General features: G+C 44.2%; 1 protein-coding gene across 3 annotated transcripts; it reads right to left on the bottom strand.

The window, feature by feature from the left end:
• Nucleotides 1–24,532: 24,532 nt before the first annotated feature.
• Nucleotides 24,533–81,339, bottom strand: PELI1 (pellino E3 ubiquitin protein ligase 1). 3 transcript variants are annotated; one of them, XM_075596130.1, is made up of 8 exons: nucleotides 80,983–81,339; nucleotides 79,899–80,050; nucleotides 38,110–38,253; nucleotides 32,052–32,181; nucleotides 30,278–30,379; nucleotides 28,834–29,031; nucleotides 28,557–28,745; nucleotides 24,533–26,750 (listed from the first exon to the last, which is right to left on the bottom strand). In XM_075596130.1, exons 2-8 carry the CDS (start codon nucleotides 79,922–79,924, stop codon nucleotides 26,184–26,186), a joined length of 1,356 nt encoding a protein of 451 aa, XP_075452245.1. In that variant the 5' UTR covers nucleotides 79,925–80,050; nucleotides 80,983–81,339; the 3' UTR covers nucleotides 24,533–26,183. The 3 variants fall into 3 exon arrangements, with proteins under 3 accessions (XP_075452245.1, XP_075452246.1, XP_075452247.1); XM_075596131.1 differs by lacking the exon at nucleotides 79,899–80,050 and having other exon boundaries at nucleotides 80,983–81,338; XM_075596132.1 differs by lacking the exons at nucleotides 79,899–80,050; nucleotides 80,983–81,339 and adding an exon at nucleotides 49,548–49,693.
• Nucleotides 81,340–142,240: the final 60,901 nt, after the last annotated feature.

Here is a 142,240-nt window from a genome sequence, read left to right as displayed (position 1 = left end):
TATGTAAAAAAAAAAAATGTCCCGGTTTTTCATTTTCAAAATCTGGTCACCCTATGTATATACGTCTAAATTGTACACATATCTGTGAGCACCTGGCAGGGAGCAGTGCCCCAAGATGGTGTCAGGACAACCTCTTTGAGAATCACAACATAACAGTATAACATTTAATAAACAATTTGAATTACTGCATTCAAAATATGGCAAACAATGATTGGCTCTTCATTAAAAAATTAGGAAACGCTTTGTTAGTTGAGTGAGGTAACATCCCATAGAGCTCCAGTTGAAATCCCCCCTGTGTTAAGTGGAATATTCTGGAATATGGCGACCCCTGCTGGACTAACAGCGAATCTTAATTTGCTAAACCAGGTTTGTGTACCTGTGGAAAATCTGCATACACATTGGGATCTTTAGCTCATATTTACGAAGCAGTCAAGTCAATAGACTGTAAAGTGTCTTCTAGAGCCAGAAGGTGTCATATGGCAGAGCACTACTTAGTAAATATGTATCTTTATTGTTGCTCTAAAGGAAAAATACATTCAGTAATAAATTCAGCACAAATTACAAAAACGAAAAATAAAAAAATTATATATATATATTTTTTAAAATCATATAAAGGAATACCGTTTCACCACTCGTAGTATACGGTACATTTGCTGACTGTAATATATTGCTTATGAGCATGCATTTGATTTGTATGTGAGTGTTCTTTAATTTGGGATTTGCAAGAGAGTAAGATGCAAGAGAGTAAGAAATACGTTATTTTCTTTACATTTTTATTTGTAAAATGTTTTTCACCGGAAGTAATGCATTGAGAGTTACCTCTTGTTTTCGTTCAAGTTATGATGACAAATACATGGTTACATTAAAAGAACAGAGGTTATACATTCAATTTAAAGACATTTCATGAGCAGTTAGAGATAATAAGATTATGGGCGTATGTAACAGTTACAGACAAGATTAAAATGTGAGATAGTTGAAGTCTTGAAATTGCTTAAACTGGAGGTGGTTTTAAGAGTCTCCGGTAGGTTGTTCCAGTTTTGGGGTGCCCGGTAAGAGAAGGAGGAACGTCCGGTTTCCTTGTTGAATCTTGGAACCGTGAATAGTCTTTTGGAGTCAGATCTCAGATGATAAGTGCTGCATGTGGTAGGGGTGAGGAGCTTGTTAAGATAGACAGGTAGCTTGCCCAGAAAGTATTTGTAGGCAAGACAGGAAAAATGTACTTTGCGTCTGGACTCAAGGGATAGCCAATCCAGTTCTTGTAGCATTTCGAAGTGATGTGTGTTGTAATTACATTGTAGTACAAACGGGCATATTGAGTTGTAGAGGGTGTCTAGTTTGCTAAGGTGAATTATCAGTGGATGTGAATAATGGTACACAAATATAGTGTATGTGCTGTCAACTAAAATACAATGCATTTTTTGCACGACCGTGAACATCACCAGATTTCCTTTTAAATAATTTTGACTCACATAAAGATACAGATCAAAGACCCCTTTGTCACTGGAGACCAGGACTTAATACTTTTATACCGGGATCATTCACTAGGCAAAACATAGTAGTGGAGTAAAATTAGGTTTATTCGGGTAAATCCTTGTACACACAGTGAAATACAAAGATACAGGTCAAGCACACACTTACTGGTGCGCAGGAGGTGAAATCTGGGCTAAAATAGGTACAGGGCGCCTGCTTCGGAAGGCTTATCCTGACCGGGATATCCACCAGGGCTTCCTGGTCCTCTTTCCGGCTTAAAATCTTAGCCACGACCGCTACATTCTAAAACGAGAACTTGGACCTCGCATTTGATTTTTCTTAGCTCCAAAAATGAAGCCGGTTGCTCTGCTATTCGTAACAGAGCAACTTTGAATAGCCCGCCTTTGCATCACTGGCCCAAGTCACAGGATCGTCTGGTTCTCTGACTGTGGCTTCTCCTTACATGCCTCCCGCTGCTCTATGTTCAGCATGGAAGTAGGAGGAGCGACCAGAGAGTGGGAATTCCTCCCCACCAGCCAATAGGAATAGGAGCTCGTCCTTTGGCGGACGTCAGAGGAGGGGGCGTGCCAAGCCGGCTCGGGATGCCCTGTGGCCGGGACATACGATTGACCAATGGAAAACGTGCCGACATTCTGCGCTTCCCGCAATCAACCCATTGCCACCTACTGAACAGGCTCCACTGAGTCTGGAAAACCAGAGTGTCCTCCCCACAGGGGGTCTCTGTTCTCCGTACCAAGTACTCTGCCCTGGCCCGGCCACTTAGCACCCCGACACCTCTCAACATCCTGTCTCCTCTTTGAAATACGATGTATATCGAGACTTCCCGGCACCTATATGGATGCCTGGGCTGACTGAATAGACATTTATAGTAAAAGCACAAAACATTATAAAACATATTTTAATAAAGTATGGACCTTGGGGAACTTTATACTTGTAGCCGGGATCCCCATTCCACCAGTTGTTGTTGTTGTTGTTGTGGGGTGGGAAGGGCCGCAGTACAGGGAACGCTCCGATATCGGAGGTACTGCGCAGAGAGAGCCGCCATGTTGAAGGTTGGCGCAGGCGCAGGGCCGGCCCGGCAGGAGGTTGTGCATGCGCGGGCATATTTGCCAAAGCCCGCGAAGGAGGAGAGCTCTGATAGGAAGGGAGCGGGTCCCAGCAGCCCCGCGAGACCCCGTGACGCGCGAGGACCAACCCGGTGAAGGAGGGAACTGGACACGGGGTGGGATCACCCGGTGAAGGAGGGAAGTGAGCGTCCTGTGAGACGCAAGTGTATAGTGTCCCCTCTAGGGAGGGACACCTGTTGGAGAGAGAGAGAGGCTTCGCAATTTCCATTCATGCTAGTAAAGTTATTGGTTGGTTATATTGCTGTGTGTGTGTGTTAATGTACATAGTGTCCTGCGAAGAACCACTTCCCCTCTGGCGGAAGCTGTCGCAGGTGGAGACGCTGCACCAAGTAACAAGTATTGCGCGTGCCCCAGGCTCTTTGTGGCAGAGGCTTAGGCCCTGTGAGCCTACAGGTTATACAGCATACGGTAGCGGCCTGTGTTCACTAGGAAACATTTGGAGGCGCTGCTGAGAGCTTAGACCTGGGATGCCCCTCGAGCAAACAAATACCGCCACCATGGCCCTTCTCTCGCGTCAGAGAGTCCACGACTGGGCACGGCAAATGCAAACGCCCGCCCGCCGCGTAGTGGCTGTGACCCAAGTACCCATGGCCCGACCATTAGAGACATTGCAAACGGCCCTACGACAACTACCGGGTTTTGCCAAAGCCCGCCTGGTAGATGTTCTCATAGACCAAGACGCTAAGTGGAACACCTTGCTAGTAGATTGCAGGCGAGACCTAGTAGTCCTCGAACCTGTAGTTCCTCAATATCTGCAGCTTCCCAACTCCCCGCCTGGCGGAAGCCCCTTTGTCTACCCACTCCGAGACCCCCCTGTGGAGACACTGGGTGGCGACGGCTCTCCTATCACCTCGGCTCACTACCCAGCTAGCGAAGCGGGCAGCTGTCAGTCAGGATTTAGCTATCCAGGGTCTAGCGTATCCGAAGAAGCGGGGTTGCGTAATGACATGCTGCAGAAACTAAATGATAAGATGGACCAGTTAACCACCTCACCCAGTTTACCGCCGTTGGTAGAAGCGCTCACCCTGGCCACGCATTCCCAGAACTACAGGAAATTGAAGGCTTTCTCTGGGACTCTGCCTGTACCCACGGGGGAAGATGGCATAGACCCCTGGAAGGAGCACACTCAGGAGGTAATGGAAGAATGGTCATGTACGGACGTCGTGAAACGTCAACGTCTCATGGAGTGCTTGAGACCCCCGTTGTCCACACTGATCAGCATTCACCGAGAACAGTATCCCGACCTGACCTTTCGGATGATGATCGAGTTCCTCGTCGAGGCCTACAGCGCGACCGAGGATGATGGGGCCTTGTGGGCCAAATACTATGCCATCAACCAAAAAGATGGAGAAGACTTATCTGCCTACATCCACCGCGTGCAAATTTCATTAGGTCCCCTGCTACACCATAAGTACGTGACCACCTCACAGATGGATGAATACCTCCGCAAACAATACCTACGGGGATCCAGTCCTAGCCATCCTATCGCGAACATGATCCGTGAAACCTCACTCGAGGGCCTCCCCCCTCGTTTATCAAACTATTACAGCAAGTCAAAGAGCACGAAACATATCTCATGCTTCACTCCCCACAGAAGGCTAAAGCAGCCAGCTGCCCCAAACCCAAAGGGGGTACTGAGAAGGAAGATCCCCCAGACAAACCCGGCCCTGAACGGCCGAAGTACGCCGGACGAACCTCGCCCCCGTATGATCGCCGCCACCCAGGGATATGTCCTGTTACAAGTGCAGAAAGAAGGGGCATATCTCCTATGATTGCCGGATGGGGGAGTCCCGCCACCGGAACCCATCTCCCAAGAAGTTCACGCCAAATGCCGTGATATGCAGTGTTTACGCAGCCAGCAGAGAAAACCCTGTCTCCAATCAAAGTGGCGAAGGGCCCGATGACGAGAGTAACCGCGTTGGACCGGTGGCGTTGATATGGGTGCTAGTAGACGGTATCTATTCCTCCGCTCTACTGGACACGGGATCTCAAGTGACCATCATATATCGAGGATTTTATGATCGACACCTCCAGAAGCGGCCTCTGAAGTCGGCAGGGCATATCAAAGTAAGAGGGCTGAGCAATGAAGACTACCCAATCGACGGTATCGTGACCGTGGGCCTGGAAATACAACAGCTCAATACTGGAAAGTCTCACCCCATGAATGTGGACGCCCTGGTGTGCCCAGAACCCAAAGACCCACCTAAGTATCCGATCATCCTAGGCACAAATGCGGACATTGTACAAGCCGTCATCCGGGCCTATCTACAAGAAACTAATGAGTTGCCCATGTCCAGCCTACAACTGCAGCTTGTCCAGGTGAATCCGGAGTCCCCTCCAACACCCTCGGAGGACTATGGACTGTAGTTCTGCGGCCGAGCGGGGTTGACCAGACTTTTACCAGGAGAAACACAGAGGATGCCTGCCTGGTGCGCCTACGCTGAACGAGTAGACGAGGAGCAGCTCTTTTCTCTAGAAAGCACGCCAGAAGAAGACGTCCGCCGAGGATACCGGCTGGTACCTGAATTCCGGGACTGGCCGACCGCCATTCCCCATCGGATTTATGTGATGGTCCAGAATCTTTCGCCATTTCCCATGGCCATCGACGCGGGACAGAGAATAGGGAGAATTTATCTAGTTAGCTCGGTAGATGAGGCAGTGCAAGTAAACGCTACACGCGTGGAACGTCCCGGCTTGAACATAGACTTCGACTTCAGCTCATCCGGATTGTCAGACGCATGGAAGGAGAGGCTGCGGGTTCAGCTGGAAGAGAGACGAGCAGTATTCTCTACCGGAGAGATGGATGTGGGGTGCAGCCGCAGTGCCCAACACACTATTCGGATGAGTGATACAAAGCCATTCAGGGAACGTTCCCGCCGGCTCGCTCCTAGAGATGTAGATGTACGGACCGTCATTCAAGAGATGGAAGAAGCTGGAATTGCCACGGAGTCCCGAAGCCCTTACGCTTCACCAATAGTAGTAGTGAGAAAGAAGAATGGGACCGTGAGGTTATGTGTGGATTACCGGACACTGAAGAATCGGACGGTACCGGACCAGTATAATCTTCCTCGCATAGAGGAACTCCTGAACGCCCTACATGGAAGCAAATGGTTCAGTGTACTGGACCTCAGGTCTGGCTACTACCAGGTACCCATGAGTCCCGAGGACCAAGAGAAAACGGCATTCATCTGTCCACTGGGGTTCTACCAATTCACCCGTGTGCCCCAAGGTATATGTGGTGCCCCCACCACCTTCCAGAGGCTAATGGAGAAGACTTTATGTGACCTGAATCCCCGAGAATGCCTAGTGTATTTGGACGACATCATAGTTTTCGGGAAAACATTGGAGGAACACGAGGCCCGGCTTCTGAAGGTGCTGGACCGATTAGCCCAAGAAGGACTCAAGCTCTCCCTGGACAAATGCCATTTCTGTAGGACATCGGTGACTTACGTGGGGCACATAGTGTCCGCGGAGAGGATCGCCACTGATCCCGCCAAAATAGAAGCCGTCGTAAATTGGCCCCGTCCTGACAATGTGGTAGAGTTGCGGTCATTCCTGGGATTCTGTGGGTACTACCGCCGGTTTGTGGACGGATATTCCCGACGGGCCAAAGCCCTTAACTGTCTTCTCAAAATATACCCGGATGATACCGGCCGGAAGGCCACACCTGCCCGACAGCCCTTCGGGGACAAGTGGACGACAGAGTGCGAGCAAGCCTTTGCGGACCTGAAACAGAGTTTGACCGTGGCCCCCGTGTTGGCCTATGCAGACCCCGAACAACCGTATATACTATATGTGGATTCTAGCTTAGGCGGATTACGGGCGGTGTTACATCAAAAGTATCCAGAAGGGCTGCGACCCGTAGCCTATATCAGCCGCAGCCTTACCGTCAGTGAACAGAACTACCCAGTGCACAAGCTCGAGTTCTTGGCCCTCAAGTGGGCCATTGTAGACAAACTTCATGATTACCTGTATGGCGTGGCGTTCAAGGTGCATACTGACAACAATCCGCTCACCTATATCATGACCTCAGCCAAACTCGATGCGGCCGGACACCGCTGGCTGGCCGCTCTCTTCAATTACAATTTCACCCTGAAATATAAACCAGGCCCCTTGAACATTGGGGCTGACGCGCTGTCTAGACGACCGGGGCTGGTCGCAACCCCCGATGATGACCAATGGGAAGAAATTCCGGGGCCTGGAATGAGGGCCCTGTGTTGTACCGCTGCCATAGTCGATGATCAAGTGGCGTTCTCTGAGTTAAGGGTGGCAGACTCTAGGATGCGCCTCCAACGCTATCCCGGAAGCCTATCGGGATCCAAGTGGGATGCGCGTTACTCCTGACAAGATCATAGGCTGGAAAGATATGGTGCGCTACCAAGAACGAGATCCGGTAGCGGGAGCCATTCGCTATGCTATCCGGCAAAACCGCCCTGCCCTCCTCAGACATGCTCCTGGTGACGTGGGAGGTATACTGATGCGAGAAGCCGATAAATTCGAGATACGGGACAATTTGCTATACCAAGTTGTAGAGTACCATAACCACCCGAATAGGAGACAACTAGTACTACCTAAAAGATTACAGTACTTGGTACTGAGGGCCCTAAATGATGAACATGGTCATCTGGGGGTCGACAAGACCTTTGGATTGGTGAGAGATCGTTTTTTCTGGCCGAAGATGAGAGAGACAGCATCACTGTCGACGGTGTGTGCGGTGCATCCAGCAGAAGACATTGCCCACCAGGGCCGCCCCAATGGGCCACTTAAAAAGCACCGGGCCCATGGACTTAGTATGCATGGACTTCCTATGTATTGAACCAGATAGCCGAGACATCAGCAACGTGCTGGTCATCACTGATCACTACACTAGATACGCCCAGGCATTCCCGACGAAAGACCAAAAGGCCATTACGGTTGCCAAGGTGCTCTGGGAAAAGTACTTCATGCATTACGGACTTCCCCAACGACTACATTCCGATCAAGGTCGAAATTTTGAAAGCAAGTTGATAAGAGAACTACTAAAAATCTTACACATCACTAAATCCCGAACTACCCCATATCACCCAGAAGGGGATGCACTGCCCGAACGATTCAACCGCACGTTACTGAACATGCTGGGCACGTTAACGGGAGTAGAAACAACTGAATGGAGTCGCTATGTGGAAACCTTAGTGCACGCTTACAATTGCACTCGACACGATTCCACTGGGTTCTCTCCGTACTTTCTAATGTTCGGCCGAGAAGCACGACTGCCTGTGGACATACGTTTGAGAGTCTCCACTGATGGGGTGCATAATACTACTCATTTCCGATATGTACAGAGACTACAAGAGAATCTGCAACGGGCCTACCTGCAGGCCGAGAAATCTACCGAAAAGCTGAACGCCGGAAACAAACGGCGTTATCATCACAAAGTCAAACACAGAGACATTAAACCAGGAGACGCCGTGCTTCTCCGTAATCTGGGAGTACCTGGGAAACATAAATTGGCTGACCGATGGAGGGAGGGAGTGTACGAGGTAGTCTCACAGATGCCTGGTCTTCCGGTTTATCGTATTAAGGACTCGGAGGGTCGGGTGAAGACATGGCACCGAAATCATTTGCTCCCTATTCCCCGAGTTGAGGAGGGGGATTTGGAGTGGCCTGCATCCTCATTGGATGGTGAGATGACACTGGGGGGGGGGGGGGGCGAGCTGGGGACCGGTAGCCCAGTCCTTCAGGAAGATCCACAAGAGGGAACCTCTCAAAGGGGCCCTCAACAGAGAGCACCTCCTGGCGGAGCTACGGGTAAAGGGCACGGGGAGCACATGCACATGGGGTGGCTCTGGAAAATTCATCATTGGACCCGCTGAGTCCATGCTTTGTACCGAGTAATGATAATATAGAGACTGTGACCCCCGCAAGGGAAGAACTTGAGCCTCAAGACCAAGATAGTCATTCTCCCGAGGGAGTGACCGAGCAACAGTTAAGGCGAAGCCAAAGGAACAGGCAACCTCCCATGAGGATGACATATGATCAGTTTGGGGCACCCCACTATGAGGCTCAGCAGTGGGCTTGAAATCGAGTAAAATCGGTGATTGTGATGTTCAGCGAAATGTATAACCTTATTTAAAATGAGAGAATGTCGTAGGTTATGCATTTTTCATTATATAAATGTTGTACCAGTTTAAAGGTATCGTCCAAGCGGGGACGTTGGTATCCACAAGGGGGAGGATATAGCCGGGATCCCCATACCACCAGTTGTTGTTGTTGTGGGGTGGGAAGGGCCGCAGTACAGGGAACGCTCCGATATCGGAGGTTCCGCTCAGAGAGAGCCGCCATGTTGAAGGTTGGCGCAGGAGCAGGGCCGGCCCGGCAGGAGGTTGCGCATGCGCAGGCATATTTGCCAAAGCCCGCGAAGGAGGAGAGCTCTGATAGGAAGGGAGCGGGTCCCAGCAGCCCCATGAGACCCCGTGACACGTGAGGACCAATCAGGCGTTAGGGAGGGAGGAAAAGGGGTCGAAGGGCGCGCACGTTGAGCAGAGCTAGCGGGAGGAGGAAGGAGAAGGAGCTCCGGTGTAGGGAGGCATCCAGCCCCTACCTAGGCCTTATACCCCAGGCCCAGATAGGCCCTGAGCCCCAGTAGTGTGAAGCTGAGATAGGGACTGGCCCTAGATAGGTTCTGGTTCCCTTACTGTGTACGTATCGCTAACAGAGACATTACCTATTCCGCGGAAGGCCTGGGCTCAGACTCCGCTGCTGTGCTGCTGCGCGTCTGGGTGGGATCGTCCCGGACGCCTATGGCCGATGGCACCTCGGCTCCTCACCGATCCTTTGTGAAGACTGTTGCAGGACCGGAGTGCCCGGCAGGTAAACTACAAGTGCACCAACTGTATCACCATTTATTCAGGACACAGTGGCTGCGCAGTCACACACACAGGTTCACTGTCTCACTTGAGGGTGGTGGGGATATTGCACGAGGGAACTGGACACGGGGTGGGCTCACCCGATGAAGGAGGGAACTGGACACGGGGTGGGATCACCCGGTGAAGGAGGGAAGTGAGGGTCCTGCGAGACGCAAGTGTATAGTGTCCCCTCTAGGGAGGGACACCTGTTCGAGAGAGAGAGAAGCTACGCAATTTCCATTCATGCTAGTAAAGTTATTGGTTGGTTATATTGCTGTGTGTGTGTTGATGTACATAGTGTCCTGCGAAGAACCACTTCCCCTCTGGCGGAAGCTGTCGCAGGTGGAGGCGCTGCACCAAGTAACAAGTATTGCGCGTGCCCCAGGCTCTCCATGGCAGAGGCTTAGGCCCTGTGAGCCTACAGGTTATACAGCATACAGTAGCGGCCTGTGTTCACTAGGAAACAGGGTTACATACTTATAAGGGAAACAGATCTGGGATACTTGGGCTCGAAAACCAGGAGTCTGGGGGACCCTGGGCAGCCCCGGTGTAATTCTACCTGTGTACCGGCAAAGGGCGCTTGCACGCCGGGGAGAATTAGGGGACTACCGGTAATTTTGGCCCTGAACTCCTGCAAACAAAATAATTGCATTTCGACCCAAATATTCCACATTAAACTTACACACAATAAGTTTCACGGTTCTAGGGCAAATGGAACATGTAAACAGGAAAAGCAGGGGTCGCTTTATTTGAACATGTATAATCCCTGGCTTATGGTGCTAGGTAGCTGCCAGGGTTCCCACGGTCTCAGGGGTAACCATATGGACTTAACCTTTATTGTATAGCCTGGTTACCCCCTCCGATCACACCCTTAGGCTGAGTCCATGGTCCGCGCTTATCCGCTGACCCGTGCTGAGGCGCGCTGACGCTTGTCAGTGAGCCCCTGCAGCCGCAATGAGAGCGGCTTTTGCAGGGGCTGGCGCACGCTTCCTCAGGCGTGTGGAGGCGTAGCTCTTAAAGTTTTTTTAGTTTCAGCGCTCACGGGAGCGCAGAGCCGGTCACGTGAGTGGTTCGCCCAATGAGGGCGTGATGTCACTGGCCCGCCCCCCCGACACGCCCCCGGACGGGCCTCCGCACAGCTGGAGTCACCATGGTCTCAGCCTTACTTAGCAACTTATCTTTACGCCGACTGACAAAGAGGACTAACCTCGGTGCCAATATGCTACCTTCTCAAAAAAACAAAACAAGTATTGCGTTAGAAAGTAATTTAATTATAAATAAAGAAAATCTACACACCACTATGTTCACAACTAAGCAATTCCAATCGTTTGACTATGCATACAGGTCCCGTACCCTTCAAAGTACTCCTCATGCACTAAACCTCCGTCATTGTTCTTTTTATTTCTTCTAGTTCGTGGTCTCACAAGCAGTTTTCTCCCATAGATCACTAATACCACATAGGCAATTATAAGATTGTCCTTCCTCTTGTGTCTGCCCAAATGTAATCAATATCTGACACTAGATGCATAGGCAGTCAAGGTTAATACCAACTCAGACTCAGTTGTTTAAGTGGTGTTAAAAAAAGAGAACATTTCTGCAAATGTAGGAAGTAATTGATGCATACCATTATTGTTAGTCAATTATCTTTTACCGACTTAACATATCCTATTACCCCATACTGACACTTCCCGTACCACTGATGATAATTGTGGTGTCAATTGATGTGATGATAATTGATGATAATTGATGTAAAGCATCTTGACTATCAGGATGCATAAGCATTTCAAGAAAAAAAAGAAGAAAGGTTTGAATGTTTTTTCATGTCACCCACTTATGCCCAGATCCACAGAGATCTGTTAACTCAGTGCTAATAATGGGCTGGTATAAACATCATTAACAGTCGTTATTCCCCCCAGTGGTTAACACATGTCCACAAAGCTGTATACATATTGAAAAATAATGGCCATGGTATATCTCATTAGCATAGGTTGAATGCCATGTTTAGTGAGCTCTGCCTTATGCTCTCAAACAACCCATGTTTCAGGGTCTAGATGGGAGTAACGCCACCACCTTTAGGTATGACCCAACGGACATCAGGTTTAAGCCATGTATTTACCGAATGGGACCTCCTGAGTATAGGCGTTGTTCAGGAGAACACCTCTTTTGCATATCATTGGCCCTAGCTAACGCAATGCCCTTTTTGTCCAAAAATATCATTTAACTTGACGTTTATGAGCTTGGAAGATACATGTTAATGCTTAACGAGGTGTTAACTTAGGTCAGTGCCTCGTTAAGTTACTTCCAGACCTTTATGGATCTGGGCCCTAGACTGTAGCTTGTGAATTTATATTTGCTCTCGTTTCCTCATGTGGCTTTCTGATATTCTTGTGGGCATGATAATTAGTGATTTAATTGTTAGATTTTATATGCCAATAATCACACATGCAGCATTCAATATAGGAATTAGCACACAAAGTGCGTTCGGAATGTCCGGCCTCAGCAGCCAGGATAGGCGGGCTTGTTGTTGAAAGGGCGGTGTTGTCATTCATTTCTCTATGATACTGAAATGCATCCTTGACAAAGGGCTTTCAATCAGGCAGGGAGACAAGGAATGTGATGAACACTGATGGGGAGGGTGTTTCCAATATACAGATCACGACTTGAACTGGCTTCCAGTCTCACAAAGGTGCCATGATGTCACTGCTTATATGAATATGTACATAATGGTTTATGCCAATGATGTAAATCTAAATCCTAGCCTTAAAATGTTGTTTCTTTGAAAATGTATTCTCTCTTTTAAAGCAACAGTAAAAGCTGTCGTTTTATTTCTTTATTTCTCCCTTTGATATGTGCATCAATACAATCCACACAATAATAAGTAATTAGCCGAGTTGCCAATCGATCTGTTCTCTTGTGATCGATCGGCGAAGATTCATCTCAGGGGTTCACTAAATGGTTGTCAATGCAGCAGAAGGGGACCAAAGATGCAAAGTTCTGTGGGGAAGATCATGTCTGCAGCTTTAACTGTAACCCCCTTGTAAGTGCTTGCAGCAGACACACATATTCTGCCCCATGGCTGCAATAAGACAACTACAACTCCCAGGATCCATGTGCTGTATCAGACAGTCACTTCTTGGGCAGGAGGATGTGACCCATGGTAGACAGAGAAGCAGCCAATAAGAAAGGCATTGGAAGATGGGAGAAATCTTTAAGAGGGGCTGCAACAGCATGTGGATGCAGTCCTCCTGGGAGCCCGAGTGATCTCAGGACAGACTGGCTGAGACTCCGGGTCAGTCCTTCCTACACAGAGGCCCAGCATAACGTGCAGAAGCAGAGAGATGCATGGAGACGCGAGCAGTCACAGAGAGAGAGAGAGCTGCAACGGTCTGCTGGAGGTTGGGATGATCAAGAACCCAGCGGGTTACCGGTGTCGTGAGTAATGAACGAGGGGATCCTCAATCCCAGGCAAGGGTACTGAAGGCTTTGCGCAGAACAGGCCTGGCACGTGTTACAGCTACAGTTACTAAGAGCTCCACCATTGTGACTGCACTAACACATGGGTCCCTCATAACCCGGGATCGTGGGGACTTGGGAAAGACATTGGGACACGACTGCGCAGCGTTTTATAAATACCATAATATTGTATATCTGATCCTCCAATTGAGGTTCACTGTTATGTCTGTATATCTGTGGCAATAAGAGAATCTATAAATTCATTTTGTTATTCAAGTCCTGTACTTGTCTGACCTATTAGGCACGTGCCCAGCATGGGGGGATATCACTGTTATATTGGGGAGCAGAACTGTGGGCCTCCACCTTAACGAATAGGAGTCAGTCTAAGGAGATGGAAGAGGGGATACATAGCAAAAGCAGATTGTGACATCATTAATGCTCCTGCAGTCCTGCCCATACAATGCCCCAGCAGCTGTCACTGAATGTTCAATGAACCTGCTTTCTAAAATAGGAATAATTGAGACTCATTCTACATTTTACAAAAAAAACAACAACATTAAGATCCGTTGCATGCATTTAGCAAATGCTTAAAAACCCATTAAAGTCAAATAGGGGAATGCCTTTAGAAACAGCGAGAAGCTGGATAATAGCTGTGAATAAACCATTAATTAATTATGAGACATCTGGAATCAATGCGTAAAATTTCCCTCCCTGACCTCAATAGGGCTGCTTGTAAAAAAACATTTATTTTACATATGTCAAGCCGCCCAGGAAATATTCTTAATATTTGCTGAGGTACACACTGTATGTGATCATACACGGAAAAGGCGAATTCTGTAAAGGCAAATGTAAGCATGCAATTATGTTGAAATATCCTTATTCATTTAACTAAACATTTTGCATACAAAAGACATTATTCAATTAGTTTTCCAAACAAAGGGAAGAGAGTATTGTATTTTAATGTAACTGTAAATACTGTACATATAATAGGTTCACATACTTTTTATAAGTGCAGGCTATCTGGTCAGAGGGGCATCTCTGGAACCGGGCAGTCCAGCAGGGGTTGTTGGAAGGCAATCACTACTTGTCTAACTGGACCAGGGATTGACTATGATGATGTTAAGAGCAGATATGGATGCTGTCCGCCAGGCTACTGAGTTGTTAGGTCGGATTAGATGAAAGAGCGACAGTAGTCTCAAGAAATAACAAAATGTCACCCAGCAGGATGGTTCCTGGGCTCCCACTTGGAGGGCGTACTAGCGTGAAGATTTAGGGGGCTACCCACTGAGCTTGGACTTGAGTAGTGTTGCCTAACTGGTCTAGACTGCCTCTCTGCATCCTGTCATAGAAGCCCTGATAGACCTGCAGGCCATGACCGGTTAATCCTGGGACTTTGACCCCCTCAGACTGCTGGATAGGAGAGGTAGTGCCATAGTGGCTGGGTGTAGCGAATCGTAGTACTGACACTATGCCCTCCCTTCCTTGGTGTCAGGGAGGAGTGCCAAAGTTAGTAGTCAGTTCTAGTCTGGAGGTTGGAGAGACTGGAAGGGCTGTGAGTCTCTCCCATCCAGGATGAGCATGCCCCCAGCCCCTTAGGGGGCTGAAAGACCATCTAAATTCAACAAAGGACTCTCCAGAGTCTGGGGACCTTTCTATTCATCTGCACCGCTGTATTTATACCATCACAAGTGGTTTTTGACCTTTTTGAACTGTTGCGGCCACCATAGGGAGCAGGACACGGGAAGTGCAGAGCTCCATCCGGACGCGGCGAGAGTTTTTACTGCAGCCCCGCGAGTCCTGCTAAACATCCCCCACAGACTGGCCTTCTTAACTCAATTATACACCGCAGCTCACTGGTTGAGCGAGCGGTGAGCTTGTTGTTTTATTCTTGTTACTAATAAAGAGTTTAGCCTACACACTCTGGGCTGACAGATTCCTTCATTGCCTTTGGGAGAGAACCATCACCATCAGAGGCTGGCACAGCCCCTACCCAGGGACTCCAGACGGACTATACAAGATACCATTCCAAGTGGGTACTCACACTTGGCCGTGTGAGTAAATATTTATATTTATATCTACACCTTGTTTTATTTGCCAGAGTCACAGCAGGCACTTTGGTACAGTGGGATCCGCTTGGAGGGCAAGATACCTTCCCCCAAGTGTGCACTCACACATGCCCGTGTGAGTGTTTTTATATTTTATTCATCTATGTGCCACCCCCTTGTTGCACCATTGTGGTTTTACATCTATTACTGTTGATACCCCTATGTATTTCTTCTGAGGGTGATACAACACGCAAGAAAAAGGTGAGGTACAAAGAAGACAAGGGACATCAGATCGAGAGAAAAAGGGCCCTGACGAGAAGCGGAGACTGAATCCACAAAGAACCAAGGACGCAAAAGATACCTTGATGCGCAAACATTCGCACAAGGCCGTGTGAGTGTTAAAATTATTTTAGTTTCACACCATCCACTTTTCAGTGTCCTACACACCTGAACCAGATTTCACTCTACTTTATTATTCCACCAGTGCTCCCCCTTCCCCTTCTTTCTTTTTAATACCATCACAAGTGACTGCTCAAACAAAGCATCCATTTTATATACCCCTGCTTGTGTATCAGTCATTATGGCAGAGAGTATGGATGAATTATGTTCCAGTGGGGACTGTCTCCAAGAAATCCTGGAGCTACTGGAACTGGAGGCTCAGAGACCTTGAAGAACTACCAATAGCCTGTTATGGTCTCCTCAACATCGCAGACCAACTCAGCTCTCCTGACCCTCACAGGTATGTCAGCATCACAATACCTTGTAGCAGACATAACGTCTCCCAGAGAGGGGGAAAATAGTGCTACACTAGTATTACCCTTTTTTTTAGGTTGAGATGAGACCTATATCCCTTAGAACCCTCAGTTACTCACTGGTCCCATGGTATGTCTTCTGGCCAGTTTACCCTTGACTACTTTACTTGGGTACAGCTTTGGATGCTGTTGTCCCTGGTTTGCCTCCCCAGATCTTACACACTGCTAGAAAAGGAAACTCAATAAGGGACTTGACAAGTATATATCATGGGACATAAACCACCACCTCTCCTTTTTGTGGGTCACAAGTTGGAGAGCACTGGCTCACACCATTTTATCCATCGCCCAAAATCCAAAGTGTCATCTTTGACCATTCATACTCCTTTATCCAAGATAGGCCTAGAGTTATTGAACCATACTAAGCCTCGTCATCTTTAGGGTCAATTAAGGTACATTTTGCTTCTTCATTCTCAAAACTGAAGAAATATGTTCATTTCTTCACCACAGAAACTAAAGTTCTACTCAGATTTTGACTGTAGATCTGCCCCATAGCTGACTTAACTCTCTCTAGTCTGTTCCCATAGTACATTCACAATGCAAGTGTCAGGAAATTTTCCCCCTTAGCCACGGGTCTTTTTTTCCCCTGCCAGCTCTGTACAGGATCAAACGCCCTACTGAAGTGTGAAGTCCCCTCTTTCACAGCCTCCTCCATTCTTTACACGCCACATTTACCCCCCTTCTCAGACTTCATACCATTTTCCTTAACACACTTCACATTCAACCCGCGCCCCCCTTTGCACATAGCACACTCATCCCCTTTCTCTATCACACACTCCCCATTCACCCTACTTCTCACATACTACATACACTCACACCACACTCACCTTCCCTCTCACCCCACAGATAGACCACTCACATCCACCCCCCCTAGCCCGCACACACACCACACTTAAAGGAGTTGCCGCAATCCACGTTTCCTCTCCTCTGCTGAGCAGCTGACCATGTTACATCCCCCCCCCCCCCCAATGGGTCGCGGCACACTAGGGCACCACAGCACCCTGGTTAAATATCACTACCGTAAGGACTTTGCAAATGTACCGGGATCAACATTTTCATCCTTACAATTATACAGTGTTTTCTACTCATTGTTCAAATTCCTGAGATACACCTGTATCAAGCAGCTCCATATGTGCAGATTGACTTTGGCATCTCTACCACGAGAATGCATCCCAGCAGTAAAAAATGAAGGAGGGGGAGCCTAAATCCTATGAGCTGCACAAATACAATGTTGGCCTTCTATAGGTCTACAGTAGTTCTTTGGCTAACTAAGTCTAGGTTATCGGAACAGGTAATTTTAGACACGTTTTTATGGTTCTGTTTTGTTAATTGAACAAACGTGCCAAAACTCTTAGAATTCTTTGAGAAAGAAGTAAATAAAGCAGGACCAACATGGGCCCATCTGGCAAATCCATCCACTGACGTCAAACATCGCTACTTCAATGGCAAGGCCCCATGTAGAAAGAAATAATGACATGACAAATTGTAATAACTTAGTGAACACAAAACCTCTCAAACTATTTGTAATGGTTATTTTAAGATGAGTGTATTTAGATTTGCAAATTTTAGCTTGAAAGTCCATTTCAAAAAGCGCTATAACAAATATCACAAAGTATATAGTTCATGTTGCTTTTGAGAAGCACCTATTTAGGAACACATTGCCTTTCAGAAGAAAATACGCAGACAAATATCCAGAGCTGTAATTATCAGGGCTGAGTTGTAAAGCAATTCTCAAAAATAGAGATGGGCATCTTTGACGAACCACAGGGGAAATGATGCCTTGTAACCGGCCCAGATTTCCTCTGTATCATGTTATTAATGAAAAATAAATGAACTTGCCTAAAATCTGTAACGTACACATTAATGTTATCATATGAAATATTATCACATATACAGACATGGCTTAATTTGGGAGCATCAATCCTTTTACCACCGTTGCTCTAAACATGGTAGAATTCTGAGAATTCTGGTTGGTAAAATCTTGAAACAGCCACGGCTAAATCCTTTTTTTTACTCAAATGCTTTGTAACTTTAAAATACCTTTAAGTAGCATTGTATTATAATACAATTCTTCATCTCTTAAGACTATACACTCCCCTACCCCTCTTTAGACTACTACTACGTTTAAGTATGAAGTGCTTATTCATATTATATCACGTCTATGTAACCCCCCTTCCTAAAGCATTACTAGAAGGTTGGAGTGTATCGGGCTACACCCTGGGTTCCATGGGATCATGACATCACAGAGAGTATATTAAAGAAGTGGAAGGTTCGATAAAGTCAGGTTCCTGGAGGCCAAGAGGAGAGGAATCTCAGGGAGACTAGATAAGTAATGTGTATAAAAGTAATGGCACATGACCGGGCCCGTCATGTTTATTATGTTGTAGATAGGGAGTTAGGCTAAGGCCCCGCTCCCTCAGTCAGCGCGCCCGCACTGCAGACAGGCGGGGCGCTGACAGACACAGACCGCGATATGCGGTCTGTAGGGAGCCGGTGCTGGAGAGGGGCGGGAGTGGGAGGGGGGCAGGATCTGATCGTGGTGCCGTCCACCCCCCCACACACATACATACACACACACACACACACACACACACACACACACACTTTAACCTGCAGCTCCTTCCCTGCTCCCCGCCCAAGGCGCCTCCCATCTAGCTCCTTCCCTCCCCTGCTCCCCGTTGGCTGACTCACGTACCATGTGACGTGTCGCCGCACGGGAACACAATTCTCTGGTATCCCCTGCTGGCTGACGCGTCACAGTACGTAGTCAGTTGGCAGTGAGGAGGGACTGGGACCGGATCGTGAGGCTACAAGGCAATGGCGAGTAGCGCTCACGCGGCCGCCCGCGCTACCGGGCGCAGTGGGTCCCAGCCCATAGGGTCCCCAAAAGAAGGAATGGAAGAAAATCTGGCTAAACAGCAGGGACTAGAAGGTGCATATCGAAGCGTGTTAGGTTTCCTGTAGTTTGCTGCCATGCACACCTTGTCAGTGTAATAAACCTATTTTTAACCAAGCAGTGCTTTTTAGCCCTTACTTTTTAATCCCAGAGTTCTGCACCTTCTTGTCCCTGCTGTTTAGATGGATTTTCCTGTACTCCATTGTGGGAAGCACACCCACGGAGTTCGGATGTGATGATGGGTCCCGTGAGTAAAAACCAGTCCCCTTACATTACTAGGAATATTGGATTATGCTATTTATCTCTTTATATCAAGGACATTGCTGTCTCTTGTTCATATCAATGCTACAAAGAAAAGGAACAAGACAGAAATTAAGCAGATCTTCTGTACCAGGATGTTCAAAATCTGACAGTTATTTTGTGAAAAAGGACTCTGAGGAAGAAATCCAAGTTATTACAGCTGAAGTGACCATGGCTTTTCATCCTATCACACATAATAACTCCTTCAGTTCTACTGATTGTGTAAGTAAACTGTGCCGTCTTTTCTGATTCTAAGATCACTAGCAAGTTTTCTTGTGCTAGAACCAAGTCAACAGTTCTCATTAAAAATGTGTTAGCCCCACACACTGTTAAGCAAGTTGTCAGACATAATTGACTCATAATACTATGGAATAATTGATTGACGCACGTAACCATAACGCTGAAAACATTCCCATCAACATTGGCTCAGTATCTTACCAGTGAGAAGGGAATATGTATGCGTATATGTTGGTTGCCTAATGAAAAAAATCAGAAACTGTTGAGGCATTTTGCACATAAAAAAAAAATGTGTTGCTTATTGTGGTGATAACGCGAGTACCAATTTTAGTGGACATGTTCGACACAGAACGAACTGTGTGTTTACAAGACTTCAAGCTACTATGAACAAATGCATGGTGCGAATTGGGTGTCCAGCGCCCATTCTGCACAACATAATGTGTCGCACATACTCTCAACTGCTGTTGAGGTAATTGTTGAGCATCTACACTGTACAAACTGAGCGTTTGAGTGCGAATGGATTGTTTGATACTGTATGCTGACAAACTGGCAAAAATCCTTCAAAGACAAGACGGCTTTCTTTAGCAAAAACAGTGGAAAGGATTATTTAATCTCCTTGAAACACTAAAATCATATATTTTTGGGGGGAATATAAAGCTCCAAAAATTCTAGATTACTTTTTCTGGATCTATTGAATGAAGCTTACCAGCCTCTGGTCCATAGCCTGCTGAGTGTCTTCAACAAGAACATCCTTCAAATTGAAGGAGAGGCAAGTGTAAACAAAGTGTTGTGTGTTTTAAAAGGAGACTACTGAATGTGCCAAAGATTACTAACTTTAAGTGTTAAAGCCATTTTAAACAGGTATGTTTTTGGAGTCTATAGAAAATAAGTTGCAGTCCAAAGCAAAAAACTTTTATCAGACTGGCTATAATTATCTAATGAATTGGATAACACCTCTGGAACACTTGGACACATTTTCATGGATATTGTCACAGTTCTTGGGAACAACTTGAGGCAACCTGTATCCACCCGAAGGAGAAAGGGCTAGAAGTGAATGACAATGACTTGTTCAGTCAATAAAATATTCAGAAGAAAAAAACCAAAGGGTAATGCGAAAAATTGGTAAAAGAAACATGACAAATATGCAAGGCATTCTTCAGCTAATTGAATTCAAGGAACAATTTTGTGCATTACTAATCTGCCAATTTATATTCAGTATATCTGCGTATAATGCGCACAGTGCATTTTTGCCTTAATGACTGCTTAATGGAGTAAAGAAAGAAATTGACTGGACATATCTACAGTAGAATCCATTCTGCAGTGTTTAGTGAATATGAACACACAGGGCAACACGTTTTATCAGCATGTACCACAAAACAAACAGTTGCAGAGCGATGCTAAGTTATCAAGCAAATAGAACAGAAATGGTTTTCATATTGTTATATGCAAGTTATTTGTTTATGAATGTGCAATAAGTTCATTAAAAAAAAAATGTAGAATATTGTGTACATCATTTTTTAAGGTGAGCCATTAACTCAATGTCACATTTTCATAATTGATTTTCGGCATCCCCTATTCTAAAAACGTAATGTGGCGACACTAATCATGGGGAATGGCAGGTTTGCAGACCTGAGACATGTGAATGTGCTCACAAGTGAGATTTTTATTTACTGTTCACTGTACGGTGGAGGGTTTTTGTCACTTTTAAACTCAACATAACTTATTTTAAGTATTAAGAAACAATGAGGAAAGAGAGCAATAGTATGTAAAGAAGTTATCTCATGGGAGAAAAGATACTTCACATATGCACCCCAGAAGGAAAAAAAAAAAAAGTTTTCCCCCTAGGTGGGAACAGGGGGTCTCCGGAGCTGAACAGCGTTCATTTCAGCTCTGGGGATCCCCTGGTTTCCAAGATACAGACCTCCGTATGGGGTGCCGGGAGCAGCTCCGCAGGTTTAAATGTCCCTATTATGCAGGTCAATAGGAAGTCACAGCTTCCTATTGGCCCACATGATGAGTCATTTAAGCCGCCATTTTGATAGCTCAGCCCGAGCTGCTACCGGCACCCCCTAGAGAGGGAAGTATCTCAGGAAGCAGGGGATCCCCAGAGCCGAAATTAGGACGGTTCATCTCTGAAAATTCCCTGCTTCAATACTAGCGCTTTAAAAAAAAAAAAAAAAAAAAGTAAATTAGGATTGCTGCTTTAACTAGATATACTAAAGGGTATAAAGCAGCGCACGCACACACACTTTGATGAGCAAATACACTCCTGCATTTCCTTTATAAACAAAAAAGGCTAAGGGGTAGCCTGTTTTAGAAATGCCTTGCTGAAACTATGGCTTTGTTGTTCACTTACAGAAATGCCTAAGACGGTTTTGTGAGTGAAGCACTTTTAGCACAGAAATGTCAAAGATAAACATCCTTGTGTGCCTGATAGCTCCTGTTTGCACAGGGTTATAAGAAAGAACAAATTGGTCTGGAAGGACAATAGACAACATAAAACACTTGTTATAGTCACTAAATGGACACAATTAGCAGAGATGAGATGTATATGCAGTAGCAGATACAGCTCTTATTTACAAAATATAGCTGGCTCATTTAAATCTGTCTGAAAAAAAAGGGGCAGAGACCTGTACTATTTATACATGTATTGCTATCCAGCTGTAATATGTAACCACAGTAGGGTTTTCAGGAGAGTTTTGAGTTTTTCTTAGGGATATTTCTCACTAAAAACAGTAATTGGTTCAAGGGGGCATAAACTTGCCAGTTTAGATCTTACCACAAGTGTGAGGTAATAGTAGTGTGGCCAAGAAATTCTTACAATAACATTTGTACAACATTTACACAATAAATATCGTTTAGTTTAAAAAGTGAATGTATTATTCCTATTGATGCTTAAAAAATAAAATAAATATTTAGCCGACATTTAGCTTTCACATTACAAGTTAAGGCATCTTTAAATAAATTGCTCAGTTTCAACCCGTTATCTAGTTTTTGCGATACCTGCCAATTGCTTACATCAGACTCTGCCCCTGGCGAGGCGCTATTTTGTGGCTATGTGTAGCCATGTCAGCTCTTCGCGAAGTCGGATGCTTCTTGCGATTTATGCTGTTTAGCCTTCAGAGGCATTTCCATAAGTGGCTATTGTGTTTGGATGAATGGGGCTTCTATACAGAGCGTTCAGTGTCCTCAGTAGGCCAAATAGTAGCTTTTATTCCCAGATGTCAGCAGAGCTAATGCAATAGCCAGCCATTTCCTGTGCCACGCATGAGCCCCATAGTTTTTTTTTTTAATATTACGATTGTACTAATCATATTGATAGTTACTAGTTGTAGGCAATAGTAGTGAGGCTACTGCTGTTTATACAAGCAGCTTTTTCTTCCCCTCATAACTTACAATACAAGCCACGGCAGAAGCCATATTGAAGTTCATAAGTAACAATGTTGGCCTCATTTTGCTTTCTCAAGTTGTTTAATTTGGTAAGAAGCACCACTAAATCCGTGGAAGGATTGCCATCTATTATACCAATATGTAATGATCCTCTTCATCAAGAATGACTATAGTGTACCGGACGGACGGGCGGGTGCGCACAGACACACGCTTACAGAAACATGGTAATCTATACCACAACAATGTGTGTGGTTAGTGATATCTAATCAGTGCATAACACTTTTTTGACACATCACTTGTCAATTAAAATTATTTACTAATTTTACAAGGTCATTTTACAAACATCAAATGGTGAAGTCGCCAGTATCATCAAAATTATCCAACGGGAGTTCTGTTTAATGGGTTGGAAATATTTGCAAACATTATAAACTGAACAAGACTTGATCTGGCTCAGCTTTTGGTTCTTTGTAAGGAACGAGGTACACATTTTGATTACGTTATGAAGATGAAAGCCGAGAGACACAAGAACATCTGTCAGTCCCTCCTCCTGCCCCCCTGTAAATCAATCTCTAAAAAAAATGTATTTCAAACACTTGTCTTGCATCCTTTGGTAGCTCAATATAATGGGTCTGGTTCTGGGTAATGTAGTCATGGTTTGATTAATCAAGGAACGGTGCCTCTAATTTAGCTGTATTTGTATACATGGAGCAATTGAAGGAGTTATTTGTGGAGATATCTGTGTGTATGCACAAAGTTTCTGTGAATCTTATTTTTTTACTTTAATGTTACGTCTCCCTCACCGCTAAAAAAAACAAAAAAAAAAAAAAAAAACATGATTTCAGCTGGTATAAACATTTCCTAAGAAACTTCAATTACACTAGAAAAAAAAAGTTTTCAATTATTTTTTTTAACTAATGAATCTTTTGGACGAGTCATGAACCATGCAAAATTGGCTTTTTTTTTGTTGGTCGCCAAGCATTGATTACATTTAATAATGATAGTTTGCAGAATTCTTTAAAATGGTTAGATACATTAAATGGCGACACTGCAAACATGGTGTTTTAGCACGCACGTCGTGTTTTGCTCACTGATTGGCGTGATTTTGCGGACAGCTTAATAAATTTGGTGACACTATCAGCCCTTGGAGGCCTGGCAAAACTGAGCAGGGAATCACATTTCAGGGAGAAAAATGCAGTTCAAATTTAGCAAATGCACTTTGGACAGTTTAGCACAGCTCTATTTTTAAAATTTCAGGCATACGCTAATTGATATTTAATTTGGATCATTGTGGTAACAGGCTATGCTTGAAAAACAGGTCTTCAAGATGTGACAGCATAATTGCTGTTCCTGCCAAAAATAAAATGGTCGACTTGTGTTCCGTACTTCATTGCTATTGAACCCATTACTTGCATACACAGAGCTAAAAGTTTAATAAAAGTGGACGTTTATTGGAAACGGCAAGTTTAACATAGTTCAGGGGTGAGCAACTCCAGTCCCCAAGGGCCACCAACAGGTGAGCTTTTAAAGGATATCCCTGCTTCAGCACAGGTGGCTCAATCAGGAGTTGTCGACTCTTGACTTCATTTAATTTTCTCAGTAACAGAGCGAGATATATATATTTATATATTTTAGATGGAGGATCCCACATACAGTATGTCTGCCTGCACCAAGGGCACAATTTATGGCTCGGCTCGAAGCAGAGTTCTTGCAGAAGGAATGTTCCACCCATTACAGAAGATATTCCTGATATCTTTTGAAACGTGGATACACATTCACCAGGCTGTAGGTGGAAGCCAGAAACACAGGCATAATGATGCTGAACAGAAGTTGCATAATTGAAAGACGCATATCCAAAGAATTCGCCACAGAAAGAGGAAAAAAAAAAAAAAAAAAGAATTCATTGACAACTACAATCACAATCTTTTATGCAGTAAGTAAATGCATAGTTGACAATTTTGCCCTCCAACTTTTTGTCTGTTCTTTTAAACAGGCTTTTTAAAATCATTGAGTTTTTCAACCCTGGCCCCAAATACATAAAATATGAAGAGCAGTTCTTCCACTGCTAGTATTTTCAGAAATATAACTCCAAGCTAGGACGCTTCTTGAGGTGTTTGAATAAATTATGTTGTAAATCAAATAAACTACATTATACAGTCTGGACTCTTAAAAAAAAAAAAAAAACAATAATAATAATTGTGGGTTATTTACACATTTCAGCACGGAGCAGCTCTTGGGTGTAAAGAAAGTGCTTGCAAATGCTTTGAGTAAGCACATTTCTGACTACTAGCAGTTTCGCACAAATATCTGGGCATAATTACAAATGTTGCTTGATGCAAAACCTAAAAACAAAAAGAATTCTAACGGCTACCTAAATAGCATAAACAGATTTTACCTAAACATGTAGATTTCCTGAGTGTGCATCAAAGGAAAAGAAAATAATGCTGGTAAAAACAATATTTAAAAAGACCACAAAAACACTCACCCAGAAAAAGGCATTTTATCTGTCGAAGATGGACAGACGTGTGTTAAAGCTAATGCTATGCTAACAAGTATAGAAACATGCTAAAAAGTAAAGAAACTTACTCATGGAATTGAATATTAAAATGTCTATCGCAATGGACATCAATTCTAACGCTACTAAAAAAAATGTTTAATGCCTCCCAGGAAGGTCGCACTATACAAAGCAGTTTTAAATCTTGCCTGCTAAATTTGTTATATGCATTAATTAAACAAAAAACTGCTCAACAGAATATTCTCCAGGATAAATATACAATGTAACAAGTCATTTTTCTGACACAATAAAAAAATTAAATGAAAAGTCGAGATAAATAAAACCCTGAAATGTTGCAAAATGGCCAAAACGTTGCTTTGATATCAGTGACGGATTAAACACAGCATGTACATGAACTTGCATATTTAACATTCGGAGTAGCTTTTGAATAACTTTTTTTGTTGACCGAACTAACCTTCAAAATCCTTCACATGCTTCCATACAGTAAAATATGCCAGTTTCATTATTGTGCATTGAAATAAAAAAAACAATGCAATTTTCTTCTGCCTTGGTGTTTTGTTAATGTGTCTCTGGGCTACCTTAAGCATCCAAAGCACACACAATTACTATGTACTAATATTCTATTAAGTCATTGGGCATTTTCCATAGTAAAGTTAAATATAAAACTGTAATATATATGCTATACTTTACAATGTGCATTGAACTGTAAACTAATGTAGTTTGATCTGACAGTATTCTACCCAGTGTCACAAAATAGTTTAACACAGAGGTGCATCATTCAGAAATATTATGAAGGCAACAAAATCAAGTCTGATTAATCCCATCTTAAATGTCTGCTTGCAAAAAGAAAATTAAAAACAAACGCTTTCCCTAAATGTATCTGCTTTGCTTTCATCAACCTTTACATTTAAAGGGTGTTATGTGCTAAAACACTGCAGTAGTTTCTCCTCTTCAATGCAAACTGTCATGGTCCAGGCGACTTGGAAAATCAAAAACACCTTGCTTAGCTTTTCCGCTTAGTATAGTTCCTAAAGAGTCACTAATCTAGAGGTCCTTGGAAAATGAGTCTGATGTAACCTTGCTCTCCTGCAAGTTGGTGTGCACAGAATGGGCAGGCTGCATGGAAGGTGTGAGTACCATGAGGAAGAGGAATCTGGGACCAATAAGAAGTTGTCTTTTCTGAGCACACATGTCCACAAGGGCTAAAGGCATGAGTTGGAGGGCCTGCGTCAACATAAAATCCAGCTTCACATCCAAGCCACAGTGGGACATAAGGCCCTACAGAACGGCACATTGGACACTCTCGATCCTTCCCATCCCTCTCCTCTTTGTTTCCCCAGTTGTGGTAGCCGTGAACATGGCCGCAGGTCAGATAAACCCATGGTTGTTTCTCATCAACAACATCCTTTCTTTTCATGCTAGGAAATGCCAATGTGTTGAAGCCGACAGGACACTGGGGCCTTGCTGCATTGATTTCTTGTCTCAGTGCTTCCAAATGTTTCACAGTCGGAGTGCGGGACAGCCCCTCAGCGGTGCGCCACAGCAAAGTTGCGCCACATAAATCTATGAGGGAACCATCTTGAAGCTCATTGCTTTCATTTTCCACCTACAAATAAAGGAATAATACAAAGCTGGTCAATAAATAGATGTATGTAAAGTAATAGGGATGTACTGGCAGCTATGTACTGCAGACTTCATATATAATGTATGGTTCTAAGGTCCAAGGTAGAGGACACTATTTGTGTGTGTGACAAAACAGTTTTAAAGCAGCAATTCTCCATAAGTAACCACACCTTTTTTTTTTTTTTTTTTTGCAGGGGGGGGGGGGGGGGGAGGAATTTAAACAGGATTGGAACCAGGGTGTCCTCCACGGAAATCCCTGGTTTAAAGGGGATTTAAATGACCATCAATAGAAAGCTGCAACCAATGATGTTGCAGCTTCCTATTGGCCAAAGATTTGGTAGAAATATTGTTTCCTCTGGCGAGAAATTTAAACCCAGTAACTTTACCAACCAGTATCTTGGGAACCAGGGGTCCCCGGAACTGCAAACCATATGATTCAGCTCCAAGTAACTCCTACAATTCTCCACCCCCCCCCTTTATTTCTGCTAAAATATCTATACTTTGTCTAATAACATATGCAAAACTATAAGACTACATTTTGCACCCTGCGAGAAGCTTAGTAGCTCCTTTTCTTAGTTTGTAATTAGATTATTGAACATGTAGATGCTTTTTAGGTATAATATATACATACAAGTTAAGCAACCACGGTCTGGATTACCATTAAATAAGATTTATAAGGGGAGAGACGTTATGGATGAATTAGCGGATTGTAACTAAATAGGAATTGCAAGGGGAGAAAGTGTCACTACAATCTACTGAAAATAAGTAAATCATTCAGTTCAGAACATTTGGGTACTGTACATTTGTTGTAGGGTGTGATACATTTTATACTATAATTTAATCTATGAAGATGGGTCCCCCAATACCTGTAGGTATCACAATCTACAAACAATCTATGTTTCTCCTGGAGCAATATTGCTACTAAATACACTTTTAGAGAATTAAAGTATATTCGTTCTTTAGATTGAATTTTAAAATCAGAAAAATATTTTAACGTCAGGCGATTTCCTTCACCCATCAACCTTTTATATGAAGTGTACAATTTGCATAGTACTCATTTCTATACCATCAGCCTATTAGACATCCCCAAGTTCCAAATGTCAGACACCATGGAATTCTTCTGAAGGTGCTTGGGGGTCAGTTACAATTTGCAAAGTGCGTGGGCGCACTGGAGGAATCGCATACAATTTTCAGGATACTTTAACTAGTAATTGATGACAGCCGGAATTTTCTTTGCTCTGCATTCATTCAATTGAAAAACAAAAATCTAAAATTCTCACTCAAGTCCTATTTTCCTGTTCTCATTAGAGTTAAAACACATACAACAGTATACAACAGTATACAGCAGTACTTGTGGTTTCGTCTGAAATCTACGTTTTTCAGTGGGGACCCTGAAAAGTAAAATGCCGGCAAAACGGGTTAAAATGCACTGTGATTAAAGGCGATGCCTTCACATGCCAGGCTTTTGCTACTGAATCATAAAAAAAAAAAAAGTTCAGTGATGGAAAGGAAAACATGTTGAGATTAATCATCAAGCTTTTACATTTTTCATACTGGAACAGTACGTTCTGAACAAAGCATGGGAAAATAGATTCCAAATTAAAGAATTTATGCTAACCAAATAAACATCTTATACAGAAGCTCACCCTTCTAAACTAATGTTACATTCATTTCTCCAAAGAAAGGATGGAAAAATCTTCTGAATGTAGAACATCATTTTATGCATACTGTATTTGGCAGTCGGAACTATATTAAAGTGCTAGCTGAGATACAAAAACTCTACACATACCATTTTTCCTCTCTGTTGAGCTGACCGTGTTTCTCGCAAGCTAAACACATTCCCACACACAGATATCTCTCTCCACACCCCTGGCTTGGAGTCTTCAGTGAATCCGTTGCGTGGATGCATAACAAGAACTCCATTTGTTGTTAACCCATCCATCTGCCCATCTACTGTCTTCCATTTGGCAGCTTTCTCCTGTTAGGGAAAAACAGCAAATGATCAAACCTCTATTTTACAGATTTTTCCCAATAACGGCAAAACTAGGAACCAAAACAGCATTTACCCCAAGAAATATATTTTTGGAAGAGTCAAATCCTGCGGCGTATATCTTTGCAGTAAATGGCGGGTTTCTTTCACATATGATTCTGCATGCAAACCTCGAGATGGTACTTTGAACAGATTGTGTATCAGAGTTGCTCTGGCTTCCTGGGACTGTGTCAGTAACCACAAAATCAATAGGACTTTCTGTTGACCGACCAATCTAGAAAAGCATTAGAAGAACACAGAAAAATCATCTTTCACAGAAGCATACAAGGTACATAAAAGACTGCTTTTCAAGGTCAAATTGTTTAAGAACAAGGCTACAAATTAGCAAGATATGTATACAACATGGGGGGGGGGGGGGAGGTTAGGGTGTGGCGAAAAATGACAGTACAATAATTGAATACATCTACAGTATGCAAATCAACATTCGGTTAAGGCATTTGGGGGATTTACACCATTTTTATGTTGTGGGACTTGTTATTATGAGGACTTAATCCAGGGATCCCAAATCTGGTGACATTTTGGGATGGCTTGGTTGAGAATGGCGGTTAGTTTTTCCATTAGCATTACTTTGTTAATTTTGTTAGCAAGATGGGTCATTGAGGGCGGTCTAATCTTCCTCCAACGGGCCGCTGTGAGGATGTGTGAAAGGAGGGATTGACTATGGGGATGTAAGTTTAATTGGTTTTGCGATTACCAACACCATTGGATCCTTTGGGATCCTGATTTCTAAAATTGATTCTATGAGATCAGTAACCCGAAATCAAAATGTTTGGATCATCAGGCATGGAAAGAGCTTCTTAATGCCGGCACACTGAGTACTGTCCCGTCCTCTCCTTACACTGGGAACTAGTAATTTGCATGGTCATTATTCAGCTGAGGGAGTAGGAAGAAGCTACAATCCACACCAGCAACATCTCCACTCCCTCTGCACTGGGGAGAAGAGGCTGCTGGGGTGGCCCGCGGTTGAGGGCTGTAGGTGAAGCCCCAGAGGGCCTGTTGCCCACCAATGGTCCAGCGCAAGAAATTATAGGATGTTGGAATTGATGCCACTCCATTGAACAAATACCCTTACGGTGCCCCATAATCTTTACTGATACTAATTTCCTTACTAAAGTTTTAAAGTATTTTAATGGTTTCTCCTCTGGTTTTGAAGTGCGCAAGTGAAGAAATATGCAGATCTAATTAATGAAAAGATTCAGCGGCTGAAAGATTACTCATATTTGTTAATCCTTCACACAGTAGCGGCCAACTCCAGTCCTCAAGGGCCACCAACAACTCAGGTTTTAAGGATATTCCTGCTTCAGCACAGGTGTCTCAGTCGTTGATGGCTTGCTGTAGCATAATTTGTATTTAGGAAGCTCCCAAGTTAGTCACCATTTAGAATCACACTATTGAGGTACCTTTCGTTCTACAATATAATATAATGTAACCAGGAGAAGGAAAAAAAAAAAAAATCTTACCTGAAACATATCTGTGTTGCTGTCATGCATATATTCTACCACCACTGTTTGCGCCCGTGACAAAGTATAGGATATGCTGTGCTGGTCCTTGTTACTTATTGCCTATAACAAAATAAGAACAATATATTCTCTTGACATGGTGTCTGGCATTGCACAGGTGCCAAATAGGATTGACAAGAGTAGCAAAACAAGGCACTGCTGGTTCATCCAGCACTGAAAGGATTAAATGTGGATAACTGTGGCCTACTTGAAGCTTATAGATAGACGGGGAAAAACAATCTGTGAGGCGTAATTTCCCTCAACTCCCTAGCAATCTTGATCTCTTGAGCCAAAGCAAAGCTGCTCTAAAATGTGAGATTTAAAAGAAATCGCCTGTTCTGCTCCTCAATAAAAAAGCAAGAGGGTCTGTTACTGGAGGAAACTCCTTGGACTGCTCCCCTCTATTCAGACGTGAGAACATTTTGTGAATATTGTCACAATATATATGTCAGCATCCATGTGGAAAGATGCAAAGAAAATGGTTTGAGCAATGCACGTATACAAACTAGGCTGGAAGCAGGTACAAAATACATTTTTTATTTAAACATGATAGCCAAAATCTAAAAAAAGCAGAAGAATCCTCTGACGCGTTTCCCGCCTCTACGGCGCTTTATCAAGGACTCGTTGATAAAGCGCCGTAGAGGCGGGAAACGCGTCAGAGGATTCGTCTGCTTTTTTTTAGATTTTGGCTATCATGCTTAAACAATATATTTTGTATCTGCTTCCAGCCTAGTTTGTATATGTGAATGGCTCAAACCATTTTCTTTGCATCTTTCCACATGGGTGCTGACATATATATTGTGACAATGTTGTGGGCACGCCCCCCCTGCATGCCGCCCCCCCTGCATGCCACCCCCCCCCCCCACAACCCTGCAGGCCAGGAATCGCCCCCACTCCTTCTCGACCTCGCTAGTAGGCAGGCAGCATGGACACGGCCAAAAAGACGAAAGCTGCTCTTATGTTGAGTTGCTGGCACTTAATGTAAGCTGAAATGTTTGAGGCCTTTTTATATTAAGTATTTAACTTCTCAAAAAGATACCAGATAGATTACATAATATATATCCACAATATTCCAATAGATGTTGGAGGGGATGTGGTGAAGTTGGTACAATAGCTCATATCTGGTGGTCTTGTCCAACAATTTCTCAAACCTGGTCCCAGATCTTTGATTTGGTCGAAAAACTAACCAAAAAAAAAACACTATTTCAAGAGATTCCTTTCTAGCATTATTTTCTAAAACAAAAAAACCAAGACGTTTTGAAATAGTGACTTAACACATTATCGGCCACCAGATGCACTATAGCTAACTTCTGGAAAAAGGAAGAGTCCCCATCAATGGCTAGGACTTTATAAAAATTAAAAAGTTAATCTTATGGAACATCAAGTGTTAAATGGATCTTTTGAATCTTCACAATATATTAGAATATAAATATGTAAATGTATTTGATCTGAATTGTAGATGTCTGACCCCCTTATCCTCGCTTTCCTCATCCCCATTATTTTGTTGTATTCTTCCCCATTCACCTTTATAATTTATGAAAACGTTCTAAATAAACGGTAACAATAAACTAAATACATTTAAGCAAACACCCTACAAACACTAAATAATTTACATATTCAATGCTTGCTATATACTATGAAGCTGAACAAAAGATATTTTGGCATCTATAGAAAAGGATCTCTTTAATTACAAAATCAGACACATGGATTTACAAGAGACAACATGCATACGTACCTTTGCTGCCTGGGGGGTACAGGCAATATGAACAGTACTTGGCTTCACCCCATTTGCTTTAAGTCTCTTCAATAAAGCAAACCTGCTTTTTCTTCTTCCTCTGTCTCCATTTGGCAGACAGCCATTGTATCTAGAGAACATTTTAAAAAGGAGAATTATGAGAAACTATTTACTTTCCGGAATGTCCAGCTTCTTTTAGTTTTAAAAAGTCACAATAGCATTTAATATTGTTCAATGCAGAACAATTACAAATTCAGACAACAAAAATTGGATCTGGTACCTGAGGTTGGATCACAAAATTATACTAATTGTTTGCACTGTCCTGAACAAAAAGTCACATTTTAATAACAATACATGCATATGTACAGTGAAAAAAAAAATGTACTAGATAAAGAGAAAGCAAAAAAAGAAACCATTTTCCACAATATCAAAATTCATTCACATAAACCATATACAGTATTAACATGCTGCCCTTAACCTTATTTTATACATACAGCAAGAATAAAAGCTATAGAATCCCTAGTTCAACAATATATAATAAGCCATCACAATCGCTAGTGGCTGTGCACACTGTTAAATTATTGAAGAACTCCTCTGATATCCCCAGCTTTCGATAAACTTGTGTCGTCTTTGCTTCACTAAATCTAAAATGACCCATGATCAGAGGGAAGTGTTTATATGGTACTAAGGCTGCGCTTATAGTGTCGGCGATGGCGCGTCAAAACAAATGCATTGCCGCCGTCGCGTGCGCTCATAGTAAGCGTGAGGCGACGGAGCGACTGCTTAGTGGCGATTGCTGGAAGTCATCTCAATTTGATTTTTCCAGCGACCATAGCCTGACGTCGCCGTCACTATAAGCGTAGCCTAAAGCAGCAATACTACATTTCCCCCCTTTTTTATTTTTAATACGTAAAGCTGGGAATCGTTTGGTGCTCCCCTTATAAACCTGTAAAAATCCTCATCGTGTGCCTTACGTATTGGCCGCTATCATGATAATATGATATATTAAGTATTTTAATCAATCTTTTGCTTCTGGGGTTAATATTGGTTACAAATAGTGTTAAAAATAAAAGAATTGTTTTAATGGCAGGTCAAGGCCCTTCCTTTGTTGATATTGAAAGGGAACAGAAAAATTGAAGCGCAAAATAAAACCAATAATGTGTTGACTCTCCTCAGTGCTACTATTGAATAACGGTCTCTAGAACCGTGTGATAACCATGGAACAGTGAACAAAGCGCAAAAAGGTGAATCATAAATAAATGTGCTCGAAAACAATAATAGTGTATTGCTGTACTCCACAAGGGATATCAATTATTTAAGCACTCACTCATGGGTGTCCAATAGTCGATAAGCTGTTTGACCATTGAAAATCCTCACAATAAAAGGAAAATAGAAAAACATAGCATAATGTTTTAATAGGTTTTTTGATCTTTCATGGACACCATAGAAGCCTCTCTGACTCCAGCAGGACACCGTAGATGAGCGAGCGCACATGTGGAAGTCCCCAGCGCCGACATCTGCGGCTGACGGAGGTCTTGCAGCACAGCAAGGAGAGGCTATCGGGCACCCTCAGATCAGGGTGTTTCCTGTTCAGTGAAGTCTTAGTGTGCCCAAATACACTTCCTGCTAGTCAAGACAGGGAACTTGCGAGTTGGATACTTCTTATTCTCCCAGATCTTACAAATTAAAACATTATGCAATGTTTTTCTATTTTCCTTTATTTTGAGGATTTTCAATGGTCAAACAGCTTATCAACTATTGGACACCCATGAGTGAGTGCTTAACAAATTGACAACACTTGTTGAGTACAGCAATACACTATTATTGTTTTGAGCACATTTATTTATGTTTCACCTTTTTGTGCTGTGTTCACTGTTCTACTGATACAGAAAGGGGACTTGGCTTGGGGGCTATCACTGATTGCCCACTAAAATTGAAATATGTAAAGTTTAGAACAGGGGCGCACAAAGTTTTTTTGTTGTGGCCCCCGTGTGCCGGCTCCAGAGCTCGCGCCCCCCCTCACCAGTTACCTGGCGTCAAATGACTTGCCGTCACCCCACAGCGTCATTTGCCGCGTGTTTCCATGACGGCGCGGCATCATTTGACACCGCATTGTCATGGCGACGTGACCAGAAGCCAGCTGAACCCTGGTAATTTGAGGTTGCAGAGACCTCGCACGGTCCACCTGCATTTAATTTAAATGCCTCGGGGAAGAGCACGGGACCTCTGCAACCGCCAGCGCCCCCCAGAAAAGCACCCCAGTTTGCGCACCGCTGGTTTAGAAGGCTGTGGACGATAGCCAGATCATGCTTAAAAACATTCTTGAAATATCCCCTATGCATCACATACAGAGGAAACAAACAGGTCACCACTTATTCTGAAGTCTTTATTAAAAATGATATCATGGAATTGCAACCGTTGAAAAGAGACAAATCAAATTATACAAAGACATTTCCTGATTAAGGAGGTGCAAGAGACATATCTGTTTCTCCTGCGAAAATAGACGTTAGGCTGTCAAATTTTAGATGCAGGCGTGTATGTTAAGTACACAGACGCAACAGTGATGATGGCATCTAAGTATTAGAGAAATTAAGATACGAGGTCTTTAGAGTCAAACTTTTAAAATCCAAGAAAGGAGTTTTTTTCATAAGTGACAGGGGTGGGCTTATGTTATTTCAATGGGGAAAAGATAGCACATAAATCTCACCAAGGAAATATGAAAATCAGAATTCACAGGTGTGTTTTGGGATCAGACACGTGAATTCTCATTTTTAATACACCAGTGACCTCTCTGGGAAAAATTTATGATGTGGTAAAGTATAGGAATTTCTACCTATGTTTATTCTTTTATTTTAAGAAACTTGCCTGCATTTTTGTATATTATTGTTCCATGCTTTGAAGAGTAACGTACATTTTAAGACTTTAAAAAAAATAAAAATAAACAGGGACCCTTTTTGTATATTGGATTGCGTCATTCGACTTGCCAGGAAACAGACATCCCCCACACACACATACCATGTTTTATTTTTTCTGTTTGACATAAAAGGCACCTACAGTAATGTTGCTTTGTATTATACAAGTACTGAACTCCCCAACCATATTTTTGTTGACCACTTGTGGCTCTGCTTATAGCAAACTGGGGCACATTTTTCAGTTTATGTGAATTGGCTCTATAGGAATGTGTCCAGGTGTTTTTGATGTCGAGCGTGAATCTGAATTGCACCTAGCATTTATTTTAGTGGGTTAATAGATTTGCTGTAGGTAATGCCTTTTAATGGAACAATATGTGACTCACAAATATATAGTACACAGAGCCTTGAATAAAAGACTTGTGAAGTGCAACTACTACAATTTTGAACTACATTCATGTGGACTCAGTTTTATGTAGTTTATAAAAAGTTTCAAACTTCACATTACCAAAAATACTGGTTAAAAGAAACATTTTACTGTATAATTTAAGATGAAGTAGGGCTGGATACATTAAAAGTCAAATGCAGTTGGAAGATATAGTCCTGTTTGTAGCCTTTTGAATTACTCTTAACCTCCCAGAATTAATGTCCCTATTACAAAACCTATAAGGGAAAAGAAGAAGACAACTGCAGATTGTCAGCAGGAGAAAACTACAAAGGAAGGTAAATCAATATATATGTCTATATCCACACACACACACACACACACACACACACACACACACACACACACACACACACACACACACACACACACACACACACACACACACACACACACACACACACACACACACACACACACACACACACACACACACACACACACACACACACACACACACACACACACACACACACACACAATACTTCTGGGCACAGCTAAAAAATCCCCTTGTCTGGAATGAGAGCAAATTAGATGAACGAGCAGAGAGAAATGTTGTCAGACTTTAATATTTTTAGCACCTGGGTGGTAAAGAACAATGCATTAAGACAGGGCATATAGAAAGACTGCATTAATAGTGCAGCGGTCAATCAGCACATGTTGCTTCCCATAGTCACACTCCACAATGCCTTGCACAGCACTATGCTGGGCGCAACCTTTAGTAGCTTTGTGTTAATTGACCAAAGTGGTTCTTTTGCACCACGTTCTTTCAGGCTCTGCGATGCAGGATCCTCGGGAGAAAGAGTTAAATAACAACAGAATGTTCATGCTGCTTCTATTGTGATTTAAGAATGTAAAAGCAATCCATGTGTTTTTATTTTTATTTTTTTTAAATCAGTTCTGTAGTATTGGATACTTTAAAAAAAAAAAAAAAAAAAAGTAATTCAACTCAATGCTATTTTTAATGAGTTTTAATATGCTGAGCATCCTTTCATTTCTATAGCAGGTTTAGCACTTCCCCAGCAGTGCATGATCTTTGTAACACTTTCCTGTGTATGAAATTTATTGCCAATATTCCCAGCAGTTTGAGCTGCAAACTGTATTAATAGATAATGTTACCTTAGTAATATAAGAATAAATTGAAGCTGCTGAGTTACACCGACTGAAGAATTGATTGAAAAGAAAGGCCACCATTAAGTGAACCCCGAGAAGCAGGATCTTTGTCAAACGATCATGGCAGAACAAATCGATTTTTTTTTTTAAAGTGCCGCTTGGTTAGCCTCTTTAAATAAAAAGTATTCAATTGAGTATTAATTTAAATATAAATAGGCATCAGAACAGTAGGCTGCTGGCTTGACGAAGGCGAGATCTGATTTTATCATCATTTTAAATATTAGTGTTTGGCCATTTTTCTGGAAGAATTTTATTGAAGTTTAATGTACAAGTCTTTTTTGCGTTATAGCTGAAATACAATACTGTGCTTAGATTCATTAAATCTAAATACAAGGCAGTACGGGCGGTAGGTACCTTTACTGGAAGGTATCCAGGAAACCAAGAGGTTCATGGTGCTTAAAACAAACGTGGTTCATAGGCCCCCCAGGGCTTCAGATAAAGATATAAAGTGCAAACCCTATTGAAGGGAATAACCCAGATTCCAAAGGTGGGAGACGTACACTGGCGACACACTTTATTCGAGCTCGGCTAGTCCCACGAATTCGGGTATACCCGGGTGTATTGAGGTTTGTGACTGTTTTCTGCCCGAGTGCATTGCGTTATTTTCCAGGCAGGGATTGAAGCATTTTATTCCCGCTGGCTGCAATACTGCACAGTATATATATATATTCTGCATTAAAATTCATGAATTTATGCCATCTGGTAGACACGCGAAGCATTGCAGCCTATTAAATCCTAATCATTATCATTTAACAGATCAGCCGCCCGTCAGCCAGGCATGAACCCAGGCTGGGAAGGCAAACGCAACGGGGCTTGTCAGAGGTGAGGAGCGGCGCATTCCAGGTATCTGCCAGGTACATACTGGGTATTTGCTCGAATAAAGTGTGTCGGTGCAGTAGACGAGCCAAGGGGGACATTCCCCCCCCCGCCTCCCTCCAACCCTCCCTCCTCGCCTCCCCCCTCTGTCTGTCTACCCCCCCTCCACTCCCAGCCCCCCCCTCACCCCTCCCCCTCCTCCACTCCCTTAACCCAAACTATTAAAAAACATGTTGGCTAGCATGCACTCAATACAGTCGAATTTAAACAGTTTTATGTTATTGAAAAGTATGTACTCATTCCTGTAAATGTCAATGCCAATAAAAAAGATTGATACAAAAAAAACAAACGTGGTTCAGCTTGGAATGAAAACTACCTGCGCGCACAAAATGTACCCGAGTAAGCAGTATGAAATCTAGCGGGCACACAAGACACTCTTAATAATACTCAGATTAATGAGATTGAGACATTAATTTGTTGCAGACCATATTATTTTCTATATAGGAACAAGCAAGCACCCATTGTGGAATACTTGTATTTAAGCTGTATTAAGGCTAATATTTACGCTTGGGAACTTGAATCAGAAAATATATGCACACCTTTATTGCTTTAAGGGACATGCAAAGGATACTCCAGGAAGATCTATTAAGTGCTGAAAATCTACATTCTTAATCTTTAAATTAAGGATGTTATTTCACAGAATCGATGTACTTACCCCAATACAATGAGTTCCCCATATTTCACAGGTGCTTTAGCCGGGTGGTTCTCTTGATCAGGAGAAAACATGAGCTTGGATGTTACTTTTACCCCAAATCGGTGTGTTATCAAGAATCTTGGTGCACTTTTTTCATTATTTTGTCTGGTGGGAGAAAATAAAAGATGATCAGAATCCTCAAATAAACAAAATAAACAGATTCAGTCCCTTTCACCATCACAAGCAATCCATTTTTTTAAATGATTTCTTTATTTCAATTTAGTATGCTTAACGAACATTTCATACAGGCTTAGAGTCCCATTCTTTTTATTACATACCTGTTTACTGATGCAATAAAAACTATGTACATAGGACTGTAATGATTTATCTATTGTCTCAGAAGTGGCAAACTTCCTGAGCTGTGCCCCCCTGCCTGGCAGCTGCAGCGTTCGCACCCCCCCTCTCCAAGGAGCCAGCGTCATTTGACGCACGTTGCCATGGTGCCGCGTCGCTGAAGAGCTGGCAGAGAGCAGGTAAGGGAGTTACAGAGGCCTCACGCCTCCCCCGGCATTTAATTGAAGTGTCTTGGGGAAGGGCGCGGGGCCTCTGTAACCGCCGCGCCCCCCATAGAAATTCTCACGCCCCCCATTATTATCTGATGTTCAGACAAAGGAGGACTTCAAATAATGCTGAACTTTAACGTGCACTTACAACCATGCCCCCAATGTCCCTCTTTGAGCCACTAAACGCAAAAATCTGGTCAGTGCAGCAGGGCTCACTGCTTGAACTATGGGTAAATAATGTGTAATTTAAGGTTAAACAAACGCTATATAAATTACATTTGTGTGATGCTCTAATTTGGGGAGTCTGAGTCAGATACGTGCCTATGCACCTGCCTCAGCACTGGTTACAGAAGAGCTCACATTATATAGAATGTGTGGTGCACTTATGGCACAGCTGTCAAACATGAAGCCCAAAAGGTGTCACCATGCAGCCCGCGCCAGCTCAGCAGACAGACCATGTTAGGCAGGCAGACGCTGCGCTGGTACCCAGAGTGAGAGCAGGCGAGTCTCTCTTCCCACCTGATCCCTCCAATCGCCTCCCCAGAGCGGGACAAAGCAGGGAGAGGGCTCGTGCTGGGGAGAGGGACAGAGGGACGCACTGGGGAGAGAGAATGGTTATAGTGACTTCTTTTTTCCGCCCCCTCTCTATTGCTGCGGCCCGAGACTTTCAGTCAGATGTAAGAATTGTCCCCCACGCTATTGAGTTTGATGGGCCTGTATTACGGCGACTGTACATGTATTTGGATAGTTTCAGAAAAGTAGTTATGAAGGCATCACCAAGTAATTCAAACCCATATTTAAGAAGAGGCAAATATAAAGCCAGTCATTTAATCATCACCTTTCAGCCAACCCGAATATTGGCTAAAGGCAAACAGCATTTACAGACCATCAACTTGGGGCCAGTTGCTTGCTGAGGCAGTTTCTCAAGTTTGGGAAACGTGTGCAAGGCATGTAGATACAATTCAGTGCATTTGTCTTTAGCAGACCACCAACACACGTCCGACTGTCACAATTCTGATGGTCTTCAATAGTGCCACCTGTTCAGCTCCTTATAAAGTATGCTCGCTGCTGCTTTAAGGGAAGGTGCAGGTTTGTGTGGTGGGGGTGTCAGTTTCGTTACATGGTGTGTGGATGCAAGACTGAAACTGGGAGGGATGATGTCAACGTCATCTTAACAAAACCTCAAGCTTATCAACACACGGCACAGTGTCTGTATTTAACCAGGACAGACTTATTTATAATGACAAAGACTTTCGGCAATGTTTACTTCCATGGCCCCTTCAATTTGCAGTTAGAGGGTTTATACCTCATCTTTGTAAGATTTCACTCACTGGAACTGCAACGAAGAAAAACTACCAGTTAATTGCCGTTGCAGACGAAGAAAAAAGTATTTACAAAATACCATATTTATTTACTGGAAAAAAAACCCAAAAAAACCACCCGCTACATTTTGATTTACATTCTTTGCACCAAGATATTCCTTAATTGTCACAGAAATATTTCCCTCCATTCCTGATCTTCACGCAGAGAGGCCTGCAATGCAGATCTCCATGTCACAGGCCTCTCTTCTAGCAAACGGGTAAATTAGAAAGGGAAGGCACCAGCAACTGAACCTGCAAGCAGACGTTGGGCTCATATTTCCTTAGTGCTGTGTTGAACCAGCGTGCTGAACATAGCAACAGTAACTATGGCCAGAAGGTCTTGGGATTTGTAAACTTAGTTGGTTGCAATGGAATTAAAGAGATGTAAGAGAGTGATACAGTCACTGCATGATCATTAAATGTGCCCGTGAACTGACTCTGACCTGACTTGTCACTCTGCTGCTTCATTACAAATAACAGGCCTCAATGTTCAAAGAAATGAACGGAGGATGTGGTCTTCTGTGGTGCAGTTAGATACCTGCAATGTTAATTTAGCAAAGGAACAAAATAAAGATGCTAAACGTAAATTAGTCTGGACAATATGATAGAATTCTATATTTCACAACAATAACGGCACAGACATAGTAGCTATAAGCATTAGGACTGACTGTCATATAGTAATGCACTATACAGTGCATCTGCTACTGCAGAAGACCACACTATAGCCATTACTAAGATTCAATCCACAAATACATATGGTAATCATAGGCCACTTTGGTAGAATAATGCATTATGGGTCATTAGTATTAGGGATTTTAAGTTCTGATTTTTTAGATTTGTGATTTCAATCATGTGAAATGAAGGTCATTTTATTTTCAGAGGCAGACAAGTTAAATAGTTACCGTTGAGCGTTCTTGACTAGTACAGACAAATCAAGTACTAACCAGGAAAAGATCGCTACATAGAGCCACTCACTTGGTAAACGTTTCTGCTGTACACCTACAGGCTAGGTTCCCAGGCTCCCTCCAAGCCAAACGTATATATCAAAGTTAGTCTAGGTGTGGTAGAAGCGAGAGCACCTTGCATAGACATTCATTTTTTGGAAAGCTGGCCCTGTGGCTTTTTAGGCAAGGCCATCACATGAATTGTAATTTAGACTTTATATTTACTGCTTGTGCGCCTCACATACGGTACAGCAAAACCGAGTACTACAAATGAAAACGATGAACAAAACAAAGGACTTCAATATTAAACCCTTCGTGTAATAAAGATCATCCAGCGTACAGCTAATCATTCGTGCCTGAAAACCTTGTGCTTCCCAAACAGCGCACTTGTGAAAATGAATCGCCACCAGGTTTAACCTTGACAAGGTTCTAATTATGAATGTCATTTCACTGTAACAAAAACCACAGTATCAAAAACCATTACTGTAGCAACTATAGCAAATGTTGCTATAGCAAGCATTTCTCTCTCTCTTTTTTTTTACACTGCCAGTCAGTTGGGTTTGGAAAAGTTATTCCACCGTTTATATTTTTTTGCCAACGGCCAACAATCAGTTGTGTATCACCCCAAAGAGGCATGCACTATATTTCTGGGAATGTCACCGCGCACACTGGCATAGAACATGGTAACTCGCGTATCTATTAAGTTTTTTGAAAAGTGCAGAGTACAGAAAACATTTTAATGATTAACAATATCCAGGCATAAATGGATTTATACAATTTTTCAGACAATTAAATACATACATAATTAAATCCAGCTTCCAGGTGTGCTGGATTCTGTACTGCCCCTGGTTTCAAACAATGCCCTGGTTTTGTTTGTCTAACCCACAATGCACAGTCAAGTCTCTATGTTACAATCATGTACTAGGCCAATAACTGGCACACATAATGCAGCATTTGTTATGTTTCTGGAATACAGCTGTCACATTTAATTACGACCGTGAAGACCAATTTAGGGCAAAGTAACTACACCAACTCCTAAAAGGTAAATTATTTTGTTAGAGACAGCCTTTCACTTGGTTTTATACAAGTGGTCAATATAACATTGCATAACTAAATGGCAGGCTACATTTATCATTTATAAAATGTTTTACCCGGAAATTAAAACGAGATGTAACAATGTATTTCCTGGGCACAGTTATGTTGCGAATGCAAGGGTACGTTATATCAGGGGTACACAAAACTCCCCCCCCCTCCGCCTGCACTCCACGTGTCGCACCCCCCTTACCTCTAATGCAGCATCAAATTATGTCACATGACCCTGCGGCATCAAATTATGTCACATGACCCTGCGGCGTCATTTGATGCCGCGTTGCCATGGTGACGCATGGACAGATGCCGGGTGCGTGAGCCTCGCCCACCAGTTTGCGCCCTCCTGCGTTATATGAACAGAGGATTCCATCTTACATCTTCAAGCACAGGGGTGCACAAACTTTCCTGTTTGGCGCCCCCCACCCTATCAGCTCTCCCCCCCCCTCCCTTCCCAGCTCTGAGCTTCGGCGGCATCATGACGCTCGTTGTCATGGCAACACATCGCCGAAGAGGCAGCTGAGACCAGGTAAGAACGACTTACAGAGGCCAGGCGTCTCCTCCAGCATTTCATTTAAATGCTTCAGGGAAGAGCGCGGGGCTTCAGGGAAGAGCGCGGGGCTTCAGGGAAGAGCGCGGGGCTTCAGGGAAGAGCGCGGGGCTTCAGGGAAGAGCGCGGGGCTTCAGGGAAGAGCGCGGGGCTTCAGGGAAGAGCGCGGGGCTTCAGGGAAGAGCGCGGGGCCTCCCCCTTCAAATCTCATACCCCGCAGTTTGTGCACCCCTGTTCTAGCACACTAAACTGGCGCAACACATTTGTGGCTCAAAACCCCATTATGTGTCAGTATTGATCCAAACCAAAGATTTAAAATTCTTGGTGCCACAAGCAAAAGTGAATAAATGTAGTCATGCAATCTGTTCCTGTAACATGCAGCTTCAAATCAGCATAAACCAGCAATCTAGGTTTAACATTCATTTGCATTCTAATCTAACAACTATGGAGTATGCTTTTTAGTTAGACTCCAAATCTAGCCAGTGACCCAAATAGCAACTCCATGTTAACAGCAGGAAGCAGAAAAAAGGGAAAAGGCGGAGGAGGCACACCCCGATATTAGTCCTCACTTGCAACATTAGCTCCTGAACTAGCTCTGCAACTCTCCACATATTAAAAATAAATAAAATAAAAAAAACGTGTGGTAAGCTTCAATACGACTTGTTCTAAATTGGATGTCGCAGCCTGAAGTGTTTGGTAGCGTTTGCTTGACAGTATTTCTCCTACTTACTCCAGAAGGACCTCCGGTCAAGATTGCTTTCGGCAAAGCTGTCAACTACAACACCACTTCAGTGACATATGTTACACCTGCATATTAAAAATATATTCTGTGGTCATAATTAATACTTTCATTTATTTATTATTATTTTAACGATTCGGAAGTCAGAAAGAATAGACCTATGTTTTAATGGATGATCGATGGGTATGCATTTTTTTCCCAATGCAACACATTGCAGAAAGAGAAATTAGTTCTTTCAAAATTAAAAATGTTGTGTTTCCAGGAATTTTAAGCTACTTGCTCATTTAACAAAATGCATTACTTCTCTGTGACACCTGGCTTGAAACTTGACATTACATTCCCTTAGTTTCAAAACTCAATTCACTAGACAAACCATATAAAGCATTCCAACATTAACATTTTCTGTCATGGATGTTAGAAAAGTCAATGCATACTTTTTACAGTTAAAGTCCTCAGTATAAGCTAGTGAGGGATCAATTGTTAGAAGAAAAAGCAGCTGATAGCAAAGTATATTGGCACAAAATGGAGAAGTTATATTTATTTTGCCAAGTATTATTAGTTCACATCTTGCAATATCTACAAGAAAATGTTTCATCCGTCCAACACTAGTAGCCTTGTTCTCTCGATATTAGTTCATAGTAACACCCCCACATAAAGACTCCTCTTCTACATGTGTTACTAAAGAACACTGCACTTAAAGTTCGAGCTTCTCTATAGCAAGTTATGCTAAATGTAACAAGATAATGCATGACAAAGTTGTGAATACAAATGTAGACACTATATAGAACCATTTATTTTTTGCCATTATTGCATTGAACAGATAAGGGACATTTGGCACCGTGATAACAAACCTGTAGCTCGAATGACAGGAGGCAAAAACCACACACACACACACACACACACACACACACACACTTGGACTTTTTGTGCAAGTATTTGTGTACTTTAATACATTTTTTCATTACTGAACTGCTGAGTGCTTTTGTCTCTTTACCTTTCAGGTATTGTATGAGATAGATAGATAGGAGATAGATATGCAATTATACTATACATTCTTGTGATGCACCAATGTGTCCCTACGGTAGTTTAGAACCACTGTGCTATACTTTAGCCACGCTATTATTGGCTGAGAAAAGCTGGATTACGTATAAATACATTTCACACCTCTTCTGCTTACATTTCTTTTTCATGCTCCGTGTATAATCCAATTTAACATGGAATTTTATAAAATGTACATTTTTTTATGATCTTGAAAATTATTACCTATGCAACATAAGGAATAAATACTCAGAGAAAAACGGATTGTTAAAGAAGGACATTATTATGGTATATATTCTACCCTGGTGATTATACCACTGTGGGATCAGCACATTTGTGCTTATTTTGCACACAGGATGTCATTCTTTGTAATACTGCTAAATACAATGTTTCCACATTAGATAACTGGAGTGCTGCAATATCTTTTCTAAACCAACATATATGCTCCCATTATGAAGCTAAACATGTTGCATTATGGAGTGCTATTACAGACTTGGCTACCTAAAACTGTGTAATGTTAAAGTTGTTGCATTTTGTCATTGATCCAATTCCCCCTAAACCGAGAGTCCACCGTTGAAGTAATGGTTTCACTTAATGAGCGTAGAGGGCAGTAAAATGTCAGTTGATTGGTCCGTAACTAGCGAAGTTCATCTAAAATAGATCCGTTTTGGCAGCTGGTAAGTGTATTGTTTTTTTACTGCAGCCTGTTCTTTTCAGTAGCATCAAACATTACTTGCTGCTTCGGCTTAAGTAAAAAAATAATACACCATATTTGAAAGATTGAGACAACAGCTGATCCTCCCCTCACTAAACCACGCTGTCTTCCTCCAGATAACATAGCTGTGTGTGGGCAGCCTGGAACATTTAACATGTTAATAAGATGGATATTTAAAGCAGCTGGCAAACATTTGCTCAAACCAAGAAAGATAAGACTACACGTAACATGTAAAGAATTTTAATATGTATCTACATTGTTTATCTGTTCTCAAACAAAGCAAGTGTCAAATGGGGACATTACACAAACACACAAATTGAACCTGCTTTCCAACCAGATAAACCATTCTGATTTGATTACAGCCAAATAAATATTGCCTGTGGTTGAAGAGTAATGGTCAGACTTATATGTATAGTGTATATGCAGAGTGTATTGCATGGGCACTTATAGGGAGTCACAAAGCAACTCATACACCTTAACAGAAAATATATGAATAGGACCATAACACTCCTTTCCTCAAAGCCACAAACACCAAAGCAACTCCATTAGTTGGCAACCTCCTCCACCCACAAGCACAACTGTGGCTACAATCTCTTTGCAATCAAAATGGTATTCTGTAACCTCCTTGTGCACTGCACTGGCAGGAACATAAAGAGGCACAGCAGAGCAGTGATTAGGGTGCACCACTTAAAGAGAATGTGGTTTGGGGAGAACTCATGATCTTGGAATCCTTTTTACCAGCTAATTTTTCTCATTGGTTTGTGGGACTAAAAACTTCAAACACCGTAATGCTATCTTCCCCCACTGAATCATTACGAGGAATATTTTAAAACATTCATGTTAACCCTTGCGAAACATCAGAAATTTGTTAAAATTTACTTTAAAGCAGCAATCCTGCATTTTTGTCTTCGTTCAGTTCAGCTATAGGGACCCTCTGCCCCTCGAGGTACTAAGGGTAGCAGCTCCGGCTGAGCTGTGTGTGGAGGACATCATGGCAACTTAAATGTCCTGCGGGCCAATAGGAAGCTGTGATGTCAGCCCTTGTTTGTAGCTTCCTATTGGCCCGTGTGACCAGGACCTTTAAACCTCCAAACCGGCTACATGCACCTACTACCGAGGTAAGTATCTCGTTAAGCAGGGGGGGCCTAGAAATCCACTCTGTTCTGCTCCGGAGACCCCCTGCTTCAAACCAAGAAGAAAAAAAGAAAAAAAGCATTCTGCTCCTTTAAACTTTGCCCAGCCCCGATGAAAGACCATTTCTTCACATAATTTAAAACCGACAAACTAGCCAAACCTTCAAATTATTGACATTCACCATACACATAGGGAACGTCTAATCTATGAAACGGTCCACAAATCAGCCACGTGATAATTGTACAATGTTTTAATCACTCTTAAAAAAATAAAAAGGAGGGGGGGGGGGGGAAGAGAAATCTCCCACTGGAAAAGAAATATGGTATATAGCTGAAGTCCACTGTTTGGCTGAAACTTTTATATGTCACCTGGTGCCTAATATAGGTCTTTTTTTGTGCCCCGAACAAAAAAAATTCCCCACAAATATGGCTTCTTGGTTAGGAATAGAAAGCAGATTACGTTGGGGCTTTCTATAGGCTGCCTGAGTGAGGCTAACCAAAAGCTTGGGAACTTGGCTGTTCTGGAGGTCACGCAATTGCCTCCTCTGGACCCCCAAGTAAAAGAAGAAGAAAAGCACGGACTGAATGAATTCTGCTTATACTCGCCCCAAGTCAATTCGCTCGAATATCATTTATCCTATCGTGCGCAGTAACAGAACTATTTTGCTGATTGAGAGTAATATCTTCCGGCTAAGAAAGCTGACAATTACAAAAGTGTAGGATGGTGAAAATAGGTAGAATTGAAGAAAAGTAGCTATAGTGAAACCCGGAAAGCGTGATCCATTTGTAGCAGGGGTGGGCAACTCCCATCCTCAGGGGCCACCACCAACAGGTCAGGTTTTAATGATCTCTGATCCAGCACAGGTGGCTATATCAGTGGCTCAGTCAAAGACTGTCAGTCTTTGACTGAGCCACCTATGCTGAAGCAGGGATATCATGAAAACCTGAGCTGTTGTTGGCCTTTGATTACTGGAGTTGCCCACCCCTGATTTACAGCAAAAAAACATTTGAAAAAGAAATACAGCAACATAACATATATGCAGAAACAGAGTACGGATTTCCCTAGTACAGCGACTACACCATCTCATTATGGACCCGCTACCATACCTGGATTTAGGGATAACCAATGCACTTGTGCATAAGCATATGAATAGGACATTGGGTGGTTGTCTCGGAAGCCAGGTCTGGCTCCAGGCCCGGAAAAGAGGTTTGAGAGTCGCTTATCTAGTACAATTGGCTTAATATGACTCGAGATATAATTGCTATATGAAAACGTTCCCGTCCATGTATTTTACTGTTGGACTGTCATAGTAATCAATCTTTTACAAAATGAAAGACTCGTGTACAAATCTTGCTGAGTTAAAAAGGAAATTCTCAAGTATATATGTACTTATAAATGAATTCTCACTAATTTCCGAACACAAACATTTTTACAGTTCAGAGAAAGCTACAGCTGAAGTTACTGTAAAGCACCACGGCATGTTTATTCTACAAACGAGAGTAGTACCACAATTAAAAGTTATCTGGGTCTGCTGCTGACAGACAGGGGGGCATGTACAATCGGACACCTTTTCTCCCCGCACAGCTGCTAACACAGCACTTTGTTTTCATGCCAAACAGCTTCCTTGCTAAGGTTTCACAGCTGAAGGCTAAAAAAAAATAATTTTGTTTCAATATATGCAGCCTTTGATTACCTTTATTGAAAACCAATTACCTAGGCTGCCGATCAATTCACTCTCCCATGATCGATCAACAAAAGGTCTGGGTTTACGTAATGGGCACCTTTCAATCAATCCTTCAGTCAGTGTAACAGTGCAGCTACAATGTATCCTGATAGCAGTTTAGGACATTTGGTCTCGACCAATTGACCACCAGTGTTTAGCCACCACTCAGCTCACCGCTGGCCTCTGCGCCGCCAAGATAAGCGCCTAACCTTTCAAAGCACCTAATGTTAACGCCTCCATGCCACCAGGCGCGCGTGCAGTAGGGAGGACTGGGGCCGTAGCCTGAAAGCTGCTGGGGATTTGAGTTAAACCTGCTATAGAAATCAAAGGACGCCCAGTATATTAAAACTCATTAAAAATGGCATTAAGAGTTGAATATTTTTTTTCTTTTTAAATGCAGTATTATCTAGTACAGCGGTGCGCAAACTGGGGGGGGCACGAGACTGACTGCAGGGCGCGGAGTTTACAGAGGCCCCGCGTGCTTCCCGAAGGCACTTAAATTAAAGTGCCGGGGAAGCGGCGAAGGCCTCTGTAAACCTTACTTACCTTGGCTCCGGCGGCTTCCTAGATGCGTCGCCATGGCAACGTGGTGGCAAATGACGTCATGTGACCTCACATTGCCCTGGCAACGTGACATGAAACCTACTCCGAGGTAACAGAGAGGGGGGGGGGGGGGCGTGCGGAGAGAGGAGAACTGCTGGCAGGGGGCGCAGGGGAAAAAAAGGTTTGCGCTCCCCTGATCTAGTACTACAGAACGGATTTATTTAAAAAACACATGTACATATGGCTTACTCCTTTAAACCACAAACTCACTTGACACACATTAGGGTGCAGTAACGAGAAAACACAACCATGTAAGCAACACATTTCCTGCCGTTTTCAATGGTAGATTCAGAATGTAAAATGTGTATCAAAGCTATGGGCCTGAAGAATAACTGGAAAAATAAACAAATAAGCCCAGTTGCATCACAACTTCAATGCTGATTACACTCGTGCTGTACTTAGAACAGACCACAGCAGCAGTTTCAATATTTCAGCGAGACGACTACGAATCTCTAAAAACGGAAAACTACTGGGTAATGTGACCAAGAAGAAAAAGGCAAAATGAAGGTAAATCGTATAAGAAAACCATTCAGTGAAGCGTTTGTATGTAGGAACACTTTTGGTGAAAGAACAGGTTGCTGCCACATTGTTTTATTATTTGTTTTTGTTACCTCAGCACCATTCCCTTAACTTAACCCCTTGAACATCAGAGACATGTGCGAGCATTAACGTTTAAGTGGTTATGGCCAACATGTCGCTTTGATTTAGTCCAGGGGTGGCCCACTTCAGTCTTCAAGGGCCACCAACAAGCCATGTTTTAAGGATCTTCTGCTTCAGCACAGGTGGCTCAACCAGTGGTTCCTAACAGCCACCTGTGCTGAAGCAGATATCCTTAAAACATGGCCTGTTGGTGGGACTTGAGGACTAGACTTGGCCACCCCTGATTTAGTCAATTAACACTACCTACAAGCTTAGTCTTGAGCGTTAACTTGAAGCAATCTAAAATCAGTGCTTTGGGGAAAACTCATTTAAATATCACTAAACCTTCAATTTATTCACCTACCTCTATTCCCAAGAGAAATAAAATCAGCCTTTTTCATCACAGAAACCAAATCCAGAGTGAATGTGGCAATATCCTTTGCAACCCTGCTGGCTCGCCCAATATCCCGATTGCCTGCTCTCGCTTACTTTTATTATGTGCTTCGTGCAGCATGCTGACTCAGACGGGTGGGACGGTGCTATGCAAAACAGGTAAACACCATCCTGCACCAATAGGACTCGCTGAGCTCTGAGTCATAGCTCACCAACTTCCACATTCATCTGTGGCTTGAAAAGGAAGGAGGAGGAAGTGAATGCATGCACGACTTCGCAAACAGCTTCTAACACACACCTCCTACATGGCACAAGCAGATATCACAGCAGGGTCATGGACAATATACTCCTTGGAGTATAAGTCTTGCTGTACTTTTCAAGGAGATGTCCCACATGGAGCAAACTGAACTCATGGCAGCCACATTTAATAGGGTCAAACTAGATCTGGGGTTTCTAAGCTTGTGGTACAACAAACATCTGAATACAAAACCATACCCAGTGGTACCGCACAATGGCTTCTACGCTCCATATTGCTGCGGCAAGGAGAAAAGGCAGGTGCATAGAGAAAACATGCAAAGTATTATTGCAATTTAGATAGTCATCGTTGAAACCAAAAACGAGAGAAAAAGCAGATAAATATATCATGTAATAGTCGGTACAGATTACGCTGTTAGTGCAGCAGAAAGCCTGTTCGTTACGGTTGCACAAAACATAATTGTTAACAATCCGTGAATTAGAAGATTGTTTTGCCCCACTGGTGTCAATTTGTATTTACATTATTTTGTAACCCTTATGTTTTCAGAGAGTAGTGTATTCCCTGCAAGACTGATATCACCTCCCTTTTTACAGTCCCCTTTGTAAGTGAAATTTGGGAAGTTGAGCCTTCAAAACAATATTTAGAAATACCTTTGGCGAGTAATAACGTAAGAAGCGTATCACGGTCATACATTCAATTTCGTCCCATGTAGGATTCCACCTTTAAAGCAATACTGTCACTTAATTTTATAGTGACTTTAGAAGTGGAGTAGATCGGATGTCAAAAGAGCCGTGATAAATTCCTCCATTTGTGCAGCACCCTATATATTGTACAGGGGATGTGCTGCCCCCCACTGCAGTGACAGGGTTAACTGAAAAGAGCAGTCTATCATGGCAACAGTCTTTATTACAAAACCTTTTATTTTAGTGAAAGGGGAGTTATTTATTAAACAGAGTGTCTGGATTGGCACCATCAGAGTTTAATGAAGAAACCCCTACCCATTTTTATATTTAAATAACAAAAAGCAATATGTTTTTCAGATTCCTCCACCAATTACACCTTTACATTTCTAATATTTCTAATATTTCAACGACCCCACCACCTACTTTGCATTCTTCAAACCTATACAGAAGTCACTTCAATGATCAGATCTAATGCAAAACCAAATGAGTGGAGAAGCAATTGTGAGGAAAATAGCCAAACTCCATCAGGATAAGAATAAAGGAAATATGTTGATTTAGACCAGAGGTGCGCAAAGTTTTTAACTTGCCCCCCCGGCTCCAGCGTCAAATGACGTCACGGGGTCACGTAACCATGGCAACGTGACATGACATCACGTGGCCCCGGCTACCATGGCGACGCCAAAGATCAGGTAAGAAGCGGCAGAGGCCTCACGTGGTCCCCCCCCCACACCCTCACCCCATGGCTCTTAATTTAAGCGCGGGACCTCTAGCCACCGTGCCCCCCCCTGGAAATTCTCCAGCCCCCCACTTTGCGCACCGCTGATTTAGACAACAAAGTCTGGTTTAAATGTAGAACTAGACCCAAGTGAATCTATATATTCAGCGCAATTGGGATACATATGGGATATTTGTTGGCTGTGGCCAAGCAAGGATAAGAATATGTCACTTAAATATCAAATTACACTTTACAGAACAAGATCAACAGGATTTCTTCATAGAGATTATGAACAGGAGACATTGTTATAGCTGTAATCACATACATATGCAGCTGACATAATACACACGTTTCAATAACTGTAAGGTGTTAAAACTCTTCATTGGTAAATATGAGAGGCATTTTCTAAAACGTAGTAAGTTTTTCAATCTAAAAAAGATTGAAAACATTTCTAAGAGTGCATGGATTTCTCTAATGTCTATCAGAGAATACCTTTAAAAATGTATTACTAGCGACATCCAATGATGCAAACGCATAAATAAAAGGTTCTCAAAAACTAGCACCACCCGATCTATCCACAAGGATAAATCTGCCAAACATGTGCCAAGTGTGGTGGCATAGACAAAATACAAGTTCAAAACATTTTAACCTCTATCAGCCAAAGGGTTAATCCACACAAAAATAGACAATAGTAATTCATATTTAATGTATATCTCCCTACGTTTTATGATTAAAAGAAAATTAAACAAATCAACAAACTTGTCAGTTCAGCAGACATGAACCTCTAATTGTCTTTGTATGAAAACATATACTCACTCAGAGCAACATTTCTCTTATTCATTAGTCCAAACAAATGACATTGTATTCCCCAAAATTGCCAGATCAATGTCTGCTAAACAGTGCCCAGTGGCAACACTGAGCTGGTCTGATTTTTATAGCACCTTTGCAAAAATAAATAAATGGTTTCCTCTTTCTCTCCCCCCCCTCCCCAGAGGCAGGAAGCAGGGGTCTCAGAAGCTGAACCGCATTAATCTCAGCTCCAGGGACCCCCTTGCTCCCCAAGAAACTTGCATGGAAAGGGGCTGCCGGTATCTCTCTGTCGTTTAAAAGGGTCGAGCATCAATAGGAGGCAAAGGGATGATATCGCAGCTTCCTATTGGGCCACGGGATGCAGGATCTTAAAACCACTATATTGTGCTCCAAGTCAGGGCTGCAACCGACAACCCCTACTGAGATACAGGGGGACTCTGGAGATTAAAATCAACATGGTTCAGCGCCGGAGACCGCCTACTTCAAACCTAGTTGGAAAAACAAGAGGCAACGGTTCTTTAAGAAGCCCTACTCAGATAATTAAAAATGGGGGGGGGGGGGGTGTGAAGTGAAATTTAGCAAGGGTGGGGAAGTTCATTTACCTTAAAGATTCATGACCTATCGAGAACAGTGTTTGGATTTACTGATTTACTGATCCACCCTTTCTAGTGAATGGAGGTGAATTGCCATCATGTTAAATCGCCTCCCACCAAATTTAACAGGGATCTATGTTGGTAAACAAAACCCTACATGAGTCAATTAATACAGCGCTTAATTGATCTTTCTAATCCTGAAATATGAACAATAGTGGCTCAAATGAGACTATTAAGGATTCTTTGACCTAGTTATAGAGAATCAAAATCAGACATTAAACTGAAGGTGAAATCAAGTGGATATACAGTATTTATTGTGCAAAATGTCTATTACTGTTTCAAAGGAGGTCAATCATTTATATTGAACATGGGAAAATTAAGGACATGCAATCAAATATATAGGCTACAGAGGAAATATGAATCGAAGAGCAAATCTTGGGGCACAAACACTCCAAGCTGAACGTGCGTTTTACAAATACATAGCTATGACTGAGTTTATAGATTGTTCTGGATATCCTGTATTGTCATTTATGTCAGCACCATGGAGTTCATTACGTGCTCAGAAGAGAAGTACCAGTCCATCCCTTACAAGCTTGAGTGATACCCAGGAGTCAGAGTAAAGGAATATTCACACAAATACAGGTTAGTTCGGAAATTCCTCAGAAATACAATAATTCAGTGATTTTTTGTTTCACATAATAGCTTCCCAAAGGTAGAAAATAGCAGGGTGGCATGGTATAACTTATTTTTTGAACCGTAAGTATTCCAAAGTGTTTTATATATGGCAAAGTACATGTAAAGGCTTCAAATCAAAGTATTCCTCTAGGCCTAAAATACTGGCAACGCAGGCCAGTGGTAACAAGAAGGCATTTTAATATGAAAAATCAATGGTGAGGATTAACCAAGTTTCAATACTGGGCATAACATTGTGAACCCGGGGCTAACTGACAATGACTTACATGGCAGTTAATGCAGGGCTGCTTGGCAATACCCAGTACTGGAACATGGTGAATCTATTATAGTAGGTTCTCTCAATTGAAAGACTGAGCAACAGCACTTATCCTCTCTAAATATCCCACTTAAGCATGTTAACATTTTGCTTTTGAAGAAAGGGAGCCAGCATAAAATACTTCACATATGTACGGATAAATATATATCTATATATAATCAGGGCTCGACAAATCCACTCATCCACAGCGAACGAATTTCAGCAGCTGGCGAGACGGCGGGCAGCGGCAGAAGTGGAGGACTGAAGAGTGGAGCGGCACCGGAGGAAGACAGTTGGCTGTAGGAGAAGAGGACCACCATGTCAGCGGAGCAAGCAGCAGAGGCTTTACAAGGCAGGCGGAGGAAGCAGCAGCAGAACAGCATTGACACCATGTGAGAGACAGGAGAACAGCCGGGTAAGAGCTGTGCTGCAGCAGCAGCGGACACTGGAAGTCAGTCAAGACATCCGTGTCAGACCGCTGGGGCGCACTCCACCCGGCTGTTGTCTCGTCTCTTGCATGGTGTCAATGCTGTTCTCCTCTTGCTGCTGTTGCCGCCCCCACTGCACCCGCTCTTCAGTCCTCTTCTGCCGTCGGCCGCCATCTTCCTCCTCTGCTGCCTGCCGAGTGAGAGCAGGAGGGGGGGGGGGTGAGAGCCCCCTTTTTGTCTGTCGAGTAGCATTTTTTATAATTTGTTGAGCCCTGTATATAATACAGGCATACCCCGCATTAACGTACACAAAGGGACCGGAGCATGTATGTAAAGTGAAAATGTACTTAAAGTGAAGCACTATCTTTTCTCCACTTATCGATGCATGTACTGTACTGCAATCGTCATATACGTGCATAACTGATGTAAATAACGCATGTGTAACAGGCTCTATAGCCTCCCCGCTTGTGCACAGCTTCGGTACAGGTAGGGAGCCGGTATTGCTGTTCAGGACGTGCTGACGGGCGCATGCGCGAGCTGCCGTTTGCCTATTGGGCGATATGTCCTTACTCGCGAGTGTTCTTAAAGTGAGTGTCCTTAAACCGGGGTATGCCTGTATATAAATATATTATAAATATATACGGTATATCCAACAATGTACATATGCTTTACAACCCTCCCACCCCCCAAAAATAAAATACAATGAGGGCAACAAACATAGGCGCATGATAGGAAAGGGAAGGCCCATCACAGGGAGCTTACAATGTAAATGTCTTACTGGGAGACACAGTACGGGAAGGCATAAGTGAACAAGCACTTTCACCCTCTGCACTATGGTTGGCATGTGGCCCTGTAGCAAGTTTTGTCTCTTTACTTTTTTTATCTTCATCTTTTTATAACTTGTACTTTGACATTTGTGATTTATAAAAATGTAAGGCCAATAGTTTTACCAGCTGCATACTTCACAAAGGGATGGGCACAGGTAATATGTACAATATTTGTTTTCCATAAATGTTAGGCCAATTATTTTCCATGCTGCATACTCCATAAGGCCATTTTATTGTAGTGTTACAGTGTTACTGATCCGCCATAGCGCCAGGTTTAAGCTCACCTGGTTTCTGTTTTACTAAACAGTTCCTTTGAGTTATATGGCTCGTCTCTTCAGGATAGAGTTCCTTACCAACTCTCCAATTAGCATAAAGGAAATTTTACATCTCATTCTCCGTCTACACGTCAGCCTCAACTGAAGAGCAGGTGAGTGTTTATGGCTGACAGGAAGGAGATGTGTGCAAGTATTAATATTTCACACTAAGGTAATTGTTTCACCCACAGTTCACCTTTATAACGAGGGAACTTTTTTCGTGGCTTTGGCCAGCATTTAACTGACCTAAATCATAAATAAGTGTATGCTTCGCCTTATTTAACCCCTTCAGGGCACTTTCAAACTTCGCAAAGTTTAGTCCATAGGACAATACGAAATGACATATTCACTGTTGGTACCTGCTAAACAGAGTTTAACTTGACGAGGTTGGCAGGCTTGAATCATGTTTTGATCAAAAGATGCAACCAAAATGACTCCTTTGTTACACAGATTTGGGTTCTAAATGTAAAAATGTAACTAGTATATTTTAGCTCAATTGGTAGGAGTGCAGCAGTTCTTTGTTTTCCATATTTGTGATGTATGACTTATTTCCCCCCATAATTTGTACATTTGAGACGGGAGATATTTAAAGGGATCCGGGTATGATTACCACTTAACCCAAGAAGTAGTCAATATGCACAAAACATGCAGAGTCTTGTGGTTAAGGTGAGTGGTCTTCTCCGAAAGTAAGACTGTTACGCTTATACAATGGCCTAAGGAAGAAGAGCGGTGAACTTTGGTGTTTCGGTAGTCGGCTCCTGACTTGCCACCTTGCGCGTATCCCCCTTTGATGACTGGATTGTCATTACTATTGTCCATTTATGTATATTTAATATTGTGTCAATTGAGCAAAGAATGGACATGTGATGGGAAGAGACATTTTGGGGTGTAAAGATTGATATCTATACCTTTTTGCATCAGCACTAGCTTTCACTAAACACCAGTTTTGTTATTCTGCTGGTATAGTAAGTGAGCTATATGAACTCCTGCTATAACATGTGCGGGCTGGCTATCTGCAAGGTTACTGCTTTTTGTTTACTATCCGTTATTGCAGAAGATTTGGGTTTTTCCAGATAATCATTCTCTGACCCATAACAAACGTGCCTATTTGCCGTGTTTAATTGCTTTGACATTAGTCACTAGACGTCACGCCTTGGCTGGCATGCCCTGGGTATGCTGAATGCTTAACTTGTGATCATGAAGGAGTAAGTGGTTAAAAAAAAAAAGGAAAGAAACACTACCAGTCAACCAGTCCTTCCATCCCATAGAAGCAGTACAAAAAAAACCCCCTGAAACTTACAGACCTCCCTCTAATTTACTGCCCCCATCAAGGAGAACTGGTTTGTGTCCCTGGAGCAGACTTCTCCACTGGGCCCATCTACCAGGAGTCCTTTGCCTCTGACACCCTGTTTGCAAAAGCGGGGTAAAAAACACACTGATCAGTGTTGCCGCTGCACAGAAACATAACTAAAATATAGTATAGGCATACCCCGGTTTAAGGACACTCACTTTAAGTACACTCGCGAGTAGGGACACATCGCCCAATAAACAAACGCCAGCTCACGCATGCGTCTGTCAGCACGTCCTGAACAGCAATACTGGCTCCCTACCTGTACCAAAGCTGTGCGCAAGCGGGGAGACTATAGAGCCTGTTACACATGCGTTATTTACATCAGTTATGCACGTATATGACAATTGCAGTAAGGTACATGCATCGATAAGTGGGGGAAAAAGGTAGTGCTTCACTTTAAGTACATTTTCATGTTACATACATGCTCTGGTCCCATTGCACAAGTACGTTAATTCGGGGTATGTATGCATGTATGTCTTTATTTATATAGTGCCCTTAATGTACATAGCGCTTCACAGAAGTAATACACGTGATAATCATATAAATAACAAATACAAGTAACACATAATGGGACGAAGTGCTTCAAACATAAAAGTAACATTAGGAAAAGGAGTCCCTGCCCCGAAGAGCTTACAATCCAACTGTTAAGTAGGAAGAACGTACAGAGACAGTAGGAAGGTGTTCTGGTAAGTGCGTCTGCAAGGAGCCACGGTCGATGTACGAGGAGTAAAGTATCAGCCACAGAGCTACTTATATGCTTCGATAAGTAGGTGTGTTTTAAGATGGGTCTTAAAGGTGGATAGAAAGGTGCTAGTTGGATATTGAGGGGGAAGGGCAATCCAGAGGTGTGGGGCGACTACTTAGCGTGTGCATTCCAAAAATAAGCAGTTCCTCAGGAGTAAAAGGATTCAGAATAGACATACAGAACTGATTAATCTTTGTTGTTCACAGGTCCCCAACAAGTCCCAAACACTGGCCTTACCCCCTATGGTGCTTCAACCACAGCCAGGGATTTTCTATAAAATGACACGCAAATGAGCACTCTTAGTAAATCACGGTTTGCTTCTTATCCTCTTTAATGTGGAACGCTTAAAAATTAAGCATGGAACAAAGAAGTGAATGGCCAACAATCCTACCCAGACAGCCAATTAAACATTTGGGTCTCAGTGTGAGGCTGGTTCTGGCCTTGCATTGTGAAGCCGATTGTGGCTGCAAACAAAGTACACACAGATTACAGGGAGTTTAAAAAATAAGAACCCCACAGGTTTTTCTTTTTCACTTTGCATGCTTGTCACTCCCATAATGGTACTTTAACTCATTCTTACAATCAATGTCCTCGATTCAAGAAATCAAGAAGCCTACAGTTACACCTTGCCCTTCCCACACGTGTCCCATTACAATGTACAGTACCTGTGATGTTTTTATACACCAGCATGGATTTAAAGTCACTACATATGTTGAGCAGCTATCAGGTCAGTAATATTGTCCAATTGTGCTTAAAAGTTTCAGAAATCTGAGACTTGTGATTGTAACAAAACGCTAGATGAGATCGCGAGCATCTGTAATGTGAAAGATTAAGGATTATGTAGGATGTATATTCACAAAGAGGATATAGCAGAACTGTGCAAAATATTGGGGACTATTTATCAGTGTCACAGCTGCAAAACTTGGCTAAAAGAATTGCGCCAGATTTAAATCAAAGGCGAACATCCTGTTACTTTCGTCAGGATTTCTATTTAATATATTGCATTTTTTTTGTGCCATATTTGTAGACAGGAGACCGACAAATTTACCATACTTGCTGCAAAACATTTCACGATTAAGAAAAGTGCTGTATACAAAATGTAGCTCCATGTTTTCTCTTGCATGTTAAAGTTAACACAATGCACATGACAGAGACAGCTTAGGGCTGTTATATACAGCATGCGGCCGCGCGTTCCTATGCGAACGTGCGTGCCGCATGCTTTTCCGGTCTATAGAGCCGGGAGCTGCAGGTAATATATATGTATGTATGTGTGAGTACATGGGTTGTGTGGGTGAAAGGAATTCACACACACACATGATTTTCCTCATCTTCGCCGCTGTTTGTCGGCTCCCCTCTCCCTGCCGTGCGCGGCCCTTGTATAGAAAGGCCGACTGACGTCAGCCAACTAAAATTTCACACGCGCGCAGGGCGCAGCACGCGCCCGGCACTATAGAACGTGCCTTACTTGTAATGGCTCAACAGGACTCCTGTGCTGAGCAATGAAATGAGGGAAGACTACCGCTGTTGTAACAAGACGTTACTTTATTTTTAGGAATAGCAAAAGGATGAAAAATAAATGAAGATACATTAACAAAAACGACATTTGATTTTCCTGGTAACTTGATTTCACTGGCTGACCAGAACCCAGAAAATATCCCTCGGGACACTACAGCTTCATAGTCACACGTCTCAGGCTGCAGTCAAACTAGTTACAAGCCCAAAGGGAAGATGGAGCGTAACTGGACTAATCTGTGCAGTACTGGATAGTTCAGCTATGCATCTCCACAACATCCAGTTATAAACACTGGTCCGCGCTATCACTTTGCAGATCACTGTCTCTTAACTGTGTCCTCAGGAAGCATTTTGATTAATTCCTCTATTAACTATTTGCTGTCAGAAAGGTCTCTCCAATGCATTGCTTTGCAAAGGCAGTACAGGGGCTAAGGGGGAAAAAAGTCTTATCAGAACGTAAAATAAATAAATAACCTGTCTATTTAATTGGGAACTTCTTGTGCCTTTTTAACTGCAGTGTTTCGGTCTAGTTAGATGTGCTTGTCAACCAGGGTGCCAGGGCACCTGTGTGCCGCAACCCTCTGCAAAGGGGTAAAAAGCTTAGGTGGCTGCTCAGCGGACACATCCAGCACTGTATGGAGACAAAGGCTGCAAGCCGCCTCTCTCCGCAAGGAACAGAAGAGAGAGATGCCTTTCATCTAAAAGACAGTGCAACGTGTGCCCGCAGAGCAGCTGACATGTTTGAGGTGTGTGGGAAGGTGGGAAGGAGAGAAGGCTTGGTGCACGAGGGGTGGGGGGAGGGGAAGATTGTGATGACAGATGTGTGGGATGGCTTGTGTGGGGAGAGTGAGGGAGGCTAGTGCTTTTTGTGGGGTGAGAGAAGGTATGTGGTGTAAGAGAAGAGGGGGGTAAATGTGGTGTTTCTGATTAAGAGGGGGAGTATGATGTGAGGGTGAATGTTGAGTGTGGCTGACTGTTGGCTGTGTGCTTGTGAAAAGGAGGGGGAGTGTTTTGCATGTAAGTGAGATGTGGGGGGGGGGGAAGAGTGAGGTCTGAAGAGCTGGGGTGGCTCAAGATTTAAAAAATACTTCAGGGATACCACCGCTTCTTAAAAAAAAAAAAAGACGATTGAGAATCACTCAGTTAGATTCACGCTTTGTACATGGTGTAATCCAAGTACGCTTTTGCTTTGATCGTTTAATATTTTCTTTAACATGCAGTAATACACCACAGGAACAAAAGGTGATTTCCAAGTTAAATGCACACTATTCTATTTTTTACATATATTGGAAGCAAGGGGTCTCCATAGCTGAACTACATAACATTTCAGTTCCAGGGACTTCCTGGGTCCCGAGATACTTACGGGGGCAGGTGGCGCTGGTTGGTTAAAATCGCTCGCGCCTCCCATGCCAAAACAGCCGCCATGGATAACGTCACAGCTTCCTATTGACCCGCGCCACAGAAGATTTAAACTTCCATTCAAACTCCACTGAAGGAGAGGAATTGGCGGTCCCTTCCCTGGTAACTCTTGGGATCCCCCCCCAACATCGTATCTGCCGACTTCACAGTGATCCTGTTGATTTACCGGCTTTCATTTAGTTTATTTTCTCTTTAAAATAATTGTAGCGCTTACCTTCGGTCATCTACGATACTGCCCTCTGTTCTGCTTCCTTCTCACGCATTCTAGCTCTCATCTGAGAAACCCAAATGTTTGCTTTCTTTATAAGCATTCTTGTTTTCCATCATGTCAAATTACCATTTTTTTTGCTTCTGATTTCTTTTGAAGCCTTTTAGCCGTTGCTTCCTCTGACTTCACTTTGTTTTTTTTATTGCACCCTCTGATTCTGATTTTCACAGAAGGTAATATCATAGCGTCCAGCATTTGTAGGTCCACTGAACAATAAATGTTTCATGTGCTCAGTTTCCAGAGCCTACTGCAATTGGAACTTAACGCATTGTATCATTTTGGCGATAAACACATCTGCATATTATATATATTCCCAATGCGACCCTTTCTGTGTACCCACCATAACAGCCCATGTAATTAGCATATTGATCACTTGTATCACCACCTATATAATCCCAAAAACAATTCGCAGTTGCTTATAGTTTCAACTCAGAGTTTGGTAAAACGCGTTTCCCTTTTAAAAAGAACGCCACAGAATTGAAAACACAATTACCCAATTCCGGTTGAGAAATTGTTGTCACACCGAAATTTGAACATTCTTTGTTACACGTCGGGGGTGTCCATTTATACAGCTCATGTACACAAAATTTGAATCAGCGAATACTTCACACTAATGTTTTTATGTTTAGCTCATTGCCATGTCAACTACAACCGGTCAACTTTCTGTACTCTATTTTTAAAAAAAAATTCAACTCTGCCCCTTGTTAGAATAAGCTACACTCACATCTCTCTACCTCCATAGGTCTTCAGGATGTTATTGAGATAACCAAGCGCACGCTGGCACAACATCCTCTGCTCCATGCTACGCAATGATTGATGCTTCCTCCTGGCAGGCTCCAGAATTTATAGTCAACACACTGCATTATGATGCCACCAATTACCTCACAATACTGTGATCAGCTTCCTATATAGTCGAAGGCAGAAAGTATTTTGTGAAGGCTCCCAGCCAGGAAACTGGAGGCACAGATTGGTAATAGTAGTATAATGCTTAGGTTTCCTCTGCTCAAGGAGTGATTCCACCTTTGACACACAATCAACTTCCATTGTGGTCATAAGCTGCTGATCAGCTGTGAAAGTCACATTTCAAGAAAAATAAGGCCTAAAGTAAAATCAAATGTTTGCTGTAACACAGGAGCGAAAAATAACATCTGATTTTGTGTGCTTTCAGAATAGGTAATATATTCAATCTGGATAAGTACATCATTAGGTACCACTGCCAAGAGCCAAAAAAATGTATGCTTATGATTTTTAAAAATCACCCATGAATAACAAATGTGCCTGGTAAAAGATTAGACAAAGACGATTTGGGGAAAGCACCATGCATACTGGAGTTTTGTTTTCATACAATAAGGTTTTGCCACGCCAATGTTTTTAATATACCAATGCTTTCCTCAACAAGGGAAAGTACCAGGATGAGAGAGCAGAACCGGAAGGATATTTTCTCTAAGGCCGCGCTTATAGTGCCGGCGACATCGCCCGAAAATAAATGCATTGCCGCAGCATGCGCTTATTTTAAGCGCGACGGTGACAATGCGACGTCGCAAAAAACTGGTAGCCGGCAATATTTGATTTTTCAAGGGCTGTCGCCTCATGTGACAGCCCCAGAACCAATCAAATGCCCGGAAACCCGCGCCACCGCGCGAAATATACCTTTCGCCTTTGGCGACGGGTAACGTCACCCGTCGTGTCGCCATTGACGGCACTATACGCGTGGCTCAAGAAAACATGGAATCAACTACAGGCATACCTCGGTTTAAGGATACTCACTTTAAGTACACTCGTGTGGACATATTTTCAATAGCACCATACCCCTGTGTCCATACGCTTACTTCGCGAGTACGGACACTTATTCTGCCCTACAGACCGCAGTAGTAGTGACGCGCTGATACCCCTCACCCAATAGGCAAACGGCAGCTCGAGCATGCGCCTGTCAGCATGTCCTGAACAGCAATACCGGCTCCCTACCTGTACCGAAGCATCGATAAGTGGGGAAAAGGTAGTGCTTCACTCTAAGTGCGTTTTCTCTTTACATACATGCTCTGGACCCATTGCGTACGTTAATGCGGGGTATGCCTGCATTAGGTTGAAAGAAAAGGGCAGAAAGGGAGCAATACAAAAAAAAAAAAAAAAAAGTCACCGGGTTAGATAAATAAGACCATTTAAAAACAAAATACATGACTTGTCACATTTTAAAGAAGCGGTCCAACATAGGACGAAAGTGACCCAAGGACAGGGGCAAGTTGAATAGCTTAAAATCAGGGGTTGTCAACTCCAATCCTCAAGTCCCCGCAACAGGTCAGGTTTTCAGGATATACCCGCTTCAGCACAGGTGACTGGCTGTATGACAGCCTTTGACTGATCCACATGAAGCAAGGATACCTTGAAAACCTGACCTCTTGTGGGGCCTTGGGGACTGGAGTTGACAACCCCTGGCTTAAGATGGAGCCGATTGACACCTCATCCAATGAAAAAGTAGAAGTGTTTTCAATGAATAATTAACTTATTTCTATTGTAAATAAAATGATTTCCCGATGTTTGGCAAGAAATCGCAACACTAAACGACATTGTATATTCATGAACATTGCCGCCTTCGTAAAAATGGTGACATGGATCAAAACAGATGGTTTGATTGGTTTCAATGTTCCCAATAAGCACTTATTCAAAATCATTTTTCACAAGATAGTTATGGATGGATTTTCTCTTTATAAAAGGAAGCTATTTCATGGTCTTGCTTACTTCTCAAGTGTAAAACTAGATATTTTGAGCCACTAGGCTGAACTGCCCCTTTAAACCTTTGGGTGCCCCATAATGTACCCTCAAGGTCATGACTGCCAGCACGCTGGGGGCCCCATAACATACATGGCTTGTCAAATGCTCATTTTCTAGGGGAACATTAAGTTTAATAGCCCCTCCACTTCTGCTCATGTCCCTGAAGGCCGGTTGCAACAAAAATGATTGCTACCCCGAGCAATCACGTGGTCGTGATGCGGTGCCCAAGGGCCCCACAAGTCCTTTCATGCTATTTGTTATTACACCTAATTTTTTATACTGTCAGAATTTGTATTGTGCCTTGAATGATACTTGTAAAGATATATTGTTGATTTTTTATTTGTGGAATTATGCCTTTACGGAGGGAAACCGAAGTAGTCCTTAAATGGACCCCGAGTGGACGGGATTTACGGTCGTTCGCTCTGATAAAATGTTTTCTTATTGCAGTGAAACTAGGATCAAACCTAGAAACTGAACCCGCTGGTTTGGTAGTAAGCAGCTCCTTTGAAGATGTCTGATCCATCCATGCTGTTTTAATACATAAATTACTCTCTGGGTTGCTTGCCAAGTTGATCGAAGAAGAGGCTTTCACTCCACCAATCTCCTAGGTTTAGTATGACAGGAATTCCTTCCTGTCTTGAGGCAGCTACAACCACCATAATAATATTCTGGGAGCAGACACTGATAGCGAAGGGGGTAACACACAATCTGAGGAACTTTTGATGCAGATGTGCGTCCTTTAAATCTAGACATGGAATGAAATCTCCTGCTTGTAAAACATTGATTGCCGATTTTATTGTCACCATTAAAAAAAAAAAATTATTAGTTACAAACGGATTTAACCACTTGGCATTCCAAAATGGGTCAGAATGTGCCTGTTTCAGCACTATAAACATTTGGGAATAAATGTTTCTTGGCGGAGCCCGGTGCCTACAGGATGGAGGGGACAGACGGGAGTTGCTGTCTCAGGGTAGTCTATCTGCGCTTGGCCTTTTGGCTTATTGGGAGTGCAATTTTAAATCTCTTGCTTTTTAATACAAACAGTATCACACTATTCCTCTTTTTGTATTTTCTTTTTATATGACACTACTATGATGTACTGCCATCATCCAAGATTGTAATCCTGAATCAAGATATTTTGGTCCTAGGAGCTACACATATTGCCTGAACTCTACTTACATCATGCGACTAGGTTATCTTATTTTGTTAGTGTATTGCTTTTCACTTTACTGTGCTGCACTATATATATATTTTTTTTTTCTCATTTTAGGAGCTGCATCTGGCCCCATGGGAATGTATTAGCCTTTTTCTTTAAGAACAGCTTTGCTTAAATCACTTTTATATTGCACAAGCACTGTGTTTGTGTACACCTATTTGGGAATGATAACAGTGCGTTTTTGCACTCATTTTTCACTTTTCAATAATCCCTTTGACAGCTTCATGAACGGAAAATAATCTTGATTTATTGTGTGTCTAGCAAATAACATGGAAATAGAAAATGTTTTAAAGAAACGGAATCATAACACCTCATAGCTTTAATAGGCTCATGAATATCAGATGGTGAAAAAAGCATTTGGCTCCGCTTTTAATTCACCTTCTGGTGGTGATTCTACATTACGTTCCAAAAAATTCAGAATCTTCTGAAGATACTATTTCAACATATTCATATAGCAAAGAGGGTTCAGGAACCTTCTGCTCAAGAGGTACACTTATCCTCCTTTACAGATTTATACCATTCATATATTTCCTTAAAGTTCATAGAAGATTTTGCTTCCAAAATCTTTTTTGGACAACTCAACTAATATTTATCTGTCTATGGTTGTTCACAGAGCACATATTAAATGCTTTGTTTTGGCGGAATCTCCTAAGCTTAGAAACAGCACATCCATCTCTCCCTCTTGCTTCGAATCCTGGGAGCAGTCTGGCACTGAAGCCATTACTACAAGAATAATGCAAACAACAAATGATTCTGCAATACTTACCAATAACCTCCATAGAAACAGACACAGCAGGGACTGACCTCCTTGGGTCTGATCAGGGCCTAGGCAGCAGAAACCTTTTTACCAGCCTTTAGCTCCGTGGAAGGCAGAGAGAGAGCGAGGAAATTCAAAGTCCTGACGTCTGACGCACCTCCGGTCCTTACTTCCACCCCAAAGACTTGTTTTTGGCACCAATTAAGAAAAATTCCTAAAGTGGCACTCCTCTTTCCAGTGAGAACCAACCTAGTGGGTCAGCAGCGCCCCGGCACCTGATGATATGGGGCACTACGCCCATCTTCCTTCTTAGCCCAAAAGCTTATATAAAATGATCAGCTTCCCCATCTGGAGCTAGAGAAAAAAAAAGAGAAAAACAAACCCCTACACTTTCCAGCCCTTGAGCGGACAGGAAACTCTGGCAAGGTCCTATTATACCTACCAGTTAAACTTTGCTTCCTATCAAGCCCAGTGAGGAGGAGCCAAACCCCACAGGTAGTGTGCACTGCAGCGAGAACGCAGAAGGAAGGTGAAGCATACATAAAGCAGATACACAGAGCAAAGCGCAGACCAGAAAGTCTAATCAACACAAGTAAAATAAAACAATTTAAAGACATTCGGCAACAATCAACTATTTTGAATATTTTTGCTTTTAATCAACCCGATTATTATTTTTTTGCTAAATAGTGAACAACAAATACTTAAGCAGGAAGCAATTATTAGGATGGTGACTGCGACCTGTATTAGTCGAGTTAATGAATAGGGGAAAAGGGCTATAGGGCTGCAATAGGGGAAGGGACTGTGTCTTTTTTTCCCCTTTCGAATATGAGGAAAATGTATATTAAACTACATTGTGCAACACACACACACACACACACACACACACACACACACACACACACACACACACACACACACACACACACACACACACACACACACACACACACACACACACACACACACACTTTCCCTTATATTAAACTTGTTTTCGGTTTACAATACTATTTCCAATATCATTTACCCTTATCCAATATCCTTATCCGCCAAGTACTATTTAAAGGGACAGTGCAAACGGGGTGTTTATATGCCTGGCCGCTTTAACATAATTGGGAATCGAAAGGGAAATGTTGATAAGTAGGCCTCTGTTTCTGAAGCCGATGAAAGTATTTTTCAGTTACAACAAATCACTCTTCTAGTGCTGCTGCTGCGCGTTGCTAGCCCATCTGGCAGCATACCAGTTAAAGCCATTTTAAATAACCTTTACATCTAGCTTGCTGCAAAAATATCCGACAGCCTCATTTCTTAAAGGTGAAATACCATGCAGTCGGCCAGTTGAATTTCTTAGGGGCCTCTGAATGGTAAGTGTTTGTCAATCAAGTGTTTTATTATTTCAAATCTCACCCTGTCCTTATTAGAGAACCAATCACAGTACGGGGGGGCGGGGGGGAGAAGAGACACTACAAGCACTTACTGATCTGAAAGTGATATCACACAAGGGAGCAGCCACAGGAAAGCAAACTCCCAAGGTGCCAGAATTGGGTAATTAATACCTTTTTTTTTACCCATGAGGCCCCATAGCCCTCTGGAAGAAGCTTCTACGTCATGGGGTTCAGCACTCCAGTTCCCATGATGTAGTAGCTACGTCCTAAAGACCCTATTAGTTTTTTCCAGGGGAGATTGGGAGTGCCGGAGGGACCACAGCACTCAGTATTAAACATGACACTGCAACAATATAGGTTGAACTTGATGGACCTACGTCTTTTTTCAACCTCATCTACTATGTAACAAAATCACTTTCGTCATTTAAAGCTGCAGTTCAGTCAATATCCTGCATGTGTGGTTTTTTTAATAAATCAGTTCTGTAGTAAGAAAAAATACTTTTAGCATTTTCTGTTTTTAAAAAAACAACTTTGAAAGACCAATTTTCTTGTATTCTATTTTAACAGCCATTTGCTAAGGCACTGCCCCTTCATGGCCTGTCACAAGCCCTGGCACACCCCTTTGTCAGCCCTGCCCTCCCTCTAGCACATGTCAGTGCAGGAGTGCTCATGAATATTCATGAGCTTCCACTGAGAGACAGAAGCAGAAGAAAAACAGATCCCTTCACTAATTATGTCACCAAATTTCGCCGATCAATACATGGAGAACGAATTGACCTGCAGCTATGCAGTTCTTTAGGTAATTAGAGATTGCCCACATGAAACTAAGTAAAAAAAAAAAAAAAAAAAGACTGAACTGCAGCTTTAAGAGGCAGCTTGTTCTGGGGAAGGGAGTGTTCGTAATAGCAGGCATAGGAATTTACAGCATTGCTTTACCTTGTGATTCATCTCCCAAAACAAGGGAAAGCAAAATAAAACAAAAAGACCCTTAGGTGCTACATTTTGTAACTAAGTTGCCGTGTTGAAGACATGGCCTAAGAACATGGGGAGTCTGTTTCACGGACATCTGCATTTGATCTTATGAGATGTTGCTAGTCCCACAGATAATTCTCCCCCCCCACCTTAATTTTCCAACAATGTTATTTGTTTTCAAACAGGGACTGAAAAAAAGGCAAAAACAAAATCCAAAAAGGCCTATTGCCTGGAAATAGCTAGTTTTTTTTCCCTCATAGGAGGCTGCAATCAAGCAGCCAACTTAGAAATAAGTTATTTTGTGGAAATTGCCACTTGCACATAGGAAAAGAATGTTTTCTGTTAGAGCTGTTCACCCACCCGCCTATTCCCTTATGTTTGCCTCGAGGTTTTTCCAGTTTTTCATGGAATTTTTTTTTAAGAGGATTAGTTTTCCTTGAAGTCTGTTGGTTATTGTTACAAGCTAGAGTTGCACTGCACAGGTCTCACCCAAGTGTGCTCACAAGATCTCGTTGCAACCGCAGGATAACCCCACCACAATGGTGCATGTTCCAGGTGCATAGCGCGTGCGCTCTTTGCAAAAGTTGATGAGAACTTAGCTGCAGCGAAACAAGGGACAACAGAAACACTGTCTACTGGAGAACAGCTTATCTAGATTTTAAAAGCTGCAAAACCTACCCAAAAAATAAAACTATCAGCACATTATAGTCTATTGGTAGTATAATCAATTTGCCCTATACCAACAGATCCCAAGCTGAAACACCAATGCAATAGCAGGAATGGCCCAGTATTGTGTTAACAGATCTATGATGTTCCAGGAAGAGGCAAAATGTTAGTTATAGATTCCAGAGCATTTTGGCCACACTGATAATTACATCACATGCCAAAGATGGCTGTCTCCTGACTGAAGGGAGAAGTCTGCCTTTCTTAAAATGTAAAGTACCATGATACAAGATTACCATGATCCTATTATGTTTATTAATCATCAACATGCAATGACAGTCTTGTGGTTGGTGTCTATTATGTTGATTGGATAAGCCCAGTTTCCATTAATTACATTTCATTAGTGTGATCTGTACTAATTGGCTCCCAAGTTGACCACCCTGTTAGGCATGTTAATGTTTTGCAGGTTTAGTTTAATTTGTCAGTGTAGCCGAGCAAAGATTTACATACACAGAAACATAAAGGTCTAAGCAAATCTGTAGCATAATGTACCCTAAACGTGATTAGATCTGTCTGCCCGTGGAAACATATACCCAAAGAAGGCCACTGCTGTGATGTGTTCGGTGCTTGTGATTATATCAAATGAGCAACTAGCAATGCATCATTTCCTGCCTCAGGCAGAACCTTGATAAAACAAGCATATGCTAAATATACCATGGTATTTGCGGCAATGTTACTAGACGTTAGGCTTTTAACCTTTGTTCATAAAAAGCTATAAACTCACAGAATGAATTATGGTAAACATTCAAATGCTGGAAGATTTTGTACAGTTATTCCCCAGCCTTATTCAAGTTGTATATAGGATGGGAACAGTGCTTTAAAGCAGCCGTTAAGTGGCATTTGATTGTGTCCTAACATTTACAATAGTAAGCAGTCCAAATAATGAGCAATAAGTCCAAATATCGTTCTTTGACAAATTTACCTCCAAAATAAAATGTATTTTGTGCAGCGCCGGATCTTGGGCACTCCCTATGCGCATTTATTCTTTGTTATAAAATATTTTAATAGGGGGGAAAATTCAGGCCTACCTTCCGTTTTCAAGTATGTCATGGACACAAAGTATAAAGTTGACAACATTACAATACACAGTTAAACATTCTTTTTAAATGGGAAACAGCTGAAGCAGATTTAAGGGACTGGTGTACTTTGTTCCAGCAGTGAGGTGTTGATACGAGAAGGAACCTATTATTGAACCTTGGCACTAGAAGCAGGTTTCTGGAGGCGGATCTAAGGGGATAAGTACTGGGGTACAGTTGGTGGCAAGACTGCTCAGATAAGTAGGTAACTCGTCCAGAAAGTTTTTAAAGGCGAGACAGGAAAGACTTACATTGCACCAAGACTCAAGGGATAGCCAACCTAGTTCAGTAAAAAAAAAAACATATCACAATAGTGGGTGCTAAAGTGACATAGTAGGATGAAACAGCATATTGAGTTGTAGAGAATGTCACGTTTGCTCCGGTAAATTTGGAGTACAGTACCATACACAATATCCATAGTCAATCATTCGCATTAGCATCTGCTGTGCAATGCACTTTCTGACCAAAGGGCTTAGGCATGATTTATTTCTATAAAATTACACACCGTTTGAAATAGATTTTGGATGCCAGTTTATCAATAAGCAAGCCAAATGTTAAAATTGAAGACAAGCCACATACCCAAATATTTAAAGCTAGTAACTGAGGCAAGATTAGTGTTAGAAATGGTTCTACTGAGTAGCTGTGTCATGGGAAGCTTACAAACATTAGCCTTAGTCCCAAACACCATAGTTACTTTTTTTTGTCAGTGTTTAAAAACAGTATGTTTGGCGTGTTCCAGTTTTCAGCCTTTGATAAATCAGATTGCAGTAAATTACGGGCAGAGGCACTGGAGCTGTATCAATATAGGATAGTATCATTAGCATACATATGCAGAGAAGTGGTCTTACAAACTGTGGGCAGAAAAAAGGAAGGGTCCCAGAACAGAGTATTAGAGGACCACACAGGTCTTTTCCAAATGGTTAGAGTTGGAGCCGGAGACCAACATGTTGGTATCTTCCTGATAAATAAATACAAATTAAACCTGTTTAGGGCATATGGTCCAATAACAGAGTACTGGAGCTTATTTAACGTAATAGCGTGGTCAACAGTGTCAAAAGCCTTTGCAAAATCTAGACATATTGCACCAGTCAGCTGTCCATGTTCCATATAATATTGGCTCTTACAGAAAAGATTTTAAGACTGCCGTTACTATGGAGGGATTTGGTCGGAAGACAGGATTGGAATGGACTAAGAAATGTTGACTTCTAAAAGTTCCTTAGTTGGGAATGAACACATTTTCCCATGACTTTGGATGATAGAGGTAGAATAGAGATATTATTCTGTAGTTGAGACAAATGTCTTTGACACCACTTTTGAAGACAGGGATCACTAGTGGTTTTTCAGGCCTTGGGGATTTGGCAGGAAAATAGTGGATTATGGAGACAATTGGTTTAGCAAAGACGGGGGCACCAAGACGTAGGAATTTAGATTGCAATTGGTCAGGCTCACAATTATTTAGATTTAGGCCCCGTTGCACGCGTCCGCACGGCTGTCTTGCTTGCTGGCGGCGCATGCAACTCACTGCACCGCGATTTGCAGGAAACTTTTTCCGGCGCAGGGGGGGAGGCGTGGCCAAAACAGGTGGGGGGCGCGGCCATGACGTGAGGGGGCGGGACCGCCCCTCAGCCCCTCAACTCCTCAGCCGCTCACACAGACAGACACACACACACACACACACACACACAGGCACTCACAAATACACACGTGGGGGGGGGGAGGGGGTGAATCGGAGCCCGGGGGATCGGAGCAGGGGGGGAATAGGAAGGGGGAATCGCTGACACAGCTCTGCAGGCGAATTAACCCCGTCACTGCTAGGGGGGCCTTCAACCCAATACTGACATTGTCCCGCAGTACATGAGCAGCACGTACAACGGCACACACACACACCACCACCACCACCCGCGAAGAGGAGAGTCTGTGGGAGGGAGCAGGGGGGGACTTCCTTGGTGCTGCAGAGTTTATTTAAAATCGCTGCTTTCCCCCCACACTCTCTTCCCCGCTCCCCGAAGCCTCCCCTCCTCATTGGCTCACAGCCACACCAAGTGACGCGTCGCCGCTTGGGATTACAATTCTCTTGAATCCCCTGGCGGCTGACGTGTCACAGCGTGTAGTGAGCTGTGCAGCGAGGGGGGACTGGGACCTGCTCGGGAGAATGACATCAGATTGTGCGTAGCGCGCGCGTGGCTGCACGGGCCGTCGGAAGCAGCGGGACCCAGGCCTTAAGGCCAAGGCCCCGCTCCCTCAGTCAGCGCGCCCGCACTGCAGACAGGTGGCGTGCTGACAGGCACAGATCGCGATATGCGGTCTGTAGGGAGCCGGGGGCGGGGCGGGAGTGGGAGGGCGTGGTAAAACTTTGCCAGATCGTAGTGCCGTCCACCCCCCCACCACACACCACAACACATACATATACACTCACACATTTTTCCCCGCAGCTTCTTCCCTGCTCCCCTCCCAAGCCGCCTCCCATCCGTAGCTACTTCCCTCCCCTCCTCCCCATTGGCTGACTGGCGTACCACGTGACGCGTCAGCGCTGAAAAGCACAAGGAGGTTGTAGCTCAGCAGGCTGACGCATCACAATACGTAGTCTGCCCTGCCGGAAGGAGGCAGCGGGGGGAGGACCATTCGGGTAAGGGTCTGGTGCGCCGCCGGCCACAGCAGGTTCGCAGCCTTAGTTTGAGGAGCTCCTGTAGTCTACTCTTAAGGCACTGGGCTAAATTGGAATTCATGAGCCCAGCGAGGACGGGGCACCAACACAAGTGTGCTCAGTCTGGGCTTCCAGAAAAAACGTCACATTTGTTGTGCTCAAAAACTAAGGTCACGATTATAGTGGCAGCGACGGCGCGCGTTGCCCGAACAACAGACCTTTTGTCGCACGCGCGGCCACTATAATCGCGGCCTAAGAGTCCAGCATAGGACTGGGCCAGGGAACATGGTGTTTTGAGTGGGTGAAGTTACTTGAAGCAGGCAGGTCAGCATCAATATGTATTGAGGCTTCACTCTTTATTGGATGGCACGGTTTAGTTACAGCTACGCAGCATCGTGTGCACCTGCTAATGTCCAATTTCTAAAATGTCAGGACATACAAAAAAAAAAGCAGCTATAAACTTGTTCACTTCCATTTCATAGAGAGAAGGCCGGCATAAACTATTTTTTTGTAAAGAGTTAGATCATTGCAAGCCAAAGCATACACATCAAGCAAGACCAACTGTTCACAGGGTTTACTTTAGACACAAAGGTCTATCTTCAATATGCTTCAAAGCTCCTGTGCTGGAGATTAGTGAATGGAGCGGTTCTGTTCCACAGCAAAGGGAAGTGGTTACACAGCATATTGAATAAAACAGCAAATATCCCTTAGCTGTTTTCAATTAGAGGTCGTAGAAGAATCCATTGAAGTGAAAAAAGCAGTGCACTGCAAGAGCGGGCCAAGCACAAGTTATAATAAAAAGAAGAAAATGTATTTCACTCGTGGCATATGGAATACGATATGTGGCAGGTAAACGCTGACGCGTTTTGGGCTACACAGCACTTTGTCAAAGAGTAGATATCCTTGGCGTCTCACCCTCTTAAGTAGAGATCAGTACAGGAAGCAGCACGGCACGCATGACGAAACATCAGCGGCAAATACCAAGAAATCAGTTTACCTGCCCCATATGCCACGAGTAAAATACATTTTCTTATTTTTATTATAAAATTGTGCTTAGCCCGTTCTTGCAGTGCACTGCTTTTTTCACGTTGGTGGATTCTATGACTATAAACAGCAGGAAGCAAGCTCTTGGAGTTCATCACCACCTAAACCGTGAGTACGCACCGCAGTGTCTTTATGCCTATCACTGGAATGTTCAGGACTGAGTATTAAGTGGTTGCATACACTAATCATTTGCTCCAGGGTCTGTGGTTCATCTGGAGGCGAGGGGTTCCGTTCCACCTCACACTGACCAGCCGGGTTGGATGCCGGTTCTCCACACACCCCCCTTGGAACCCCATACCCCCACATTGCAGCTACGTATTGGTCTACTATAGTGCCTCTGGTTACCTGTGGTGATCATATTATCCATAAAATTTTCTATTCCATATCTAACTTATATTTACCCATGGTGGATTTCTTTACCACCCAGGCCCTGTAGCACTGATTTTGGACTTTGTTGGTCTATCCGTTTGCTGTCCATTAGAGGAATGCTCGCATGTGCCTTCATATAAAAATCTATAAAATGCATCAGTGCAACATACAGGAACGCTACTTCAGGCAACGATGTGTTCAGGAGTTCTTATCGGGGTTATTTGTGTGGGGAAATGGGGCCCGGGGTTCAGACACTTTTTGGCATTGCGGCATTTTTTGGTTTGTAATGGGATAAACAAGAAACTCTGTAGTGATTATGAAATGATTAGGAATGGAGCTGAAATGGCAATCTATTTATAGTACTTTAAGCAGAAAGTATTGTTCTGTGCTTAGGGTTCTTTACAAAAACACCATTGGTATTTCTCATCTCTGAGAAAGGGATTTTTTACTGACGGTCTTTACACAAAAAGTGGGATATGTCTACAGAACCCAGACAATATAGCACGGCCCCTCTAACCAGCAATTTGTATTTGCACCTACACTAAATGTTGAATACTTAATAACTGACTTTGCTATTTCTGAAAGCATCTTTTTTAAAGAGATAGCCACAGCATCAGGGTTTCGTACTATCCACAGAGAAAAAGTATTATGAATTGTTTCATATTTTGGAAGCTTAAATTGTGACTTCTTAGTTCAGTGGTGGTCTAATATAACATCCTCAGGAGAAATACTTAATTTAAATGCTATACTGCACCTGAAATAAAACATGTATAGGTCTCTAACACCTGGTTTAATGGCTCTCACAAAGGGGACCTGTCAAAATACTGTATAATGACCATCGCACCAAGTCTTACTGCTATATTATTTATCTTATACAGAGAACGGGCTGAATTAACTGTATACACGAGAATCACCATCAATACCTATGTCAAGTCAGGATATTTCAATGCACAAATCAGAAAGGTTTTATTGTTTATTTTGCCTCCAAAAAAAAAAAAAACCAACATAAGGATATTGCTTCAGTCAATTCTCTTTACCAATTATTATAATATTGCAGAAAATACATCCCAAGTATTCCCCACCTGTCACATGCAGAATGAAAAACGAGCCAAACACCAAACAATTAAACGTGACACCCCCCTGGGCAATTTGTTACACCACACATTTCTGCTTTTGCTATGTCAACATAAAAAAAAAGTACTCACAGGAGGGACACCGTTCAACCGCACCCACAACACCAAACGTGCATCTATAAAGAATTTTAATGAAATGGATGACAGAGTCGTGACTTCCAGATATGAAGCAATGCACCGCTGGCCTCTTTGGCAGCAAAGGGATTAAAACAGCATGTGCATTGTCGGACGTTAATTACTTTTGCATGGCTATTCCTTTCTCATCCTGAAATCATAGAAATTGTAGTGACAACTGCGCTCCAGTGCTAGATCATAATGAAAAAATTGGCAAAATGGAATATGGCCGGTGAGAAATAATCGTCTCTGTGGGGCCAAATAATCCCTGAAGTTGGGGTAAATGATGAAGCCCATGTGACTCCTCAAAGGGATGGTCCCCCTCCAAACAGAATAAAAAATACTCACATACCGCCTTGTTCCAAAGTCCTGTAGCATGTGCAGCCAAGTGATGGCAGTCAACTGTAGAAGAGAGAACTGGCGCACAACCCAATGAAGTGGGTCCCAGGGTGAAGGAAAATACTTTATTGATAAAATTCCATATAACAAACGGAGGAGAGCACCCTCCTACGCGTTTCGTGTACGGCAGTACACTTTATCAGGGAGTACTCCTTGATAAAGTGTACTGCCGTACACGAAACGCGTAGGAGGGTGCTCTCCTCCGTTTGTTATATGGAGTTTTATTAATAAAGTATTTTCCTTCACCCTGGGACCCACTTCATTGGATTGTGCGCCAGTTCTCTCTTCTACAGTCATCCTGAAATCATCCAGTAATTTTCTATTTCTGAGCATTATTCACACTTGTAAAAGGTACATTAGGAGAAGGTGAAATTGTACAGGGTGTTTTCACTTTAAGGCTACGCGATGGTCGCTGGAAAATCAAATAGAGATGACTTCCAGCGATCACGACCAATCCGTCGCGCCACGATTACTATAAGCGCATGTGACGGCGACAATGCATTTTTTTGCCGCGACGTCGCTTCGCTGTCGCCGGCACTATAAGCGCAGCCTAATACAGCTCCAACGCATGGAGGCGGAGCATAGCATCTATGGTTTTGCTCTTTGCAACACAAGCTTGTGTGTTCAGAGGCATAGCACTTCACATCTCAGTCAGTCACGGTCAGATCTACTTCAAAATTAGGTGTACAGTCAGGGTTTTTTTTCCTGGCAAAACATTTACGCAACAAAACACTTTTTATATTATGTGGAAGTGCAAGCTTGACAGGATCGTACACATCCACAAGGAGCAAATAAAGAACAGGTGTGATATGGAAGTGTACGAGTAGCACTATCTAGCTATAACGCTCATGTGGTTTCCGAAAAACTTACAGAAAACTGGATTCTTTCATAACAACGTAAGAGCAACACAACTACTTGAATTAAGTAGTCAAACATAATTAGTTAGGTTTGTTTTTTTTTTTTTCAATCAAACTATAGCCAAGTAAATTTAAAACCATATAGCTGTATCAAATGCAGACAATAAAATGAGGCCAAGATACCATGCACCTATGTTTACAAAACATATAACATGTGTGATAACCAAAGAGAAAATTAAAAAGCTCAATGAAAACATTAAAACGTTTGCTGCTTGAAGAGCGCGCAAAGCTAATAGATCAACACCACAATCAAGAAATGTCACACAATATGCTTTCTTCCTGCCCAATTAGTGCGGAAATGGAATGATCAGTGATTTATTCAACGGGTTAAATCTTGAAGAAGAAAAATTTCTCTAATGTTTTAAACCAATGTTTGAAACGTAGTGGAAATATTTATAGACAATTAAAAGGAGACCGCTTGGGAATGTCTTATTTTCTTCATTTGGTCTCATTTACTACCCTCCTGTTTCATTCCCACTTTCCTAGCGGACTCTCGAAAAGACAGCTGAATACAAATCTAATTGTTCTCATTAGGATGGAGAAAACACAATAAACAATAAGACCACCACCATCTTCAGTACCTGAAAACTTCAAATAGGATTTCACATTTACAGCGGTCTGACTCTCCCACAAACATTCATCTGTCATTGCCATGTACTGACTTTAGTCCTAAATGGGACTGGACCGTTTATTCCCCCCCTGCGCCACTAGAACAGATAGCAGAAAGTCAGTCAATTGCTGTAATATCATAACCTAGTAACAGCAAATTGGTGTAGAACTGCCCCAGGGAGTATGTATGATATGTCGCCCTGCTTTTAGAAAGTGGTTGCGTAAAACAAGTAGTTGCTCTCACTGACTTTAGGAGTGTGTCATTCAAAAATAATACACAAATAAATGCAAGTCTTTTTATTATCCATGCATCCTAAGGTCACACCTAACCTTAAAAAAAAAAAAAAAAAACATAATAATATATACACACAGGAAGGTCCCACGGCAGTCCTAAACATTGGATATTTCAATACACTTTTTTTGATCATCATTATTGCAGGGCAGAGTTTTTTTTAGGTTAGGATTGGGACATTTTTCACCCAAACCAAAATGGAAGAACGAAAAAAAATAAAGAAGGAGGACTCAGCACTATAATAATGATTATCAAAAAGAGAGTGTGTTTGAAACATCCAATGTTTCAGTCTGCTGTGGGATCTTCCTCGGGTTGGTGTGAGATAGAAGACACACACACCCACACATTTTTTTTTTTAACTAAACAAAAACACTAAAAGAAAAGCCTCAGTAGAGGCAGGTGTGGTGCACGGTAAAGGGTAAATACTGGCAGTCTGTAAGGATCCCTAGAGATCCAATATACCAGCACAAGAGATAATCACAAAAAATGGTTTATTGGTCCAAAATGCATAGATATGCCAGACGTGTCGGTCCCCAGGGGGACCTTCTCCAGGACCCTTGGGTCCTTGGAAACGTTAGGCATATGTATGCATTTTGGACCCAATAACCCATTTTTTTGTGATTATCTCTTGTGACGGTATATTGGATCCCTAGGGATCCTTACAGATATAGATAGATGACAGACAGACAGGACATATACAGGGCTCGACAAATTGTAACAAAATGCCGCCCCCCTCCCACTCTCACTCCGCTGTCGAGTGCTTAACAGTGGTGGTGGCGGGCGTCTGCCGGCATTCTCCTGCAAATCCCATGAAAATGGCTGCGTGGCGTCATTTGATGACGCGTTATGACAACGGAACGCTACGTGACACAGCGTCGTCATTTGACGTTGGGCAGGCATTGTCATGGGATTTGCAGAGGGAGATACGGCCAGTAAGCTCTCGACAGCGGCCAAAATGCACTTGCCCCAGGCATTTGGGGGTTGTGTGAGAGATATTTATTTATTTATTTTTAACATTGAAAAATTAAAAAACACTGGGCGAGACCAATTAAGGCAGGCTTGGTTGAAAAGTCGTGAGGACTGTGACATCAGCACCAATACCTCCAGAGACCAGACAGAGAATCGCCTAGGACGTCAGGCAGGATGCCCCATGGTACGAGGAAGCCACCTCCTCGACCAAGACAACGACTCTAGGTTCAAGGACCTTTACTCCTTGCATGCAATTTTAATTCAATGAAATTGTAAGTGTGCCATTTTTTATTTACCTTGTATTGAGCGATTACATTTTATTACGCTATTGGAAGCGTTTTTTGCGCTCATCTTTAACAGATGGATATATAGATACACAATTTGTCCAGCGCACTCAAAATTATATGATAGATTATTCACTTAGCATATATTTGGGCGCAGATAGATCCATAAGTAACCACCACACAAATACCTATTTTGAGCATAAATAACAGTGAAACTTCTCTTCAAATACAAGGTACTGCAGGGGTTTTGAAGATGGGGTAGGGATTACTGTTTATTGTTTTCTCCATCCTAAGGCTAACAATTAGATATTTTTTCAGCCCTCTTTATAGTCAGTTAGGAAAGAGGAAAAATAACAGGAGGGTAGTAAAGGACACAAACAAATGAAAGGCAGAAGTTGAGACATTCAAGCCTCAAATTTTTTTTCTTCAAGATATAATCAGTCAAATAAATCACTGCATCATTCCATTTCTGTCCTAATTAGACAGCATACCGGGTCCCGCTCTCTCCTTTTAACAACCAACACTAGACCCTGGCATGTTAAAAACAGGTACTTATGGAATATTGTGGATACGTATACATACACCACCTTTTCTATCAGAGGGGCCTGAAACACACTATGAAGCATCTGTCACTGGAGAGATTAATATAGCTTTGCTATTGGAAATAGATAGAAAAAAAGTGTACCAAATCTGCAAATATCACTCCTCATGGGCAACTGAGGGCATGAAGAGCTATCGCCAGTTTCCTTGCGATTATCTCTTGGTAACATTAAGCTCTTTCAAACAAGGATCTTCGCTGTTTTTATGTACCATCTTATCTCCATATTTTGTTCTTTTTACCTTTTCTAGCCTACTGTGTTACAGTATATGCAGTGACTTTCTAAATACTAGTGAAATATAACAGAAACCTCTCTCTGGGGAATAATTGAAGGTTAATGTGGAGACGTGAACTGACAAAAAGGAGTCAAGACCCCTTTCCAGTCTTGCTCTGAATCTAGGGAAGAGGAGCCTTCAACAACAGAGAGGAAGACCCGGTCTTATTGTGGGGGCGGGGAAGAAATAAAACAACATTATGGGGATGATGGGGGGGCCAGGAAGGAGCTTAATGCTGAATCCCAAGGCAGTCATCTCCATGACAAAGACTTGTAGTCATGCCAAGGAAGACAGATGCGAGCCTCTCCTAAGGGGTGAGAGGGGGGACATTTAATTCGGACTGATAAAGCCATGTTTAACCGCTTCATGGTTAGAAACGCCAGCAATATAATGCTTTGCAATGGATTAGTCTGCCGTCCAGCCCAGAAGACCCATCTGTAGACCACTGGGCTAAGTGTAGGGGATATAGTATATCAAATCAGTGATGATTGCAATGTGCTGCAGGTCTCTCAGACAGTTAGTGGGTTTTGCTGTCTCAATCACAACACTAGGCTTAACACGGTAGACAAATGCAACATGAGAGGTGATCCCTATGCGTGGTAAGCCCCACAACCACCATGGCTGTTAAAACACAGCTATGGCCTAATTCAGAGGAAGATGGGCTAAGTTTAGTGGGGTCTGATAACCGACATCAATGTTGCTTTCTGCAGCACTAAGGGGCATAAACCCCCTAAGCAACCTCATCTGATATAAAAACATACAATCAGACATGATGGCACCAAGCAGCAGAGGATAAAAATGAATGTGGCATGGTCAGAGGGTTGCAATGTCCAGCTTCAGACTCATCCAACATTAGACTAATTAAATACACCTTGTCTGCGGGACACTGGGGTTCATAAACAAGCTGGGCCAAGTGGCTCTTATCTGCCGTCAATGTCTTTATTTCTATGTAATGGCAACACCAGCTGTTCTGATCACCCAGATCACGTCCATTCAGTGAAGGGATTCAAATTCGTGTGGTTGCTGTGAAAAAAGCAGACTGTCTCAGCCATGTCTGTACAATATAGGAGAGGGGTGGCACACTCAGCCATGTCTGTACAATATAGGAGAGGGGTGGCACACTCAGCCATGTCTGTAGAATATAGGATAGGGGTGGCACACTCAGCCATGTCTGTACAATACAGGAGAGGGGTGGCACACTCAGCCATGTCTGTACAATATAGGAGAGGGGTGGCACACTCAGCCATGTCTGTAGAATATAGGATAGGGGTGGCACACTCAGCCATGTCTGTACAATACAGGAGAGGGGTGGCACACTCAGCCATGTCTGTACAATACAGGAGAGGGGTGGCACACTCAGCCATGTCTTTACAATATAGGAGAGGGGTGGCACACTCAGCCATGTCTGTACAATATAGGAGAGGGGTGGCACACTCAGCCATGTCTGTACAATATAGGAGAGGGGTGGCACACTCAGCCATGTCTGTACAATATAGGAGAGGGGTGGCACACTCAGCCATGTCTGTACAATATAGGAGAGGGGTGGCACACTCAGCCATGTCTGTACAATATAGGAGAGGGGTGGCACACAGTCTACTCTGACATAAAACATCACAATGTCAAAATCCGATCTTAAGGCGGCTGCCCCAACCACATAGGTAATGAAATAAGGGCCCTGTGCACGGGGCTGGGACTAGGGGTGAGCTGCAGGGTTTATACACTTTTACACCATAGTAATGTATGCCACTGATTTGATGTGTACAGCACCCCCACCCAAACAGGAGTTCCAGGCTGCTGTATATGATAGTGCCCTGCAGCTCCGGACCAGCACCAGAGGTTACATGTGTCCCGCTGTCAAGGGTGTCAGGGCCCCCGTGGTATACTGTATATACAATGTAAGACACCGTGTGATCTCCCAGGTTACAAACCCATCAGCGGTTGAGCCCACGACTTACAGCGCGATAGTGCTGTCGCGACCGGTCCCTTTCCTTGATCGATCTAGGATCCTGGATCTTCCCTCGCAGACCCGGCTCTGGGACAGCGGCACCTCGTCTTCCTCCCCGAAGCGTAATAATATTAACGACTAAGTCACCGGGGCGGCCCCCACCTTCCCACAGGGGGGAGGCTGCTTCGGGTTAACCCGGTGCGTCCCGTGCAGACCGAGCCACCTCTTCCTCCTCCACACGGCAGCGCGAGACCGCGGCGGTTACACCTCGAACACCAACGGCCGACACGAAGAAGCAGCAAAATCAGCGGCAGCAGCGACAACGGCGGCGGAATCTCTGGCCGGTGACGCAACCACGCACGGCCATAAACAGAGGGAGAAGAACTGCGTCTGACGTCACGGCGCATATCCAGCGCCTCCCGGAGCAGGGCATCATGGGAAATGTAGTCTGGGCAAAATATCCATCTGCATTTAGGTGGCTGTAGTAGTGGGAAAGGGATTGTGAGGCCCAAGCTGTGGCCCTTGCACTTTGAATATTCTCTGCTGTTTTAATTTTTTTAAACAATGTTTATTTTCCTCAGAGCTGACGTAGTTACTGTTAATCGTCCCTGAAGGGGTTTGAAACACGTTGAAAAATAAATATATTGGGGTCACCTCCAGCAGCAATGAGGTTTCTACAGAAAAGGGACATATTGGCACATGTTGCTGTTTTCTAATTAGTTAAGGTGCAAATGTGTCAAACTCAAGGGGCCAATAATATTGAGATTTGGATTTTCTGGACTGAAAGAAAAAGTACTAATTTCAACCAGTAAAACCCCTTTATTTAATATAATGACAGGTAAGGAAAAACACTTATTGATGTAGTAACGTCAGCTCATTTAAAAGGAAGTTACTGATGTCAGCTGCGTTGCGAATAGATGCTAAATGTCAGTGAGACTGGCACCAATATAAGTGAAACTGAAAATCAGTGAGACTTGATTTAGATACCACAGTTATGACACATATTATGTTTATGGGCAGCACGTAGCTGGTCTGTATAATACATGTGGGAAGCACACATCTGGTCTGTATGATGTATGTGGGCTGCACACAGCTGGTTTGTATGATGCGTGTGGGTAGTACACGGCTGGTCTGTATGATGTATGTGGGTAGCACACGGCTGGTCTGTATGATGTATGTGGGTAGCACGCTTTCCATGCTGTTTCATACCTTAGAGCAATGATTCCCAACCTTTTTTGTTTGGAGGAACCCTTGAAGTGTTTTGAAAAATCTCGGGGAACCCCTACATATTAGGTTCATTTCACACCTCATGAGCCCCCTCTATTTCCCACCCTCTTCCTATGTATTTCTCTCCCCTCCATCTCACCCACTCTCCCCCCTCACATGTATTTCTCCCCTGCGTCTCACTCTTACTCCCTCTTTTTCTTACTCACACCTTCCCCCCCTCTCTCCTCTCACTCGCCCCTGCCTTCCGTCAATTACCCTCTCACTCAATCCCCTCCACAAAATGCATACCAAAATAAACCTCCCCCCTAAATACACATAACCCCACCCTGCAATCTTAATATATAAATTTGAAATTTGTATGGTTGTTGTTAGATGTGGTGAATCTGATTGGTCCTCAGCCTCTGGCCAATCAGATTGGTGGCTCTATGACGTCACCCAACTGCCACTCTCTTCTTCTCACTCAACTGACACACACACACACACCTCACCGCCGGCTCCCCCCCCCCCATCACCTCCCCCCAGGCTCACCCGAGCCCCGGCCAGCAGCAGCATGCGGGTAGTGTCGCCGCCGACACAGCTCCGCGCGGGGGGACAGGCAGCCTCCGGAAGGACCCCCTTCCTCCTGCAGCTGCCTCTTGTAAGATGGTGGCGCCGAGTGGACAGGCAGTGGGCAGGCAGCCTCCGGAAGGACCCCCTTACTCCTGCAGCTGCCTCCGGTAAGATGGCGGCGCCGAGTGGGCGGGCAGCCTCCGGAAGGACCCCCTTCCTCCTGCAGCTGCCCCCGGTAAGATGGTGGCGCACAGCGGACAGGCACTGGCGCAGGGGGGGAGGAGAGAGACGGGGGGGAGGGAGTCAGGAGAGAGGCGGGGGGGAGGGAGTCAGGAGAGAGGGGGGAGGGAGTCAGGAGAGGGGGCGGAGTCAGGAGAGGGGAGGGGGGGGAGGGAGTCAGGGGAGAGGGAGTCAGGAGAGAGGGGGGAGAGGGAGTCAGGAGAGAGGGGGTGGAGTCAGGAGAGGGGGGGAGAGGGAGTCAGGAGAGGGGGGGGGAGAGGGAGTCAGGAGACGGGGGGGAGAGGAAGTCAGGAGAGGGGGGGAGAGGGAGTCAGGAGAGGGGGGGAGAGAGGGAGTCAGGAGAGGGGGGGAGAGGGAGTCAGGAGAGAGGGGGGAGGGAGTCAGGAGAGAGGGGGAAGCCTGAACAGCTGTGAAGAGGGGGGGAAGGGAGTTGAGAGGGAGGATGGGGGAGCCAGAACATTACATCACGGGCAACGCCGGGTATATCAGCTAGTACATAATAAAAATACCCCGCCCCTGCCAATACATATTAAAAATCGGTCCCCACAGGTAAAACCATCATCCTCATCTCCCCCAGCACCCCTCATCATCCTCATATCTCCCCCAGTAACCGTCATCATCATTATCATCCTCATATCTCCCCCAGCACCCCTCATCATCCTCATCTCCCCCAGCACCCGTCATCATCATTATCATCCTCATATCTCCCCCAGCACCCCTCATCATCATCCTCATACACCCACCCCCTGCATCTCACATCATCACCCCTGTGCATCTCACATCAATCCCCCCTGCATCTCACATCATTCCCCCCTCCCACCCCTCTTTCCCAGAGCACACAAGCAGCAGCAGCCACCACGGAAAGCCAAGATCTCCCTCTCCCATATGCCTACCTCAGGCAGCAGCAGCGGACAGGAGGCTTGAGGTGGCGAGGACTGCACAAGCTCTATAGCAGCAGGTACCGGAAGTGCCGGACTGCTAGAGCGTGCTTCTATTGAGGAGGGGGGAAGGAGCAGGAGGGAGATCCAGAAAAGCCGTCCGCAGTGAGTGCGGGCAGCTCGGCGGAACCCCTGGGACTGCTCCACGGAACCCCAGGGTTCCGCGGAACTCTGGTTGAGAATCACTGCCTTAGAAAGTATCTGACTTTCTGTTCAATGGAAGACTATTTGGACACATATAATTCGTAATTTCTATGAACTCTGTGAGCAAGATACCATTTTAAAATGTTTATTATTTTCCTTTTATGAATCTTTATGATTATCCAATTTACGAACATCACGTACAATATGCTTCACACCATCTACTACGTGTCTGCATTCGCTTGATGCAGTCAGTTCCTGCTGACTATTTTGATGCGAGCCTGAGGCAGCATATCTACAGTACGTAGCATACTTTGTATATCCCCAGCACTACCAAAAGTGTTCTCCCATTAATTATGCTTCAATAACCTTAATGCTCCCGTCTCTCTGACACCTTTCTTTTTATAATGTGTCAACATCACACATACTTAGATCATGGACTTTATGATTCCTACAGGTCAGTGGACGGTTAGAGCCCCACAAATTGATGTAAACTGATAAATACTGACATTCAGAGATAGTCATTGTTACAGTCTCCTCACTGTGGCAGTCAGTACTGTAGTAGGTGGGGACGTATAGAATGCTTGCTAATTTTGAACCCTTATTTATTTATAAAATGTTTTACCAGGAAGTAATACATTGAGAGTTACCTCTCGTTTTCAAGTATGTCCTTGTTATAGTAGGTCCAATTCCTGCCTGAGTCCAGATTTTAGAGAACACAATGATACTTTAAAGCTGCAGTTCAAGCTGTCGGTTATATATATTTTTTAAAAATCTATTCAATATGTGCAGCAATACAATCTACACACTGACAAGTGTTTAGCTAAGTTGCTGGTCGATCCGTTCTCCTGTAATTGATCGCTGAAGATTCGGCTCAGGGTTCAATAAAAGCATCTTGGGTCCTCTTCTGCTGCACTGACAGCCAGAGTTCTGTGAGGAAGATCATGTGACCAGGTAGGCACTAGGATCAATTGGTTCACTGCTAGAGAGGGCAGGGCTCAAAAAGGTGATGCCGTTTCAGAAGTGGAAGGGGATGTGTACATGGTTGCTGTAGGAACAAAAATGCCTGTTGCATTAGAATACATTAAAAATGTCTTTAAAATGGTTTATTTTTTATTTTTTTAAATGCTGCAAGTATTTTCTCATAACACAGAACTGATTTATTTAATTTAAAAAAAACACATGTAGGACATTGCTTGAACTGCAGCTTTAAGTCAGCCCGTAGAGTGGCCCTTAGTTTGTCTGCTCCTGCTAATTTAATCGCAGTTGCTCAGATAGCAAAGTGCAATTTGTCACAGTCAGACACATTTTTATGCTAAGGTAATGTACATATATGTGGTGCAGATGTTACAAAACACTTACATAATGTAAGTATCGTTTTTTAAATCTTTTTAAGCGTATCCTTAATAACATTACAATACTCTTGTGACTGCTGTATTTACACACTACGCATGTCGATCTTTGGAAAACTAGTTGCAGGGTGCTACTTTGTTGATCTTTAGTGTTTGAGATGCTGAACCCTTGTTGATTTATGTATGTACGTACGTATGTCTTTATATAGCGCTATTAATGTACATAGCGCTTCACAGTAGTAATAATACACGTGACAATCATATCAATAACAAATAATACAAATATTATTGTATTTTATATTATTATATATTTTTTATTATTATATAATATATAACAGATCATGGGAATAAGTGCTTCAGACTTAAAAATTAACATTTAGGAAGAGGAGTCCCTGCTCCAAAGAGCTTACAATCTAATTGGTAGGTAGGAGGGACGTACAGAGACAGTAGGAGAGCTCCAACAATCTTTATCCATTTTTACCGACCTTTCCTCGAGCTGCATCTTGAACCGACACTTCTGACTGACCTTGTTCAGACGTAACATACTGTGGGTTTTTCTGCGGAGTTGGAAGTAAGAGCTAACACTTACGCATGGATTATTGTGAAATCAGTCATACATACCAAGAACCGGAAAAAAATGTATTTGTGTCAGTTTGCACCCGTGGCAAATGTCTGACACTTATTAACCCTGTTACTTACATTACAAGAAGAATATCTAAGTCTCATCCGCCCAATAAAGCCGACATTAGTACCCGCGTGTAGAATTTATCAAAGGAGAAAACGAACTAATGGTCCAATTATATTTAATACGTTCAATGTACTGGGGAAAAGAGTCTTCTAATGCTGCACTATGCAAAGCAGGTGTCATCACAAGACATCATGCTAATTAGTAATTACTTTATTAGCAGGAAGTTAAAATGCATTATACACTGTGCATTCTAACTTTCTGCTAATAAAGCAATTATTAATTAGCATGATGTCTTGTGATGAGTGAAATACCTATATATCTCTTGAAAAAGGGTCATTTAGTTAACCCTTTGGCCAAAGTGTATATGCCTGCGAGCCACTTCAAGGCATGACCAATTTGCAGGTCCTAACAATACCTGATTAAAATTCTAATATACCTCCACTGACACTAAAATACACCCATGCAGCATTTATGTGCAGTGTTATGTTGATGTGCTCTTGTATGACTGGGGTGATCAGTTAGTATTATGACCTGCGAATTGGTCATGGCTTGAAGAGGCTCGCAGGCTTATACGCTTTTGCCAAAGGGTTAACTAAATTAACCTTTTTCAAGAGATACAAGGTATTTCACTGTGTATTTTTGTCACATTGGATGTTGCTCTGGACTTCTTTGTTTCTTGTTGTATACATTTAGCCACGCCCAGTGGCACTCCTTTTGACACTTATACATATATATATATATATATATATATATATATATATATATATATATATATATATATATATATATATTGTTTGGTAATTTTGGGGGGTTTCTGAGAGCTTGCTGGGGATCTGTGTGTTTGTCTTGTGATGAGTCTTTTCCCCAGTACTACCGATTTATGGCAGCAGTGGGATCCTAACCATTATTCAAAGCCAGCACATCAATATACAACTATACAATCATCCGAAAAGAAAAAGGAGTGCAGGAAGATCAACATTTACTAATACATTCGATGTAGGCGAATGGCACCTTTTTAAAAACATTTGTATGATATTTGTTTATTTTTGGCATGATTTCACCTAATCTCTTTGTGATAGGACTTTGTGTAACCCTATATCTACAAGGAAACCGTTAATTCACACGTCTTTGCTTTGCTTGTAAAGTCATTCTGAACACATTAGCTGAAAATAATAGGTATCAGATGCAAATACATTTCACATGGTAAAAATAACAAATCATTCCCTGTTTAACAGGACACAAATAAGTAAAATGTTACACTTTAGTGGTGTTTTTGGCGCTACTGAATGCCCTTTTAATAGGGGAAGAGAGAATTAGAAGGGATTTTTCTGAGGTGAAAGGTTATATTATTTCTTTTACTTTATGCATCATATACTGTACCCTAAAACAAAAGGTTTAGTGCATCCATTATTACTGGTTGTAAGCCCTAAAGGCACAGTTTTGATCCCCGCTGCAATATTATTATTTTAGACATTTTGTATGTGCTTGTAGCATATGGCACACCTGTGAGCACGTGACCAGGCTACGGAACAAAGGTGAATACACAGCTCGCAAGCTGGCCCACTTTTCACCTTTGCAAATATCCCTCAAATGAACAATATCTCTCCTCAATCCGCCCCCCATGTACCATCTGTCATGAACAGCACAGGTTAATACACGTGGCTACTCTAGCCAACTCACCTTTCTCCTACACGAGGTATCTTCAATGAGTTAATATTAACCCCTTACTCTATACGCTTCCACCACCCGAGAAGTTATGTAAATTAATATAATCTGCCAGGGTCTCAGGTCCCTGTTTATTTTAGAAAAATCTATGCACTTAACAGGCATAAATCTGTTGCAGCAAAATTTGTCCAAACATGTAAATACTCTCTCCAGAGCGTGCAACAGTTCAGTCAGAGCTCCAAAGCATTGCTTATTAAATAATTGTTTAATATATATATAAAAAATACAGTACAGTACTTAGATGACAGAAAAATTATTATAATAACATACAGGTACAATAAATGCAGAACAGTTTCTTAAAATAACAGGATAAAACAGAAATCCCTATACAGTACGTTACCATACAGTATGTCAAAGGTTTTCCTCCAGAGAGGTAACTGGCATAGAAAGATGAAAATTCATGTGTTTGATCCAAAACACACTTCTGTTCAATTGTGATTTTCATAATACCTTGCTAAGACATATTTACTATTTTTTCCCCATTGAAACAACATAAGCCCACCCCTGTCGTAAGTCAGCTGCTAGGTTGACGGTTTTACGACAGAAAAAAACCTGCTCTGAAAAAGACGTTTAAATGGTGCTTAGATATATAAACGCACTCATAACTTCCTTTCTCTAAAACTTAGATACACGTGAGTCATATCAATAGATTCAGTGTATTATATGACGGACGTAACAAGACTAATTATGACCGATTTGCTCCTAAATTTGAGTGACAAATGGATATCTATCCTTGGCACCTCTTACCCATGTAGTGTGTGGTACGGTTTGATTTGTCTTTTTGCCACAATGCCGAATATATACCTTTTAGTATGTACAGTAGATGAAGTCACAGGATATTCTCTTTTTTAATAAAGTCCTCCAACTAAGTGGTGACCTGTGTGTCACCCCTCTCTGTGATGCACAATGGATGTCTCAGGAATGTAAGTTTTCTTTGACAGCCCAGGGTTCTGGCAATCATTTATTGCCTTCTAAACAGCATATGTCACATTTAGTGATCACCCCCCTCCCTCCTCCAATTAAGTCCTCTTTGTAGGTCTGCACAGACCCAGGAAGAGCCTTGATCTATCATAAACCCAATATATTGTATTTTTTAAATCAAACTGTAGCTACATTAACCCCTGAAGCAACAGATTGGTTAAAATACATACTATTTAATGATATTATCACGACAATGCTCCACATTGAACTTTTGACTAATTCTACAATTGAAGTTATCAGGGTCCTGGCCATCAAGGTTCTGCAACATCAGCGGTCATGTGTGGGATGCTGCGTTAATTTCAGGGGCTTTTATTACTGTGAACAGAGACATCCATGACATCTTTTCCTGTGCCATTTCCAGTGGTGGCATGTGGGAATTCTCAGCTGAATCGTGTGTTTCCACGTTTCTTTGTTACCGTAGGTCAGATCTGTCTCTTCTATCCCTTTTAATGCTGGAAAGTCTTGTAACACATTCCATCACAATGCCTTGCAGGTGCCTACAGAATTTACTAGTCACTAATGTTTTTTTTTATTCTCGAAGCCACCCTATCCTATTGATGCAGTTTTGTCAAATCAATTTAATTCAGAATGGGATTCCCTAACTCTTACTTTTTTCCTGCCAACTTTGGGACTTTGGAGGCACAGTTAGAATCTGTCAGTGATATTTATTTATCCTAACAGATTATACTACACAAAGGTCAGCTGTTCATACTGTTTTACTTGGGTTTAAAGAAAAGTGTCTGAACTCTAACCGACATTTGAGGTCAAAATCATGTTTTCTAATAAAACCCCTTCCATGCTGTCCATTTAAAATAAACTGATTTGTATGTAAAATTTAGGCAGGATATAAAAGCATAACTTCCCCATTGATTCACACGACAGGGTGCACACACAGGTAGCTCTAACAGATCATGCTGTGTCTGGCTACTTCACTTCCAAGAAGAAAGGAACAACACGTTTTACCAAGAGTGTAACCCAGGGTAGGTTTCTTTGTCTCTGCTATGGGAGACTTCGATAAAGAGACCCCAATATATCCAAGAATCTGACTCCAAGAATTGCATTCCACTCAGAGACATGTGACAGGAAGGGGGGGAGGGGCAATAATATACAGAATGTCATGTAATGGGCGTAAATTGCAATGTTATGTAACATGTCATATTATGTCAGGTAAATGGCAAAGTTATCATACCCTCCAACTGTACCGATTTAGCAGGTACTCTATGTGTTTTTGCGTCCTGTAAGACCAGCTGTACCTATTAAACACATGTTTTGCGTGTGTGCTGCATAAGTGTTACGCCGGTGCTGCCCGCAGACCAGACCCGTCCCCTGAGCTGAAGGGGGAAGTAGTAATATACGCACCCGCAGCAAAGGGAGCGTGTCCGGAGTGTGGTATAAAGTGTTGCCAGGCCAGGTGTAGTAAGGTTGACAATACTTGCCGGTACCGGTTGTAGAGATAGAGGGAAGAATGCCTTGCCGAGGTCAGGGAGTGGAGAGCGGAGATAGGTCATAGTCCAAGTCGTGTTCAAGGGGTTACCAGAGTGAGCGTTGTCCAAGGAGTGCCGAGATCGAGAGCCAGAGGGGGTAGTCGTAAAATCCGCGTTAGAACCTGTGAAAACACTAAGAGAATCCGGAAGTACTTCCATACAGAGACTATGTCGAGCAAAGACTGAGAGCAGAGAGGAGCCAGATAAAGCAGGAAGGTCCAATTAGGAACGGAGGCGGGACAGGAAGAGCTACAGGGAGACACTGCAGATTGGTGCAGGCATAACAGGCCAGGTGAGTCTTGTTGGTAACCTGAGTATGCCTGTGTGGTGTGCGGGGGCGGAGCCTGAGGTCCGGGGGACGGGAAGAAGAGTGTGCAGAATGAGCGCGCTCCGTAACGTGTGTATGCGCGTGGACCGAGCCAGTGGATGGTGCAGGCGTGCGCGCGGGAGGGCGTGGGCGCGACCGGCGCTGAGCAGAGGAATCGCCGAGGGGAGTGATCCCGCGACGGCGGCAGGGGCGGGGAGCCGCGGAGGTCGGTGTCCAGGGACTCCGTGAGGGGAGAGAGTGCTCTGTGTGGGGAGCGTCCGCGGAGAAAGACGATTCCTGACAATAAGGGACTTCCATTGGGATTGCTTAGAAGGGCCTCAATCCAGCACGAGTAGAGTGACTACAGTGGTACCTATGTTTATGTACAAAATGTTGATGGGTCTGTATTATTAAATCTCTCCCTTTTCCATCCTTCTTGAGTAATCTCTCCTGTTTTCCATTTGTTCCTAGTACAATTGAATCCTCCACTTCTTTATCATACAATGTTCTCTCAGATTTCCTTCTACTTCTTCCTTGTTCCTAACTTCATTTGGTTTCAGGGGGACCGGATGAAACCTTTTCGCAATCCACGCCTGGCCCATGACCACCAGCCCGGTCAACCATGATATAGTATTCAGACTGCAGAGATTCCGTTGCTGACCATGAACATTCAGCATAGAAAATGAAGTGTCTGACTTGTGAGATTTTACCCACTGTTAAACACCAACTCAAATCGTTTAGCCTTCAGTACTGAACAGCTTGTACAGCTAAAAGTGAGCTAAGGACGTAGATTACAATCTTCTATCTAGACTGGAAACTCTATGTAGCACAACCCTCTTTAGGCTACGGCCCCAGTGCCTGCGCTGCACGCGAGCCTGCGAGGCTTGCGGCGCGTGCAGCCGAGTTCCCCGGTCTGCAGAGAGCTGCATGGGGAAAGACAGGGGGGTGGGGGTGTGTGACAGGGGCGCAGCCATGACACCTGGCAGGTTTGCCCGCATAGGCTGAACCGCCGGGGGCGTGACCTAGCGCTCCATCGCTAGGTCTAATCACAATTTTAATGTGAGTCTGAAAAACGCACCGCACGGCGCGGCTGCGCCCCCCCCCCCCCTTGCAGCGGGCCCGGCCCCATTGAGGGGCGGCTCTTGTCCTCACAGGGCACCACCATAGCAAGCGCTGCAGTAGCCAGTGGGGACCAAGCCTTACTCACTGTGCCAATCCATGTTAATGCTACAATTATATAGTTATTGTCTTCACAATCCTGTTGTATATTGCTGCACACAATATTGTAAGGTTATGTAGTCATGTATAAAAATGGTATTCAGTTCTTTCTCATGCTGGCAGTAAATCTGGTAAGTATGCAGGATTGCCAGCATCAATCATGGAGGTTTGCCCTCACACCCTGGTGAGGTGTCATATGTACACACAGGGAGTGGTAACATGCTCTGTGTCCACTGTTAGAGTTCAAGTGGTTGTTGGAGAGATGGTTAATCAGTGGTTCTACAGAGTGCAAGGCTAATGAGTGTCTGCAGCAGATAGGCTGTCAGACTCAATTAATAGCATACCCTACACTGTGTTCAGGGATCTGACACAGATGGTGATCTCCCTGGGGGGAGAGGTGACCCAACTCTTTTGGAGAGGCAAGGAACTTCTGAAAGGGATGCACTACATGGAAATGAGCGGCTAGACTGACCGCTGTGAGGGGCAATCTGCTTGAAGATGTTAATAAAGATGCCCAGTTTCACAAGACCCTTGCTGTGTATGTGTGGAGTCATTACACAGAAGGAGGCACCACAGAGGAGGTCCTCATCAGACACCCCCCCCTGCCCCGCAGAGATCCTGATGAGGTGGAGGCGCTGCATCGGATGTGAGTAAGACTCTGATCACACTACCTCAGATGCCTGTCGTGCTGATATCCCCATACCAACCAAGCGGGAGACTCAGGAGTCCTGTAAGCCAGCAGGTGCACCACACGACATACATACATGTAATGGGGCCAGTAGACCACTGGGGCCAATGTGAGATTGGGTGGGGGCCCGTAAAACCGTTACAGTTATAAATAATAATAACAAATTACAAAGCCAGGAAGCTATTCATATCTGTGTTAGGCATGTCTGCTTAACTTACTTCACACTGACATCAGTCCATTCCATTGCTTTTCTTCTGTTGACGAAGTTGCTTCTGTCGAGGAATAAGAAGGCACATACTCCTCAGGAGCACTCTGGAAATGCTGCACTTTCTTTCTATTTTTATTTCTTTACAGGTTTTTTTCTAGGTTCCTTTTTCCTTAGCAAAATAAAAAAGAGACCGGTACTTGCTCGACCTGTTTATAATAACATTTAGCCGTCGGCTAAAACATGTTAATGATTCATACCGGGCAAGTTATGGCTTATTGTTCATGCAAATGAGTTGACATTCTGTTTTGTACGAGAAAAAGAAAGAAAGAAAAGGCTTTTCTGCCAATTCTATCGTTTAAACAGTGATGTTTCTAAGAATAGTTCTGTACATTCCAGTCACTCACTCAGAACACTTTCCTGCCCTTGTTTTTGATGGTCGGGAAGCGGTGGAAAATTGCCGTACACTTTCTGCATTCTCTTGGAGTCCAGATCTTCGCGCGCATTCTAAACATAGTTTGACACATTCCACAATTACAATAGATTCGTGTTACTTGGCAGCGTTCCGTTTTTGCCACAGATTATTTGGCGCCTCTCGCTATTTGATTCACCACATTTTCTGAAACCATATCTTAAGCACCATGAATAATGTCACGATGACAATATGGGCAGTCACACAGCTATTATTCACGCGAGAACATCCTGAATAGCAGGGGTTAAAGAGAGATCTTGGAATAGAAGAGCTGTGTAAACCTCCCAAAAGGCACATTTAACATGGCAAAAATTTAATAAGTAAGTGATTTTAAGCAATACAAATCATATATTAGCCTTGTATTTGATTCGCCTATGTGGGCTTACCTCACCGCTATTACCATTTAACAAATCAGCTTCAACATCAATACGGTGATTAGACCACTGGGGAAGTTTTAATAAGAAAAAACAGAGAAAGACAGAAACAAATTGGTCTTCCAATTAAATCGACATAGCACTTATCACAGTGGCTAATATCAATTTAAAAGTTAGACAGATCACAGCAGGAGGGCACTGCTACTGATATCAATTTGGTTTCAAAATTAGCAATGTCACTGTATTTTTCCCCAGTTGTGTCAGTGACATGAAAAACTTAAACACATTTATCTTAATATATAAAATCAAAAGGTTAGTGCTATCTGCAGTGAATCTGATTGGTCCTCAGCCTCTGGCCAATCAGATTGGTGGGTCTGACATCACCCAACTGCCACTGTCTTCCCCCTCGACAACACACACACACACATACACACACACACACACACATACTGTCCTCTCCCCCCCCCATCACACTCACCTCCCTCCCCGGCGCTCACTCACCTCCCTTCCCGGTGCTCACTCATCTCCCTCCCCAGCACTCACTCACCTCCCTCCCTCACTCACCTCCCTCTTTGGCGCTCCACTCACCTCCCTCCCCGGTGCTCCACTCACCTCCCTCCCCGGCGACTCCACTCAACCCCCCTCCCTGGTGCTCCACTCACCTCCCTCCCCGGTGCTCCACTCACCTCCCTCCCCGGCGCTCCACTCACCTCCCTCCCCGACGCTTCACTCACCTCCCTCCTCGGCGGGGGAACAGGCAGTGGCCAGGCAGGCTGCAGCTGCCTCTCAAGATGGAGGTGCCCGGAAGGACCCCCATCCTCCCTCGCGGCGCCGAGTGCCTAAGATGGCGGCGCCCGGAAGTAGAGATGAGTGTGTGTGTGTGTCTCGCTCTCCCACTTCCCCACCCCCAGATCACGCTATGGCTCAACATCCCCGAGCAGCAGGAGGAGGATAGCGGCAGGGAGTTGCGGCCGCGCAATACCTCCTTTGTGCCACCGGGAGTTGGCAGAGGCCACGAGGGGGGAGAGAACCAGTGGCAGCCCGACGAGCACAGCATGCTGCCAGGTGAGGAAATGCAGGGGGAGGAAACCATGCCTTTGACGCCCCCCTGCCTTTGACGCCCCCCCCCTGCCTTTGACGCCCCCCCCTGCCTTTGATGCCCCCCCTGCCTTTGACGCCCCCCCTGCCTTTGATGCCCCCCCCTGCTTTTGACGCCCCCCCCGGAATTTGATGCCCCCCCCTGCCTTTGACAACCCCCCTGCCTTTGACGCCCCCCTCTGCCCCTGACGCCCCCCCCGCCTTTGACACCCCCCCTGCCTTTGACCCCCCCCTGCCTTTGACGCCCCCCCTGCCTTTAACGCCCCCCTTGCCTTTGACGCCCCCCCTGCCTTTGACGCCCCCCTGCCTTTGACGCCACCCCCCTGCCTTTGACGCCCCCCCCTGCCTTTGACGCCCCCCCCCCTGCCTTTGACGCCCCCCCTGCCTTTGACGCCCCCCCTGCCTTTGACGCCCCCCCTGCCTTTGACGCCCCCCCCTGCCTTTGATGCCCACCCCCCTGCCTTTGACGCCCACCCCCCTGCCTTTGACGCCCACCCCCCTGCCTTTGACGCTACACCCCCCTGCCTTTGACGCCCCACCCCCCTGCCTTTGACGCCCACCCCCCTGCCTTTGACGCCCACCCCCCTGCCTTTGACGCCCCACCCCCTGCCTTTGATGCCCACCCCCCTGCCTTTGACGCCCCACCCCCCTGCCTTTGACGCCCACCCCCCTGCCTTTGACGCCCCACTCCCCCCCTGCCTTTGACGCCCCACCCCCCTGCCTTTGATGCCCACCCCCCCTGCCTTTGACGCCCACATCCCCTGCCTTTGACGCCCCACTCCCCCCCTGCCTTTGACGCCCACCCCCCCTGCCTTTGACGCCCCCCCTGCCTTTGATGCCCACCCCCCCTGCCTTTGACGCCCACCCCCCCGCCTTTCACGCCCCCCTGCCTTTCACGCCCCCCCCGCCTTTCACACCCCCCCCTGCCTTTCACGCCCCGCCCCCCCTGCCTTTCACGCCCCGCCCCCCCTGCCTTTCACGCCCCACCCCCTGCCTTTCATGCCCCACCCCCCCTGCCTTTCACGCCCCACCCCCCGCCTTTCACGCCCCTTCCTGCCTTTCACGCCCCCCCCTGCCTTTCACGCCCCACCCCTGCCTTTCACCCCCCCTGCCTTTCACACCCCACCCCCTGCCTTTCATGCCCCCCCCTGCCTTGCATGCCCCCCCTGCCTTTCACACCCTCCCTGCCTTTCACGTCCCCCCCTGCCTTTCACGCCCCCCCCCCCTGCCTTTCACGCCCCCCCCTGCCTTTCACGCCCCCCCCTGCCTTTCACGCCCCCCGTCCCCTCACTGCCTCCGGGCAACGCCGGGTATATCAGCTAGTAGACTATAAAAAGACTCTAAAAGAAAACCTCCCTCTCAAAGTAATGAATGTATCAATAAAGAACATCAAGAGCTAGTCACGTGTATATGAAATAATTCTGGTTTTGGAAAAGTTGGCTGTAGGGAGGAGAATGGTGATAAAGTATAGCTAATTTACTTTGTTTTAAACATAAACTCTATATACATTATGATAAGACTGGGTACAGGCAAAAATCCTGATAATACCTTCCTCAGCACACATATTGATTGAGTACACACATACACAGGGGCCTATGCTATAAGCAGCGATAAGGCATTTATCACCACCTTATCGCCAAAAAAGGCTACTGCTATTCAGTAAGCCCCGATAAGTTGGCGATAAGAGAGCTTTTCAGCAACATTTTTTGCAAAAAAAAAATAGCCAAACGTGCGGCGATAAGTCACTTATTGCCAGCTTTTCAAACTTGTGCTATTCTAGTTGCCCCAATTAGCTTATCAAGGCTAATCGCGGCTCTAGAATTGCGATTTCCTCTCCAATTCGTCCCACCAGGAAAAGTTGGCAAGACGGTGGTGAGAACCTGCCGATAAGCGGCGGGACGGGACTTAGAAAAATAAATGCATTTTTCCTGCATCGGATTCATGCCAGGAGACTCTGGAGCTGATATCCATTAATATCAGCACTGGAGACCCCCCCGGCATCAATCCCATGCAATAAAAATGCATTTAAAGTCAACTTCATTACCTTAGCGGCTAACCGCTAAAGCAATGAAGGTGTTAAGGGACAACAGCAACTTTATTGGGGGCAGAGGGGGTGAGTGAAGGGGTACTTGGCCTTTCACTCACCCCCTCTGCCCCCAATAAACATTACAATATGTAATAAGCACCAATATAACCCACCCCCGGTAGCCCCACATAAAACAATTTTTATTTTTTTTAACACAGGATTGATAACATAGGCTGGCGGGTGTCCTTGGGTAGTCCCCACGGGTGTCCGGGGGTCCTCAGGTGGTCCCCGTGGGTGTCTTTGGGCCCTTGGGTGATCCCCTTTGGGGTCTGGGGGTCCTCAGGTGGTCCCCGCGGGTGTCTATAGGCCCTCATTTGGTCCCCGCAAGTGTCCGTGGGCCTCCAGGTGTCCGGGGGCCCCACAAGGGATCCCTTGGTCATCCCCTCTGGTGTCTGGGGGCCCTTAGATGGTTCCCATGGGTGTCCGGGGGGCCCATAGGGGTCCATAAGTGTCCCCGTGGGTGTCTGGGGGTCCTCAGGTGGTTCCCGTGGGCATCTGGGGGTATTCTTGCTGGCATCAAAAAACATGACCCTGCAGTATGCTGACGAGGACGCCCTTCATGATGGCAGGGGTAAGTAGCACGGTTTTTATTTACTTTATTTATGTTGCCTAGCTAATGTTTGATTTAATAATTGGAAAATTAGCTATTATCCATATCTGGATAATAGTTATTTTGCCCATTACTGTACTGTATGTCTTTGGAGGAGGGGGGCGAGAGGGGGAGGTGTATTTATTGAAATGTAGGCCATATTTATTTTACAACAGGGTTGGTACTGAAGGCCAGCAGGGACTCGCGAGGACCCCCAGACGCCTGCGGGGACCGCCCGAGGACCCCCAGATGCCCACGGGAACCACCTGAGGACCCTCGAACACCCATGGGAACCACCCGAGGGCTCCCAGACACCTGTGGTGATGACCCGGGGACCCCCAGACACCCACAGGGACCACCCAGGGAACCCTTGTGGGGCCACCGGACACCAGTGCGGACCACATGGAAGCCCACAGACACTCACGGGGACCACCTGCCCACAGACACCCACGGGGACCACCCAGGGACACCCGCCAGCCTCTGTTATCAATCCTGTGTTAAAATAAATAAATAATGGTTTTAGGTGGGGGCACAGGGGGTGGGTTGTGTATTGTATAAATTGTAATACTATTGTAGATGAGCAGGGGGTCTCCGGAGCAGAACCTTGTTGATTTGAGGTCCGGAGACACCCTGCATCATGAGATACAGGCCCCGTTATGAGGTGCCGGTATCTCCTATGCATGTAAAAGTCCCACATCACGACAGTGGAATTAAAATGCATAAGAGATACCTGTATCTCAGGAAGTAGGGGGTCCCTGAACCTCAAATCAACACGGTTCTGCTCCAGAGACCCCCTGCTCATCTACATTATTTATCGGACTTTAGTGCATAGGCTCCACAAGAGTGTGACTAGCAAATATATTTGTATCCTACTGTCTCACTATTTTTATAACATTCTAGTTATATCACAACCGCAATTCCATGCTGCTAAGTGGCTTCTTGTAAAAATTCTTTCAGGGACGAGAATAATCCAAGAACCATTGCTGGGCTAGGGATATGGTAGCACAGTGATAAAGGTAATAGCTGGAATTTTTATAACCGTACAGTACAGTACTTAGAAACTATTTCCCCTCATAGAAAATAGATCGGGAACTAGCCAGAATATAGAAACCCTTGCAATGTCTGACATATAAAATGTTCGTAAGGTCATCCAACAAGAGAATCGTTACAGGGAAAGGCCCTACTTTAAGTCAAGCAAAGGGTGGAAGTGCTTCAGGTGAGACAGTGGGGCTTGGAATCTGTAGTTTCTTCAAGGTAGCAGTAATGTTTTCCAGTCTCAGTTCACCACACAGAAGGACCATGTAACATTGGAAATGTGTCGTGATAACGGATATAGCATAGCTTTTCATCACCTTGCTTTTGATGGCAAGGAATTCTCGTATGAAAATACTAAAGCTTAAGCTGCTTTGAGTTGCACGTGTTGCAGCAGAAGAACAGGATGTGGTTGTAAGCCATAAATTATAAATGCTACTTATCAGAGGCAATAAAAAGATGAAAATGTTTGGTGGTAGCAGGAATCAGATTGGAACAGAACACTGCAGTGTTCGAAAAACTCAAAACAACAGGTTTTATAGTGTGAACGGGGGAGGAAGAAACGTATTAACAAAGAGGAAAGTAGAGAGCAATCAGAAGAAGGAGCGTATGGAAAATTGTATTTATTTATGTTTTACGGGGAAGTAATACATTGAGAGTTACCTCTCCTTTTCATTTATGTCCTGGGCACAGAGTTATAAAAAATACATGGTTACATTAAAAGAACAGGGTTATACAGTCTATTCACAGACATTTCATGGACAGATAGAGTTGGAAAATTGGGTACAGGGGATAAAGGGCTTGTGAGTTTCAGATTGAAATAGAGCAGTTTTAACATCATCAAACATCAGCAAATGGCAGCAAACGATTCACACCCTTTAGCTGCCCTTCAGCTGCGCCAAAGGCTGTCCTCCTTTTGGGCAACGCAGATGTACACTGGGGTGGTTGAGATTCAATGCAGCTGCGAACAAACAGTTCTATGTGTCCTCTTGGCTCATTAACATTCCAGAGGGTGGGGTTGACGTTCCACAAAGTACAAGCAAATGTTAACCCTTAGCATGCTGATCTTGTGCAGAGGGGCTCATGGGGAGCCCCATCAGGCTGTCCGCGTTTGAGGCAACGCAGATGTACACTGGGGTGGTTGAAATTCAATGCAGCTCAAATAGTAGTTACATAGTTACATAGTAGATGAGGTTCAAAAAAAGACATGTGTCCATCAAGTTCAACCTATGTTAAATTTAGACGACAAATACTTTATTCTATATTTGTACTTACAGTATATTGATCCAGAGAAAGGCAAAAAAAAAAAACCCCAGTGAAATATCATCCAATGATATCTCATAAAGGGGAAAAATAAATTCCTTTCTCCAATAATTGGCAGTCAGATTACTCCCTGGATCAACATCCTTCCCATGTTTACTTATTTGGTATATCCCTGTATACCTTTTTGTTTCTAAAAGATGTCCAACCTTTTTTTGAACAAATCTATTGTATCTGCCATCACAGTCTCCATGGTTAATGAATGTCACATTTTAACTGCCCTTACTGTAAAGAACCCTTTCCTTTTGTTGCCGGTGAAATCTCCTTTCCTCCAACCTTAAGAGATGACCCTGTGTCCTTTGTACTGCCCTTGGGATGAATAGTTCTTTTGAAAACTCCTTTTACTGTCCCCGAATATATTTGTATATAGTTATCATATCCCCTCTTAGACGCCTATTTTGTAATGTAAATAAATCTAATTTAGCTAGTGTCTCTCCTCATAAGACAGATCTTCCATCCCCTTTATTAATTTGGTGGCTCTTCTCTGCACTCTCTCTAGTTCCATAATGTCTTTTCTAAGGAGTGGTGCCCAAAATTGTACTCCATATTCAAGGTGTGATCTTACTAAAGGGCATAATTATGTTTAATTCCCTTCCATACATTGCCCGTTTGATGTAAGATAAGATCTTGTTTGCCTTGCAGCTACTGCATGACTTTGGGCACTATTGCTAAGCCTGCTGTTTACCAGCACTCCTAAATCCTTCTCCATCAAGGATTCCCCTCATTTATCCCCATTTAATTTGCAAGTCACCTGTTTATTTTTGCTTCCCAAATGCATAACCTTACATTTATCTATATTAAATCTCATCTGCCATTTACCTGCAGTAATAACAGTCAGGAGTACGTTTTAGGTCTCTACGTATAAAAGCACAAATATAAGCTCAAAGTCTTTATTTAAACATAAATCGTGCTGGAAAAAAAATACATGAGCCAGGTGGCGTCTATGTAGTAATCTTAGTTGTGCCATATTTGGGTATGTCTGTGCCTGCCTGCAATGAGATGAAGGATTTATGGAGCAAGTGAGAGGAGTTAGGCTAAGGCCCCGCTCCCTCAGTCAGCGCGCCCGCACTGCAGACAGGCGGGGCGCTGACAGACACAGACCGCGATATGCGGTCTGTAGGGAGCCGGGAGCTGGAGCGGGAGTGGGAGGGAGGGGGCCGGGAGAGGGAGGGGGGCGGGAGAGGGAGGGGGGCGGGAGAGGTAGGGAGGGGGGCGGGAGTGGGAGGGAGGGGAGCGGGAGTGGGAGGGAGGGGGGCGGGCTCTGATCGTGGTGCTGTCCACCCCCCCACACACATACATATACACACACACACACACACACATACACACATACATACACACTCACACACTTTAATAACCCGCAGCTCCTTCCCTGCTCCCCGCCCAAGGTGCCTCCCATCTAGCTCCATCCCTCCCCTCCACCCCATTGACTGACTCGCGTACCACGTGACGCGTCAACGCTGAAAATCACTATGATCTTGCAGCATCGGCCGGCTGACGCGTCACAGTACGTAGTCAGCCCTGCCGGAAGGAGGCAGCGGGGGCAGGGACCTTTCGGGCATGGATCTGGTGGTTCGCGGCCGCGCGTCCCGCCGGCTGCAGCGGGTTCGCAGCCTTAGGGTGGCGTTTCACCTGCACATACCGAGGTGCTGGTATCTCTGCCACTTGAGTCACTTCCTACGCTGTCCTGCATTGTGTGCTGCAGCTGCCACAAAAGATCATCTTTAGAACCATCCATACATTGGAAATACAATATTTCTTAAGCCGTGAAAAAAACTCTGGGTGAAATTCAGATCCCAAGCATGAAGCACCAAATTACACAGCTGGCTGACCAATGGTTTTCTTATCTTATCTGTGGGAGTAAGAGCCAAAAGCAACGCAGATCAAAGCCAATCTGAGTACTTTCTGCTAATTGTCTTTGAATGGTTTATTAACAATCACATCAAGAACTTGTAATTGGGAGGTCAAAGCAATTGGGATGATAACCAAATCTGTGTGCATTTTACCAAGTTATTTTTTGACACCTGGGGTTAGGTGTCCCCAAAATGCATCCAGTACTAGTGTTGATCTTTTTCTGAGCAACATTCCTGGTCTTCTTCCCCAAACAACTTTAAACCAGTCCAAAACCAGTCTTTCCTCCATCCACCCCTTTTCTTGCATTCAAACTATCACTCCAGAGGGTAACTTTTCTTAAGGTATACTTTCTCTTCAAAATGAGGTACAGTATGGTGGAAATTTTGTGCCATGTACTACAACTGCTAGCATAACTGTTACTCTACATTTCTTGTTTCAAGTAGATTTTATTATTACTGATTTTTCTCCTGTATTGTGAACAGTAACATTCATAGGTGTAACCCCTCCTTGCCTGGCTCTAAAGGAGTGTCACATCAAATTGTCTGATTTATGTACAGGTGTTCAATGTCTTTGTTTACCTTTCCCAGGGTGCTGGCATCCAGGCCGGCTGGTATAATGAGCTGTAATGGTAATGAAGGGTGCCAGGAACTATTCTCTCACAAACAGCATTTCTTTATTTACATTGGATATCAGTGATACATTTCTTCTCTGGGTGCCATTACAGCATCCCAAAGAGTCACATTTGCATCATGGATATCGGCAATCTCTTGCATAGCAGATGGGGCTTTCCTACATGCCCCCGGGACCCGCTTACAGGGGTGCACTCTTACTCGAGGATCATATCCTGTCACCCTGTGCCGAGCCCTCCTGGTCCCTACCTATTAGGTGTAGGTGTGCTTGTGAACCTGATGTTTGAGCAGCTCCAGTACCACTGAGTACCATGTACATCCCCTATATTGTGTAGGACATGTCTTAAATGACATAATTATCAATAAGGGACACAGTCCCTAACTGTAAAATAACAAAAGGTGACCATACATCCCCACACACACAGTTTTCCATCTAATAAACTGGACTGGCTCTATATACAATGAGATTCCACATCTGTCTCCTCCTGGGAACCTGAACTTGGAAGCTTCTATAGCTCTATATATATATCCACTAGTGACATCACAGGTCACCATGCCTACAGTGGGAGTGGCTAGAATATTACCCAGTCATCCTGTGCCAGGTGACAGGCTAGACACCTTCTAGAAAATGGGCGTGGCTAAGGTTTCTGCCTAGTAACCCCGTACCATGTGATTGGAGTGGAGCATTATATTCTTTAAGCACATAATGTTATCCCCTCTAAGGTATTTAACCTCTTAAAGTAATATAGAAATCCTAGAGAGGGGGTTACATAGGCATATAAAAAAACACTGATGTTTGATTTGATTACTCAGGAAACTTAGAGGATACCCATGCTTTTTCCTTAGCAAAAATGTTTTTTTTCCCCACTGAATCAAAGTGAATCCATTTTGTAGCACCATCCTCCTACACCATCCCAAGCTGGCTTTAAATTCAGTTTCTGGTATCGTTAATTCTTTTGCACGTCCTTTGAACTGGATAACTTCTCTCGTTGTCGTTCTCTCGCGTATCTCATTAATGTACTGAACAATATGTCCATCAAGTTCTTCATAACGCCCCTTTTTAGGACCTTTAAATGCTTTTCTTGTAGAATGTGCATTTAGAAGTTGCCACCGTTCTCTGGTTCTCCCCAGCTGCTGTGCGCGGACCTGCCCCTCTCTCCCGCCTGCGCCGGGCCTCTGCCGCCTTGCTTTCCTCTCTTTTGTCGGTGCGCACCAGACGCTGGACTCGACTTCTGGGCGGGCCAGCTTCTGGTGCGCACCGGTGCACTGGAAGGTGCATTCCGGCATTGGAAGACCACTAGCAAGGTGTGTGTGTTGTATTTCTTGTCTGTGGGGGTGGGTTATTGCATTGTGTGGGAGCAGAGGGGGTATTGCATTGTGTGGTAGGGGGGGGAGTATTGCATTGTGTGGTGGGGGGGTATTGCATTGTGTGGTGGGGGAGTATTGCATTGTGTGGTGGGGGGGTATTGCATTGTGTTGCATTTTGGGTGTGAAGGTGGAGTATCGCATTGTGTGGGAGTGGGGTCTCCTGGTCCCCAGGAAATCTGTTGTTGGCCCTGGAAGGGGGTTACATCGTCTTTCAATGTGGTCACTCTTGTTTTTGCATGAGGAGCAATCAGCCAAAACGTTGATGTCCTTGAACACGTGAGCATGCAGATGGGTGCTGTGTTGATAGCATGCACAGGACCGAAAGGGACACATGCGTAGACTTGGTAGCACACACCGAAATGTGCGGGGCCGATTATAAAGCAAGTATGTACTTTTCAACTTAGCTTTATTAAAAAAAACATTGCCTTATAAATCGGGCAAAACTGGTACTTACGTTTAACCTATTAAATATGCAGCTGTCTTTTTAAACATGCTAAAGCCACGGGTATCAAAAAGGACTATTGAAGGCATAGCACCAGTTCACCTACTGGTTTTCAGCTGGTTTCCTGAATTCTATTTGGTGGCCTCCTAAAAATAAATAGAGCCTTGTGGGGTGGCTAACATAAATAGGCAATGTTAGTATCACTATACATTTCAGCGTGCTCATTTTCCAGAAAGAGGGGAAGAGTGTTCCTTTCGTTCCAAACATGGCACATCTTATACTATATTAGTGAAAGCACTGTATGTTTGCCTGCCTGGATGTCCGGTGTCCCTAGCGGCAATCTCATTGGTCCCTTGGCCCGCCCGCCCCCGCACACCTCTCATTGGGCTCACACACTCACACCACCCCCTTGGCCCGCCCCCCACACCTCTCATTGGCCTGAGGCGGAGTGACGGGCCAAAGGTCAAAAAAAACAAAACACACACACACACACCACACACACACACACACACACACACACACACACATACACACACACACACACACACATCACACACGGTGTTACATACATTAGCGGGGCTCACAGTGTTAGCAGCACATCTCCCGCTCTCTTCCCCACCGGTCCCGGAGGCTCCGCCTCTTCCTCCGCCTCTCCCTGTTTCCCGCGCTTTCACCCCCCCCCCCTCCACGTGGGAGCTGCCGGACGGGTGAGGGAGCTGCCGGACGGGTGAGTGAGCGGTCTTCACGTCCCCTCACCCCCCTTCACCTTCCCTCACTCACTTCCCCTCCACCCCCCCGGCGCCGCTACACTCAGCGGGGGAGCGGAGTGATCACCTCCCCTCACTCACTTCCCCTCCACCCCCCCCCCGGCGCCGCTACACTCAGCGGGGGAGCGGAGTGATCACCTCCCCTCACTCACTTCCCCTCCACCCCCCCCCCGGCGCCGCTACACTCAGCGGGGGAGCGGAGTGATCACCTCCCCTCACTCACTTCCCCTCCACCCCCCCCGGCACCGCTACACTCAGCGGGGGAGCGGAGTGATCACCTACCCTCACTCACTTCCCCTCCACCCCCCCCCCCCGGCGCCGCTACAGTCAGCGGGGGAGCGGCCACAACACGCTGCCTCCTGCCTCAGATCCACGTGGGAGCTGCCGGACGGGTGAGTGAGCGGCCTTCACCTCCCCTCACCCACCCCTCACTACACTTCCCCTCCCTTCCACATCCCCTCCACCCCCCCTCCACCTCCCCTCCACCCCCCCTCCACCTCCACCTCCACCTCCCCTCACCCACCCCTCACTACACTTCCCCTCACCGACCCCTCACTACACTTCCCCTCCCTTCCACCTCCCCTCCACTTCACCTCCCCTCCACCCCCCCTTCACCTCCCCTCCACCCCCCCCTTCACCTCCCCTCCACCCCCCCTTCACCTCCCCTCCACCCCCCCCCTTCACCCCACCTTCACCCCCCTTCACTCCCCCTTACAACCTCCCACCACCTCCCCCCCTTCCCACCTTCCCACCACCTCCCCCCTCTTCCCACCACCTCCCCCCCCTTTCCACCGCCCCCCCCCTTCCCACCTTCCCCCCCCCTTCCCACCTTCTCCCCCCCTTCCCACCTTCCCACCACCTCCCCCCCCTTCCCACCTTCCCACCCCCTTCCCCCCCTTCCCACCTCCTTCCCCCCCTTCCCGCCTTCCCACCACCTCCCCCCCCCTTCCCACCTCCCCCCCCTTCCCACCACCTCCCCCCCCTTCCCTCCTCCCCCCTTCCCACCACTTCCCCCCTTCCCACCACCTCCCCCCTCCTCCCCCCTTCCCACCACCTCCCCCCTCCTCCCCCCTTCCCACCACCTCCCACCCTCCTCCCCCCTTCCCACCACCTCCCCCCTCCTCACCACCTCCCCCCTCCTCCCCCCTTCCCACCACCTCCCCCCTTCCCACCACCTCCCCCCTCTTCCCCACTTCCCACCACCTCCCCCCTCTTCCCACCACTTCCCCTCCTCCATCTCCCCCTTCCCCTCCATCTCCCCCCTTCCCCTCCTCCATCTCCCCCCTTCCCCTCCTCCACCTCCCCCCTCCTCCACCTCCCCCCTCCTCCACCTCCCCCCTCCTCCACCTTCCCCCTCCTCCACCTTCCCCTCCTCCACCTCCTCACCTCCCCCCTTACCCTCCTCCACCTCCCCCTTTCCCCATCCCCCCTCTCCCCCCTCCACCCCCTTCCCCCCTCCACCCCTCTTTCCCCCCTCCACCCCTCTTTCCCCCCTTTCCCCCTTCCCCCCTCTTTCCCTCTTTCCATCTTTCCCTCCTCCCCCACCTTTCCCCCCTTTTCCCCTCCCCCCTTTTCCCCTCCCCCACCTTTACCCCCTTTCCCCCTTCACCCCTCCCCCCTTCACCCTTACCTCCCCCCCTTCACCCACCTCCCCCCTTCTCCTCCCCCCTTCCCCTCCTCCCCCACCTCCCTCTTCCCCCTTCCTCTCCTCCACCTCCCCCTTCCCTTCCTCCCTTCACCTCCTGTCACCACCCCCCCGTTCACCTCCTGTCACCCCCCCCCTCCCTTCACCTCCCGCCAACCCCCCCCCCCTCCCTTCACCTCCCGCCAACCCCCTCCACCTCCCGTCACCCCCCCTTCACCTCTCCCCCTTCACCTACCCTCACCCCCCCCTTCCCCATCCCCCACCACCCCCCCCTCACCACCCATCCTCACCTCCCCTCCGCCCCCCTTCACCTCCCCTCACCACCCCCCACCACCCCTCCGACCTCCCCTCCCCTCCTTCAACGCCTTTCGTCCGCCCTCCCGTCTCTGACTTTCTCCCACCCGCACTTCTGCCTTTCAACCGCCCACCGCTCACATCCCCGCGCCACACAGCCGCCGCACGCACTCAACAGACCTGCCACACTCGACAAACACCCGCCGCCTCTCACCCACCCCACACACTCGACACACACCCGCCGCCTCTCACCCACCCCACACACTCGACACACACCTGGCGCATCCTGCCGCTACGCAACAATATCACTGACCAGCTGTCACCCGCACTCGCCACACACCCGCCGCCTCACACCCTAGCAGGACCCCGACCCACAGCCAGCACTCACTACCCACGCGCCACCCGTACTGAACACCCACCCGCCGCCTCACACACGCTCACACCCTAGCAGGACACACGCCTCACATTTTTACATCACTTATGTCACCAAAATATACATTGTACTGTGGTGTGTTTACAATAAACCATTTTTATACAACATCGTATTACATTTTCTTCCATCTTTCTTTTCAACATTATTATCCAACCTTTGCAACAAATACTCACCTATTGTTCCACCATTTATAAATAATACTACCTATTACGCATTTACATCCCGGGCAACGCCGGGTCTCTCAGCTAGTTAATCAATAAATGGTAGAAGGAAGAAGAAAGGGCACTTTGGATTTTTCTTCAAAATGTGCACTGCAAAAAAAAATATCACTTGTGAGCATATCTCAGACTGGTCTGCAACCCTGCCTTTCCCCATTACCTCCTAGCATACAGTGCTTCCACTGCAGCCAGGGATTCTGGGAAATGACATGAAAATGAGCACATATTGCATCATGTCTATTTTAACATGGGACCCCTATAAGTGTATGCCTGCCGTATTACACAGCTTTCCAGCACAGCCGGGGTTAAAGACGTGCATAGCCAGTAAACCTTTTATTCTGTCATACTGTGACCGACATATCGGCAGTTGTATCAACCTCTCCAGGATATGGCTTTCAACTAATCATAAAAATATGTATTATGTCACAAATCCACATAAAAAGAAATGTAACCCCTGTGGATTGATTTATTTTTCTTTCTGATACACGTTAACGGAAATCTGACACATGTAATAGAAATCTAAATGTATCCTGTGCAGGCGATGCCACGTGACTCATTTCCTGATCTATAACAACAATGATAACTCCTGAATGTACCTATCCTACATTACTATACCATGAAAGCTTCATTTGTAGAGAAGGCATTTAATAGTAATGATATGGGTGTTATATCACAGTTAACCGCAACATAATGGTGCTCCGTTGTCATTGTTTAAAATCAGCATGAACTGTTTTAAAATAAGTCATCGTGCCCTGATAGCGGATAGTTCATAAAAGAGGGGTGCTCACAATTTGATTCCGGAAACAACCATGGTTTACATTTTTCCTCGATGTGTAGGGAACTATTAGTATCTGTGTACCCTGCTTTATACTGAGCTGCGGAATATGTTAGTGCTTTACAAATAAACAATAATAATAATAAGGAAAAAGATATAACGTCACTCCAGCAGTCTTTGTGAACCGACTTTATCGATCAACGTTTCTGTCCTAAATTGGACCTTTGTCAAGATACAGAGGCAGTGAAACACAGTACAATATACACTAAACTGACACCACAGCATAAGAAGATTTGGCACCAAGGGATCCTTCCATGTTCCCTGCCAAACAGTGTCAGGGCATGCCCGATGGTGAGGGTGAGAGTGAACCTAATGGAGAAAACCAGTGTATGCAGTAATATAAGATGGAGAGTGTATTACTGTGAGCAGTGAGTGTCGTGTGAAAATAGTTAATTTTTTTCATAAAGAAAAAACTGTACGTGTATGTGAAAAGCATTTATGGGAACAGTGCATAATGTAAATAATTGAAATAATTGGATGTAAAACATGTACATGAAAAAAACTATAGATGAAAATGAGACCAAAGCGTAGAAAAGTTAACTATACAAATTATACGTCCTAATTATTGAACACAAGTGCATCTGCCACTTATTGCTGTTTGAATGCATCCCACCGCAATTGTATACAAGAGATACATGAACAGAAACAGGACCAACAACAGAAACAATAATGAACGAAATCAGACGCTCAATGCATTATGTAGTAAGTATCCAAGTTAATGACACGTAGTTAATCAAATAGTTTCTCAATTGGAACGTTAATGTCAATGTAACCCTTCTATTTTCACAGTCTTTATGTGCTATAGCGGGGCCTGAGTCTGTCATCCCTAACAACATCATTGTTGGACCCCTTGAATTAAACCAGACAAGACTTGTGTATAGATTTACTGGTGATTTATGACCTCTGGGCAACCTTAACCTGGCGGCCCTTATATGTATATATACACACACACACACATACACATACACATACATATGTACACACACACCCACACATACCCACACAATATGCAACTCACTATAAACAAAGACACTGCACTATTGTCCATTATACTAGTCTCAGTGCTAATTTTATTGTCAGCACTGCATTGGAGTTCATGTTATCAAAATGGCATGTAGTCACATTGCTGGCCTGTTAGGGGGGACACTTGTGAGGGGTGTGTAATACAAGGATACTCAAGATGCCGGCACAGGCCTCCCGGATGTCTGTTATCTGGTGGCGCTTTGACAATCTGGCAATTATTTTGATCTCTTGTGTTTCTGCCGCTGTCTCACACTTTCTCTGTCTTTGGCTAGCAGTCTAATATAATCCTCACATCTGTGAGTGTCAGGATGTCTATTAAGCCTCCTCACTGTCACCTGGATGGTCTCTCTGTCTCAGAATGGCAGTTGGACTTTTTCTGTGTCTCATACTGACAGCCTGCTGCAAGATTCCATGTAAATCCCTTATCCCTTGTCATGTGTTGCCAGGCAGACCAGGGAGAGAGTGTCCCATAAACCATTGCACCATGTGATAGGTGGAGCAGGCCAACTCGAATTATTCACAGTATACACACATTTGTAGCAGGGGCTACATCAATTATACACTAACAATCAGAAGATTCATGAATATAGTACTGATCACTTAGGTTCCTAACCAGTGACATTATTTTTACAATGTAAATCTACAAGAAGAGCTATGAGACATCTACAATAGTATCTTAGTTGGCTGTATAACATTGATAAACTGCACATGACAGAAACAATATATATCTGAGCTAGAACATAACACATCTATATAAGATAATGTTAGCCACTACACATCTTGTAACACTCAATTACTTCAAATAGTCTAACATAATCAAAAAAAGGTAACCAAGCTGAAACAATATTTAAAGTGCTATAATATGTTAACAAGGAAATCAGTAATGAATCGCTGCATAACAGCAATTGTCTTGTACACACAGAATACGAAAAACAAAACAAACAAAAAACAGGATAAACCATAACCATATTGTATCATGTTTTCATTAAACACGATCTCTTCTTCCCACAACCTAAATATAGGTTGGCATATGTTGGGGGACACATAGTCCCCATAGCTGCCATGTGTCATAGAAAACAAGTTGACAGGATACTAGTAACAATGGAAAACACCCACATGCATCGACAACCCATCTCATGAGAATTATAATCCATCAATAGCATTACTGCATATTTGCCATTCATCCGTGATGTATCTCGACAATAGCCCAGAATTAGTCACTGATATTCAGATAATGGTCCATGTGTGTATGATACCCACAAAGTGGTTAATAAATGTCTCCAGAGACACATCAAATTAACAATTGTATTTCCGCTGAGCAGTATTATAATCCCCCTCACAAACTTGAGGAACCTGGACCTCAGATCCTATCGTCATCGAGAGGTAGTGACATTCAGGGGTGGCAAATATCGGCCAGTCGAGAAGGTAATTGCCTACCCCCCCCCCCCCCAACAATCTTACCTTGGGGTGAGAAGGTCTCCACAATGCTGCGCCGGTCCGGGGTCTCTGCAGCTCCCTCCTCCAGTCTGACGGAAGTTGGACCCAATTTCCGGCGCTGACAGGAGAAGGGAGAGAATTGCAATGACCACCGGGCTGCTGCTCCATCGGGAGCAGGGAAGCCACCAGCCGCTGCTGCTGGGGAGCCGCTAGTTTCTAACAGGATTATCCTCTAAATCCTCACGCATGCGCATTACCCGGCGAGGGCGCCATTATGCTTCTAAACCTATGTTTCTGCCCGGGAAACAATCGGGAAACTACCACTAATAGTATGTTGTGGTTATGTTGATATTAGAACTTTATAGCACCTATCCTTATGAGTATTTTGACACTTCATTTCACTGCTGCAGGCGCGAGCACAGTGTGCATGCGCTTCAGCTGTTGGTAATCATTTGTGCAATTAAGGTACTGACAGGGTATATTAGGGCTCAGTCCTCTCCCCCCCAGTAAAATTTGTCCCTGACGAAGCTCCTTTGCTGGAGGGAAACGCGCGTTGGACGCGCAATGTTGTCAGTCTCCTACTTGGAGCTGTTTTAATGTAGTTTTGTTAGGTTCCTGGTTCAGTATGCTTATATCATAGAACTTAGCTCATTTAGTCTAGTTTGTGTAGTCAGCGAGTACTGTGGCTATTTCCTCCCCCCCTTTATCAGTGTGTATGCACCTCTATAGAGTATATGCTATGTGTTTGTCAACATTGTGGCTGTGAGTGCTAATCTTTGCATTAACAAGATATGCAATCAATGTGATAGTCACAATCACTCAATAGCTAACTATGTGTTCATGCTAGGGGTATAGGTTATGTATCACTCCTCAATTGTTCTCGGTGACTATACAGTTACCATCTGGTCTAACAGCTGATCCAGAGGGGTTAATACCCTGACCTATTGCATCTTATGTCTTTGAATCCCACCATCATTAGCTGGTAAAATGGGATATTGATACCATACACACTAGTTGACATAGATGCTTGACACCTTTTTTAGATTTAATTTATTTTTAACTCACGTTACACCCTCTTTGGTAATATATGTTTTAAGTCTATTTATTAAAAGTTATTTTTTACACCTAGTGGTGTGCAGTTTAGTGAATTCTTTTAGGGGCACAATCATTTTGTGTTTCCCTTCCCCCCCCCCCCCGTTTCTGATTCACTAGTCAGTTCACAGTTTGCACCCACTATTTGATTACCATATTTATTATTTAACTACACAATTAGTATGGTTTTGTGATCACTCCCTACCCTTTCCGTTGTCTCTCAGCTTAAATATTCGCATCGCTGCTGCAACTCGCAAGCAACTCGCAGGTTCTAATCTCGCCACCTCAAGGATGGAGAGATGGGATCCGCGATGTGACTTAGAAGAAAAATATTATTTTTACTGCATCGGATTGAAGCCGGGAGTCTCCGGAGCTTCCCCACATTAATACCAGCTCCAGAGACCCCCTGCTACAATACTTTGTTATTAAAATGTTAATTAAAACAGTGTGATCGCCTGTAAGAGCGGTTCATGGAGATGCAGCTCTCTCCGTGCTGCTCTTACAGACTGCGGGCAGATCGCAGTGGTAGAGCTTAGAAAAAGGCAGAGATAAATACACTCTATCCCGAGCGGTATTGGCATTGTCCTACCTTACGGTTTCTGACTTTTGATCATTCTTTGTGAATACTGTGATAACACAAATGTCAGACCCTGAGGTAGAGTCATGCCAAACCGTTCGATTTGGCAGTGAATGGGCCCCTTAAGTCAAGAAGTTCCAAAATGGTCACATAGTTAGGATCTTAAATCTCCATATCGTCCACTCTCAGTAGTCAACGTTGTTGAAAAGTGCCCCAGCACAATGTCAGTATTGGACAGTATTACACTGGATCATTCTATCGATCATTTGATGGTAAGTACCTTGCCATACAGACTAAAAATACAGTACTTACTTAATATGATACAGCATCTGTGTATCATCATATATGATACAGCATTTAAGTCACACAAATAAGAGCTCTCAAACATGCATTAGAATCTTCAATCACAGAGCCCTGGTCATTTCCCTTGAAACCCACATCTGATATATACTCTTGGGAAAACTGAATTAGCTTTAATGTAGGCTTTGAAAGTACATAATTCAGGCGAACACAAACAAGATGATATGGCTCTAATAGGACCAGAGGCTATGTAAACAATAGCACTATATGTAAACACATCCAATGAGCATTATTACTGCAATAATATATCTGTTTTGGTGCTGTAGGGGAATCCCTCCCACGAGAGTACAGGAAAAAAATCTCTCTCGCTCTCTCATAGAGTGCTTGATAATTAAACTATTTACCAAGATTGGTGCAAAGCTAATATTTGGATGAAAATTGACACACTACCGCCATCTCCGAGGGGGCAGTAAAAACTGGGCAAAACAGAGGCGTCAACATGAACTAATTAGTGAAGAATGAACTTCTTTTTTTACTGCTGCGCCAGGGAGATGGATAATCAGTGGCAAGAAATGACTGCCCCTGGGTAACAAACTTTGTGTAAGCAAATTGCGATGCTCAGGCAAGCCACGACTGCGAACCTAAATAGGGTGGCCGATTGTATGGGGATATCCCCCACCTCTATACCCCTTGCCTACACCCTGTAGAATTAATTATGGAAGGATTGCCTCGATTAAATCGACAGGACCTCCAGCATGCACAACAGATAGATCCAGGTTTAAAGGAAGTATGGCTAGCGTTGAGAAAGCAAAAGTCGGCCTCGTCCGTCACAGGGATGCACCTAGAGAGCCAGCTGCTAGTAAGACAGTGGCCTGATCTAGTAATAAGGAGTGGAGTAATGTTTTGAGTCGCCAAGAGGTTTTAACACATAGTAATTAAGCAATTGGTACTCCCCTACAAATATAGGCAAGTGGTACCCAGCTCCCTCCATGACAACCATAGCCACCTGGTTACTGACAAGACATTGGGACTAGTGAAAGACAGGATCTACAGTCCCTGAATGACCCAAGATGTTGAAGAATACTAGAAGATTTGTGGGCTTTGCGTACTCAGGAAAATCCTGTCTACGAGGGCTGGACCGTTAGTAAATATAACCAGTAGTGGACAATTGGATTTGGTTTGCATGGACTTTCTGTCATTGGAACTGGATAGAAAAAAGCACTCGTAACATTCTAGTGACCCTTTCACCAGGAATGCTCAGGCATTAGCAATGAAGGACCAGTGAGCCATTACAGTCGCCAAAGTGCTGTGGGACAAATACTTTGTCTATTATGGATTGCCAGATAGGATCCATTCCGACCAATTACGGGACTTTGAAAGCCGCCTCATCAAGGACTTGCTACGCCTTCGTGGTATAACCGGAAATATTTAGTAGGACGCTATTGAACATGATGCGCACAGGGAATACCAAGGGGAATGAACAGTGGAGTCAGTACATTATGTGTATCACCTGGTACATGCATATACTTGTACCTAGAATTACTCTACAGGGTACGCACCATACTATCTGATGTTCGAGCGGGAAGCCAGATGACCAATTGATATGTATTTTGGGGTGGCAGCAGATGGCACATCCCCTACCCCTTACATGCAATATGTTAGAAAACTCAAGGCCCATATAAGAGACGCAAGAGACGTATAAACTGGCCTCTATGGCGGCTGACACGAACAACAGGGGAAATAAAGGCCGGTATGACATGGCCAAGAATTACAAGTGTACGACAAAGTGCTTATTCGGAATCTCGGTATACCTGGCAAACATAAAATAGCCAATTGCTAGAAACAAGAACCATGTATAAAGTAATTTCATGATGAGTTTGATGGGTGATGAAGAGTATAGAGAAGAAAGGATGCTGGGCCACCTAACCGAGATTATGGATCAGGAGTCCTCCATGAAAGGACCCAATGCAACCAGTAGCGCCAAGAAGTATAGAGAAAGATATTATCCCTGAATTGGATCCAGAGGCAGAAGCATTTACCCCTTTGAGCCCACTAGCGTGGGATGATGAACTTGAAGATGAGATGGGTGTAGAGCACCGTGAGCACCACTCTAGTGTAGAGAGTGGTAACAGTGGCACCACAAGTGTACTCACCACGTCCCAGAAGGGAGATCAGGCTACTCATGATACTGACCTATGATTCTCTTGGGGTGTCGAGAGAAATCCCCATAGTTGCTGTACCTAAGTGGTGCTTTTAAGAGGCCTTTTACCTCGTCCGGTGCGGGATCGCCTCCTCCTCAGCGTCATGGTGTTGTGGCGTAACGTGATGGCACCGTGCCATGTGGCGTTACGTTTTCATGGCAATGTGGCACTATGCGGCGTCACGTTGTCATGACAACGTGACATCATGTTACGTTGTTACTGGCCTTTAAGGTACCATATGTGTCAAATCATTTTCAAGAAGAAAATGTCCTCAAGTATTGTCTCGCCTCCAGAAAGCCCATAACCAGATTTCAATGATTAGTAAATTCTGCTCTCAGCCTATATGGAGCCATAAATCAGTTTGTTCCCAATCACTAAAGGCACTAAGCACTTAGCTCAGTCTCAGAGGTGAAAGGGTTAAGTTACAAAATGACACATATCACATCATATCACATCACCAGCACTTGCTACAGGAACTGAATGTTAAGTTACTATTATCTGGGTTATCTTCTGCTACATCATTTTAATTGCATTACATGAAGTGTTTGCTTAACTTCGTCAAAAGCCATTTATTAATGACTCCCTGCCTGATAGCTGCACAGACGTCACTGGTAATTACAGAAACGTGACTAGGAAAGATGCACGTTAATCCTTTTGATTCTACCACGTGTCATTCATCAATTTCATATACTTGAATCCTAGAACTACATGTAATATTTGAAACCATTAACTATTTTCAACCTTTTTAAGCATACATAAAAAGCCGATTGATGCATATTATATAATACATTCTGAATAAAGAATGGGAAAATATACATGGAAGGAGTTATTTATTAAAGTCTCAAAACCCAAAGCCACTACCCTAGAGGCTGATGTAGCGGAATAGAGAGGCTGACGTAGTGGGATAGGGAGGCTGAGGTAGGGGGGTAGTGTAAGGAATTGGGGAACACGTCCTCTGCGACGTGTTCCCTCCTTACCTGTTTTCTCGCAGCCCTCTATTCTGGCACCAGGGCGTGCACGCACCCCCGCTCTGCTTACAGAGCGCGCGCGCAGCTCTTCTAGAGTGCCACGGAGCTTAGCTCCGCCCCCTCGGACGCGCCGCGCTTCTCTCGCGCGTGGCGTGCACACGTGATGACGTGCACTGCTCCCCAGCTGCGTGGTAAGTACTTACAGCCCACTTGTCTCCTGCAGCCAATCCTTGCCTCCGCGGGGGCCGCGCCTCCGTTCCGCCCCTCTTGTGACTGGTTCCTGTGTGCCTTAAATATCCTGCAGTTCCTGTCTTACGTTGCTGAGCATAACTAGTTGTAGCCTTGTGCTTCCATGTCTGTTGTGCCTTGCTCCCTGTCTTGTGCTTCTCTCTACAGTTAACCCTTCTTGTACCGAACCGGCTTGTATTTGGAAACTCCTGTGGATACTGACCCCGGCTTACCCTCGACTCTGCTGATTTCTCCAATCCTGACCACGGCTACGCGAACTTCTACTATTCTGACCTCTCCAACCCCAGACCACGGCTATACGGACTTTGACCATTCTGATCTCTCCATCCCAAGACCTTGGCAAGTATCTGGACTAACCCACTCTCTCCAACCCAGACCCGGCTACGTTGACAATCCGCATGCCAGGCACGCTTCTGCTGCTGCGGGTGCGTGGTTTAATACTTCCTCACCTCATCACGGGGTCCTGTCTTGCTCGTGGGCAGCTCAAGCGTTACAGGTAGAGAGGCTGATGTAGTGGGATAGGGAGGCTGCCAAAGTGGGATAGGGAGGCTGCCAAAGTGGGATAGGGAGGCTGCCAAAGTGGGATAGGGAGGCTGCCAAAGTGGGATAGGGAGGCTGCCAAAGTGGGATAGGGAGGCTGCCAAAGTGGGATAGGGAGGCTGACAAAGTGAGATAGGGAGGCTGACAAAGTGGGATAGGGAGGCTGACGTAGTGGGATAGGGAGGCTGACAAAGTGAGATAGGGAGGCTGACAAAGTGGGATAGGGAGGCTGACGTAGTGGGATAGGGAGGCTGACAAAGTGAGATAGGGAGGCTGACAAAGTGGGATAGGGAGGCTGACAAAGTGAGATAGGGAGGCTGACGTAGTGGGATAGGGAGGCTGACGTAGTGGGATAGGGAGGCTGACAAAGTGGGATAGGGAGGCTGACAAAGTGGGATAGGGAGGCTGACGTAGTGGGATAGGGAGGCTGACAAAGTGGGATAGGGAGGCTGACAAAGTGGGATAGGGAGGCTGACGTAGTGGGATAGTGTAACGCTTGTGCTCGCCACAAACCGGGACTGGACCGCGGGGCTGAGGTGGGGATGTATATACACCGACCTTAAACCACGGAGTCAGGTCCGGAGTGCGTATTCTATGGTCAAACGTAGCCGAGGTCAGGATTGGTGAAAGCAGAGTGGTCGTTGGTCTGGATGCAGAGGTCGGGTCTGGAGAAGAGCAAATGGTTGTGGAAAGCTGGGTCGGTACCAGGAAATGCTTCAGCATAGGCATGTCCTCTTGAAGGGAGGCAGGAGCTGGACATCATGGAAGACCCTGGAAGCAGGGTATTCGGGTAGGCCATAGGAACCAAGAAGCTCTGGCACAGGAAAACCAGCGCTTCAGCACAGGATAGATTTCCAAAGCAGGATAGGAACAATGAGTAATGGAGGCCTCAGGAAGCAAGGTATGCGGACAGGAACGACAAAGCTATAGCACTGGGGTTCCAGTGCTTCAGCACAGGAAGGGATAGGATCAAGGTAGGCCAGGCTGAGGTGCTCGTAGCAAGCAGCTTGTGGCAAGCAGCGGAAACAACAATGAACAGATTTCAGAATTATGCTTGGCACTTCCTGGTGGAAGGGCTGACCCTTTATAGCATGGGCAGCCAATAGGGATAGAGCTGCATAGCAAGCAGCATGAAGCAGACTGCAGAGTGAGTCCAAAACAAGTGATTCCACTTGCCAAGTACAGGGAAAGCTTTGCCTGGAAGTTCTGTATGCTTGTACGGGTGAGTTCCAGCCAAAGCCAGGACCGGAACCCTTACAGTATCCCCCCCTTCAGGTGAGACCTCCGGGCGAACAGGAGCAGGCTCATTCCGTGATTTAGGTGACATGGAATTGTTTCTGAAACTTCTGGGAATAGTAGTAGATCAGCGGCACGGGCGTTTGTTAGCGAGTGCTTCTTTAAAAGGAAAAGCAGTGGTACTACAATCAATAGGAGGTCAGCACCCCATGGTAGGTGAGCTTTGGAAAGCATCGGTACAGATGTCGGAATCCGCAGAGGAAGGAGTAGACACTGAATAACAATTGGAGAGAAGCATGCCCGTGCCCAAAGTGGGAGCACAAGAAGCAGGGACGGGCACCTCAGGTAAGGCAAGAAAGTCCAAAAGGAGTGCTTCAGTCTTAGAAGTTGGCACCAGGCACATCAGGTACTAGACAGGGAACAATGGGTAGTGAATTTGACTTAGGACTTGAAGTCCCAGACACTATGGCTTCAGAAGGTACTGTAGAAGAATCAGTGCAGAATAAATCCGTTTTGAACACAGAGTCCTTGAAATCAGTAGATATCTTAGGTACTTCCGAAACCTCCCTGGGAGGTAACCCTGAGTTTCCGACAGAAGTTGAGCAGTCAGTAGTGGGTACCCCAAATATTGTGGAAGAATCCGAGAAGTACAACTCCGTTTTGAACACCGGGTACTTTCAATCTGAAGAAACATCAGGTACTGCAGAAACTTCCATGAGAGTTAACCCCAGGGTTGCAGTATCAGTCATGCAGTCTGCAGCGGATACCTCAAGTACTGTGGGAGAGTAAGTGAGAGACAGTATTGTCTGAGGAGTGGGAATCCCAGACTCGAGGTTGCATGAGGTACTGTGGGAGGAATAGGGAGAGAAGAACTATTCTTTGCTGTGGGAATTTTAGAGTCATCCATGGTTAGAACAGGACCTGCAGAACAGTCAGTGAAGGATATGTTAGTTCCTGAATTGTATGTCTGAGAAGCAGCAGTGGTCACACTAGGTACAGCACAAGAATCCGAGACAGGTATACTGGTCTCTGAAGTGGGTATTTGTGAAACAGCTAGGGCTAGAGTAGGTACTACAATAGAATCAGAGGACCTTGCGCTTGTCTCTGAAGTGGGTATTTGTGACACAGCAAGGGCTAGACTAGGTACTTCAATTGAAACAGTGAAAGTTGCGCTTGTCTCTGAGTGGGAGCCAGAGGGTCAACGATAGCTATACCAGAACCTGTGGGGGGTTTTATGGCAGGAACCTTAGAGACAGAGAAAGGTTTATCCAAAACTGCATGGGCCCCTGCAATAGGGGTATTGGTCATGGAAGAATAAGAACAAGGTATATTTAACCATGTGGGGACATTGGTGAAAGGTCTGCTTGTCACTGAAGTGGGTGTCTGAGAATGTATAGTAGGAATAGCAGATACTATGGGAGAAGAGTCTTAGGTCGAGCTCACACTGTCTGCTACAGCCGCGCGCTTCCATGCGCGCCTCCGCCGGGCGCCCCTGCAGCCCACTGGTCTGTGCTCAAGTTGCAGGAGTTGGATCGCGGCGGTCATGGCCGGAGGCGTGAAAGAAATTTGCATATGCAGACAGTTGCAGGTGCCGTCCCCCGTTCCCACGGTGTCCCCCGTCCCCCCTGTTCCTCCGTCCCCCTCGTTCCTCCAATCCCTCCGCCCCCCCCCCCATTCCTCCGGGCGGGCGCAGTGTCACGGGCGCAGAGTGGCTGTGTGTGTGTGTACGTGTGTACTGAGCGGGCAGAGCGGAGCAGGGGCTGTGTCACGGGCACAGGGTGGTTTTGCGATCATATACTGAGAGGGGACTGAAGTGATTTCCACCTCTATAAATCCAATTACTTGATCAGGCCACGCAGCATTAAAAAGATCTCTCCAATGTCAGTGAGACCTCTTTGGAAATTAAATGACTCTCTGTTAAGAAATCTCTCTAGGTTCGTGGAAGAGTTAGACGAACCTCTAAGATAATTCTTTGCCTTTAATGACACACCCGAGGTTTCAATATTAACAATATGGGAGACACATAAAGTATATGTATGTAACATGGTCTGTATCTTCTGGCCTATCTCTCCTCCCTGTCATGTAACTCCTAGCAGTCTAGACTATGACAGGTTAATCTATGGGCCCCTCATGCTCCTCTTATGATTGACGGAAGTGTGGTGGTAAATCATGGCCTGTGTAAGCCTATCTGGTATAGGTATAGACCCTTCTGGTTCCTCCTAGGAGGGAGTGGCAAATTTAGTCAGTCCTGCTCTGGAGGAGTAAGAGAGCAGTAGAGCTGTGAGACTCTCCCATCGCGGGATGAGCGTGCTCATCCCCAGCCTTTGGGCTGGGGGAACAACTGATTCGAACCACCGATGCACTGTAAAATCAGAGGCGGTCACCATCCAGAGGCCTGGGATCTCTGAGACTCTGCATCGCTGTATGGAACCAGCTGCAGTGGGTGCATGCCAATAAAGACCCTTGTTCATTACACTCCTGTCTAAGACACCCTGGAGCCCACTACGGCTGGAGGCGCTAACACTATGAGAAGAACTACAGAATAAACCTAAGCCTGTCCTGATCTCCATACCAACGCAGATACATCTCAGCTCTCCTGATCCTAACAGATATCCGCACCACACACAAGGTAGAAGAAGCTGTGTATCTCCCACTGAGGGTGGGGGGGAGGAAACAGTGCAACATGTACAATGAGAAAACCCCAGATTTCTAAACGCTAATCCAAACTCAGGGAAGTGGAAGTGGTACATAAGAAAACCCTACAAATAAAAATGATCAAAAGGTACTTAAATTCAGAGGGTACCTACAAATTCTCCAAATTAATAAAGCGGAGAAAGCATTAAAATGGACAAAACAATTATTCAGAAAAACAATAAGGCAGATAGATTGCTGGCACAAGTACAATAGGCGGTCTCTATAAAGTCTATTTAATTGAGTAATGGTGAGACGTCATATGACATCTCCTGTGTAATCACAATCAGTAGGCTTTTTAGATGAGATTGGAAGTATATCTAAACTCATCCTACCGACCTTGAGGACAGGGAACTACTACATAAAGCGATATCTCACAAAGAAATAACCACAGTCACTAAAGAGCTCAAAAATCCAATAATACCCAGTTCCAGATTGCCTTTCAGCTGTTTCATATAAAACATTTAAAGTGCAATGAATCCCTAGGCTATTCAGCTAATTCGTGAAAGGAGAAAAAAAGACACCCTACCTACAATGTTAAGGGCCCAGATTTCAGTGATCCTAAAGCCTGGCAGAGGTCACAATTACTGCAGCAATTATCGTCCCATCCCACTTACGAATTCGGATGTTAAAATCTACAGCAGGGTATTTGTGATCAGGCTGAACAACTTGCTTCCTAAAATAATTAACCCAGACCAGGGGGCATTTATTCTTGGCTGACAGGCGGCAGACAATATTAGATGGGGAATAGATCTCAGTCATTTAGAAAATGCCTTGAAAAAAACTGGTGTTATCCAGGTAATGGTGCTCAGCTGATCAGAGCCTCCGAAGCACAGTGATGCAGCATAATAATGGCCAAATGGGACGGCTTTTAATGGTATTTGAGCAGGCTTTGGAGGCAGTAATGTATATCATAAGAAAGTCATAGAAACCTTAGCCTAGTGGACATCCTGCAGTTCACACAACAATGGCTATAGGCACTGTAGCAAGGTACATCTAAGGCAATATAAGGGACTAAATGAATAATGAATATGAACCCAATGCCAATCCCTTTAAATTCCTCCATGCATGCTGCTGTCCTTCATTAGATCTGACAGTCACCAATGTGCAATCCATGATGTAGATCCAGTAGAAAAGGTGAATAAACAGAGCACTAATCAAGGCAGACGTCACAAGGTGGCCCCATAAAAAAAGTGTTTATTAGCGTCTCATGGACATACAAAATGCGCACACCTACATGTTTCGCGCTCCAAATGCGTTTTATCAAGGTGTATTGAAAAAAACTCTATTAATCTCATTGGACGCTGAAAAGGACTTTGATCAAACAGACTGGGTATACATGTTTGCAGACATACCAAAGTTTGGTGTACAAGTGGTATACAAGAAACGCACGGCATCTAATTAAAGCACACACACCTACCAGTACCTCCATTATTAATTGTTTTTATATTAGTTATTTTTTGCCGTTCTTCTCAGGACTCATTCATTTTATTATATTCAAATAAATTGTATGTTTTACATCTGTAGGGTGTTTTCTCAAGAGCAGCCAAAGGGATTATTTTTCTCCTCAGTGTTATATTACCTCCACACCCTGCTAGCACCACCCTCCCCCTCCTTGGGTTCCTGACTGACTACCTTCACATACACGCCCTCTTTGACATGGAGCAGGGATTTCTTAACCCTTTACAGTGTGTTCCCCTTGCAAAATGTGATCACTGCTTTAAAATCAGATGGAGGCTTGGCCTTTCCTTTGTTAAGGAAATATTATGCAGCATCTCAGCTGAGTCACCTTCCATCTTGTCACAGGCCCCAGGAGGAGATAAAATGGGTAGAAATGGAATCTTCAGAAATCCTGTTACAGACCATTGACTCTTTCTTTGGGATTATGAAAGAGAAAAGTAAATAATCACCCAATTATTAAGTTCACTCTTATTATTTGGGATACCGGGAAAATAACTACTCTCCTGACCCCACTTTGGAGATCCATAGAATTTACCCCTTGTCTAATCCAAGGTTGTAATAACATCTGAATATCCAAGAATATCTGAGAATATGTTATGTTCTCTCTCTATATTTAGAATATATGTTATGTTTTTTGAAAGACACAGTACAACAAGAAAAATATAGCAAACTGTTTTTGTACAACCAAATCAGGCACTGCATTCTTTCCAAATTCAAACCGTTGAAGGACAAACAACTTACCTCTCTCGAACGAGTGTTTACGAGGCAGGGTCATCAAAAAGGGATGATCATGGCTTCATAGATTAACTTAACTTTCCTAAGGAGGCAAGAAAAACATAATTATAGGGGTATTATGGGAAAAAGATATTATGTCAGAAATCTCAAATGAGCATTAGGCAGATATCTGGGATGCCGCTGCTCGTGCATACATCTGCAGAATTATTAAGGAAAATAGGCATCAAATTCTAATGAGAGGGTGTCAGGAATCACCAGGAAATCCATGGTGAGAGCCGAATAGTACCTCGGGTTATCAATATTAGGCGGAAACCGGAACCAGGAATCCGTATCCAAAGAATAGTCAGGCAAGCCGAGTGTCCAGAGAGATAACAGGCAGGTGGGGTGGCCAGGAAGTTGAGAGTCAGGGCAGGGGGCAGGCAGTAGAATAGTCAGGCAAGCAAGGGTCAGGGCAGGGAGCAGGCGGAAGAGTAATGAGACAAGACGGAATCATTACCAGGGCTTGGGAACAGCCAAGACTGAAGCAGGAAGCACTAAGCTCAGTAACACAACCTTACTCCAGGTAGCAAAGTCGTTGTAAAGCACAGGGGTTAAGAAAAAGTGCCTTCTTATAGACCATGGGGAAGCCAAGTGCTGATGTCAGCATAGCTGTCCACTGCAGAGCCTGCACAGAATGACACAGTCCCCGCACGTGGGTCCTTACAGATGGTATTTGACCCCAGTCAGATAAGCACATGTAACAGTGTTTCCCTCACCCGGTGGGAGATTTGTCCATTACTGCGGTGTATGGTGCATAGTCCTGCTGAGGAGGGCTGAGTCGTCCGACGGTGGTAGTGGCTCATGATTGGTCATGCCCAGACCTGATGTCACCGCCACCCGCTGTCACTCAAGTGCAGCTCCAAGGAGGGGGAAAACCCCATATCAACTACTCGCAACCTGATTGTACCAAGGTTTACTGCCAGCCAAAGGGCAGAATAGTAGCCATCAGGTGACCTGGCTACACACATATTTAGAAAGGAGCCAGTGCTCATTACTTGAGATGATGCAGTCACAGAGGCACTCTTTTTCATATCTTATGAACATGTCCAATGATTATTCCTTTCTGGGTCGCAATGAGAGCACAGATCCAACAAGTTGTTGATCCTTTGATAACGGTCTATGGCAAGCCTATTCCAGATATTCTCTTTAAAACCAATAAATGACTCGATCACCTGCTAATAGTAGCTCGTTGCTCCATACTGCTACAGTGGAGACTGGGCACTTCATCTCAATATCAAATTATTACAGACAAAGCGAGACATGTTTTGGAAATGGAAAAATGAACAGCAATTTAAAATTGTGTCTAAATTGTGTCTGTCTAAATGTATGAAAATATGTCTCCCATGGATAATACCTTTTCCTAATGATTTTCCCTCGAGGCAGGAATTAGCTGACTAGTGGCTTCTAAAGAACTGGCTCCAACGCCTGTATAAGGGCAAATTAGTGCTTGACACATATCTGATAACTGTCTAATCCTAATTAAGATGATGTTTTTGAATTGGCGGTACCTGTCATAAGGATTATATATTGTATAATGACGTGTATCTTTTCTGTTTCCCTTACCTTCCCCTGTGGGATTCCCCCCCCCCTTTTTTTTTTTGCAACTTACATTTTATTTCCTATATGTACAGACACAATGTAATACAACAATTCATGGAATAAGCAGACATCCTCTACATTATGGCCAAAGAATATAAAACAAAGCCACACAGAACTTGGGTGTGTGTGGAGGGGGGGGGGGGGGGGGGAGGGTAAAGGTAACCTCCACTCCAGATCCGACTATTTTCAGATCTAAATCATCTCCTATGTACTCTCTTCTGTCTCTCCGTACGGACCCAGACCAACTAGGCCACAACCCCTGCAAATATTAAGATTCAAGTCCAATCTACTACATCTGATCGCCCACCAAACGAGAATGCACCCACGACTATCATTGCAAAATTGTGGTCACACTCACCCCTGGTATGTCCGATTGAGCCAGCCATGGAAGCCCTACTTTTTGGAATTTGGTGCCTGTGTCATTAACCAGGCTTGTAAACCTCTCCATCTGACAGACAAACCAAAGTGTGCTAATTTGTGAGATTAATGGAGAATCCTTTTGTTTCCATAATTCTGCGATCTCGCACGTTGTCGCTGTTGCAAAATGTGCAATAAGTTTGTTTTCTTCTCTGGACAGCTGTTGTGCTGGTCTGTTTAACAGGAACAGCCAAGGATCGAACAGGAACTCAAGGTCCAAAATATTCTATAGCCAAATGTGAATTTTCTGCCATAGGAGCCGAATCCGAGGGCAAGACCACAGCATGTGTAACAAGTCTGCTTGTTCTCCACATTGCTTAGGACACAATGGGGAGTACCCTGGAACAAATCTTGATCCTTTTAGCGGGGTGAGGTACCATCTCATCAAAACTTTATATGCATTCTCCTTCAGCTACGTGCAAATTGAGCTTTTTGCAGCAGCCCAGAATATCTCATCCCACTCTTCTTTTTCTAAGGTTTCCACCAGGTCCAACTCCTATTGTGTAATGAATTGCAATCTTTGTGTGTAATCTGGGACAGAACAGATCACCTCCTTATATATCTGTTTTCAAAATACAGAGTTTTTCAAAATTTGTTAATGGGGGGAAGGGTGATATTTTTGTATAGAATGCTCTGATTTGGAGGTATCTAAAGAATTCAGAGTAGGGGATTTCTTTTTTTGTCTTAAACTGTTCAAAAGTTTTAATATTCTTTCCTGCCTCCAAATCTCTAAATCTAAGAATTTCTTTTTTTTTTCTTCCAGATTGCCAAATCTCTATTATTCAGGCCCGGAACAAAGTTTGTATTATAGAATAGTGGGGTCATCAGCATGCCCCCAGAGGTTAACTCGCATTTAAATTTAGTGGCTTCCCAGACCTCCAAAGAATTGGAGAGTGAGGAAAGCGGCTATTTGAAGGACTTAATTATTGTTTTTTGGAACCAGATTAAATTATATAATTCAATTGGAGAGCATATCTCACATCTAATTCTACCCAACTTTTCCGGCTGGGATCCATGTGTCATTGCGAAATCTGTCATAATTGAGCCGCTCTGTAATACGATAACAAACCAGGTACCGATAAGCCCCCCCGCCGCTGTTGGTCTTTTGAGTATCCTTCCTCTAATTCTTGGTTTCTTAAAGTTCCAAATAAATTTGGTGATTAGGGATTGTAGAGAAAGGATATCCTTTAACCGTATTGTTTTTGACAGAGTCTGGAACAGATAAAGTATACTGGGGAGAAGATTCATTTTGATGCAGTGTATCTTGCCTATCCAGGAGATGTTATATGTAGACCAAATTCTAATATCTTCTTTTAAAAATCGAATCAATTTCAGGTAATTTGCCTGATACAACTATTTGTAGTTATTCGTGAGAGATACTCCCAGATATGTAATAGCCCGTGGTTGCCATTTAAAGTTAAAATTAATTGCTATAAACTTCTCCTGTTCCTTCAGAAAATAAATGTTTCGTGCCTCTGATTTATCATTGTTTATCATAAAACCTGAAATTTTGTTGTAGGAACCCAAGAGATTAAATAGATTGGGCAAGGAGGTAAGAACCTCGACAGGGTCAAGAAAACGTCACCCGCATACAGAGCAACTTTATGTGTCTGATTATTAATTTGGATCCCCATAATATCTGGCTTTTTACGTATCTGGTTAGCTAAAGGTTCCATACACATGACGAAAAGTAAGGGGGGAAAAGGGCAACCCTGTCTGGTGCCCCTTTTCATCTTAAATAAGTCTGATGGTAATCCTTGGTGTGTTACCCTGGCCACACGATTGTAATATAATACAGCGATGGCACTTAGAATTCTGTTCCCGAACACAAACGCTCCAAGCGTGGCTTTAAGATACGGCCAATCTATCCTATCAAATGCTGTTTCTGCGTCCAGGCTTAATACCATGACCGGGATCTTTTTTATATTTGCCAATTCAATCAGATCAACTATGCGCCTTGTATTATCAGCCGCTTGTCTGCCTGGAATAAAACCTACCTGAGCTGGGTGGATCAGTCTGGGCAGAATGCGACTTATTCTATTAGCTAACATTTTGAGTACATTTTTATATCAGAATTTATTAGGGAAATTGGACGGTAACTCTTACAGTTAGTCGGGTTGCTTAAATATCAGGGAGATGGAGGCTTGGAGCATCTGTTCCGGAAATAAGGCCCCGCCTAGAATTGCATTATACATCCTGAGTAAATGAAGGGCTAATAAGTCGACAATGTTTTTATAATACAAATTTGAAAATCCAGCGGGGCCAGGAGCCTTTGAGGGCGTTAGCTGTTCAATTACTTGTGTTACCTCTTCTAGCGTGAACTCTCTTGCTAGAGATTCCTCCTCCTCCTCATCCAACCCAGGCAACTCGGCCACTGCTAGAAAGGTCTCTATGGCCTGTTTTGTATTAGCATTATGTGTGACCTTCTCCCCATCATGTAGCTGCTTATAGTAGTTTTTTAATTCATCTACTATGAATTTAGGATTAGAGGTCGACCCTCCAGTCTTACCACGGATAGATTGGATGTTATAATTTGCCTTCTGTTTCTCAGCTTTGAAGCTAGCAGGGTATCTGGTTGGTTTTCCTTTTCATAACATTTCCTCTTTTACCAACTCAGTCCATTTTCTGCCTGGTGGTTACTGTAGGAGCAAATTTAGTTCAATTCGAGTACCCTTCAGCTTCTTTAGCGTTTCCGCCTTATTGTTACTTTTATGCTCCCTTGACAAGTTCGCCAATCTTGCCCGTAATTCCCCGCTGCAATGTTAATGAGTGAATCTCTGAGGGAAGCTTTATGTGCTTCCCACAGCCTTGTATGAGAACTCCCACTTCCTTTGTTAATTTTGAGGAAATAATCGATTTCTTCACCTACTTTTTGTGTTACCTCTGGGATTTGCAGGAGGCATTCATTTAACTTCCAGTTTGTTCCAGGTCTGTTCAGGCTGAGATCCGCGCACTTCAATTAAATTTGTGCGTGGTCAGACCATGAAATGTCACGAATCTGGGTCGCTGTGACCTTTGGAACCAATCTGCTTGAAATAAAGCACTATAGCTCATGTGTGGGTTAGAGAAAAAGTATATCCCCTCGCGTTTGGGTGTAACTCCCTCCATATGTCAGATAACTGCGCATCTTTTAAAGTTTTTAGGAGCATGTTTGCTTCTTCTCTTTGCAAATGGGTAGGTCGTGCTGACCTATCCATATCTGGGTCTAATACTGTGTTAAAGTCTCCTGCTAGTATAGTATACAGTATCCTCTCTTGATTTTTCTTAACACCTCAAAGAAAGATGGAAAATATTGCGGATCTTCATCACATTGAGACATCAGAAATCTGTCCTCCTTATCCACTCTAATTTGTTCCACCACTAGGGGAGCCTATTGTTGATTAGGATTGCCGCTCCTCTCTTCTTGGTCTGAGTTTAGGAGAGAAACATTTTCTGAATTTTTTTGTCAAACTATTTAGGGGCGCATCCAGTGCTGAAGTGAGTCTCTTGTAATAGTAATAAATCCACATTCTTTCTTTTGTAATCTGCCAAGGCTAAGCGTCTCTTAAGTGAGCTGTTATAACCTTTCAGATTATGTGACAATATTGTTATTGACATTGTTTATTTGTCCCTGGACTGCCTAATTTGGCCCCTGACCTATGTCCAGGACCGTCCAGAGACACATACTGATTTTGATAGAGAGAAATAAACCTGATAGCTACAGTACCTCATGGACTGGAGTGGAAGGGAGGGGAGAGGGAGACAACATACTCTAAAACATCAGAGGGGAACCCAAAATTAGACATAGAACTACATGGATCTATAACGGTCAACATGACCTTTGATGCATCAGTCCTGAGCTGAGGCCTTTCAACCGGACCAAAGGGATTACTGGTCCGGCGTCCTGGTCGAGGTGTATGCCCAGGGCCCCAAGGGACTTTTAGTGGTAAGGGCTAATCCCTTAACACATATGTGAGGTTGCATGCGGACAGCAGGGTCATGACTCCTCCGCCCAGTAAATAAATCTATAATCTATTATTTGAACAGAGAAAAACCATTGTGAGTATAACCAATATTTGCAAACCCGCAACTCTCTCAGGTATAATCCCAACACTTCCCAAGCTATATCACAATATAACAGAACTGTGGCAACATAACCAACATCTTTATGCCTTTATTTTCTACAATTATTACATATTTCATATAACATAAGACACAGTGTTGATAAAAACTAAACTTTAATTTGGCCTAAAACACATTCCTGTAAGCTCTAAAAGATCAGTTTGGTCTAGTGGGGTGACCCAGAGATACGTCTCCCACCCTGTCTCCAGTACAATGTAAACAAACTCATATTCATTTCCCTCTTGTACTAAACTGAATCACTTCCCCTCTATGTTATATTTGCTTACAGCTAGAGACACCCTATATAATTCAGAGACCTTTTTCGGTTACCATGCTATTGCACCCTAAACATAGTTCACCTACTCTTTCCATAACTATAATTTCTCTCTCTCCTTACTTGGAAGCTTCACCTCAACCCCTTTTCCCTGCCTAACATATGGACTGCCCTTTGAGTTATATACTTGCTCCCCTGAACCCAGATCCCATAACTGGATTGGGCTCTGATCTGTGCCCTGAACCCTCGCATCCCTGCCCAACTCACTTCCAACTGGCTTCTACACCGTCACTCCTGAGTAACTCTGATTCTTAAGGCATGCCTTTTCCGTTTTGTGTCTTTCTGTTTTCCATCTCTCAGTCTGTCCGGGAACATAAACAAATGACTTAGCCATAGATCAAGGGCAGTGTCCGAATCTTCTCATCTGTGAGCCCATAGTCTTCTTACCATTGTCCCACCAAGTCCTGACCTGTCCTGGCAAAGTCGGGAGATAGGCAGCACTGCCCCCTCTCAGTTTGGCACTTACCCGCCTCCGTAGATCATCCTGGGGTGATGGCCTTCTCTCACCGCTACCGTTGCTCTGTCCCCAAGCTCCGGCGCCATCTTTCCCCTTTCCCTCCACAGAGAGTCAAGTGTCGGCAAAAACAGCAGCAGCAGCAGCAGCAGCAGCAGCAGCAGCAGCAAATGGGTGCCAAAAATGAAGGGCCTCCCTTAACCACCTACCACTGTGGGTCGCTGTGACCTTTGGAACCAATCTGCTTGAAATAAAGCACTATAGCTCATGTGTGGGTTAGAGAAAAAGTATAAAACCCTAAGTAGCAGCTGAACCTCACAAGTCTTGCCTGCCCTGGAACAACCACGTGTATACATGGGTGATTTCAACAGTCACCATCCTGGTTGGGACTACACAAACCTGATTGGAATGGTGATCAGATTGAGTGGGCAATAATGACCTTGCTCTCATTTTTTACCCAAAACAAAGAAGCCCTTTTAGATCTGCCTGTTGGCTCTCTCACTACTCCCCAGATCTCTGTTGGGTTATTTGTACAGATGGCCAACATGACACCAACTTGATGTCTTCCCTCACAGCTAGTATAGACCATTGCTAATCCACATCAGCTTTCAGACCCCCATTATAAGAAGCTGATACAAACAACTGGAAAACTTTTGAAGGACTGATTGGTATTTGCACTCTGCTATCCTTGAGTACAGCATCATGGCAATATATGTGCAAAATAGCTCTGTCAAGCAAGCAAATTACCGTTTCTGCAGCATCATCAATAGATCAGCCAGTAAGGCTATACAGCATGGTCCCTATAAGGTGTACACTCCTTACCTGAGCAAAAGTGGGCAGAACTACTTCAAGAGATCCAAGTCAGTGGTGACCCAGATGTTGCAGACAAACTCTTGAAATATTTGGATGCTGCGAGATGTGCCCCCTGGGAATTGCTCACTAATAACTTAGATGCCACCCAATCAAGCAGCAAATGCTGGAGACTGGTCCAGTCAAAATCAGCAAAAACACAAAGAAACAAACATCTCAGGAGTTGGTGTGTCTCCATATGTTGGGAAACTACCAATCAGCTGCGGCCTAGGTAAGCGAAAAAAGTAAAACAAGATCCTAGTTTGGATTGTTGCTTTAATCTTTAGATTGTCGGGGATTCAGCAACAACAAAGTGCCACTGAATCTCTGGCACTTCTGGGTAATGTGACCACTCTAGGAGTCAGGTCAGCCCCTAAAAAACAAGCAAGTGCCCAGGTATGTCATTAGGGCACTGTAAAAGTTAATCAATCCCTTGCTTGCAGTGTGCTCTCACTCACGTGAAGACAGTCTAACTCTTTCCTGGGATTACTGGCCATGGATAGATTGATATCAATAGTGTTACACTTTTAGAGAAGTATTTTTATTAAATGTAATTTTCCAAATCTTAGTTATTTGCATTTTTTTACCTTGCCAAGTATGAGACTAGCATAAAATAGGATTAACAAAAAATACACTCTAAAAAATTAGTTTTAATATGTTACTCAAATATATTGATTTTGACATTTCTTTATGTGCAGAGATGTTGCTAGTACAGGGACACCGCTAATTTTATTGCACTGCAAGAATATACACTGTTTATAGCAAAATGTATTTGGCACTGACATTTAATCGTATCCACAAGGAATACAAAGTATATAATGTATTGTTATATTCAAAAGGAATGGTTGCTGTTTGCTGTTATTGTCGATGCCAACAAAGTTAGTTAGTGTGAATATTGTGACAAATGGGCACACGCAGGAGGCAAAGGAGATCACACCAAGCCGACCAACCAGAGGTAAGGTCCCACCCCCTCTAAGATATACACAAAGGGGTGGAGATCACCTCCTGGGGGAGGATAGATGTAAGGGAACGAACCCTGGATAGATCCACGGAACAAAATCTGAGAATAGGTACGGGAATGATGGGAGGGTCCTGGAGCGAGAAAGGGTACAGCAATGGGGAGGATACAGCGAGAGTCAGGGCCCAACAAGGTAAGGAGCAAGTGTCGAGATAAGAAGTCCATGTCCTGGTAAGGAGCAAGTGTCCAGGTATCAGGCAAAGCAAGAACATCCAACAGGACAAGCAAGATAATGTAGTTGCACAGGCAAACATGAGAAGTAATTTCTGCCTTATATAAAGGCAGCATTTTTTTGGGGGGGGGGGGAATTACCATAATAGCGATTTGGGAGCAGTAAATTGTACCCCACATGTTGTACAAGAGATGGTGCTGTACCACCTATAGCACTACCAGCGGGTGATGGTGGTAAATGAACAGTTCCTCCAGAAGGGGGTGAGGAGTGACAATTTCCTGTTGACAAGTGATTACCTTAGCTTTTAACTCAGTTATAGCTTGAGCAAACTTGCCTAAGGTGGTGTTCAAATCCAGGCATCTCAGGCATGTAAACAACAAAAGACAGGGGTGCCCAATGCTACATCAAATTGACAAAACATATATGATAAGAAGTATAAAGTTAAATACTTCAATAATAATAGTATTTACTTGGTTATTTAGTTAAACCCTTTGGCCAAAGCGTCGTAAGCCTGCACACCAAACGTCAAGGTATAACAAAAACCATTTCTTCCTTGCTGAGCATAAACTCCTGTTTATGCATTGTTCTCACTGTTGAAGATTCGTCTGTTTTGTGCCTTGAACCTTGCTTGCCTTTTTGACCTGTCTATTTAGTCCAGTCCTGACCCTTGGCTTCACTTTGGATTCTCACACTCTCCAACTCTTGACCCCGGGTACGTACCTCGACTATTCTACCTTCGCTACCCCTGGACCTCGGCTTACGGACATCTACTAGTCTCTACTCTCCAACATTGAACCACGGCAAGTACCCTGAATACCCTGACCTCTTCAACCCGATTAGGCTATACGACTTGGATTACGCACTCCGGACCGGACTGCGTGGTTGTGGGTCGGTGCCTTTCCATCCCCACCTGAGCCCTGCGGTCTTAGTCCTGTTTGTGGTGGTGCAGCATGACAGAAGAACGTACAGAGACAGTAGGAGGGCATTCTGGTAAGTGTGTCTGCAGGGGCCAAGCTTTACTGTTTGTATCAGTACTACTCGTGTTTCTTTAAGCAAGTGTGTCTTAAGGTGGGTCTTAAAGGGGAAAGACACTGAGACAGATCTAGGAAAGAGTAGAGTGATTCTGGCAGCAGCGTTTAGGATAGATTGTAAGGGAGACAGGTGAGAGACAGGTGTGATGTCAGCTTGTACAGTATATGAGTTGCACGTCCACTGCAAATAAAACATCAATTCTTATTTTCCTTTTCTGCTAGGTAATTAACAGGGCAGACATAATCATGATGAATCATAGGGGTGTATTCATTAAACTGTGTTAATGGTATTTCCATGCGTATTGGCTATCCCTTGAGTCCAGACGCAAGGTCCATTTTCCCTGTCTTGCCTTCAAATACTTTCTAGGCAAACTGCACTTCTCACCTGAGATCTGACTCCAAAAGACTGCTCACGGTCCCAAGATTCAACAAGGAATCCGGTCGCTCCTCCTTCTCTTACCGCGCACCTCACATCTGAAACAACCTACCGGAGACAGTCAAACCTGCATCCAGTTTAAGTACTTTCAAGACTTTAACTGTCTCACATGTTAATGTTGTCTGTAACTGTTACATATGATGTTAACAGTGCCAAAGCCCAAATTCAACCAACTGAGGGAGACAAGATCTCGCTCACTTTCCTGGTTGTATTGCAACAAAGCAGGTGAAAAGTGCATGCAAATATGTAGAATTAGGCCATTTTATACATTTACATTTAAACAGATTGTTATTGCGTCAAATTGCGCGCCTTTTGTGGTGGTTTTACACTGAAGATATTATCGACCTCTAATTGGAACCCAATTACAGCCTAGCATAGAAATCATTATAAAGTACTTGATGCTGATTTTGGCCCAAACTACCTTCCAGATTAGGATCCAGAAGGCACTTGTCATAAAGAGCTCAGCAACTCCAACATGTTCTTCTCCACTGCTGTAAAACTAGGAAACACAGCAAGCATTTTCTTTTCTTTCTTCATCAATGACACAGTACTCCGTTTTTAAAACGTGGAATTTGCTTTTGTATTATAATTTTGTATTATTCAAATAAAATCAAGGAACCGAATGTGTTTCTTCTTTTTGGTGTTCCTTTGAGTAGCTACAGTATATCACTTATTGTGTCAATTACCTTTTCTAATGATGTCATCTTGACCGGGAGGTAGAGAAGTAGTGATTGGAGGGCATGTAAGCAAAAAACATTAAGGCAATAAAGTACACAAGGTACTGAGAGAAAGAATTCCCTTAATGGTGCACCACAGTGGTGATTTGTTGATTTCATTAAAATAAATTTTGTTAGGCATAATCTTAAAAGAAAGGCATCAAAGAACATGAATACTTAAACAAGAACAGCTAAGGCCTTGTCTAGGGCGGAAAGAGGCGCGCTGGCGCTCCAGCGCTGCGCCCTGCTCGGACGTGGTTTTCTTGGCCGGCTAGGTGCGCGCGCGTCTGGGGGCGCGGCCCCGGCGTCACGGAGCTGGTTCGCCCTCATTGGGCGAACCGCTCACGTGACGGGCCTGCGAGCAGCAAAATCAATTTTGCTTGCTCGGCAAGCGGCTGAGCGGCGAGCAGGTGCGCCCGCCCGCTCACGCAGGCCACGTGCGTTGTCGCAATGTGTACAGGGTGAGCGCGCGCGCCCGCTCAGCACCACCCTGGATGAGCCCTAAGTGGTGCGTTCTTGTAGATAACTCAGCCCTGATAATTGCACAGGGCACCAACCCTAGGTGGTGTTGAGAGACTGTATGATTTGTAACTGAGTATGGAAACAAATGTCCCAGTCAAATGTAACTTAGTGTGGTCAGGTCTCTATAATCACTTGGATCTGAGTGAATACATTAAAATGTAGCATCGGATGGCAACATAGTCTAGTAAGCACACTTCATATTGTACTGAAATGTAGCAAATCTCCTGTTTCTATTAGACTGCCTCGGGCTTGTCACATATAGGAGTCCTGACCTGACTTGGTAAGAACGATCAGTACGCGATCCACAGCTACCTCATTTTTGTCTCACACCCGGGCTGTAGATCTAATCAACTCAGTGAAACAATTGAGCTCGCTCGTTGTTGCACCCACATACGGGCAAGGGAGACAGAACACATGACCACCTCATTCCCCTCTCTCTAACACACACAGCGATGGGTGGAGATGTAAACATTGTTCTCACGTATCAGCCGGTACATTGGCGTTTGAGAACAACGCATATCGCAGTGGGTCTCACACTGTATTTCTCACTGCTTTAGGGATTATATCAATTAGACATGGTAACACTTGACTTAGGACTCCTATATGTGACAAGCCCGAGGCAGTCTAATAGAAACAGTAGATTTGCTACAATACAGTACTATGAAGTGTGCTTACTAGACTATGTTGACATCCGATGCTACACATCATAGAGTCTCTCAACATCACCTAGGGTTCTATACTCAGGTTAGTGCCCTGTGCAATTATCAGGCCTGCGTTATCTACAAGAACGCATGTAGCTTTTCTTGTTTAAGTATTTATGTTTTTTGATGCCTTTCTTTTAAGATTATGCTTAATAAAATGTATTTTAACGAAATCAACAAATCACCACTGCTGTGCACCATTAAGGGAATTCTTTCTCTCAGTACCTTCTGTACTTTATTGCTATATAGATCATTTCCCGGTAGCACGCAGAATTACTAATCCATTAACATACTAATCAGGTTTGAGCGAGATATCTCCCCCCTCCCCCCCAGGCTGGGTCAGTTCTCCCCTATTCCAGCTAAGGCTAAGGCCCCGGTATCTCAGCTGCAACGCGCGCCCGCGAGATTGGCGGCGCGTGCAGCCGATTACCTGGTCTGCAGGGAGCTGCACTAAGAGAGACCGGGGGGGGGGCGTGGCGGGGGAGGGACGGGGGCGCGGCCATGACGTCACCCGGCAGGTTCGCCCTCATTGGCTGAACCGCCGGGGGGCGTGTTTTTGCGCTCCGTAGCGAGTCCTGCTCGCAGCGGGCCCGGCGCCATTGAGGGGAGGGCTCTCGTGCGTGCAGCGTCCGCCACAGCGGACGCTGTAGTAGGCAGCGGGGTCAAGCCCTAAGAAGGCTGGATGCTACAGACAGGCACTGGCCTGCAGCAGGTTTGTTTATAATACCTGTGTTTTATTGTTTGGTAAGTGGGGAAGCCACCCACACATAGCTAGAGAATTGCAGTCCAGTAAATGCTCAGATATTGCAAGGATTTATTTTGATTCTTTTATTTATCCTGATTTTTGTCGGCTGGAGGGCCAAAGGAAATAAAAGACTTGAACCAGAGCTGGATTGACCTGTGATTGCAGTTTACCCTAAAAGACAGTGGGTTTTAAGGATCCCAGACAAAACCCCTTCAGCCAAAAAAGGAGATTTTGTCACAATTCATAAACATTAACGTTGAACCGCAGCGTACATTTACAGTATATGAAGTGATTATCATTGGACAGCACTGGGTACGAGCTCTTCAGACTGCAGGGCTGCGTATAATCTCCATTTTCTAATGTATAACTAGTCGTAAATTATATATACTCATTCGATTGATATATAGCAGAACGATGATATAGTCAAAAGTGTATGACTTGAGAAATAATAGAAAGATATTTGTAGGATCTCTTTCTCTGTACAGCAATATATATATATATTTGTGTATATATATATATATATATATATATATATATATATATATATATATGCAAATATAGCTGTATGCTCATCTGCATGTCTTAGGCAGCTCTGCAACCCCACCTTTCCCCATTATCTATATATATATATATATATATATATATATATATATATGCAAATACAACTGTATGCTCAGCTGCATGTCTTAGGCAGGTCTGCAACCCCGCCTTTCCCCATCATCACCCAGCATACAGCACTTCCACTGCAGCAAGGGATTCTGGGAAATGACATGCAAATGAGCACACAGTGTCACTTTTTGCCTCAAAAACAATTTTTAACATGGTTCCCTATAGGCTTAAGCTTGCTGCATGGTCACAGCTTTGAGCACAGCCAGGGTTAAGGTGCATACCCACAAAACCACCCACAGACAGCTGTTTCGACCTTGATGGGTCTCATCAGTGTGGGGTTGATTTTAACTGGGTATGCATGAGAGGCTATGGGATAGGCTATACCATAATACTGAGTTAAGTTATGGTGAGTAAAAAAAGTGACAAAAACCCTCCACAGGAAAGCAAATATGCAAATATAACTGTATGCTCATCTGCATGTCTTAGGCAGGTCTGCAACCCCGCCTTTCCCCATCATCACCCAGCATACAGCACTTCCACTGCAGCAAGGGATTCTGGGAAATGATATCTGGGAATCCTGGATATATATATATATATATATATATATATATATATATATATATAAAATCAAAAAATAAATAGATGATACCGTTCTGTGGCTAACACGGTACTGATACCTCTACACGTATATATATATAGGCTTTATCACAAGGATACAGACAGGAACACGCTACTGTATGCCACTAGCCACCACCCAGCACCGCTCAAGAGGGGTCTCCCCTTCTCACAGTTACTCAGAGTAAAAAGAATAACGTCTAATCCAGATGAATTAGAACCAGCTCTCTTGGCCATGGTGGCACGCTTCCAGGACAGGGGTTATGACCGCAAGGACATCAGCGAAGCCCTGATCAAAGTAAGGAGCATCGACAGGCAATCTCTGCTGCGACCGAGCACGAATAAACCTACGGAACAACGTTGCCACTTCATCAGCACTTACTGTACGGCGTCCAACCGCATCAAGCGCAGTATACACAAGAACTGGCATATCCTAGCGAATGACAACAAGATTGGCAAACTCTGTAAAGATCCACCACTGTTCTGCTACAAGCGAGGACGCAATTTAGGAGATATGTTGACACAAGCGGACCCAGTGGACAAGTATGGACACTCTAAAACTTGGCTCGAAAGAAAACCAGGTTCATACAGATGCCACGGTTGCACCAATTGCAGTTTCATGCAAACTGGAGCTAGTTATACCCACCCGCATAGTGGGGTACCGATTAAGATCAAGAATTTCCTAAACTGTGAGTCTCGTTTTGTCGTATATATGATCACGTGCCCCTGTGGGCTGCGCTATGTGGGGAAAACTACACGGATGCTGAAGGAGAGAATAGCCATCCATCGCTCCACGATCAGGAAAGCATTGAACAGCAAGGATGAACAGAGTGAGCTTAAATATCTGCCGGTTGCCAGACATTTTAAAGAACAACGGCACTCACTAGCCACAATGCGATGTATGCCTATATTACAGGTACTGCCACCACCCAGAGGGGGAGACAGGAACAAGTTGCTTCTGCAACAAGAGGCAAGACTAATATACGAGCTCAAGACCATATCTCCTTACGGACTAAATGAAGATCTGAAATTAGGCTGTTTTCTGTAAAAATCATATACAAATTCTGTAGTGTGAATATTTTTGTGTATAGTGATTGTTTTATTGTTACATTATCTCATTGCGCATTGTACCCGTTACGCATTTTTCTCCATCCCCCCTTCTTTCCCCTCCTCCCTTTTTTTGCATTTTTTATGCATTTTTTATGCATTTTTTTGCATGTTTTATTCACTCATTCACTTTTGGGTGTGTAGTCACACTCGGTGTCCATCTTTTAAACAACTCACAGTCCACTATTGGTTGCATGTGGATACATCAGCACTTTAACCATCTGTACATCTGGATGGGCTGGTTGGTACTACAGGCTTTAGCCATGCCACTTTGTAGTAGACATACATGTATATATTACGTTTTTTTTCTGGGAGTCTAATATATTGATTACGGTAATTACACCAACACTCTACAAGATAGGGCTATATATATATATATGCCATGAATTACCATGTTCCTTCTGGAATACAGTTATCTATGTTATAGACATTAACTTTATGATTTTGGTTTTATTGTGGGCCTGATTTCAGGTTCACCCATGCATTTTAAATGTTTAACCTTTGATTACTTTGTTACAGACAATGCCACTATTCGTGCTTAGTATGCTACTGCCTTCTTTATTGTGCCCATGTTTCCGTTTCAGTTCTGCCATTACGCAGTTTGAGCAACAGCCTCATGCTCTTTAATACTGCTTGCGCTATTTGCGCAGCGTTGCGCATGCGCATTAGCACAGATACACGCATACCCTCTGCTGCAGTAGTCAGGGACGCGTTCGGGTTGTCAGCAGCACACTGCGCATGCGCGGTTACGCTCCACGGCGCGCATTGTATGAGAATCACCCGCTCTCCATGCACAACAGGTTGGGGAAGTGTTTAGACCCAACGGACGCGCTGCCATTATGCGATTTATGATTGACTGCCCGTTACACCCTGACCACTGCTCCCTGGACAATGTGCATGCTTTGCAGGACCATTTGCATTAACGTATTCATTTACGGGCACGCTTTGTAACATCCACAGTATGTATCTCCAAGCACTGATGGCGAGTTGCTGTTCAGGCTATGCATTTTATATGTATTTTAACCATTTATGCGCATTTGAATATCATTAGATGTTTCAAGTAGTCATGGTTACGTAAACAGGATGCACTGTGATGTCATTATGTTGTTATCAAGGTTTGATCATGTGACTAGGTACACATATGCTTAGATCAGGTTCTCTCATTGGTGCGTACCAGTATCAGTATGTTGGATTGGCTGTTTAGAAATGTGGGTTGTATCTGGGATTACAATTTGGAGTTCATGATTGTTTTCAGGTGTTTTTTAGTATGTGTTAAGGGGTATATATGGGTGCTTGTGTTAGTCTGTAGTTGCACTGCCCTGAGGAAGGTCCCGTTGGGAGCACCGAAACGTTGGCGGCCTCGTGTTACTGAATACACTTTTTTGATACCATACCTGCAGTGTGCTGTCTCTTTTTGGCTATCAGGATCCCCTGGTCTCCATATGTCTACATACTCTCTATGGGACAAGCATCTGCCTCCTGCAACAAAACCGTGAGTGCTAATCTCCATACCTGACCATATATATACATATATATATATATAACTGCATAGGAACTAGCAACCATCCTGGATAATGCTACTCCATGGCAACTGTTGCTACTAATTACTAAGCTACAAAGTGTATAATGGAATAGGCAATGGTCACAATGTAAATAGTGTAAATCGAGGAGCTTTATCATATCACATGTAAGAAATTAGAAAGTTATTATATCCGTTCAAGTCTAATATATTTTTTTTTTAAATAAACTTTTTCTAAATTGGCGAGGTTAACAAGTAGAATATAATATGCACATGGAAACGGCTTTGTTTACAGAACTGTAAGCATTACTTTGTACTGCATGTGAGTTTTAAACTGTAATAACAAAGGATTTTTCACCATGCATGGTTATATTAAAAAACCTATCTTTGCAGAACCAATAAAGATTTCAGTGAAATCTATGTTTACACAGCAAAATGAAGTTGTTTTTTAAATTAGTTATATCATGAAGATCAGTGTCATTTTGTTTTTTAAAGCACACTGGCATACGCATTTTTAGTTTCATATTCCATACTTATCTATGATCTGCTTATTCCAATGCTCAAACCACTCCATGTTCTTCTTATCTACTGTTTCTTCTGCTTGGTACTCTGACAGAGAGGATAGCACAATGCTAATAATGTCACACTGAGACCTGGGCAAAGTTGACCAAGTGAGTAAACAGGAGCTGGGCAGATGCTGGTTGAGGCCCAGAACACAGACAAGTTAAAATGCCTTTTTCTGCCTGATTCCATTTATTTAAACAAGCCAGTTACAGTACATGAAATGTAGTGATATATATATATATTTATTTATTATACACGTGACACTGCCCTTCTAAGCACAGTGCCACTATCACAGCATGATTAGGATTTCTTTTAATGTAGTGTTCCTCTAATCGGTATTTTCCAGACCAGCAGACAGCAGGACAAAACGGAAGTGTAGGAAGTGAAAACAGATGTCCGTTGATAAAAAAGGAATTTTGGCATTCAGTGAGGCAATATCCGAATATGAAATGGGATACACAAGGTCTGTACAATTCTAGTAAAACGTCTAAACTTGAACGCCACTTTTGTATGCATGAAGGGTTTAAAATGAAGAAGAATCCCTTGTGAATGTGACAATGTTTTAGAATTCTGAATAATAATTGTGACAGTAGGGGTTGCTGGCATCACAAAACTGAAATGAAGCCCAGCTAGCTACCCCTAAATCCATGTAACTTGGCCTCCTATGTAAGGCTTATTTCAACCAAATGTATTTAATATCTGCGGGAGAACAGGGAATGCATAATGCACTATGTATGCGAGAATATATTCCAAATGCAATCCCCAAGTCTAGTTGAGCAAGCAATATGAGGTAACGTTTTTGTGATCTATGTGTAAGCACAGTGATGTGATTTGGGAGTCAGCCCTGTAAAGTGTTAATTGGATTATGTGTACATTTGTATTGAGGGGACTCTGATTTAATCAGCTGAGGTTCCATCAGATAAATGTGTATTGAGACAATGGTTGGGAGCGTGGAGGTATTAAAGACATTTGGTGAGTGAGAAATAGTGAAAAATCAGGGATGGGTTCTTAGCATGCCCTCTAGCTGTTGTGGCACCAACCTAATCCATGCTCCGATTGTCCAGCAGCCCCCTCCCATGCAACGGATAGCCACAGAGGGCTATATAAAGGCTGCTGCTGATCAGAGAAGCAGATCTACCTTCAGAGAGCACCTGAGAGCAAGAGATGCTAACAGAGACTGAGAGACACTCGGGGAAGGAGTGTGGAGATTCCCTCAGAGGACCATCTGAGAGACTGAGAGACACTCTGGGAAGGAGTGTGGAGATTCCTTCAGAGGACCATCTGAGAGACATTCTGTGAAGGAAATCCTAATATTATCTACTATTCCCTCTACAACACAGACAAGAGTAGAGAAACCTATATATTAGGGATGACCAGGATGGGCAGTCGGTCACAGTGCACAAAATCAACATATCAAGTATGTGCTGCAGATTTCAACAATTTACATTGTATTTTCTCTTAAAGCAGCAATCTGCACTGTTCCCCATTTTAACATGTTATTTTTTAAGAGATTTTTTCTTGCCTTTTCCAACGTTGTTTTTAGCTGTAAAATCTGTTGCACTGTTCAGGAGATATAAGAGTTTGAAATATTACATGTCAGGGAGGTTAAATGAAGCTCTCCCAGGACACCAGTGAAGTTTAAAGGTTACCATGGTAACCCCAGAGACAGGACATCCTCAGAGAGAAGGATACTAACATTATATGAGTTAATCTCATGTAGGATTCTGGAGGTAATTGCTGCTTTAACAGATGGGAAAACAAAGGAACTGTGAGAGGCTACATTTAAGTAGCAATAAGCACATACCAACATATGTTTATCTCTATAATATTTAGGTCATCATTTTGTTCTTAATCACTGATAAACCTCTTCAGTGCCTCGGGTAAGAAATACTTTGGGACTTAGTAGGTAACTTAGGCAATGGTGGGGTAACACCATCTTAGAATTATATGAAGGGTTCCGGTGTTCTAGGCTAAGTTCCAAGAGGTCAGCTGAGGCAGCAATAATATGCTT

This window comes from Ascaphus truei, chromosome 4, assembly GCF_040206685.1.
Source record: "Ascaphus truei isolate aAscTru1 chromosome 4, aAscTru1.hap1, whole genome shotgun sequence".
Classification (NCBI taxonomy): Eukaryota; Metazoa; Chordata; class Amphibia; order Anura; family Ascaphidae; genus Ascaphus; species Ascaphus truei.
The sequence above is the reverse complement of the archived record's forward strand: the minus strand, read 5'-3'. Positions and strand labels throughout refer to the sequence as shown.

Excerpts from the sequence above, each read along its gene's own strand:
- PELI1 (XM_075596130.1), bottom strand. The coding sequence starts at position 79,924 with ATGAACCCCAGTGTCCCGCAGACAAG. Across the intron at positions 38,254-79,898 it reads CCCAGTGTCCCGCAGACAAG|ACAAAATAATGAAAAAAGTG; the intron begins GTGTATTTAATT and ends TTCTCCCACCAG. Across the intron at positions 29,032-30,277 it reads GCAACACAGATATGTTTCAG|ATTGGTCGGTCAACAGAAAG; the intron begins GTAAGATTTTTT and ends ATGCTTTTCTAG.